Genomic DNA, 119801 nt, shown 5'->3' with positions numbered 1-119801 from the left:
AAGGGTGATTTTGAATTAAAAGTCACGTGCAATCCGTGTTTGGAGCAAAGATCAGAGGTTAGGGGAGTTGCTTATTGTTTTTATATTTGTGATTAATTGATTTTGTACTGCCATGTGTAAATGTATGAATTTCTTCTCTGTCTGACGTTGTTTTCACGAAAATTCTGGGTTTTCGCCCAGAAACCGCCTGGTGGGTATGAAGGTGCCGCCAGGCGGCACATCAGTTTGACCTAAAAATGTTGTTTCTGCTATGAACTGCCTGGCGGTGAGATCGAGCCGCCAAGCGATGTATGCTATACTGACACTGTTTGATTGAATTGTGGCGTAAGTTGTTTTGTGTTGATTGCCATTAATTGCTATAACTGCGAGGTTATAAAAGACCCTGGTGTTCCTGGTGTTGGCACGAGTTAAATTGTCATTGGGGTAGAGAAGAGAGGAATCGTGAGTGAAAGGAAGGAATTCGATGGTTATTGATTTAAGTATATAATGATGTGTCTGGAAATCTAATGGGATACAAGGAGTGATATGATTGAGAGTAGGTTTAATAAATTATGTAAAACTGATGGCGCGTTGTTAGAAGTGAAAGCGGAATCAAATTCTGAAATTTTGGTGTTGAGCGCGGGTGCAGAAATCTGGGTATGGTACCCATGATCTGATGCACTGCCTGGCAGTAGATAATTGGCCACCAGGCGACAATGTTTTATTAGAGTGGTGTTGAGAAATTTGGAGTGCGTCTGACGGAGAATAAAACATGAGAGTAGTATAAAGGAAATGTAGGATGGATTTCAGATCGAATAGGTGAAAATGTGAGCAAGAGTTGGGATTAGGAAATTCTAGGTTTTGGTATGATAGTTGAGAAAGAAGGGAGGATGAAAGAAGACAAAAAGAGGGAAGAAGCATATGAATTAGGTAAGAGAGAAGTACGTGACTGTGGAGTTAACAAAAGTATGTGGTATATTTAGGGGTGTGATTTCAGGTAATGAGGCTAGTTGTTTTCATAGGGTGGATGTAGTTGCTATTTTATGATAGTGTTCTTATTAATTGAGGAAACTTGAATCTGATGGACTGATCATTGTAAAGTTAAGGTATCTAGCTGATATTGGTAAAACATGGGATAGATACCATAGAGCGAATCTGGGTTGTAGAATCAACTGAGTCGTGTGCCAAATCAGTAGAAGAGTGTCTATGATATGGCGCCTGGCGGTCTGCTAATAACCGCCAGGCGGTAGAAAAACTGTGGAGGTTCTTGTGTTGCGTGGCGCCTGGCGGCAAGACGTGTTCCGCCAGGCGGTAGCGGTCAGACAGTGGCGCTGGAAGGGGCTCTGGCGCCTGGCGGTCTGGAACAGTTTCGCCTGGCGGCGTGTGGGCCGAGCCAGGCGGAAATGATGTTGTTCTTTGCTTTCTTGGTGTGTTGTTTTTAATTAACGATGATGCTTTTCTTGGATCGGGAGATGTTGTGCCATGAGCGGGTAGGTTCATCGAGGGTGGATAACATGTGATGATTTGAGCGGGGAGGTTCATATCCAGTTACTCTCACGTGGGGATACGAGCGAGGTAGGTTCGTATGTTCCGTGCTCGCGTTGAGAGATGCCACGTGCGGGGAGGTACAGGGCTGGTGGATCACATGTGTTGGACTACGGGCGGGCAGGTCCGTAGAGCAAGACTACGAGCGGGGAGGTTCGTAGAGGCAGGACCACGAGCGGGTAGGTTCGTGTGAGCATCATGTTCCCGAGTCCAAGGCTAACCATTTGTGTGATTTGAAGGCTTTAAAGCCTTGGGGTTAAGGTCTTGGCCAAGAACTATGTAGAATGAATAAGATGGGAATATAATTTATCTTATGTTTTATATTCCTGTTATTTTATTTTCTCAGCTCACCCTTTCTTGTTTGTGTGTTTGTGTATGGCGATGATCGTGTGATTCGTTACACGGGAGCAGATGTTAACACAGGTGGTGCTGAGGATGTCCAGGCGACGGAGTGAGGGCTAGCTTGGGATTAGAGCTAGGATTTTGTTCACATGTATTTCATTATGTTTTTATTTATGAACCTGAATATTGGGAACTTGCAACACTTAATTATTATGTTATAAGTTTTGGCGCGTGTTTTTCATAAATTTAAATTTTTCCGCGTTGGGATAATTTATTAATGCGTCTTTTGACATAATTTATTTCTTTTATTATTTAATTTAAGTAATATTCCTTAGGGATGTTACAATACAACTTAACACTTACGAACCCATGAGTTAGCACATAAAGTAGACACTGCAAACTAACATTATATAAGACAAAATTAGTATTTCCTGCACAAATTATGACTAGTTCCAATAAGTTCACATAATTCCTAAATTATAAATAATATTCATGACATGAGTCTCAAAGTGCTACTTATAAAGAAACTAAAGCAGGGCAAAGCTTTTGTTCAAAACATTTAACTTGAGTTAGCAATACTTAAGTCATTGCTTTGTAGTTACAGATGGGATAAAGAGAAATATAGACATGAGTTGAAATGAGTTCACTATATTACTACAAGGAGAAGCATGAAGTCCCCAATACTAGGTCTGAAGGAATTTCACAATATTTAAAGGCTCTTATCAAGACGAATATCAGTGAAAACCAACTGATATAGCCTAACACTTATGAACCCACAGATTAACACATAAAGTAGACACTACAAATTAACATTATGTAAGAAAAAAATAATATTTCCTGCACAAATTATGATTACTTCGAATATGTTCAAACAATTCCTATATTATAAATAATATTGATGACATGAAGCGGAGCCTTTAAAGTGCCAGTTATAAAGAAACTGAATTACGAATCAACTAATATTCAAAACATTTCGCTTGTGTTCCTCCAGAGAACAAACAAGAGGTTAGGCACAAGCGTCACCTTACCATGTAGTCCGCTATCTCTTCAGTTGGCCTCTTCCCGGTTGATACATGTCGACTTGAACCCAGGAGGGGTTACCTGCAGAAGAATCTCCGAAGCTCAAGTAAGTCAAAGCTCTCAGAGAGTCAAATCAGTGATTAATGAATGCGTACCTTTAAATGATGGGGTCCACGTGTATTTATAGGACATTAATGACGTTTGACCATTTCATGGGTTGGGTCTTGACTTGGCTCTAGTTTGGGCCATGAATGGGCCTGGGCCCCAACCCAGGCCCTTGCGACCTATTGAATGCGGGGGCATCGATGTTGGCTTAAGTTTATTGGAGTAGTCGGTCTCGACCCGCTACTTGACTAGATGGCTTATGTTGGTGATGTGAGGTGCTAACTCGGCCTAGCCTGGGTACTAGGCGGTTTCGATATGCACATTGTTTACTTGGCTGAGTTTGGCTAGGTACGGTACACCAGTCCCCCAGCCTTGTCCGATATGGGTTGATAAGCTAGCAGAACCGGCTAGGTGTGATACACCAGTCCCCCAGCCTTTAAGTGTGGTGAACAGTGTTAAGGCTTAGAATTTGCATCTGTCAGAAGGTAGGTGAAAGGGTGTCAGTTGGTTACATTGAAAAAGTTTTGGCGCCGTCATTTTGAAGTGGGATCTTTCACAATGATGGTGTTGATTGGTCTGTGGTATGGTTTTGGCGGGAAGAGGTTCGTCGTTTGGAATCGCAGGCTATAAATGTGTGTTTGCAAACAGATAAGGGGTTACCTGTTTCATTTGTGAATTCTGAATTTAAAGACCTTGTGCGCGTAAAAGTGTCCGACTAGTCCTCTATTTCGACCGACATCTTCCCGTAAAAAACGAAATCAGGTATGTCCAGTAGTAGTAGCGTGTCTTCGTCTAGTAGTAGTGAAAGTACTGAGTCAGATAGAAGTAAGGATGGACGACTTGGCGGAGAGGGTACAGATTCTGGAGTTGTTATGAGCGGGGTGCCGATGGAGGTGGTGAGGGAGGTTCGAGAGGATCCTCCTGAAGAGTTGGAGGAGAGTAACTGGCCGGCCAAAGGCGGCTATGGATGGGTTGCTGCTGATGTTCGTGAGCAATCGTCCTTATTTAGGTGGTCCCGTTTGTTAAACTCTTGGCTAAACTGCACACCCGTTATGTCCAGGGGTGTCAGCGGAGACATTGTTTCGCTGGAGAGGGTGAGTGCTGTCGACCGGGTATGCCACGGGCAGGAGGGGGCTACCGAGAAATTCTTCTACATGTACATGTGCCACTTTTCTCACCTTCATGTGCGACTACCCCTAGACGACTTCACTATGGGTGTGCTGCGGGTGTTGAATGTGGCACCTACCCAGCTACATCCTAATAGTTGGGCTTACTTGCAGGCCTTCCGCATTCTGTGCGAGTCTTTGTATCTGGAGGCTACTCCCTATGCCTTCTTGTATTTTTATGACACCAGACCCCGAAGGCCGGCTACTTGGCTTTCTCTAATCAGTCGCCCTAGCATCAGCAGGCTGGATGCTTTCTCCCAGTCTTTCAAGCATTTCAAAGACGGGTACTTCAAGGTCGTTCTGAAGGAAGGCGGTAAATCTCATTTTTTGAATGCGGATGGGAGTACCAAGTTTCCCTTTAGCTGGACCAACAATCCTTCTCGTTATAAAGACATGGGAGTGGAGGAGTTGTCAGCTAGTGACAAGGAGGTGGTGGGGATGTTGTTGAAATTTGTGGATAAGTTGCCCACTAAGGGCCTAGTTAGGGTTTATAATTCGGTGCATCCGATAATAGATATTGAAGGTATCTATTTATTACTTACGCTGTGTTAATGATGCTAAGTTGTTTTGATCCGAGTCGTGATATGTTATTGCAGGGCATATGGCGCAGTCTGGTAAGAAGAATTTGGCGCTCTTTCAGTCACTGAGGAAGGAGATGGCCGCTAAGGCCAAGGCGGCTGGGAAAGCTGACGTTCCCAACTTGCAGGAGTCGGTTGTGGAGGTGCATGTACACGGCGGGACGAAAAGGAAAGCTGAGCTTCCGCCTCGACCCGAGAAGGGCAAAGACGTGAAGAAGATAAGGGCAACTCTTCTTGGGACGGCTAGCAGGGCGGGGTCGGCTAGTGGAGAAAAGTTGCCTGAGGCCGGGTTGATCGAGTTGCCAGAGATATCCGTTAGGAAGGATATCTCGATCGACCTTCCGGAAACTGTTGTTAACTCTATTGATAACATGGAGGTGGATCACATCGTGAGAACAATGGTAGAGTTCGGAAACAAGGCTTTAGTCCTGAGTCGACGTGTGGGGTCTCTTTACAGAAGGGAAGTAAAGGAGGTGGGGGAGTTGCAGGGTAAAGTAGATAAGCTTGAGGAGGAGAAGGCGGCTTTGGAAAAGGAGAAAGAAGGCTGGGAAGCGGAAAGGAAAAGGCTGGCATCATGGAGAGTGCGTTGCTTGGACTCTGAGGAAAAATTAAACAAGCGTATAGGGGAGTTGGAAGAAGACTACGAGGATTTGAAGGACAAGTATGATGGGGCTGTTGGGGAACTGGACGATTTGAAGAATAGCGTTATCCAAGAGCATATTAATGGTTTCGAGAAGGGGTTGCGGCAGGCGGCCTTCTTCTATCCGGATGTGGATGCCTTGGATTCGAGATTTGACGTGGATAAGGATGTAGTTGGTGGGAAGTTGGTGAGGGAGGATGAGGGGGATGATGGGGATGTGGAGGAGAAAGCGGCAGAGGAGGAGAAGGATGTGGAAGCTGCTGCGGGGGATGAGGAGAACAAGGGAATGTACTCAATTCATTTTTTCTGGAAACTTGAACTTCGTTTGTAATAATCCGTACACTATTTTACTTTGTCCTGAATATGATGAATGCCTTGTGTATGCTATGTTTGTTATTAGATGTTGATAACTTATATAATTGTGTTGCGTTAGCGGTATGGTATAATTGTGAAAGGGTGTTGGATTTTGACCGTTTTATTTGAACTTAAACGAATGAACCGAGATTAGAGGGTGTTCGACCCAGGCCGCTTACTTGGGGTAAGGGTGGGGAACTTAAACGAATGAACCAAGATTAGAGGGTGTTCGACCCAGGCCGCTTACTTGGGGTAAGGGTGGGGAACTTAAACAAATGAACCAAGATTAGAGGGTGTTCGACCCATGCCGCTTACTTGGGGTAAGGGTGGGGAACTTAAACGAACGAACCAAGATTAGAGGGTGTTCGACCCAGGCCGCTTACTTGGGATAAGGGTGGGGAACTTAAACGAATGAACCAAGATTAGAGGGTGTTCGACCCAGGCCGCTTACTTGGGGTAAGGGTGGGGAACTTAAACGAATGAACCAAGATTAGAGGGTGTTCGACCCAGGTCGCTTACTTGGGGTAAGGGTGGGGAACTTAAACGAATGAACCAAGATTAGAGGGTGTTCGACCCAGGCCGCTTACTTGGCGTAAGGGTGGGGAACTTAAACGAATGAACCAAGATTAGAGGGTGTTCGACCCAGGCCGCTTACTTGGCGTAAGGGTGGGGAACTTAAACAAATGAACCAAGATTAAGGGTGTTCGACCCAGGCCACTTACTTGGCGTAAGGGTGGGGAACTTAAACGAATGAACCAAGATTAGAGGGTGTTCGACCCAGGCCGCTTACTTGGCGTAAGGGTGGGGAACTTAAACGAACGAACCAAGATTAGAGGGTGTTCGACCCAGGCCGCTTACTTGGGGTAAGGGTGGGGAACTTAAACGAATGAACCAAGATTAGAGGGTGTTCGACCCAGGCCGCTTACTTGGCGTAAGGGTGGGGAACTTAAACGAATGAATCAAGATTAGAGTCATAAAGTCATAAAGTAGGGAACCATTCTTTTTATTTATTCAAATAGGGGTGCCTCGTTAAAACCTCCTTGGCCAAAACCCTCCTTAGGGAAAAAAGACCAAGTGAGGAAAAAGAGTACACCCATGGTTACAAGTATTGATTACATATTCAGCTGAAATAGAACTTGAGGTGGGATACATTCCATGTGTTGGGAATCTCTTCCCCAGATAATTGTTCTAGGCGATAAGCCCCTCCTCCTGCGTCTTCTCGTATGCGGTATGGGCCGTCCCAATTGGCGGAGAACTTGCCATCCTTCTTTCTAGCACTACTGGCCATTCTCCATACTAGGTCTCCGACGACAAATGATCGTGGGTGTAGGTTTGCATTATATTTCCTGGCAGCTCGCTGTTTGGCGGCTAGATTGCGTATTTGGGCTTTTTCTCTGAGTTCTGGAAGGAGGTCGAGATGTAAGGCCATGTTTTGGTGGTTGTGAGTTGGGTCGTATAGTTCTCGGCGCAGGGATGGTTCGCCAATTTCTACCGGTATCATGGCGTCTGCACCATAGACTAAGCTGAATGGGGATTCGTTTGTTGATGATTGAGGGGTGCATCTGTAAGCCTATAGCACTTCGATTAACTCTTCAGGCCATCGGCCTCTGGCGGTATCCAACCTTTTACGTAGCTCTACGAGAATAACTTTGTTTGCCGCTTCCGCTTGCCCATTGGTCTGTGGATGTTCTACGGAGCTTGTGATGTGTTTGATGCCTAAGCCAATGTAGAATTTGGCTAACTCCTTGTCGATAAATTGTCGGCCATTGTCTGTTATGATGGTATGTGGTACACCATATCTGCATATAACGTCCTTCCACACAAACTGCTGGACTTGCTGGGCCGTGATGGTGGTCAATGGCTTGGCTTCGATCCATTTGGTAAAGTAGTCAACGGCTACGATTAGGAATTTGACATGCCCCTTGCCGGGTGTGAAGGGTCCGAGGATATCCATTCCCCACTTAGTGAATGGCCAGGGGGACAGTATGTGGTGTAGTTGTTCTTGTTCCTGATGGATCAGGTTGTCGTTCTTCTGGCATGGCTTGCATTTCTTGACATGATCCTGGCAGTCTGCTTCTATCGTGGGCCAGAAGTATCCGGCTTTGAGAACTCTTGTGGCCATGGTGCGTGCCCCTGAATGATAACCATAAATTCCTTCGTGTAGTTCTTTGATGATATACTGGGCTTGCTCCGGAGTGACACACTTAAGTAGGGGTTGGCCGTATCCACGTTTGTAGAGGTCATCGCCTACCATAGTGTACTTGGCGGCCTTGGCCAGCCAAGTTTTGTCCGCGTCGAGGGGGGGTTGCCGGTTTTGAGGTACTGAATGTAAGGGGTGGTCCAGTTTGGGGTTTGGGTGGGGGTGATGCTGTTTGATGGGGTATGGATTACTGTTTGGCAAGTGTGTGTGATGGAAGGTGTAGATAGTGTTTGCTGTAGTAGGGATCGATTACGGTTTTTGAGTTTGGTGCTGGCTAGTTTGGAAAGGATGTCGGCCCTGACGTTGTCGGTTCTGGGGATGTGTTCGACGTGGACCTGTTCAAAGGCGGATTGAATAATTGCGCGGACTAGATGGTAGTATTGTTGAAGGATGGGGTCTTTAATTTGGAATTCGTCGTTTAGATGACCTACAGTGAGCTTGGAGTCGGTTTTGCATGTTAACTTCTTGACGCCGACTTCACGGGCTAGGGATAGGCCGGCGAGGATAGCTTCGTATTCGGCTTGGTTATTCGACATTTTGAAAGCAAAGTGAAGAGATTTTTCGATGAGGATGTCGTTGGGGCCTTCCAACACGATGCCAGCGCCGGCACCCCTTGGGTTCGAGGAGCCATCTACATGAAGCGTCCACTGGTCCTCAACAGGTGTTTGTTGTAGGTCATTGACGAAGTCTAAGAGACACTGGGCTTTGATGGGGCCGTGGGGTTCATAGCGAATGTTGAATTCTGACAGCTCCACGGCCCATGATGACATGCGTCCAGCTAGATCCGGCTTTTGTAGTATTTTCTGGATTGGGTAATCGGTCTTGACGGTTATGGTGTGGTTTTGGAAATACGGGCGTAGACGGCGTGCGGCGTGCACCAAGGATAGGGCTAGTTTTTCGACCATTTGGTACCTGGTTTCAGGATCTTGTAGTGTTCTGCTCACGAAATACACAGGATGTTGCGTGCCTTCTGCTTCTTGGACAAGGGCTGCGCTGACGGTGTGATCGGTGGCCGTGATGTATACCAGCAGGGGTTGGCTGATGTCTGGTTTGTGGAGGATGGGGGGTGAGGTTAGGGATGTTTTGAGCTTCTAGAAGATCTATTCACAATCATCAGTCCACGTGAACCGGATGGATTTCTTTAGGAGCTGGATTATGGGTTGAGTTTGTTCCGCTAGTTTTGGCAGGAAGTGAGAAATGGCCGTGAGGCAGCCGATTAGCCGTTGGACTTCTTTGACGGTAGTGGGGCTGCGCATTTCGATGATGGCCCTGCATTTTTCGGAGTTAACCTCTATGCCGCGTTGGGTTAACATGAAACCAAGGAATTTACCCCGGTCGACGCCGAATACACATTTATCGGGATTTAGGCGGAGATTGTACTGGCGCAGGGCGGAGAATACTGCCTCCAAGTCTTTAGCGTGTTAATGATGGCTTGGGGACTTGATGACCATGTCATCGACGTAGACTTCGACACAGTGTCCTGTCGGATGGCTGAAGACTTTGTCCATTAGTCGCTGGTAAGTTGCCCCAGCGTTTTTGAGGCCAAAGGGCATGACTCTATAGAAGTAGTTGGCGTCGTCTGTGATGAAGGCGGTCTTGTGCATATCTGCTGTGGCCATGGGGATTTGGTTATAACCTGAATATGCATCTAAAAAGCTAAGAACCTTGTTTCCTGCCGCGCCGTCTACGAGTCGATCGATGTTCGGTAAGGGGTAGGTGTCGCGAGGGCATGCCTTATTCAGGTCTGTGTAGTCCACGCACATCCGCCATTTGCCATTGGCTTTCTTTACCAAGACAACGTTAGAAAGCCAAGTGGTGTATTGTGCTTCTTCTATAAACCCTGCGTTCAGTAACTTGTCGGCCTCTACTTTGGCTGCTTGTCTGCGTTCTTCCCCAAGTTTGCGCTTTTTCTGGGATACGTAGCGGGCTTCTTTATATATCGAGAGCTTGTGGGATGCCACCTGGGGGTCTACTCCAGGGAGGTCGACGACTGACCAGGCGAAAAGATCTGTGTTATTGATGAGGATGGGTGTGATTGTGGCACGCTCATCAGAGTTTAAACCGGTGCCTAAGTTGATGGAATGGCCATTGGGGAGTTCCAGGGGAGTAGTGTCCTCGACTGGTTCGAGGCGGGCATCCCGGCCTATTCTGGGGTCAAGGTCCTCGCCGGATAGGGCTATGCGGGAATTAGATGGTCGTTCGATGTGGTTTGTTTGTTGGATTGGGAGCTGTGGTCTTAAGCTTGCCATGTAGCACTCGCGTGCTAGGCGTTGGTCACAGTGGATGGTCAGGATGTCGCCGGATGGGGCTAGGAATTTCATAGCCAAGTGAGGGGTAGAGACGACTGCACCAAGGGTATTGAGGGAAGGACGGCCCAGGAGTATGTTGTAGGATGTTGGCGCATCGACTATAAGGAAGCGGATTGGGATGGTTTTGGTTTGGGTTCCTTCCCGAAAGACGGTATGGAGGTCTATGTAGCCTCGGGTGGATACTTGTTCGCCGGAAAAGCCGTATATGGGCTCATCATATGGTATCATTGCGGTGTCAGGAAGTTGTAATTTTTGGTAGGTGGCCCAGTAGAGGATGTCAACTGAGTTGCCTTGATCTACAAGTACTTTTTTAACGGCATAGTTTTCGATCTCGATGGTGATGACCATGGGGTCGTCCTGCTGGTGGTCGAGGCCGTGGAAGTCGTCATCTGTGAATACGATGGGGGGCATACGACGTCTGTGGTGGGAATGAGTGATATGGTTGATGGATTGTATATGGTGGAGGTGTTTCTTTCTGGCGGACGAGGTGGCGCCTCCACTTGTAAAGCCACCAGAAATGGTGTTAATGGTGCCTCGTAAGGGGGGGTCGGTAGGGGTAATGTTGGTGTGGGCGGGCTCTGGTTGTTGGTTGTTGGGTTGGGTGGAGTGGTTATTGTGATGGGTGTTGCTTGGTTGGCGTTTGTGGTCATGCCGTGGAGGGTGGCAGGATCGGGAGGAGGAGGAATGGTCATCCCTACGGATGAAGCGGCGAAAGTGGCCAGCACGGACTAGTTCTTCGATTTTATCCTGGAGCGCTTTGCATTCTTCCGTAGTATGACCGTGGTTGCGATGGTACCGACAATACTTGGTCATGTCGGCGTTAGGAGGTGTGGTTGTCTTTCGTGGTGGGGGGAGGAGGTCAGCTTGGAGGGCCTCATCTAGGATGCGGGAGCGGGCTACTGTGAGGGGAGCGTATCTGGTGAAGCGAGGTTGGCGGGGTTCGCGTGGGCGGGTGTCAGGACGCGGGTGAGGCTGTGGGGTGGGGTTGGGGGTGGGGTTGGAGGTGTTGGCGGCGTAGTCGTTACAGAATTTGGTGTGAAGAGTTTGCATTTCTTCCATGCGGACGTAGTCAGCTGCGCGCAGCTTGAGTTCGTGCATGGAGGTGGGTGGGTGGAGGTAGACGTTGTTGGCGAAGGGGCCGGGTTGTAGGGTGAGGGTCATACATTGAAGTATCATTTCCTGGTTGAGGTGTGGTGTACGAAGTGCGGCTTTACTGAAGCGATCGATGAATGTTCTGAGTGGTTCATTGGGTTCCTGTCTGATACCCAGTAGGGATATGGTGGTGGTTTGATGTGGGCGGCTTCCAGCGAAATGTGTGGAAAACATGTGTGAAAGGATGTCGAAGCTATCAATTGAATAGGGCGGGAGGGTGGTAAACCATTCTAGGGCAGGGCCTTTGAGGGTAGTGGGGAAAGCTTTGCAAAAGACTGCGTCTTGGGAGGTGTACAGGGCAACGTGGGTGATGTAGACTTTCAAGTGTTCGTCAGGGTCGGTTTTGCCGGTATAGCGATCCAGGTTGAACGGTTCCCACTGGGCTGGGAGAGGGGTGTTAGCGATAAAATCCGTGAATGGGTGGCGGCGTCTGGGCTAGTGAGGGGGAGGGATGTGGGGTGGGGGTGGGTGGTTGATCATAGCAGGAAAGGTGGAGGTGATGTTGTGAGGAGGGATGTGGGGTGGGGGAAGATATTGTGGGTTGTAGGGTGGAATATATGTGGTATGGAGAGCGGTGGGTATGTTGTAGGGGGCGTGGGTGGTTGGAATGGTGGGGGCGGGGGTTGAGGGTGCGGTGAGCCCTGGTTGACCGGATGGAAAGTGATGGGGATGGGTGGAGGTAAGGGGTGTCTGTTGGGTGGTGGTGAAGGTGTGGGGGGTGGGATTGTATTCACTTTCTTCTTCTGTAGCCTGGAAGGCCGGAGACTTCACAGCTTCAGAGGTTTCTTTAGCTTTTCCTTTCAGGTTGGCGTCTGCCTCGATCCTTCTCCTGAGGCGAGAGTTCTCTTGTTTTAGCGCTTCCATTTCCTCAGCACTGCGCTTCTTCAGGTCTGCGAGTTCTTGTTGCATCTTTGCTTGGCCGTCTAGGATGGCGGCCAAGTCAGGGGCGATGCTGGGAGGTCTAGAGGGACCAGCGTCCGCTTGCTTGTTAGCTCCAGCTCTGCTGCGGGTGGAAACCATCTTCAGAGAAAAACGGGTACTAAAGGTGTTCGTCTCGTGCCCCACGGTGGGCGCCAATTGTTCCTGCAGAGAACAAACAAGAGGTTAGGCACAAGCGTCACCTTACCATGTAGTCCGCTATCTCTTCAGTTGGCCTCTTCCCGGTTGATACATGTCGACTTGAACCCAAGAGGGGTTACCTGCAGAAGAATCTCCGAAGCTCAAGTAAGTCAAAGCTCTCAGAGAGTCAAATCAGTGATTAATGAATGCGTACCTTTAAATGATGAGGTCCACGTGTATTTATAGGACATTAATGACGTTTGACCATTTCATGGGCTGGGTCTTGACTTGGGCTCTAGTTTGGGCCATGAATGGGCCTGGGCCCCAACCCAGGCCCTTGAGACCTATTGAATGCGGGGGCATCGATGTTGGCTTAAGTTTATTGGAGTAGTCGGTCTCGACCGGCTACTTGACTAGATGGCTTATGTTGGTGATGTGAGGTGCTAACTCGGCCTAGCCTGGGTACTAGGCGGTTTCGATATGCACATTGTTTACTTGGCTGAGTTTGGCTAGGTACGGTACAGCTTGCATTAGCAGTAACTTAAGTCATTGCTTTGTAGTAATGGATGGGATTAAGAGAAACATAGCCATGGATTGAAATGAGTTCACTATATTCCTACAAGGAGAAGCATGAAGCCCCCAATACTAGGTCTGAAAGAACTTCACAATATTTAAAGGCTCCTACCAAGATTAACATAAGTGAAAATCAACCGATACAGATTAACACTTATGAACCCACTCGTTAGCACATAAAGTTGGTATTACCAGTTAACAGTATATAAGACTAAATTAGTATTTCCTGCACAACTGATATATCTATATATATATATATACCTATATCTATTTATATATATATATATATATATATATATATATATATATATATATATATATTTTTTTTTTTTTTTTTGGGTGAGTTAGAAAGTGAGCCATGTTGGAAGTACTACAATAGTGGGATGTTGATGTTTGACAATTATTATTAGCATTGGTCCTTTTTTATCAAATTTAAATGATTGACATGTTTTAAGTGGAGAAATTATAGGATTGATATATGTGAATGATAGTATAAGTTGGGCTTGTATTGGACTTCTGGATATTTTGACTTTCTTTATGGAATTAACCATTGATTCTAGATCTCTTTTAATATTCACAACTTCTTCACCTTTTTCCAAAAGCACAATATATAACCCAATGATCCTTGCTATTGAGCTAGTCAAGCTTAAAGAGAAAAAGAAATAGTGCATCAATTACTTAGAATATACATATATGAATAGTTAGAATATATAAAGGAAAAGTAATATATTTTAACAAATAAAAAGTGAGAAGTTATAACTTTTCATAACAAAACTTGAGAAGTAAAACAAATTCATTTTAAAAATGATTGAAATCCATGTTTTAGGAAGTAAAAACACCACTAACCTATTCTTGTTTTATTTTAACTTAGGTTTAATTAATCTATTTTTTTATTATTATTTATTTGTCCGATTAGGTTCCTTTAATTGATAAAACTTCAAGCAAGTTCTTCTTTTCAAAAATACAATCCTTTTACAGTTTAATTAAGTCCCTTGTTTTTTAAAATGCAAAGATATGTGACACTTTCATTTATTGAATTTTTACTCTTAAATTTAATTCTCGATATGTTGGTTATAAATTACACTATGTTGCTGGAAATTCCATATACACTAGAGATAAACGGGTGTAATTTTCACCATACGAGTAGGTTTTACATAGTTGAGTTAAGCTTATATTTTACTTTTTAATATGATATCAAATTTTGTTCTAATGAAATTTGTTGTATCTATTGTTTCACCCACTATCTATCGGATCTCTATCACTCACAAACATCTAGTAAATGAACTATATACCTCGATATGAGAGATGTGTGTTGAAAATCTCACATCAATTAGAATTAAGGTCAATTTATAATATATAAATAGATGTAAACATCACCTTATAAATTTATTTTGTAAGATTGAGTTAGTGTAGCATCTAGCTTCCAATCTCTCATTGAAATGTTTTAGTTTGTTTAATAATAATGAACATGTGCTTTCATAGCTCAGTTGGTTAGAGCACCCGTTTAGTAAGCGGGAGGTCTTGAGTTCAACTCTCAATGAAAGCAAACTTTTTTCACTTCCTCATGTGGTAGTAAAGGAGCCAATATGGTGACAATCACTGCCATAAGGGGATTGAACATTGCACTGAAAATAAGACTTATGATTAAGATGCACCATGCTTGGAGAAAGAATGATACTACAGATCCCATAACTCCCTACATGCAAACGCTGATTGTAGTGTTGCTATAAAACACATCCAAGCTGAAAAGGACAAGGGATCTAGGTCGCTTTTGGAGGCAGGAACCTAAAGATAAGATCATACAAAGTTATGTTGCATGAAAAAATTACAATATACCACTCAAATCTTCTCTAACATTGATTGATTAAAAATATGAAGGTTTAAGATAATCCAAAAGTTTATATATATAACGCATTTTTATGTATTATGAATTGGACTTTAAGCCTAAATCAATCTTATAAAATCGGTTTTAAGGTAGGATTTGTACAATTTATATATGATAAATTTGTCTTATCTCTAGTCAAAAAAATGATCTCTGATACATCATGACACATACATCTTGAATGTAGATCAGGTCCAGCTCAAGGCCCAAGTAGGTAAAACCTTTGCTTTATAACTTCAAGAAATAAAGAGCTCAAAATTATTTTTTTAGTACTAATTGCTTTTGGCTTCCAATAAAAAAACCTCAAAACAATTTTAGTATTAAATATGCTTTAGGCCTAAAAAAATATATCATTCTTAAGTTTGTTTTAGGCCTCCTAACTCTAAATCCTAAACCTTGTTTAAGATTACATATTTATAGGTGGTTTAATAGCGTTCTGATAGCACGTGACATAACAGGATTAAAATATAACAAATCTCGCTAAAATATTTTTTGGATGATTCTAATATCATCTTAAGAGTGAAATTTAAATCTAAACCAACATGTAAGATGGGATTTGTAATATTTTTGTACTTTAAATTTATTTTATCTCTAATTATGGGGATCTTGAACTTGTATCAAACTTGAAATGTTATAGTAAAAAAAGTACCATCAAAATGAGCCAGGTTGACCAAGAGCAGCAACATCCAATGAGAACGAGACAACCCAGGAACCAAGTATCAATTGCTGACGAGGCCATGATGATGGTGATACGTTGTCGTTGACGCGATCAAATTAATACTACTAAACTATAGCAATGTTAGTATTGCTAAGATAGTAGTCAACACAATAGAAAGGGTAAAGTAACCCAAAGTCATCTCCCAACGAACATGGAATTGATTTTTAACAAATCAGTTCTTATAAAAACTATACAAAAGAGTTAGTCAAATAAAATAAAATAAAAAATACAAAAGATAAAGATAAAAAGATAAAATAAGATAAAAATAATAGTAAAGAAAAGTAGGTCGATTCCATTGCTTTTTCAAAATAGGATTCATCATTGGTTTCCTAAAGATTATTGTTATTGATTTCTTATTTAAGACTTCAAATTAATCAATGTAACTTCTCAATTAATTTGTTGGTGTCCTTACTTTTAACCAAAGTAACTTCTCAATCAAAAGCAAGAACTTTGTATATTAATCATAGTAAATTTAACCAAAGTAACTTCTCAATTAAATATTACTAATCTTAATCGTGTCCATTCTTTTACCTCTTATGTCTAGTAAAAATCTAATTAACCAGAGTAACTTCTTCATTAATTCTAATCTAAGTTTTCACCTCTAATCAAAGTAACTTCTCAATTATTATCAACAACTCATTCAATCATTTGAAAGTTTCTAAAACTAATCAAAGTAACTTCTCAATTAAAATTTAAAAACCCTAGGACTCATGATTGTTATGTTATGTAGACTTAACACCGTGCTAACTTACTTCAATGTAAAAATCATTACTTTTCCTATATTAAGAACCAAAAGTCATAGATGAAAATAAACGACAACAAGAATCAAAAGAACAAACAAATTTATTCAAACCTCAGAATCCAATTAATAAAGTATAGTGGAACTAACCCTTGAAGCTTAACCCTCCATGGAATTCAAAAGTAAAATAGAAAATAGAAGAAGAGAGAGTAGAGATGGAGAATGAAATTAGGCCCCTCTAAAGGGTTCCTAAATTCCGAAGTGCCAACCTTGTCTTCTTCTACTCCCTTCGGTCTCTTTATATAGGCTTTGATTGGACTTTAAATCTTATATTTTCGGTTGCTAAAATCTTTTATCTTTTGATATAATATCTCTCAAATAATTAATAGATTTTATCAGTTTCTAAAATATTTGGAAGATTTTCTCTATTGATAATTTGAGATATATCAAAGATAATTAATTAAAAATCTTTACTTAATTATTTAGCAACTTAATTTCTGTCCAATTTCCCATTCAGCCCTTGCAGTTGGACTATTAGACCAATTTTGCCCAAAATTTGCCCAAAGATGATTATTGGACTACATTTGACCATTTCAGTGTCCATTGAGAGGTTGCAACGTGGCACACACACCTTCTCTCTCTCTCTCTCTCTCTCTCTCTCTCTCTCTCTATATATATATATATATATATATATATATATATATATATATATATATCTAGAATTAGGGTTTGCTGCCTCCATCATCGATTGTGGCTAACAGCGTACGACGCGATGGTCCTCTCTTCTCCGGCGTCATGGTTGCTCGTGACCTACTGATGTGTTTTCTGTAGGTGGTGTGAACGCAAGTGCGCTGGTTCGTGGAGATGTAGTTTCCATGGCTGTTGTAATGGTGGATTCGCGAGGAGACGACACGTTGTTTCCCGTTGTGCATGTGTGCGAAGGTGGGTTGTGCAGGGCATCGCGAGGTGGTGCTACGTGCTGGCAGTGGTGTTTTGTGTGGCTAGAACGTTGTCTCTGCAATGGTGGTGTGTGAAGGATGGCTCACGTTTTCCATATATGATTTGGAGTGCACAGATGGTGGTAGCGTAATTCTGAGGGCGGTGGTGGCTAGCGAGAAGATGGAAGGATGACAACGAGGTACATGGTGGTTTCCATGGCTGCCCAGGGTTTCTGATGGGAGAAGAGGCTAGGGTTGAAGACGATAACGTGGCAGCCTTCCATTGGTTCAGCTTAGTGTGATAGGATAGATGTCACGTGGAATGTTTTAATTAGACAAATTTAAAAGTTGAGAATTGCCACAAGACAACATCTGAGTGCATCTAGTTTATGAGTGGAAAATGGGGTGAAAATAAACAAAGGCACATGTGTAGAAGTAGGTTTTGTGCAACCCATTTGGAAAGAGAGGAGTGTATAAGTAATGTATAGGGTGCAAAAGTGATGAAAGATATCTTGTTTCCTTTTAAGATTATTGAATATGGTGAAGAAAACTCAAGGAAATCCCCACTGGACATTAAGATAGCAAGCGATCTAGATGTGAAGGTTCCTTTCCAAGAGTTCAATAGGAGAAAGAGATGGATTGGAGTGCTTAAAAACGACAATAATAATAGAAACACCAAACGAAAATGAAATGAAAGAAGAAGAACAAAGTAAAATGGAAGAGAAGAGAGTAGTGGTTATGGAAATGGAGCACGCCACTCATAGAGGGTGCAAAGCCAAACCAAGCTCTAGAGATGATTGTATGGTGTCGCCACTTGCATCAGCAAGATAAGGCAAGAGTTTTTCCACTCCTTGGGAGGAGGGCTAGCTCACGGAAATGTGGTTGAAAACAATAGTGTTTTAATTCAAAATATTCAACCCTTTTACACTTGGTAGAGCTCCCCTTAAATAGATAGTCTTAGGGGTCTCTAAGAAAAATATAAAAGTTGTAAAGGGCTAACTAGAAAAGTAATAGAAACCCTAATTCTAGAAGCATCTTCAAGCTTGGCACAAAATGGCTTGGTGGTGTGTCTCCCCATGTGGATTCTCGGTCATGGGTGGAGAAAGAGACAAAAGTGGCCTCCAAATCAAGCAAAGGAGCATAAAGAACAAAAGAGACAAAAGGTACAATGTCTACTTTTGCTTTACTCTCTCTTCCACAACATCCTTGCCCTCCAATCATCATGTGCCACCTATCATGCTTCTCTCTACAAAATTAACCTACAAAACAACTTAAACAAGGATTAGCATGTTGACTTAAGTTTAATTAATTTTGATTAATGAGTCAACCATAGTCAAAGGTCAACAAGTCAACCAAAATTAAGTCAAATTAGGGAAATCATGAAATTAAGATGGAAAATAAAGAAAGATACATAGAAGAAGGATCCTCCCTTTTAGTCATGCTTCTAGTAATTCTCCTTGGGGGAGTCTTCATGGTTCTTTGAGTGGTCAATCCTTCATCAAAAAGTGATTTTTCTAGAACTTGTTGATTTTAGCCTTATTTGAAGGTGTTTTGTAACTTCAATAAATATATTTTTCCACCTTAAATGAGCGTTTAATCTTAAATGAGGACATAAATATGATGATGGATTTTGATGGCAAGTTTTCTACATTTAGAAGCTTTGGACCCTTCAACAAAGTTATGGACACTGCTCCACTCACACATATCATTGTTCCTACTATTTTCGTTATAGATCTCAAGCTTCGAATGTTCACTTTATCTAGTTTTTTGTGTATTTTTGATGTGTGCCTAGAGTGTTTGAGGTGTTAAAACCTTCTTTGCGTGTGCTAAACCAGCAGTTGTCACGCTACTAGTATAGCGCCTAACGGCACAGGAGAAGCCGCCAAGCGATGGGAGGAACTAGGGAAGTCCTTGGGGCATGTAGCACCTAGCGGTGAGAATTGAACCGTCAGGCGATAGCTTCCAAAGTAGTAGGTTTAAGCGGTCTACAACGACATTTTGCCTAGCAGCACTTAGGTTACGCTAAGCAATAGCGTAGGGGAAATGCCTATTATTTGGATTGTTTTGCGTGGTTTACACGACTTTGGATGATGACTTTGGGTATGAGACATGCTAAGGCCCATTTAAGGGTGACTCGTAATGTATTGTAAACACGTGGTGATCACGGGTGGTAGGCCGATGATGTTGGAAATCTTGTGGGAGCATATGGGTGGTGGCTCGTATTGGCTAGCTCCACTTGATTGTCATTGACGAGTGGTAGGCTAGTGATATTGGGAATCCTATGTGAGAATACAAACAGTGGTTCGTAGTGGTTAGCTCCATTGGTTTGTTATGGATGGTGGTTCGTAACATAACATTTCCATGCATGTTGGTCTATGAGTTGCAGGCTCGTAGGGGTTGGACCATGGGTGGTAGGCTCGTGGCAACATATGTTAACCTTATGGTGGAAGGCCATGATTTCTAATGCATGAAGGAGAAGGTCGTAAGAAAGGGTGTTAGGTTAAGTTAATCAGTTGGGGGGTGGGTTTACGTTATGATGTTTATTCATGTTTAATTCTTTGAGGTCACCATATTTGCTTATGTTGGCGATGATCGTGTAACATATTACACGGGAGCAGATGATATTTCAAGTGATGTTTTGGATGCATAGAGCCATAGAGTGGGCTATTTTGGGAATTTGTTTAAAGAGTGTTCTTGATAGTGTAATTCACCACTATATATTGAAAAATTCACTTTGTTGCACAAGTATGGACAACTTCGAATCAGTTCAACAAATTGGAATCAATTAACTTTTGTTCAAAGACATAACTCAATAAGAAAGTGCAATTAAAGGAATCAGAAAATGGTGTACGAAAGATGAGTTTTACAATTTAATAATTAACCCACAATTAACATCATAACACAGAGGCAGTAATGTATCACACTATTCATACATAGAGAAATACAATTGGAAGATGGCTCGAGGTGCATGAAAAACTTCTAAATAAGGCGTTTCCTCCTCGCGTTAGTGACAAACGAAATTCATATCACTTGACTCTTAATTGGTGGTACAAATTGTTATTTTGTGTTTGGTCGCTCTCAAAGTGTACATCAACCTTTTAACGGTGTTCCTACTCAAAGTATTGAATACAATCAATTGTAATTGAAACACATCAAATTTTAATTCAAAGGATTGATGGACAAACACCTGTAACAAATACACACAACCAACAATATGAAATTGTATTGTGTTTCCTTTCTGCATTAAGCACATGGATGCATTGCATATGCTCCCAACCAAGTATTCATAAACAAGCTCACCCTAATTATGTTTCCCAAGACTACATAGATCATCCACAATGGTAAACAATATGGGGAAAACTCTTATAGTACGACTTGGATAGAGGAACTCGGATATTCCCAATAAAATATAAAGCCTACAATAATCCTCCAAGCTAAGCTCTTGACTATGTCTTAGTAGGAAATCATATACCATGTTAACATCAACAATTTGGTTATTAAATATTTTCTTACACTCGCTGTCTACACGAACCTCGTCTAACTGAATAGTCTCACCATTAATCCTTAAACCCAGTCCCAAACAAACACCCAATAAAGTTAAACGTACCACTTCATTTCTTATTAAACCTCTTTCCTTTCAACCCACAAACTAATTAACGAACTAAGAAGTGTCCTAGATATTTTTAGACTTCCTTTCAACATGGTGAACCATTCAAATGGTGTTCCTTGAAGAAGAGACCTTTGTTCCACACTTAACTTCTTATTTAACAAAGTAATGTACTTGGTCCGACAACAATGTCTAAAACTCTACAAATAATTATCAACAAAACTTATAAATTCAGTTTGTTTAGAATAAATAATCCTTATAAATTATCATAGCAAACCTTGCAATCATCTTGCCTATAACCACTACAATCATTGTCTTCACTATAATCACCCATTATAGTATCCCTTATGCAACTACTGATATCACGTTCTATCATCATGCATGATGGAAACAATTATTCGTAGTATATCAATGCTGAACTTGTAACATCCTAGCCGAATATTACTAATTTAAATAAAATAGAAATAATATAAATAATAAAGTCGCATTGAATAAAACCTATTTCTCAAAACCGTGTGAAAATTTAAACTTTATTAAAAGCAACAAAATTCAAAACCATAAATCCAACTCTATGTTTACATGCTCAAAACTAATCAAAATTAATGTTACAAAAATAGTAAAATATAGTCCATAAAAACTTCCCAAGTTAGCCCCTCTCCGACTCTAAGTGACACCAGATCCTCTTGAAACATTATTTGCTCCCGTGTAATGAATTACACGATCATCGCCAAACACAAACAAAAAAGGGGAGTGTAAGACTCGAGAAATTTAGAATAAAGAGAAAACCATAAAGAAATTAATGCCTTGATTAAGAACATTATTTTATTTAACTTAATTATTTTATTGAAATATAAAATATGGAATATAAGTATTTTTAACTAAATGGTGTGCATTATTTAATAAAAATACATATGAATCACTGGTTGGAGTATAGGTGTTGAATGTAAAGGTGCATAGGTTTCATCCTTAGCTAAACTTGGGAAATGTAGTTATCTTTTATTTTTCTCTCTCCTCTTTTTGGTGGGACCCACATAAATCTTTTAATTTTCTCTATCCCTTTCATGATTATTTGGATTGGTGTAATATGTAAATATGTTTTAATTCTTTGTCAATCACTCTTTCCCAATTAACAAAGATGTTGATTTATTTTATTTTCCAAATCTTGGTAACCAAAAGGAAAAAAAAAGAAAAAAGAGAATTTATTTTTAGACGGGATATGTTTTAGGTTAAAAGTTAGGATTTTATGAGAGGATATAAAACCTTCTAGGTTAATGGGTTAAGGGATTGCATAAAAGGAATTAAAAGAAGGTGAGAAAACGGCGAGGATACAAGGAATTAAGAGAAAACGTTGAGAGTGAAGATAGAGGCAAGGAGACGCTTTGTAAGACCCGAGAAATTTAAATAATTAATTAAATAATTATTTAATACATGCGGGTAGTAGGAGTCTTTAAGGCATTTAATGCGGATTGCTATGATGTGGAAAAGTACTAGCTTAAGTGGTTAAGAGTACTTGGTTTGTGTGAGAGGACATGAGTTCGAGTCTTATGTATGCTAATTATGTGTTGTTTGGTTTATTATTATTTTAAATATGTGCGAGATCATGATGAGTGATAATATAATTATAGAATTATATAAATTATCATGAAATATGAATTGGTTGAATGGTTATGCATTAATTTGACATTTGGCATGGTATAAGTTCGAACCTTGGTGAACCCAAATTAAACTTTCTTTTTGCAAAAATTTCCTTTGGCATGAAGGTGAAAGGGCAAGGAAATTCTAGCAGCCAAGGGGGCTGGAAAACCATTATAGAATTGCCAATGAATGGCAATTAAACTCAAGTTTAATGGGACTGTTATTGTTACATAGCCTTAGGTATACGAAATGGAGAGTGTAAGGTGAGAAGTGAGGGAAGCAAGAAGTTGCATTGAGATAGAGTCAAAGGAACATCGTTGGTGATCAAGAGGGAACTCACAACAAGTCCAAAAATAAGCTAAGAAATCTAGGTTAGGGGAGCTGAACCACGTTCTATTTATGTGTTATGCGTAATTGTATGATTTATAGCATGTATATGATAGGCCATTTTCTGTTTGCATTGAAATCTGCATTTCTGGAAATTTTCCAGAAACCGCCTGGCGGGCTGTTCATAGCCGCCAGGCGGCACATACACTTTTGGCTCATATTTGGGTTCTTGCAACGGAACTGCCTAGCGGCACCTCCTTGGTCGCTAGGCAACGCGAGTTTGTGGCTCGATTTGTGTTTTTCTCTGAGTTTTTACAAGAGTTTATTGGTGGGAAAGCAAGGGTTGGGTCTTAGGAGACGATCTAGTGTTGGACTTCACTGATTTGTAGTGTAATTGACCATGAAATTGGATGAAACAGTGTAAGGAGGCTCTAGGATTGTTGCTTAGGGAATCAAATAGCGGCAATTGAATTTGGGTAATTTGTTATTATCAAATGGAAAGAGTAGTATAATTGGATTGTTAAATAATGGGAAGTGTGGGCGAAATTGTATTGGAGGAATTGTTAGAGAGAAGAGTTGTGCTGGTGCTGAAAATCGGGGAAAAACTACTCAGAACAGTATGCACCGCCTAGCGGCACGGGGCTGGCCGCCAGGTGCCATATGAGAGATGTGAGGGGTGATCTGGTTCACGAAAAATGCTGTTTTTCGTACTTTTCCCGCAACAGGGACCGCCCGGCGGTAGTACAGTCCCGCCAGGCGCCACCTTCCACTTCTGGGCGCTAGGCGCCACCACTTTTTCTAGTTTGCGCAGTTTTCGTAAAACTGCATTTTCGGGTTCGTTAACAGTCCAATTTGGGTGAAATTTTGAAAGGAGATCCATAACATGTATTTCTTCATTGTGAACGGTGGAGATTTGATTTGGAGGACAGTAGCTAGAGATATACGTGACGCATGATTGGTTATTTGAATTCTCTAATAGTATGATTACTAATGGGTGATTAAGTGTTCTCAAGTGCTGGTATGACCTTGATTGGTGAATGTATATATATAAATATATAGATGTGTGATTGATGAGTATGTTTTTGGTAGTGCTTGCTAAGACATGATGAATATATGAACTTATATATGTTAGCTCAAATGTATGATGTTATAAGTGTATGAAAAATGCTACCATTGATGATATCACTATGACCGAGTGTTGCATGATCATGACGGGTTTTGGGGAAGTATGGGAATATGATAAATTTTGTGTTGGACATGAATTGATTGTACTTGGTGTGTTTTGGCATGATGATATGTATTAATTACTAGGATTAATGTGTGAAATTGGTATTGGAAGTTGGAGGCCTTAAGATCTGTAAACAGTGCCAAAAACCAATAGCAGTGCGCTACTGGTATGGCGCCTTGCGGCGCGGGGCGAGCCGCCAGGCGGTAGAGTTCTAAATCAGTGGTAGTGGCCACTGTTTGTAAGAGGAGCCTGGCGGTAGGGTTGTGTCCGCCAGGCGGTGACGAAGCTGAGTGGCCTCTGTTTGGCCTCTAGCGCCTGGCGGTAGGGTGTTGGCCGCTGGGCAGTGTACTGCTAGTTTTCGCCTAGCGGTGTCTATGCGGCGTCAGGCAATTTTGGTTGTTGTGAAATTGGTTGTCCGTTGATTAGTGGACTTGAAGGACTAAGTTCACTTACTTTTATGTTTGGGCTTGAAGGACTAAGTCCAATAGGGGTCTGGGATGTGCTTGATGGTTGGACACATGATGGGCATGGAACTGGTTGAGTTCCCGTCGGCTACTAATGGGCGAAGAGTCCTTAGTATGATGATTACATGTGTCGGACACACGATGGGCAAGGAACTGTTATGTTCCCGTCGGCTACTATTGGGCGAGGAGTCCATAGTATGGTGATTGCGTGCGTGCCAGGGTCCAAGTTATGAGGCTTGGATGATTTACTACAGACGAGGAGTCTGTAGGGCAGGATTATGAGCGGGATAGGCTCATAGGGTTGGACCACGAATGAGTTAGTTTCGTGGGAGCATAGTGGAGTCCCAAGACCTAGTTCATGCATATGACTCATGAAGGAGTATGAGGTCATGGTTGGGTAATTTGATAATGAGATACTTAATTATGTTATTTTGGGATGGGTGGCATATTTATTTCATGTATCTATTTATATATTTATTGTGCATAGCTCACCCTTTCTATGTGTGTGTGGCGATGATCGGATAACTCGTTATCCGGGAGCAGATGATTTGACAGGTGGGCCAGGAGATGCCTAGACTCGAAGCGAGGGATAGCCGGGAATTTTGTTTATGTGTTATTATTTCGGTTTTTGAGATAAATATGTAAACCTTTGGGAGCCATGTGATTATTGTTTTAGTTTTATAAATTATGGACTCCTGGTTTTATGACTTATATATTAAAATTTTAAATTTCCCGTGCTTTTGGGAAATAGTTTATATTAAATGCGGTATTTATTTTATTTCGAATTTTATTTATTAAATATTAGTAATATTCCTTAGGGATGTTACACGCTTTAGAGAACCTGCGAAAATTTTTGTGTGTTATTCTTAAACTTGTTTGCTATTTTTGTTCTTTTTTTGGTTGTTTACCTTGCCATTGTTGCCATGTATTATGTGGTACTGTTCTTGTTCCAATATTTCATGAAGCTTTATGAGTTGGGTGATTTCTATGTGTGCATGGTGCCACTCTTTTTGCTTGCATTTTCTTCTCTCCTATCATGTTTTGGCCATGGGTTACACAAATTGGTGGGTTTCCGTAGTGGTTCAGGTGGAAGTAATGGCAGCGTGATGTATTTTTGTGCGCACAAGGGTTGTTTGGTTGCAGCTTGGGTTGTCAAGGGTAAGAGTTTTATCATGATGCAATGGGTTTTTGTACATGTTGTAGTGAGATACATTGGTGGAAGACATGCAGTGTTGTGAAGTGTTTTGCGGGTTCGTGAGTTACCTTTAGCCAGCACAGGAACTTGTTTGTTGTTTCATTCATGTTGTAGTAGTTTAGGTGAATGCATGAGAGGGTTTTCCTTGTTTTCGCTGGCCTAACATGGTTGATTACTATTCCGTTTATGTAAAGAAAAGAAGTTTGTTTTCTTTTAAATAACTAGCATATTAAGAAAAATGGTGCAGAGGTTATTTAATGTCCGCATAGTGTGTCCCCATCTTTATCTTTTCATGTTCCATACATTGACTTTATGGTGGTCGTCCTTTTAGAAATCCTTAGCAGGCTTGGAAGGGTTTATTTTTTGTTATAGTGAAAATTTATTGGTTGCAAGAGTGGTGTGTGTTCTTGGTCCTTTCATTTTCACGTTTTTTATTTAGTGGTTTCTTTGCTTTTTCTTTCATGTGTTGTTGGTACATTATACAAGTGATGGGATGGTGAGACCGAGAGATTAGGGTGTTCCAGGGTCTGCGTGAATGCATGGGGTAGTGAATGCATGTAGTCTCTATCATGTTTGGAGGTGGGCCCATATGCAAATTCATTTTTTTGTTCTTGTTAAACTTTTTGGTTCTTTCTTCTTTATCATTAAGTTAACTTTTATTTTGTTAAGCTAGATGTAAGGTAATGGAAGGAAACCATGGGTCCACGTTCAACAATGGTTTCATTCTTTATGACTTAGGGCCAAATTCACGTAAACACATATGTATTAGTTTTCTTTATTTATACTTTTGGGTGCAGCCTTGCAGTGCATTTCTTTTGGTCTTTCTCTACCATCACGGGTAGTTATTTTTTCTATCTCATCTCTTATTTTGTTTGGGTTACTTAACTATTAATGTTACATGTTTAATGTGTTAAGTGGTGCATGTTTAATGGGGTACATTGAGGTTTAAGGATTTTGTGAACTAGTGTCATAGGTGGCGGTCTTACGTTTTCAATTGAGATCAATTATTTGTGTGTATATTTGCATGTCAGTGGAGTTATAGTTTGGATATTTTCTTTGAAATTATAATCATTATATTTTTGCATGTCGGGAGTGTGATTGTGATTTCTAGGCTTAAGTATTTTACTTGCATGTGATGATGAGTATTACTTGTAATGTTGTTTGTTTAATTATGTTTATATATCATTGTTTATGATTAGCTTAGCCATATTGTTTGTGTTGTGTGGTTATTGCGTGTGCGATGATCGTATGACGCGTGTTATAGGGAGCATGTGATATTGCAAATGATTTTGGCATGGAATAGACTGACAAGAGAAAGGGGTTAACTTGGGATTTATGTTCCTTTTTTTATTAAGTTGTTAAATTACGTATTAAAGACGATGTAATTTATTTTCAATGTTGACATTTGAAAAGTATTTGACAAGCGATGTTTTGAATTATGATATTTAATAAATTAAATTCAAGTTGTTAATTAAGTTCATTTTATCGGTGATCGATTTCGCTAAAAGTGCTCATTGTATAACTTTTCATGATATCCAAAAGAAAAAATAGAGATGTTACATTTGGTATAAGAGCAAATGTTTCCAAAAGATTTTGGTCCACAGGAAGTGAATATATCGCATTTTGGTTGTGAACTTTATGTGTTGTGTTTGACTGCTAATTCTTGTGATACTTAATTAAGATTGAACCCATATTTGATGGTGTTAGCTGAAAGAAAAAAAAAATGTGACAAGCTTAGACAATGACATGCAAAAGGCACATAAATATATATTATACTGAGATTAAATATACATGAGAATATATATATATATATATATATATATATATATATATATATATATATATATATATATATATATATATATATATATATATATATAACCGCACAACTCACCACGTGTATATTTTATAATTTCAAAACAAATTCCAATTTCCCGAATATAATTTAATCTCAATAGAATATAATATATATAATCATCCCTATACAATTTAATTTATAATGTTGGATTCAATAAATTTTAGTAGCAAAATTAATAATAAATTTAATAAATTTTCAGAACCAAAACTTATTAAATACAAAGTTAGTAACTTTTTAACGTGGCTATACGTAATGTATATAATAATACCTAAACCTAAAAAAAAAATAAACAAGTCAACAAAATCTGTAAATTCCCGTATCATCTAACTAAGCTTGTTTCCAACAATCTAGATTCATCTCCACACATATATACATTTCCACCACACATATAATATTACGGTAATAATACTTCTTCCACTTTAAATCCTTAAAACAATTCTAGTATAAATCCATTCTTAATATGATTTTTTTAAAACACATCACAGTACTTTTACCAAAACAACCACACCACTTTATAAATCAGCCTATAACTCTTTAAATAAAGAACAAAAGAATTTTTCACCGCATATGTAGCAATGCCAAATTATTAATATGTACCTTTTTTTTCTTTTTAATTAATTTCTCCAAATTTTGGTTCGTAAAATACCATATGTAACAATCGCATGGAATATATGAGACAAAAAAAATCAACCATTTCGTATTCAACCCACAAGAGGATACATATTCTACAAAACTCTTCATGGGTTAAAAAAAAATTGAACGCTTGGCTTCTCTTAAACCAATGAATATGTTCAAAACTATGGTCACACCATTCACACAATTTTGTTCCTGAAACTCCACAAATAAAACTAAGCAATCAGGCAAATTGTACCAAAAATAATTGTAAAGATAAGGTTAGTACCCTTACTCGGAATTCCAATGCTAATAAAATTGTAGATGACCCCTTCTTGCTCTAATCTTCTTCCTATAAAGTTTTTTTATGTTCAAAAAGTTTCTAAAAATGTGCATCTTTCACCCTCTCTTCTTCTTTTCACCAATCTCTTTAACTAGTTCTCCTTCCCCTATTCTTTTAATTATGTTAATTATAAGAAAAAATTAAAAAATAAATAAATTTAATTAATTAGTTCAACTCTTAATGTCTAATTAAACCCAATAAAACACCTTAGCGTCTAGATTCATTGATCCTACCAGCTCTTCACCTACCCAAAATGTCATTAAAACTAAAATAAAACATTATAATTTTGTTCTAATCAAGATTTGAACTCACTTACTCTCATAAACTCTTCTACAATGAAATGATTAATAAGGAAACTGTCAGAGTCACAACCAACATCGCTTCTAAGAAAATAAAAAAATATATATTTAAATGTAAGGTTGTGAAAAAAGTTATATTTTTTTGTTACTATATGATTTTTCTTTTTTTTTTTCTGTCTTCTTATTCTAATTTTTTTAATGGAAAAAGTTACCTGCATACATGTGCGTGTCTCGATTTGTAAATGTAGGTTAGGTTGGGAAGCATATTTGCTACATCATTAAGGTTGTGATGTTGATATACATTTTTTAGTACGGTTAAGAAGATTTTTGTTTCCTCATCTTTTACTACATATTTATAATTTATAATTATATACCTTCCAACCTTCCATGTATATTCAACCTTATTTTCGGCGCATCAGCTATTCAGAATTTATTTATTCAGTTAATTTTCCCTGTGTTCTTATTATTTAGTTACTAATACTATTCTTAAATGTTTTACAGTTTCAGTCATCCTTACTAATCCAACATTATATAGGAGTGATTGAAATTTTTCCAATCTTGAAGAAAACATTTTATTCCACCTGGGAGGTTTTTAGTGATGTGGAAGAAATTAGCATGAACAAAACCATATTGTCTGACTATTGAAGGTTTTTTATTGAGCTTACTTAAGCTGCGTGAAACTTCAACAGTCAATTTTAGTATTTTTCCTTCCTCAAGCAGAACATTCATTAAATTTAGTATTAATCTGATCTATTGTGTTTATATTATTCTAAGCACTAGCACTACAAAAAAAATGTATTTTAACTGGGATTTTTTAAGGAGGGTTATAATAACCCTGTTAAGACCAAGACATACATGGGGTTTTCTAAACTCCAGAGAAGTTCCAAATGGTTTTTTAATAAACCTCCGGAATGTTTCACGTTCATGCACATTTACACCATCCTATGCCTTATTATTTTTCACATGCTCATAAAACCTAAAACCCTAAAAACTTCAAATCTTCATCTCTGAATGGGAAAAACATTTCGCGTTCGCATCTCTTCGTCTCAAACCGATTTTGCTCTTCGATATTTGGTAAATTGTTTCATTTGCACTTCTCATTTTTCCAATTTCTCACACCCTAAATCTCCCATTCGTTTAACTCACAAGGCTATGTTTATTTTCAGGTGCGTTTTCCATATTTCCGGTCCGTTTGATAGTAGTTGCTTAGAGGATTTAGTACGCATGGTGTATGTGTTGCGGGTTCACGACGACTGCTTTGAAGGTTCACGACTACTTCGAAGGTTAACAATTGCTTCAATTTAAGGGTTGTCCCTTTCCCTTTCAAAATCATGGTCATATCTATTTTTTTCTCTCTGGTGTAATTGTAATTGTTTTGTTTTAGTATAGTAGTAAAATGAGAAATTTCAAATATGAATTAGGAATGAGTTATTTATGTTGTCTTCGTCACTAAAATATTGTGAGTGAAGCTAATCATTTTTGTTGATAGTGTCTTGGTCAAAATCTAAAACTATTCAAAGCAGAATCTGCACTTAATTGCAATTATATTGTTATTCATATTTGAATAAGGCATTCTTTGTGAGGCTTTCCACCATAGTATATTATACTTTTGAAACAGGTGGTCCAAGACTTGTTTCGATATTAGGGTTTATTATGGTGTTATAAATCTTACTTTCTGATTAATATTTTATTAGTTATATTTATTTTCTTCACGGGTCAAATCCCTTTATGAGTTTTGTATTAGAATTGCGTTAAAGAGCATGAGATTGTGGTATTCATCCTATAGAGGCAGAGTGTGAGTGTATCTTGGAAGATTGTGGGGTGTATCGGGCTTTAGATGTTAAAGTCCATTCTTGAACAAAATGACTATGGAGTTTGTGGATTTGGTAATTGATGGTAATTCAAGTCTAGAAAATGAAATAAAATTGAATAGTTTAGTTTTTAGCAGAGCTAAACCAAGTGTTTTAATCTTAAGTTGGGCTTGGTTATTGTATGAAGTTGATGTTTAGGGTCCTGGTAATTTCCTTTTCTAGTGGAATTTCGCAATTTGTTTGTGTGGTTCCTAGGATTTAGTAGCTTAATTTTTATTCTTTCTTTCATTTAATATATCACAAAATCCATGCATTGACAATTTTTGTAAATCTTTTAGTTGCTTGTATTATGTTCAAGAACTAGGATGGATGAACTAGGATAAGACTTATGATTGGATAAATTATGATACAATAGTTTTAGCCATTTAATCTTGTTGTGGCACAATTATCTAGTGTTCGTTTGGTTGTACTTATTTTATAAAAATAAATCATTTTTTTGTCGGGTACAATGTTATAACTCATGACAATGTACTATGTTCCTGTCGGGTAGGATGTTTCTTTATGTTAACACAAATATTGTATTGATTTACTCACTGATACTGGTATGATTGGTTGCAAATCTTCTTCCACGTCAATGGATAGTTCTCATCGTCTCCATCATGACTCTAGACCATTGTTGACAAACCCTTTTATCTTATCCACGATTGATTGGACGATTATTATATCTCACAAGTACTCGTCGACATATTGTTTATGTCACACAACAACTTAGTCAATTTATTCCTCATCCCACTAAACCACATTAAAAAGCCTCCACGCTGGTTCTATGTTATCTCCAAAGTTGCCCGGGTAATGGACTTATTTTTTGCAGAGATTCTCCTCTCCAAATATGTGGCTTTAGTGATGTTGATTGGGCAACTTGTATTGATTCTTGTCTCGATTACTGGTTAGTGTTTCTTTCTTTGAAATTCTTCAATCTCATGGAAGGCAAAGAAACAAAATATCGTGTCTCTCTCTTCTTTTGAGGTCGAGTACCGTGCTCTTGTATCCACCACCTGTGAACTTCAATGGTTGTCTTATTTACTTCGTGATCTTAAAGTCACTTGTTCCAAGCCTGTCGTGCTATTTTGTGACAATCAAAGAGCCCTTCACATTGTTGCTAATCTGGTGCTTCATGAATGCACCAAGCATTTGGATATTGATTGTCATCTAGTTCGTGAAAAATCTCAAGCGGGCTTAATGAAATTGCTACCAGTTTCCTCCTTCCATCAACTAACTGACATCTTCACTAAAGCTCTAGTTCTAGGTCTAATATGTCGAAACTAGAGATGGTTGAACTTTTCCTACCTCTAGCTTATGGGAGGCTAATGAAGGAAAGGTCCAAAATCTCACACAATTGGGCCATAACAGAAATGAAAAATGAAAATGAAAAAATAGAGAACACATGTGTTGCATAACAGAAAATCATACTAACATGTAGTGAGATTTATATAGGACAACTTTGTAATGTTTTTTCATCATCTTTATCCTTTTAGGTCATCCTTTATATGCATATATATTGTACCTTTTGATGTAGAAAAACTGAGTGCGTGAATACACAATATTTTTGCAGTAATCTTCCTTTTAACCATTTCCTTTTCAGAGTTACGTATCTAGCCACGGTGGTGATGAAAGAGCATAGCACTTGAGAGAGCAGCAACAAAACCTTCCATCAAAATCAACGGAGAACATGGTTGCAGTGGAAGCTAAAAAACCGTTACAAGTTTCATGTAAGAATCGTTTCACTGAGAACTCAACAAAAATGTGGAACTCAAAGTGTTGATTTGGTTTGAATGTGATCTTTTATAATTCTTGTACAAATAAAACAAAAAAACAAACACAAAGAATCTAGTATGATGAAGAAAATAATAAATTAAAAGAAAAACAAACAGACATTAAACAAAAATCATGACTTAGATACACATTTTAATTACACGTAAATCAAGATATTTTTTTGCTTAAATACCTTTTGGTCCCAATTTTCGTGAGCTTTGTGTTGTTTGGTCCTATTTTTTCGAAATGTTCAAAATGGTCCTAATTTTTGTAATTTATGATCAATTTGGTCCTTTTTCAGACACCGTTTAAATCGTTAACGGAAGGTGAATAGTAACTGTCATGTGTCACTCCGTGATTTTTTTATTTTATTTTATTTTTTAATTTTAAAAATGTTGTCTACGTGTCAAGTCAACATTATGACACATGACAGAATCTTGTGACTTATATTCAATTTGGTCCCAGTTTTTATTAATTTTGTTCAATTTAGTCACAATTTTCATTATTTTTGTTTAACTCAATCATAATTTTGTCTCTATCCAAAATGACCAAATTTATTTTTTATATAAATGTTATATTGAAAAATTTATTTTTATTAAAATTCACATTTATTTTAAATATTTATTTCATTATTTTTATACCTAACCTAACTATATTTTTGGAGGAAAATTATTATATATGTTTGATTTTTGGTACATGTAAAAGATAGGGTTAAAGTTAGTTTAAAATTAGAGGACAAATTCTTCATTGTTTTAAAAATTAGAAGAAAAATTCTTCATTATTTTTTAAATGATTCAGTACAACATTTATACAGAAATTAAATTTTGTCAATTTGGAGAGGAGCAAAATTGGAACTAATTTGAACAAAATTAACAAAAACTGGGAATAAATTGAACAAAATTAACGAAAATTGGGACCAAATTGAATATAAGCCACGCGATACTGTCACATGTCACAATGCTGAGTTGACACATGGACAATATTTTTAAATTTTTTTTTAAATTTAAAAAAAATAAAAAAATAAAAAATCACAGATTGACACGTGACAGTTACTGTTAACCTTCCGTTAAAGATTTAAACAACGTCTGCAAAAAAGACCAAATTGACCACAAATTATAAAAATTAGTACCATTTTGAACACTTCGAAAAAATAAGGACTAAACTAAACAAAACTCACAAAAATTAGGACCAAAAGATATTTAAGCCTATTTTGTTATTTTATTATGAATGAGAATCAGTTTAGCGATTATAAAAAAAAAATAAAAAAACATTTATTAAGTTAAATTTATTATTGAATTAATTTTTAATTAAAAATTTATTATATAAAATATTTAATAGTGCCTTTTACCTTAAACATAATATTATTATCAATTTAGAAAAAAAGAATAAAAACAAATCTATAAAATTTTAATTACTTTCCTAAAAATATTAGTGTTTAATTTTTTAAGTTAAATAATAAAATAAAAATCAATAATCAAGTCGAAAACAAAAAAAAATAGTTAAGATTTTACATTGTTTTATTATTTAAATTTTGAATATTATGATGCTACAGAATTAATAAATGTATATGTTATTTTAATTCATGATAAAAGTTTAAATAATATTTTTTAATACTTAATAAAATAAAAGTAAATTTATTAAATTTCTCTTAAAATTATACAAAATTTATGAAAATTTAAAATTTAATGATACAATTTGTTTTAATAATAATTTTAACTAAATATGTTTAAAATTAAAAAAAAAAAACTTAATATTTAGTTATCTGTTGTCTATAATATTATTTACATATACACTTTAAATTAATTTTACGCAAAAGAATGTTCTACACACACTATCTTTCCTCTCTTTAAATTCATCACATGCCTTCACTTCTCACACTTACCGAAAAGTTAGAACCCAAACTTTCTCACTTTGTAACGTAGCCGCTTGAGACTATCAGTTATCTCTTCGGTCTTCATCTATAATTTCAATATCTTTTTTTTTTTTTAACCTAATTTCTTTCGGTGAGTTTTTTTTTTTTAAGATTCGATCTTATGGAAGCCTCTGAAAGAATGGCTTTAATATGCTTCCTTCTTGTCTTTACTGTGATTTCCTTGATTAGAACCGACAGGTACCGATCTTATTTTAGTATTTGTTATATAACAAAATGTTTAAATGCTTTTTTTGTTTAGTTTGTGTACTTGAGAATCATGTTTTCCTTGAAAAGGAAAAGTTCACTTGTATATGTACTTATTATTCTAAATTTGTTGCGACTTCTGAAATATCCGTACAGCTTGACCTTGTCGTCGTTTAGGGTTAACTTTTATTTGATTTCTCATATGGTTCTCCTACGTTTGTGGTCCGATTACGTAAATGCGATTACTTATTTTGATTTTGGATGTAGCTAATTTGTTTGGTGTTATGTGAGTCGCTGTTCTACCACATTAATTGAATGAGTTTAGAAATCTTGATTTCAATTTGATTTAGGTTTTGGATCCAAGGTCCATAGCGTAGGATAGTGCATTGGTGTTTGGTGAAATAGCTAGCAAACGTAAACGACAGTCATCAATAACTAGAAAAGCTTAAGAAGGAAGTCAATAAATTGAAAGCATAAGGAAGTAAGTAGAGGGAAACCATTTGTGAGTAGTGTAATATCCTTAGTTGAGAAGGATGTAGGTGAAATTTGTGATTTTTTCATTAAATAGTTAGATTTGACCATATTTTCTACATTATTGGTTATTTTAAATTTAATTATCGGTTCGTGCTCTCCTCACACACACTCACACTGCTGCCACACTCTCGCCAGATGTTGCTCTGCACACACCACGAACCAGTACCTATCACGAACCCTCCGATATCACTTCTTGCAGCACCCACTCTTGCATTCCACTCAGTAAAACTGCTTTCTTGTGATATTTTCATTCTCGCGTCTTTGATGTTGTTCGGTTACTCCATTATTGATTTATTAGATTAAGTTTCCTTTGCTTTGATTCTCGTTATTGTTGTTGGTGTTCTGTTTACAAGTTCATGTTTGTTGTGCTTAGGCTGCCATTATGGTTGTTTCCCTGTTTTTCTGTGCTTAATTACCAACATCCATGGCTACTCTATTTTGTTTCTATTTTGTTTCGTGACACTTTTGAAGGGGCCAGGCGGTGACTCCTATTTTTGCTTCTTTTTCTCAAGGTCATCTGGGTTGCTTTTTGGGTTGTCGGACCTTAGTGCTTGTATTTCTAGCTTAGTCTTTATATGCAATTAATTCTTTTTGATTGAATCTCTCATTCCAATGCTAACATTGAATTGCCTCTTTGTACGGTAGCTACCCTAACACGTTTAGCGTAACCTTGGTGAAAGAATTCTATGCTAATGTTAAGGTTACCACTTCTGCAGCTACCGCCTTTCTCAGTTATGTGAGCAGCTCCCACCTTTTCTCAGCTCAGCTATGTGAGCAACTCCCACCTTTCTCAACTCAGCTATGTGAGCAACTCCCACCTTTCTCAGCTCAGCTAGGTGAGCAGCTCCCACCTTTCTCAGCTCAGCTAGGTGAGCAGCTCCCACCTTTCTCAGCTCAGCTATGTGAGCAGCTCCCACCTTTCTCAGCTCAGCTATGTGAGCAGCTCCCACCTTTCTCAGCTCAGCTATGTGAGCAGCTCCCACCTTTCTCAGCTATGTGAGCAGCTCCCACCTTTCTCAGCTATGTGAGCAGCTCTCACCTTTCTCAGCTGTGTGAGCAGCTCCCACCTTTCTCAGTAGCTGTGTGAGCAGCTCCCACCCTTCTCAGTAGTTGTGTGAGCAGCTCCCACCCTTCTCAGTAGCTGTGTGAGCAGCTCCCACCCTTCTTAGTAGCTGTGTGAGCAGCTCCCACCCTTCTCAGTAGCTGTGTGAGCAGCTCCCACCCTTCTCAGTAGCTGTGTGAGCAGCTCCCACCCTTCTCAGTAGCTGTGTGAGCAGCTCCCACCCTTCTCAGTAGCTGTGTGAGCAGCTCCCACCCTTCTCAGCAGCTGTGTGAGCAGCTCCCACCCTTCTAGCTCCCACCCTTCTCAGCAGCTGTGTGAGCAGCTCCCACCCTTCCCACCTTTCTCAGCTCTGTGAGCAGCTCCCACCCTTCCCACCTTTCTCAGCTCTGTGAGCAGCTCCCATCCTTCTCAGTAGCTGTGTGAGCAGCTCCCATCATTCATGTACTTAATTTGTATACCAATTTTGATTACAAAGTTCTTATATTTATGTTAACATTATCCAAATCAACAATTTCAACCAGGTTAGTATATATTTATGTATAGGTTTGCTAATATTACGTAGCAATGTTAATATCTTCAACAATCCAACATAAGATTACAAAATAAAACCTAGGTCCATCTTGGTAAAACAATTTTTTTTTAATTATTGATACTTGAAATAATTTCAAATTAAGTGCCAAAAGTTTCCAATGATTTTTAAAAAAGGTGAAATTTTATCCTTTATTATTTTAGTTAAAACATAGACATGAGTTGAAATGAATTTACTATATTCCTTTAAGGATGAGCAAGAAGTCCCCAATATTGCTAGGTTTGAAAGAACTTCACAATATTTAAGGCCTCATACCAATATGTATATCAATGAAAACATATTGATATAGATTAGTACTTATGAAGCCACAGGTTAGCGAATAAAGTAGACATTGCAAATTAACAGTATATAAGACAAAAGACAAAATTAGTATTTCTTGCATAAATTATGACTAGTTTTGATAAGTTCACATAATTCCTAAATTATAAATAATGTTCATGACATGAAGTGGAGTCTTCAAAGTGCTACTTATAAAGAAACTGAAGCTGGGTAAAGCTTTTGTTCAAAACATTTTACTTGGGTTAGTAGTACTTAAGTCATCGCTTTGCAGTAACAGATGGGATGAAAAGAAACATAGCCATGGGTTGAAATGAGTTCACTAAATTACTACAAGGAGAAGTATGAAGTCCCCAATACTAGGTCCAAAGGAACTTCACAATATTTAAGGGTTCCTACCAAGATGAACATCAGTGAAAACCAATTGGTACAACTTAACACTTACAAACCCATGAGTTAGCATATAAAGTAGACACTACAAATTAACATTATATAAGACAAAATTAGTATTTCCCGCACAAATTATGACTAATTCCAATAAGTTCACATAGTTCATAAATTATAAATAACATTCATGACATGAGTCTTCAAAGTGCTACTTATAAAGAAACTAAAGCATGGCAAAGCTTTTGTCCAAAACATTTAACTTGAGTTAGCAATACTTAAGTCATTCTTTTGCAGTTACAAATGGTATGAAGAGAAACATGGACATGAGTTGAAATGAGTTCACTATATTCCTACAAGGAGAAGCATGAAGTCCCCAATACTAGGTCTGAAGGAATTTCACATATTTAAGGGCTCCTATCAAGATGAATATAAGTGAAAACCAATTGATATAGCTTAACACTTATGAACCCACAAGTTAGCATATAAAGTAGACAAAACAAATTAACATTATGTAAGAAAAAAATAATATTTCCTGCACAAATTATGACTACTTCCAATAAGTTCAAATAATTCCTATATTATAAATAATATTGATGACATGAAGCTGAGTCTTTAAAGTGCTAGTTATAAAGAAACTGAATTACGACTCAACTAATATTCAAAACATTTCACTTGCATTAAAAGTAACTTAAGTCATTGCTTTGCAGTAATAGATAGGATTAAGAGAAACATAGCCATGGATTGAAATGAGTTCACTATATTTCTACAAGGAGAAGAATGAAGTCCCAAATACTAGGTTTGAAGGAACTTCACAATATTTAAAGCCTCCTACCAAGATTAACATAAGTGAAAACCAACCGATACAAATTAACACTTATGAACCCACTCGTTAGCACATAAAGTTGGTATTACAATTTAACAGTATACAAAAAAACTAAATTAGTATTTCCAGCACAAATTATCATTATTTCCAAATAGTTCACATATTTCCTATAAATATATATATATATATATATATAAAATAGATATAGATATACAAATATATATATCATGTGTATATATATATATATATATATATATATATATATATATATATATATATATATATATATATATATATTTTGATGGGATCCCACCAAGTATACATGATCTTTCAAGCTCAACATCCAGTGGAAGCCTATTGAGAGGCCTAACAACAAGATCTATGATGAGAAAGATTCTAATGGGTATTCCTCTAAACGACTATCAAGACCAAAGCTTCCACACATTATTCACATGGGCTAAGGAAATCACCAAGATATGAAGGATTACATGTAATTGCAGTAGAATATAATTTATTTTGGGCCAATGCTTAAGCCTTGCTTTCCAATAATACATAAGACACGAAAGGAATATAGGATGGGGTTTCAAATTGGGCTCGACCCATTTCTCTTCATGCATGGCCGAGACTACCAAAGACAAGGCAAGGCAAGGATGCTCCTTGATGCTCCTTTGCTTCATGGTTTAACTAAGGTTGGTCATCACATCCAAAGGCCAAGAACACTTCTTGCTCTTCAAGCCAAGATCCAAGGGGCGTGACATTGCCTTCTTCTCCAAGCTTTCACCAACGACCAAGATCAAGGCCCACTCCATCCAATGACTCTCCTTTCTCATATGTAAATGACTTCATATAAAAGCAAAAAATTCACTCATTTGTAACACTCTTGAATTTTTGTGCAATAAAAGCTAATGAGTTGAGAACACTCCTCACTATTGTCACTTGGGAGTCATCTTTTAGAGAGCTTACTCTCTTTGCCTCTAGCCCCCTTCCTAAGTTAGAGCCAATTCTAAATCACTTACTCTTTCACCTATTCATTACAAGTAAGAGCCTACAAACTTGCCTCCCACTCTTCCATGCTTCATCCATCATTTCCGCTGCACTTGGAGCTCACATTTCTTGACCAAGCTCCATCATGTGTGTGTGTATATATATATATATATATATATATATATATATATATATATATATATATATATATATATATATATTTTGGGTGAGTTACAAAGTGGGCCATGTTGGAATATAAAAATACGTACTACAGTAGTGTGATGTTGATGTTTGACAATTATTATTAGCATTGGTCCTTTCTTGTCAAAGTTAAATGATTTACATGTTTTAAGTGGAGAAATTATAGGATTAATATATGAGGATGATAGTATAAGTTGGGCTTGTATTGGACTTATGGATATTTTGACTTTCTTTGTGGGATTAACCATTGATTCTGGATCTCTTTTAATATTCACAACTTCTTCACCTTTTTCCAAAAGTACAATATACAACCCAATGATCCTTGCTATTGAGCTAGTCAAGCTTAAAGAGAAAGAGAAAAAGAAATAGTGCATCAATTACTTAGAATATACATATATGAATTAGTTAGAATATATAAAGGAAAAGTAATATATTTTAACAAATAAAAAGCAAGAAGTTATAACCATTCATAACTAAACTTGAGAAGTAAAACAAATTCATTTTAAAAAGGAGTGCAATCCATATTTTAGGAAGTAAAAACACCACTAACCTATTCTTGTTTTATTTTAACTTAGGTTTAATTAATCTATTTTTTTATTATTTATTTGTCCGATTAGGTTCCTTTAATTGATAAAACTTCAAGCAAGTTCTTCTTTTCAAAAATACAATCCTTTTACAATTTAATTAAGTTCCTTGTTTTTAAAAATGCAAAGATATATGACACTTTCATTTATTGAAATTTTTACTCTTAATTTTAATTCTCATGTGTTCGTTATAAATTACACTATGTTGCTGGAAATTCCATATACACTAGAGATAAGCGGGTGTAATTTTCACCGTACGAGTAGGTTTTACATAGTTGAGTGAAGCTTATATTTCACTTCTTAATATGATATCAAATTTTTTTTCTAATGAAATTTGTTGAATCTATTGTTTCACCCATTATCTATTGGGTCTCTATCACTCACAAACATCTAGTAAATGAACTATATACCTCGATATGAGAGATGTGTGTTGAAAATCTCACATCAATTAGAATTAAGGTCAATTTATAGTATATAAATAGATATAAACATCACCTAATAAATTTATTTTGTAAGATTGAGTTAGTGTAGCATCTAGCTTCCAATCTCTCATTCAAATGTTTTAGTTTGTTTAATAATAATGAACATGTGCTTTCATAGCTCAGTTGGTTAGAGCACCTGTTTAGTAAGCGGGAGGTCTTGAGTTCGACTCTCAATGAAAGCAAACTTTTATCACAAAAATATAAAGGTTTAAGATAATGCAAAAGTTTATATATACAACACATTTTTATGTATTATGAATTGGACTTTAAGCCTAAATCAATCTTATAAAATCGGGTCCAGCTTAAGGCCCAAGTAGGTAAAACATTTGCTTTAGAACTCCAAGAAATAAAGAGCTCAAAATTATTATTTTTTAGCACTAATTGCTTTAGGCTTCCAATAAATAGTGTTTTGATTCAAAATATTCAACTCTTTTACACATGGTAGAGCTCTCCTTAAATAGATAGTCTTAGGGGTCTCTAAGCAAAATACAAAAGTTGTAAAGGGCTAACTAGAAAAGTAATAGAAACCCTAATTCTAGAAGCATCTTCAAGCTTGGCACAAAATGGCTTGGTGGTGTGTCTCCCCATGTGGATTCTCGGCCATGGGTGGAGAAAGAGACAAAAGTGGCCTCCAAAGCAAGCAAAGAAGCATAAAGAACAAAAGAGACAAAAGGTACAATGTCTACTTTTGCTTTATGTTTTTTGCTTTTGCTTTACTCTCTCTTCCACATCATCCTTGCCCTCCAATCATCATGCACCACCTATCATGCTTGTCTCTACAAAATTAACCTACAAAACAACTTAAACAAGGATTACCATATTGGCTTAAGTTTAATTAATTTTGGTCAACGAGTCAACGATAGTCAAAGGTCAACAAGTCAACCAAAATTAAGTCAACTAGGTCAACTTAGGGAAATCATGAAATTAAGATGGAAAATAAAGAAAGAGACATAGAAGAAGGATCCTCCCATTTAGTCATGCTTCTAGTAATTCTCCTTAGGGGAGTCTCCATGGTTCTTTGAGTGGTCAATCCTTCATCAAAAAGTGATTTTTCCAGAACTTGTTGATTTTAGCCTTATTTGAAGGTGTTTTGTAACTTCAATCAATTTATTTTTCCACCTTAAATGAGCGCTTAATCTTAACTTCAACTGCATCAATAAATGTCAGAATATCCAAAAATAATTTATGCAACTAAAAATCACTTTTTAAGACATTTTTATCATACAAGCTCAAATAGTTTAATAATTAGAACTGTGAAGTAAATCGCTCTTTAAGCACTAAAATTCACTTAAATACCCAAAAATAAACATTAAATGAGGACATAAATATGATGATGGATTTTGATGGCATGTTTTCTGTAAGACCCGAGAAAATTAAATAGTTATTTAATTAATTATTTAATTATGACGGGTAATAGAAATATTTAAAGCAATTAATGTGAGGAACTATGACTTGGAAAAGTGCTAGCTCAAGTGGTTGAGAGTGCTTTATTGTATGTGAGGACTTGGATTCGAGTCTTATGTGTGCCACTTGGGTGTTATTTAAATTATGCGTTTTTGTGTGTTTATATGTTGAATGCGTGGGGTGATGATAAATTCCTAGAATTGTAGGAGTTATCATGAAATCTGGATTGGTTGGATGGTTTGGCCTTGGGTTGGTATGTGTATGAGTGTGGGTTCAAACCTTGTTGAGAACTAAATAATTCTATTTTGCCAAATTTTCCTTTGGCATGAATGTGAAAAGGTTTGGAAAACCTAGTAGCCAGGAAGGCAGCCGTGTGTGCTGGAAAAATACACTTTGAGGGATATTGAGTAGACATTAACACACACCTTTTATTGTAATTTTCATTTTAAAGGTTAAGTAAAAATTAATAGTGGACGGAATCAGAGTGAGAGAGGATAATTAAGGGATTAAGGGTCTGAGACAAAGGAGTGCATACGGAATCACGGCCTTTTGGGCTAATAGCACGAATTGCAGAGGAGAGTTGGAGTGGGAAACCATTGTGGAAGCGTGAGGCAAGAACAAGGGTGAGTTTGAAGTAAAAGTCACATTCAATACGTGTTTGGAGCGAGGATCAGAGGTAAGGGGAGTTGTTTTTGATGATTTTAATACATGTACGTTGTATGTGTCGTGATTGCCTTCCACTTGATTCTACACTGTTTGATTGCGTTTCCGGGTTTTTCCCAGAAACCGCCTGGCGGTTCAGGCCCTACCACCAGGCGGCTCATCAGGGATGAGCGACTATTCTTATTTTGGGTTGAATCGCCTGGCGGCGATGAGTTTCTGCCAGGCGGCGCGACGCTGTTCGAGTTCTGTTTGGTGAGTTTTGATGCTGTTTTGGGTGAATGTAACCAATTGTTGAGGCGCAGTGATTGTATACATATATATATATATATATATATATATATATATATATATATATATATATATATATATATATATATATATATATATATGTAATAGTTTATTGTTCTGAATTGATATGTTGGAATGCTTGTGATCCTATTGGAATTTTGTGTATGGGTAGTTTGGGGTGGAAACCTAGGAGTGAATGTAAACCTTGCGTTGTTTGGGGCTAATTAAGAAGTAATTGGAAACATGGAATGCGAATAAAATAATATTGGTAAGAACGGGTGTTAAAAATGTTGTAAATGAATATGTGGTGGTGATCGTGGAAGAAGAGGAGAGAGTTGAGATTGCGGAGTATGTAGAAGAATGTGTGAAGAGGTTTGCGTCTGGTATGCCGCCTGGCAGCTCCATGCTGGTCGCCAGGCGATGGCGTGTAGCAGTCCGGGTTGGATGCTGTGGCTTGGACAGTGCGAGAGGGGGAGGAATATTTGGTGATGGAGTAGTTGGTACATTGAAAACAAGAGAATTTAGGAACGAGGGGTTAGGGAAGCAAAGTAGCTTGAGTGGAGGATATTTAGATGGAAAGGAGGTGGATTATACACATATACATATAGTAAGTCGAAGGGAAGAGTGAAATTGCAAGTTATTGGTGTCCAACAGGAAAATGAAGCATTGGTCAGTTTAGTGTGTTAAGGAATTGAAATGCTAGCTATTTTCATAGGGTGGATGGAATCGTTATGTTATGATAATGTTCTTGTTACTTGAATAAAGTTGATTAGATGGATTAATCATTTTAAAAGTATAGGTACTTGATTACATGTAAAAGTGGAAGGATTAACCACAAAGAGCAGTCAATATTGGAGTCCCTATTTGTTCATGAAATTGAGTTATACAGTAAATTAGACTAACTAAGGTGCCACAAATCAGTAAGGTACTGTTCTGGTAAGGCGCCTGGCGGTCTACTGGTCACCGCCAGGCGATAAGCTTAACGTGGGAGGGCGCTGAATTGGGGGGCGCCTGGCGGCAAGACGTGCTCTGCCAGGCAGTAGCGGTAAAACAGTGACGCTGGGAGGTCTCTGGCGCCTGGCGGTGAGCTGGTACCGCCAGGCGGTCTGGAACAGTTTCGCCTGGCGACGTGTGGGCCGAGCCAGGCGGAAAATACTGTTGTTCTTTGTTTTCTTGGTGTGTTGTTTTAATTAACAATGATGCTTTGCTTGGATCGGGAGATGTTGTGCCATGAGCGGGTAGGTTCATGGATGGTGGATAACATGTGATGATATGAGTGGGGAGGTTCATATCCAGTTACTCTCACGTGGGGATACGAGCGAGATAGGTTCGTATGTTCCGTGCTCACGTTGAGAGATGCCACGTGCGGGGAGGTACGGGGGCTGGTGGATCACATGTGTTGGACTACGGGCGGGCAGGTCCGTAGAGTAGGACTACGAGCGGGAAGGTTCGTAAAGCAGGACTACGAGCGGGGAGGTTCGTAGAGGCAGGATCACGAGCGGGCAGGTTCGTGTGAGCATCGTATTCCCGAGTCCAAGGCTAACCTGTTGTGTGATTTGAAGGCTACAAAGCCTTGGGGTTTAAGGTCTTGGCCAAGAATTATGTAGAATGAATAAGATGGGTGTATGCTTTATTTTGCATATTGTATATCTCTTATTTTATTTTCTCAGCTCACCCTTTCTTGTTTGTGTGTTTGTGTATGACGATGATCGTGTGATTCGTTACACGGGAGCAGATGTTGGCACAAGTGATGCTGAGGATGTCCAGGCAATAGAGTGAGGGCTAGCTGTGGGATTAGAGCTAGGATTTACTCACGTGTAGTTTATGCTTTAAATACAAATTTTGTGAACTTGTAACATTTTATGGATTTAGTTATGAGTTTTGGCGCACTCTTTTAATGAATTTAAATTTTTCTCGCGTTGGGATTTTAATCGAGATGACTTTTAATATAATTATTTCTTTTATTATTTATTTTTAAGTAATATTCCCTAGGGATGTTACATTTTCTGCATTTAGAAGCTTTGGACCCTTCAATAAGTTATGGGCACTGCTCCACTCACACATATCATTGTTCCTACTATCTTCGCTATAGATCTCAAGCTTTGAATGTTCACTTTATCCAGTTTTTGTGTATTTTGGATGTGTGCCTAGAGTGTTTGAGGTGTTAAAACCTTCTTTGCGGGTGCTAAACCAGCAGCTGTCACGCTACTGGTATAGCGCCTAGCGGCACAGGAGAAGCCGCCCGGTGATAGGAGGAACCAGGGAAGTCCCTAGGGGCGCGTAGCACCTAGCGGTGAGAATTGAACCGCCAGGCGATAGCTTCCAAAGTAGTGGGTTTAGGCAGTTTACAATGACATTTTGCCTTGCGTCTTTTAGGCTGCGCCAAGCAATAGCATATGGGCAATGGCTATTATGTGTATTGTTTTGTGTGGTTTACACGACTTTGGATGATGGCTTTGGGTATAAGACATGTTAAGGCTCATTTAGGGGTGGCTTGTAATGTATGGTAAACACGTGGTGATCACGTGTGGTAGGCCGATGATGTTGGAAATCTTGTGGGAGCATATGGGTGGTGGCTCGTATTGGCTAGCTCCACTTGATTGTCATTGACGAGTGGTTGGCTAGTGATATTGGGCATCTTATGTGAGAATACATACAATGGTTCATAGTGGTTAGCTCCACTGGTTTCTTATGGATGGTGATTCGTAACGTGACATTTCCATGCATGTTGGTGTACGAGTCATAGGCTCGTAGGGATTGGACCACGGGTGGTAAGCTCGTGGCAACATATGTTAACCTTATGGTGGAAGGCCATGATTTCTAGTGCATGAGGGAGAAGGTCGTAAGAATGGGTGTTAGGTTAAGTTAATAAGTTGGGGTGTGGGTTTACGTTATGATGTTTATTCATGTTTAATTCTTTGAGGTCACCCTATCTGCTTGTGGTTGACAATGATCGTGTAACCTATTACACGGGAGCATATAATATTTCAAGTGATGTTGTGGATGCATAGAACCAGAAAGTGGGCTAGTTTGGGAATTTGTTTAAAGAGTGTTCTTGACAGTGTAATTCACCATTATATATTGAAAATTTCAATTTGTTGCACAAGTATGGACAACTTTGAACTAGTTCAACAAATTGGAATCAATTACTTACTTTTGTTCAAACAACATAACTCAATAAGCAAGTGCAATTAAAGGAATCAGAAAATGGTGTACGAAAGATGATTTTTACAATTTAATAATTAATCCACAATTAACATCATAACACAGAGGCACTAATGTATCACATTATTCATACATTGAGAAATACAATTGGAAGATGGCTACAGAGGTGCATGAAAAACTTCTACATAAGGCGCTTCCTCCTCGCGTTAGTGACAAACGAAATTCATATCACTTGAGTCTTAAATCGATGGTACAAATTACTATTTTGCGTTTGGTCGCTCTCAAAGTGTACATCACCCTTTTGGCGGTGTTCCTATACTCAAAGTATTGAATATAATCAATTGTAATTGAAACACATCAAATTTTAATTCAAAGGATTAATGGACAAACACCTGTAACAAATACATACAACCAACAACATGAAAGTGTCTCGTGTTTCCTTTCTGCATTAAGCACATGGATGCATTGCATATTCTCCCAACCAAGTATTCATAAACAAGCTCACCCTAATTATGTTTCTCAAGATTACTGAGGTCATCCACAATGGTAAACAATATGGGGAAAACTCTTCTAGTACAACTTGGATAGAGGACTCGAATATTCCCAATAAAATGTAAAGCCTACAATAATCCTCCAAGCCAAGCTCTTAAGTACGTTAGAACAACGTATTTCATGAATTTCATTTTAATGGTGAGCTTAAACCCTCTCATTTTGACCTTAACACCTATAAAACATGTCCTTCCGAGTAGATTGGCCATCATGAATCTCAGATAATGTTTGAATCACAAGTGTCCCCTTCTCACCATAAGGGCATTGATGAAGTTAATGCTATTGGTGAAGCATATGGTAGTGTTTGTGAGCATAACACCTGTGATGACTTTGAAGTTGATGTTGAAGCACATGAATGTCCTTCTGAGCATCACCAGAGTCATGAAACTGAAGGCTGCCCTTTTGAACAAAAGGGCGTTAAGAAATCTTACCACAATCCTGATCTCCTAACCGTTATGCCATTCATTGAACAAAAAGGTACTGCTCAAAATACTTCAGCGAGTGTAAATATGGTTCAATTGTACAGGGTTGTGACTGTCGTTAAAAGATGTATGAAGTTTATTGTTGACGTTCATTTCGCTATGAGTTTCATTAGTGTTATAATACTTTATTTGTAACGTTTCATATGCATATATGTTGAAATAAAGGAATAGATCCTAACGAGTGTTGAAACAAGTGGGTTATGTCCTTGTGCATGGATTGATAATGTGGTAAGTTTTTATAGTTACATGAATTATCCATGCATACCTCGTACTGAGTTCAATGTGGTTGAAGTCCATATTTTTTGTACAAAGAAAAAAGCATGATAGGGAATATCAACAAAGTTATTTTGAGTCCTATGTACACGATAAGTCTTTTATTGGATAATTTATATAGTTTAAAGGACATTGGTGGAAATAATGTATGTTCTTTAGATTGGGGTAATCAGAGATTCAGATAAGCAAAAGGTTAATAGACGTGTCTGGTGTTTATAGGATTATAACCAATACTTTGCACGTGTAAAGGATGTCTTAACAGTCGAATTTGTTAGCATTGATATCGGTTTTTTATATAGTTGTAGGTACCTATTATGTTGGCTTTAGGTTAATCTTTGCTTTGAATTTCTTTTAGTTGTTGGCACCCGTACTTTATGATCAACATTGGTGGTGTTATGCTCTCTATCAGGAATCAAAGAAATTTTATGTACTTGACTCCCTTATCCACAAGTGTCGTAAGAGAAAAGAGATAAATAATTATATTGTAAGTATTCTCCTCATTTTGTAATTAGACTTTCACCTTCATCATTGCCTTCCCAAATTAACAGACTACATTACTATTTTCCATGATTTGAAGGCGCATAATTTGGAGCACCTATTTTCGTTATTGTTAATTCTCCCCCAAAAAGAGAAAACCAATCTTTTAAGTAAAAATTGAAACCTTTCAGAACAACCAAACTTGTAAGCCTCCATTTGTAAAGAAGTCATAGTGTGGTGCTCAATTACAGGTGTATTGTCTTATTTGAATTAATTGTTTCCTATTTGCAGGTTTGATTATGGGATTATGGTATTGAAATATAGGGTTAAGTATGTTTTTAGTCCCCAAACTTTGACCCAAAATTGGAATTTGTATATGTCCGAAACTTTGATACATTTGGTCTCTAAACTTTAAAAATGAATGAATATAGTACTTTTAACCTAATTACGTTAACTTTTTTTAACGTATCAAACACATTTCTCAATAGATATTGAATCGGGAATCTCTAAAACGATGTAAACAACTTTAATACTAACATGAAACACGTTCAAGACGTAAAAAGAAGTAAACATAATTGGGTTAAAAGGACTATAAACTGTCACGTGGCACGACAGTAACCTGACCAGTAGTAGATTATAAATTTTTAGAAAAAAAAAATTAAAAGTTAAAAAAAAATTCACGGCTTGTCACGTGTCCTGTACGTACACGGTGTTAACTTCAACTTAACTGAAACCAAATTGAACCTTTTTAAATAATTGGGGTACTAAATTGAACCAATCAATAATAAGGGAACCAAATTGAACTAAACTACAAAATTAGGGGAACAAATCAATAATTATACCTTATTATTTTTATTAACCAATCATTCCTATATCATAAATATATGAACAACTTCAACAAAAGAGAAACTACAATTGTAAGACTCGAGAAATTGGAATGAAGAATAATTAATAAATTATGAACAATTATGGGTTGGAAGTACCCTAAGAGAATTTATTGACAAGTTCTAGGTAAGGAGCAAAACTGCCTTAAGTGGTTGAGAGTACATGGTTATGTTGAGAGGACTTAGGTTCGAGTCTGGTGTGTGCCATTAGCGTGATTTTAATTGTTTTATTTTACCAAAATATTGTGAATGCGAAAGCATGGTTAACCACAAAGTACTCAAATTATAACATTGAATGCAAATTGTTAGCATGCTGTTATACCTGGTCAAAACAAGGAACATGAGTGGAAGCAGATGAACGTGGAGCAATGGCACTATTTTCTTTCCCAAAAGCTAATGACATCATATGTTCTATATCACCCTCATTCAAATCAGGGTTTTGTTGCTTAAGTATGAGTGTCATCATTGTTTCCAAACCTTCAATCCTTTTTGCCATCCCATCTATTTTCATATCATATCCTTTTTTAATTGCAGCAATTTCTTGATTTCTTTTAAATAATGATGGGGTCACAGTCCTTCCATAACAACGAACCCGACCAGGCTTTTCTTTTCCAAACATTGATTCAAAAGTTTTTTCCACATTTTCAGTTGATGAGTTTTGCATAGATCCTTCAAGCTTAGACTGAAACACATATATATATGTATATACATCAAAGTTCATGATTAAAAAAATGAAGTACTCAAACATATATCATAAATTAAAATAAACTTACAATAGTATCCAATGTTTCTATGTCCACTGCTTTTCCTTTCCTACAAGGACGACCTTGGCGAGTTTTTATAAACATTTCAACTCTACTGACTTCTTCTCCATCCTTTTTCCCAGCACTCTATATGAATTAAAAATTAAGCCTTCAACTAATGAGAATCTCATTGTAACAAGTAATATAACAAAATTCTCAAAGTCTCATTATAAATGACAATGCAAGTATAAAACTATAATCATGGTTTGTGTTGTTGTGTTGGAATTTGCCAAAGTTGAATGACATGTTAAGCAATTTCTGTATTTCCATCAATCAAATACAATTTTTACATTTAGCACATGGGCATAAAATCTCACGTCCTTGAGGTCTTCCTCTTGTGTAAGCAAAATCAAGAAATGATTCAACACCCTTTATATACTCATTACTAATCCTTGGAAATTTCGTCCACTCCTTATCCATCACCTTTAATGTAATACATAAGAAATTATAGTTTCATTAAGCAATTAATAATTGAAAATAGTATTACACAAATTAAAATTATAGTTTTATTAAGTGGCAAATAATCTATAAAATAAAGTTAAACAATGGTTCACTTATGACTTAAAACAAAATTAAGCAAAAACGTTTCTAGCCCATAAACATTCATTAAAACTGCAAAAATATTGGAGGAATGAGAACATCACCTGTAGCTAAAGAAGAATTATCTTGGATACAATTTAAGGAACTTTACTGTGAAAAAGAGACAAGCCAAACATTATGCAACATCTTGGATACAAGCTGCAATTGAGATAAAGCTGCAATTAAATTCATGTTGCATATGTAAGAATCAATTGTTATGTATATTGAATTCTTGTTATCATCATCAAATTCTTAAGTCTCTTATCGGCATAAATTTCATCATTTATTGCACATTTTTATTTAAATAAAATAATAATAGAAACATATAGTAAAAAACTTACCACAGGATAGGACGGAGGATGGTGGGATGAAAATGGTGCTGTGTGTAAAAAATAAAAAGAGAAATCATTAAAGAAAAACAATTTACAGATATCATTTCTACATATAATAAAAAAAAGTAATTAATACAAAAATAAGAATAAGAGGATGAGACAAAAAACCATTTGGGATCAAAATCAGAGCCTGTGGGACCAAATTCTGTAAGTATGATAGCTGTAATATCAAAACCATTAACCTAATACGCAAGACAACACATGTCCAAGACTAGAAAATAAACAATGAGAAGAATGGCCTAATTGTCAACGCCATTCATCAAATCCATGACAAAAAGTTAAAAATAAAAGATGTAAATCACAAGATTGAAAATCAGAATAATTAGCCATTTTGTTTTGACCCATCTTTCAATGAGCATCATTTAAGGTTTATTTATTTTCATTTCAAGATTTGAATTTGTCTGAAGAAAATTAACCTCTATTCTTTAGACTAAAAAAACTACTTATATTGTATATGATAAAAAAAAAACATTAACTACTTCTGGAAAGAATTTCAGTAACTTACAGATAAAAATGTTAAATGATTTCTGTGTTTATGATATTATAAAAGTTTTTCTGTTTTTTTTTTATGTATGAGACAGAAATAACTACTTCATGACTTAGAAGAGGAAATCGCGTGTAACATAGCAAAAGGGTGTTTATAGAAACACCAGTGATTCTTATCAGCAATGAAGAACTTTCTATTATTTCAACAAGAGAAACACAAATCGGTTTTGGGGTCATGCGTCAAAGCTTATTAAATGAAAGCAATCAATATCTCCTACTAATACAACGTGTCTTTTTAGACTTTTGCAATAAAATGAATAAAATTATCATTTTTTTAATAAATTATTTTATAATGAAACATAATTTTTTTGTTCTGTTATTTATGAGCAGGATAGAATGGTAAAAAATATAACTTTATACTAAACATCTTATTAGTTATTATTATTATCACTAATACCTGTATAGTTTAATTAACTAATAGTTACACAACGATAATTGTTAAGACTTGTACACAAGAATAGATTACACAACATAAAAAAAAAATTATGTTTATTTAATCGTTGTTATCAAAGTTTTTGCCAAATGAGAATAACTAAAAACATCAAAACATAAGGTCTGACAGCACTATAAAGTTTTGCAGCAACTGAATAACTGAGTTCTGATTTCTAAATGACACCTGTGAACAGTGATTTCATAAAGACAAGAAAAAAATAAATGGAAAAGAATAACAGTACACATGTAGTGTTTTGGCATGGAAGATAATTGATTTTGACATGACTATGGCACCAATTTTTTCTTCCATTATTACATTTTAACTCCTCATTAGCATTACTTGCTTCATTATATATATATATATATATATATATATATATATATATATATATATATATATATATATATATATATATATATATATATATATATATATAATTAACTCACTCACATGACTACATGGAACCACCCACCCGCACCTACATCAGTTCTCCTTCATACTAATGAATAAATAATCATAAATTTTCTTTTCTTCTTATCTTTCTAGACAAAAGTTGTAACAAATATGTACAAGAATAGAATGTGTTTGAAGTAATTAATGTTTTTTTATGAGTTTCTCTTGAAACTTGAAATTCACCTGAAATGCAGTGAAAATACATTGATGTACTCATCTGAGGTCATTGTACACACTACACACAGTCACGTGTAGTAAGACACTGACCTTTCTCTGCATAAAAAAATTTGTAGCCAAGCAAGGTTTTTTCTTTTTCTTTCCCTTGTAATGTTGCATTCAGACTCAGCAGAATCCAACTTGTCAAAACAAAAGTGGTAGCTAAATACACCTTGCAGAGGTACTAATTTCAATACGTATCTCTTTGCTCAAACTAGCTAAATGTTTATCTAAACACACTGAGATCAGTAGTGATCTGAGTCACTTTGAAGTATGACCCTTTTCAGCTGAATCGTTTTTGGTTATTTTAAAATCCTTGGTTTGGTATGTGAAAGCTACTCTGCTACTGACTTGAAAATGGAAATGGTAAGGCTTGTTTGGAAAGTTGTTGTAGTTCATGTGCAAAGATGCACGCTGGTTTCAACGAGTGCATGTGATGTTTTTCTTTACTTTTTATCCTTTGTTGCTTCTCTGTTTGAACAAGTTCATATGAAACGAAAAGGAGCGTTCTAATTGCATCAATGCCATCTTAAAAGGGTAGCACAAGACCCAAGCCATAGTTCAAAAAAAACAAAAAAGAAAAAAGGAAATCACCAGTTAGCCACATAACTACTTTACCAAAGAATCCTAACATTAAAGAGAGATATTAAAAATAAAGAAAACACATGACAGGAACGTCTATAAACAGTATATCAGAGACAAAAGCATGCTATAATAATGCTAGGGAGACAGAAAATAATTAAAAATAGAAATGGAACAGAGACCAGACATTCAAATCAAAAACAACAACACTCCATAAACATCATATTATTATCAACATCACAGCAGAAAAATAAGGTGTTGAAGGCAGAGGCTGGTGATGATTTATTAATCTAAAGTTTAAACATGATTGAAGGTAATAATTTATTAGAAATGGGTCTCCTTTTTGACCCTTGTTATTAATATGACAGCCAAAAATAAAACTAACCTCTTGCTTTAGATAAAAGGAGATGGCCTAATATTGATGCAAGACAACCAAAATCAGAGCAATGTCACCTGTGAGAATATATCCAATGACCATTATAGAAATATTTATATAAATAATAAAGGTTGAGTCAATATATATAATAAATGATTTCATTTTAACCATGGCAAAAACCTTGAAACTGTCTGAAAAAGACACCTAATTTAACACAAGTAACTAATACATCGCGTGTAAAATCCTACCAAAGAAACTAATACAAGTAACTAACATCCATGTGTGGAGAGGGTGAACCAAAGAAACTTAAATATTTTTCAGCATTTTGGTAATATTTTTTGTTTTTCACTCTCTACTACTCCATGGAAACACATTCTAGCTGTCGTTGTTTAAAAGGTTGTAGTGTTGAGTAAAGCTATGATACCGAGCAAGTATAGGACCACCATGAGCAAATACGTATCTAAAATCACAGAATTTGCCTTAGATAAATTGAAAGTAATATGGGTTGTGGCACTATGGTTGGTCATAAACTTGGTGCTTTATATATGGAAGTTCAAACAATACAGACAAAAGGGTGCCTATGAAGTCATGGGTTATTGTGTCCGCTTTGCAAAGGGAGCTGCTAAGACTCTCAAGCTCAATATGGCTCTGATTGTCCTAACCATGTGCAGAAGAACACTTACGAAGCTAAGAGAATAGTTTCTAAGTCGAATAATCCCTTTTGATGACAATATAAACTTTCACAAGACGATTGCAGTAGCTGTAGTTATAGGTACTTTGAATTTTGATAGGCCACAATCTCACAGTGTTTATAAATCAGTTGACAGTATGTTTGATTAATGCAGACTTGGATGTTTCACTTTAATGATTAAAGCATGAAAAATGTGAGAGAAGAATTCAATGATGCCCTAATATAAAAGTCCAATACCACTTTGTTCAGATGGACTAGAGGTGCATGTTTTTCTAGGTTACTTTACGGACTCTGATATGATTTCTATCTGGAATTTCTGTCTTTATATCTCAGATCATTAACTTTTTTTATTTCTTGATCATAGAATAAAATGGTACTTTATAATAATAAATGATTTACCAACATATTAGGTTAATTTAATAAAAGTTATTATTATTAATAGAGAACAAATTGGACTTGTAGAGAAAGGTAATAAATTTGAACCTACTGTTTCAGTTCCGAGTTCAGGCTTTCATTCAAAACAAGGGTGAATAGAAACTCTTTGTTCTTAGCTTATCAAAATGATCTACAAATATTAATACTATCTACTGTTTCCAGCGTTAGATATCCAAACATCCTCGTCAAAGGACCTGACACCCTACGAAGCCCCATCACAAAGCTCTTTGACTATTTTCAAACAAATAGCAACTCATTGAAACTGAAATGAAAAATAAATCTGAAAGTGGAGCATACCAGAGAGCATAGACACGCCGATGACTGCGCGACGATGAAAGTGAACCGATGACGGCGCGGCGACGAAGAGAACTGACGACGGGGCGACGACGAAGGTGAACTGATACGGCTCGACAACGAGGGTGAATCGCGCGACGACCACGGGAAGTGATGACAGCGCGACGACCACCGGAAGTGATGACGGCGCGACGAGCACGGTGGTAAGTCGATGGCCGTGAGACGGTGTGTGATTGACGATGGACGGTGTGAAGGGTTTCACAATCAGTGGTGATGGAGTCCAGAAGAGGAAGCCCTTATGGAAATAGGGTTTAATTTGGACAGTGAGTGAGTGGAAACTAAGAATTAGCAAAGTGGAGGGAAAAATTATAGCCTTTTTATTTTTTTTAAACACTGATTAATGGGGCTTCCGAAATTATTAAATTTATTTTTTAAAATTTATTATAGACAACAGTTTTATGGTATAGCCCACACATTTTAAAGGCAACATAGAAATAAATGTGGCATAAAGTATCCACATTTTGTAAAACGTTGCCATTGGAATACTTTAAGCGATGCGTGTAAAATTGTTGCCTATACTATGATTAGGCAACACTTTTATAGTCGTGGACAAATTTAGTGTTGCCTAAAGTCATTTTTGCTGTAGTGGTTTAAGCTTGTATGAATGTTTGAATTGATAGGAATAATGAGATGGTTTGTTGGTGTGCATGTGTTTGATGGGTTGGAAGGTTGTGGGTTTGAATCTTTGTTAGAGTAAGTTGGCCTTTTATGTTTTTATATTTTTTCTAAGTGATGGAAAAATCTAGAAACTTAGAAATCTCGTGAGAAATCAGAGAGGTAGCAGTTGGGGTGCACAGTAATCAAAAGTAATGGTCATTAAACCTTGAATTTAAGTTAACTTCGTTTTTATTATTTGTATTATTTATTTTAGGCTGAATTTGTGGGAGAGAGAAGAGTGGGTGAGAAAACAAAGAGTGATAGCACTTGATTTTCTTTGTTATTCTGTGTAGTCCTTTTGGGACTCATTTGTGTGCAAGGAAAGAAGGTTTGGCCAAGGGGCAATGTTTCGAATCATCGGATCCCTCTGTCAAATTTTCTGTTGTGATCATGAGTGTCATTAAAATTGGTTGTCCCACTGTTGCGTTAGAAATCCAAAACTGCAATGGACTGTATGGTGCAGGTTCTTAACTTTCAAATAGCAGAGCATCCTCTCGGCTTTTAGACAATAAGAACCTTAGGTGGCGTTGGGTTTTGTTCTTCCTCGTTCTCGTTATTGGTGTAAAAACGTGTAAAATTTCAAGAGAACGAGGGGTGGTTTACGTTTTAGGTGAATCTGTCGTGATATGGTGCATGGGTTCTTTTGCTTTGGACATTCATTCAAAATATTGAATTCTCTAAAAATTGATGAAATATTGCTTTAGGGTGGACTTGTTCTCTTTCCTTTAGAAAATTCATAAAATATTTCATGTGGGCCCAAGAGAGAAAACTTTGTTTTTTCTTTTCTCATTCATATTACTCTGCAGTGTTAGTGGTTAAGGATTGGCCTTTGGCTTTTAATTGTTCCGTTTCTTAGGCTATTTAAGTTATGGCATGACCATGGGACCCACGTAGCAATTCTTTTATCTACTTTAAGCTTTTGGTGGTAATTTGCATACGTAAAAGGCAAAGTAGTTTATTTAGCCGTAGGTCCCACTCTCTTCTTCTTCTTTTTTTTAGGTAGTCTTTTTTCTTTCGCACAAATCACATTATGTGGTTTTCGAGTGCAACCACTCATTTCTTTAGTGTCTTTTTGGGATGGTTTCAAGAATTGGGTTGTTGATTTTATAATTATAGTTGGGTTATTTTTGGGTTATTAAGTGAAAAAAAATTGGAAAGTGGTGATATTACGTAAAAGATTGAAACTAAGTATTCAAAATTTTTTATAAAGGGATATAGATTATATTACAATAATATATGTGTGTGTGATATAGATTATATTACAATAATGTGTGTGTGTCTGTGTGTGTATGTGTGTATGTGTGTGTGTGTGTTTGTGTGTGTGTGTATTTAATGTTATATTTTTGTTTCATAAATATACAATTTAGGTGACTAATATGAAAGGTGTGGTTTTGATATTCAGGATTATTGTTATAGTAAATTCATTATGTGGCTGCACAAGAAAAGTTACAAAGGCATGTTTTATTATGCATTGACTACATGTAATTGGGTATTTAAGTTGTTATTTTTCTTATATTGTTCTTCACAATGGAACAATTAATATATTAAATATATGTATATATATATATATATATATATATACACACACATATATATATATATATATATATATATATATATATAAGAAAAGTAAAATAATATAATTGGTAATCAAGAGTGTTACCTTTTTTATATGAAGATAGATTTACGTAATTGGATAGTTGAATACTCTATAAATTAAAATAAGATGCAGGCACTAAGCCACAAACAGAGTGGTCTTTGGGCGAGTGGCGCTTAGCATCAGGTTATTACTGCTAGGCGGTCTGGAGCACATTTTCACCTGGCAGCGCTTAGGCAGCGCCAGACAATAGTGTAGGGGCAGAGATATGTTGCAGATGGATTTACATGGATGATCTTTTTTTCTTGGTCAAGGATATGTTGGATTAGTTACGAACGGGGAGGTTCGTAACGGAGATGAGAGATGCGTGATTGATGCAGGCGGGGAGGTCCGTATCTTTTGTACTCTTATGTGGGGATACGAGGGGGGGATGTTCGTATGCTTCATGCTTACACTTGAGGCTACTATGACCGGGAAGGTTCATAGTAGGTGTTCACGCATGTTGAATTACAAGTAGGCAGGTTCGTAGAGTTGGAGTACGAGCGGGCAGGTAAGAGTTGGACTACGAGTTGTGAATTGATCTTTCTCATATAGGTTATGAGATTGGGGTCGAACGTTATAAAGAAGTCAATAAACTAAAATTGGCTAAGATAATTTGGGTGAGGGTTAATTCTTATTATTTAATTGATTTTATTATTTTTCTTTCTCAGCTCACCCTTTCTGTTTGTATTTGGCTATGATTTTGTGACTTGTCACGCAAGAGAGATGTGAATCCAAGTGAGGACCTTGACGCCTAGAGACGGAGTGGGGCAGAATATGCGGGATTACTTTATGTTTTATTTCTAAACATTTTGTAATAAGTTTTTATAATGTTTTTCTTTATTATGGATTTGTAATAAGGAGGATTCAGTGTATAGGAACTTCATCAATTCATATTGTTTTTATTTTTTTCGGATCATATGATCGTACATAAATATGTGTGACAATGACTTATGGTATATCAAACATGACCAATTACACATCGTGACAAATTTAAAACTTATTCGTGTTACATAGAATAAAAATTTCACATAAACAAACATTGTTCTGGTCAAAAGTATTGTTATTATAAAAAATATTGCTGATATAAGCAAATACAACTACATACTTTTGATTACATGATGATAATAAATCAATTCTCCTTACTAGATCAAACATTAAACTATCGTACGAATCCAAGACTAGTTTAAAGAAAAAAAAAACAAGGCAAGTTTAAAGTAATGAAAATGACTTCATATATTTTTATAAATTTTTTAAATCTTAATATACAAAGATATTTTTTCATCTTTCATTTATTAATTTTCAATATTTTATTTTTTCTTACTTTTTTGTTTCAAATTAATGTTACTTTGTTGGTTAAATCATTTCAGAGGTCCCCATTTTTTAGCGAAATCTCAAGTTGGTCCCCCCATTTTTATTTAACTCAATTGAGTCCTTATTTTGGAAAACTCGTTCCAATCAGTTTCTTTCCGTGAGTTGTACAGTAACAGTGTTAACTAGATGTCACGTGTCAGCACATGGTTTTTTTGATTTTTTTTATTTTTTTTAAAATTTTTAAAATTTTTTTAAAATTTTTTAAATATTTTTTTAATTTTTTGTTAAAAAAATTTTAATTGCCACATGTCAATCTGACATTGTGCCACGTGACAGAGACAATGTGATGTGCCACATGTCACAACTGGATGTGAAAAGTCTCAATGTAGTTCCTGTATTTCTTATTTTGTCTCAATTTGTTCCTAATTTTTTTTAAAACTAAGTCAATTTCATCCTTGTATCAAATTTAAATTTTATATAAATTTTACAATGGTATTTTTATTATAATTGATATTTTTAACAAAATTAAGTTTACTTAAATGTATATTTTTCATTAAACTTTATTTAAATATTGTTTCAAATATTTATATATCAATAATTTATAGACAAATGTTAGAATTGTAATAAAATTTTTTTAAATTTTTATATTTGAATTTATAAAGTTTTTATTTTTAAAGCAACTCTAACCTTTATCTATAAATTATAGATATATAAATATTTAAAACAAAATTTAAATAAATATCAGTGCAAAATATACATTTAAATAAACTTAATTTTGTTAAAAATATCAACTATAGTAAAAATACCATTGTAAAATTTATATAAAAAATAAATTTGATACAAGGATGAAATTGATTCAGTTTGAAAAAAAATTGGGACCAAATTGAGACAAAATAACAAATACAAGGACTACATTGAGATTTTTCACATCCAATGCTGACATGTGACACTGCCATTGTCACGTGGCACAATGTCAGATCGACACGTGACAATTTTAATTTAAAAATTAAAAATTAAAAAATAAAATAAAAATAACCACGTGCTGACACGTGACACATAATTAACAACGTTACTATACAACTAACGGAAAGGAACTGATTGCGGACGAATTTTCCAAAATAAGGACTCAATTGAGTCAAATAAAAATGGGGGACCTACTTGAAATTTCGCTACAAAAATGGAGACCTCTGGAATGATTTAACCTACTTTGTTTAATAAAAAAAATTCTAGAAACAAATTTAAAATATCTGATAAATTAGGTGTTAGGATTGTTGTGTATTTAAGTGATGAGATGATTATTTTGCATCAGAATTTCCCCAATTCTACAACCAGAAGTAGAAGCACTTACTTATATTACAAAGGTTAAAATACATTTTTAGTCCTAATTTTTGTCAAGTTTTGTCAAATAAGTCATAATTTTGGTTTTGTGTTTAAATAGGTCCCAATTTTCGTCAATTTTGTTCAATTGGGTCTTTTTTTGCTAACACCGTTTAAATCACTAACGACCATGAACAGTAACTGCCACGTGTCACTTCATGGTTTTTTTGAATTTTTTTTGAATTCTTTTTAAATGTCCACGTGTCAACCCAACAACATGTCACGTGTCAAAGTCAGTGTTCTATATTCAATTTTTATATTGTTCAATTTAGTCCCAATTTTTATTAACGTGAACCAATTTGGTCCCTCTCCAAATTGAAATCAAATTTAATTTTTATATTATAAAATTCACATTTTTTATTAAATATTTTTATATAATATATTAAAAGTAACATCGTTATAACTTTGATATAAATATTAAATTTGGTCACATCTTCGATAGGGACAAAATTGGTTAATTTTAAACAAAATTGGGACTAAATTGAACAAAAATAACAAATATAGGGACCAAATTGAATATAAAACATTGACTTTGACACGTGGCACACTACTGGGTTGACACGTGTACATCTAAAAAAATTAAAAATAAAATAAAAAAAATAAAATAAAAAAAAAAATCATGAAATGACACGTGCCAGTCAATGTTCATGGTTGTTAATGATTTAAACGGTGTTAGCAAAAAATGATCTAATTGAACAAAATTGACGAAAATCGGGACGTATTTGAACACAACCAAAATTAGGACTTATTTAACAAAATTTGATAAAAATTGGTATAAAAAAGGTATTTTAACCTATTACAAATGCTCTCCAGAATTCCGAAAGAAACTTTAATAAATATAGAAAGGAAGAGAATATTGTACGTCAATGAATAAATTGATGTTTTTACGATAACTGATTAGTATTTCCTTATAACTACTGTAATGACTACTTAACAGTAACCCGTACCCCTAAAATAACTTATTTCCTAACAACTTTTCCCTTTGCCAAATTGAATCATTGATATTAAAATACTTTCTATCATAACGATCATGAAATAAACATTCATCCTCACAGAATTTATTGAATTTTGTTGATATATATTCACCTCCACCGGTTCTTACTACTTTAATCGGTTTCCCATTTGCTTTTCAACCATGCATTTAAACTTCTTCTTAAAGACATATAACACCTCATTCTTTCTTTTGAACAAGTGTATCCACACTTTTTCAAATCATCAATGAATGAAATAAAATAACTGCTGCCTCTAGGAGTTTCAATCTCTATAGATTCGCAAATATCTGAATGTATCACTCCTAATTTCTGTTGCCTTTTTAGGGTAGGAATTTACTAAACCTTCCCCTAGTTTGTTGTAACAGGTGTCAAGAAAGAAGGGAAATTAGTGCCAAATGCTGTTAGAAAGAGTGGACACGTGGCTGCTGATCCAGGTGAGAGGAAAATCAGGAAAGGCACTAGGCTAAGGAAAGAGAATATACGGCTAAAGGATTACGTGTGAAGGCAGTCCAGGTGTTGCTCCCCTCTGCTTTGTCTCTCTGCTATTCTTTTCCTTTCCTGAAACCCTGATCATTCTTCTTTTATCTATTCTAATACGGGCTGGAATATCTTTTGGTACAGGTGAATTGCAGAGCATTAGTTGAAGAAGGCAAATGGCTGATAGAATAGATTGAGTGATGATATTCTATTTCATTGTTTTATTGAACTACTGCACATTGTGCTTTTCTTTTCAATAATATAATCAGCCTACGTTTCATTGGTGCTTTCATTTAGCTTCCATGGCAGACAACACTCGCCTAAAAGAGCTTCAAGCAGCGGTTAAAACCCATTCCGAGGAGATAGGTCGTATCGCTAATACGATGGATGTTAAATTCTCCGAACATAATGAACGTATGAATTAGATACAGGTACTGTTGAATCAGATCTTACAAAATATGGCGAAGACGCATGGAAGTCCGTCGAGCTTCGTCTCGGGAATATCGGGGATCACAACTCCCAGTGGAGTAACGCCAGTTAAGGAGATTTCATTGGGTTTCCCCCACTTTGATGGAACTACACCAATCTTGGAGTGGATCTTCAAGGCAGAAAATTTTTTCATGTATCACAATACTCCCGACGCTGCTAGGGTGGATATCGCTGCTATGCACTTCGACAAAGAGGTTGTTCCATGGTTTCAAATGTTGCATAGGATTGCAGCGATTAATAGTTGGTCAGATTTGACTAGAGCAATGGAGTCTCAATTTGGCCCATCTCCTTATGATTGTCCTATGGCTGACCTGTTCAAATTGACGCAAACAGGTTCTATTTCAGAGTATTATCTACAATTTATGGCTCTTGCCAATAGATCTATTGGATTAACAGATGAAGCTTTGTTGAACTGTTTTGTTGGGGGATTGAAAACTGAAATTAAGCATGACGTGGTAGCTATGGTGCCTCCTACATTGCTCCGAGCAGTGGCTTTGGCTAGATTATATGAGGACCGACATTACCCTGCATCGAGATCTGTTAATACAAATTATACTCATCGGTATTCTACTGTCACTGCAAATACAGTTACACCCAATGTTGTTATTTCCAAGATATCCAGTAAACCTTCCTTACCGGGTCTGTTACCAACCCCTGTTGCACCACCATTGAAGCACACAAATGTGAAACGCATTAGTCTCGCAGAAATGCAGCTTCGCAGAGAGAAAGGGTTGTGTTATTTTTGTGATGAAAAATTTTCATTCACTCACAAATGCCCAAATAGACAATTATTATTCTTACAATTAGAAGAAGAAAGTGAGGATTCTACTAAGTCCCAAGTACAGTTGCAGATTGTTTCAGATTCTGAACAAAATATAGATCATCATTTATCCTTGAATGCTCTCAAAGGAGGTATTGGAATTGGTACGACACGTTTTTTAGCATACATAGATAAATTGGCTGTGACAGTTTTAATTGATGGTGGCAGCTCAGACAATTTTCTGCAGCCTAGAGTGGCTAAATTTCTGAAGTTTCCCATTGAACCAGCCCCCATGTTTAAAGTTATGGTGGGTCATGGTAACTACATGGAGGCGGAGGGAGTGGTTAAGCAATTGAGAGTTCAAGCCCAAGGAAATCTATTTCAGCTACCTGTGTTTCTCTTACCCATATCAGGCGCAAACCTTATTTTGGGAGCAAGCTGGTTGAACACAATTGGTCCACACATTGCAGATTATGATGCATTGCAATTGAAGTTTTTAATGGCTGGAAAATTTCACACATTATAGGGGGATTCTAGCTTGGTTCCTCAACAAGCTCAACTTCATCATATTAGAAGAATGATGACAACAAATTCAATTGCTGAGGTTTATAGCATGCAAGTAATGGATGAAACTCCTTTACCTAAGTCCATGTTAGACTTACCTACACAGATGGAGCTTGAACTAGCTTTGTTGTTGCACACCTATAGCGTTGTCTTTGATACACCCACCAGTTTACCTCCTCAAAGATCTCATGATCACACAATTCCCTTGTTGGAAGGATCTCAACCTGTTAAAGTCAAGCCTTATAGGTATCCGCACAGTCAAAAGGAGGAAATCGAAAAATTAGTGAATGACATGCTTGCTGAAGGAATAATCCAACCTAGCAAAAGTCCTTTTTCTTCTCCAATTATTTTGGTAAAGAAAAAGGATGGGTCTTGGAGAGTTTGCACTGATTACAGGGCCCTTAATGCCATCACCATTAAGGATTCTTTTCCTATTCCGACAGTAGATGAGCTAATTGATGAATTATTTGGAGCTAAATTTTTCTCTAAGTTGGACCTCAGAGCCGGTTATCATCAGATATTGTTGAATCCAGATGACAGACATAAAACAGCTTTTCGTACACATCACGGTCACTATGAGTGGTTGGTTATGCCATTTGGCTTAACCAATGCCCCTACAACCTTTCAGTGCTTAATGAATGATATTTTTCCTGGGTTGTTGCGAAAATTTGTATTAGTCTTCTTTGACGACATACTGGTTTATAGTGTAACATGGAAGGATCATTTACAGCACCTGGAAGTGGTTTTGAATATCTTGAAACAACATCAGTTATTCGCACGATTCTCTAAGTGTTGCTTTGGTCTCCAACAAATTGATTACTTGGGACACATATTGTTGGGCTCGGGCATAGCTATGGATGAAATGAAGTTGGAGGCTATTCAAAGGTGGCCTATTCCAACCAATTTAAAACAAATGAGAGGGTTTTTGGGACTTACAGGGTATTACAGACGTTTTATTAAGTCTTATGCCACAATTGTAGCTCCATTAACTGACTTGTTAAAGAAGGATTCTTTTGTATGGAGCCCATCTGCTACTCATGCTTTTGAAACCCTGAAACAGGCTATGACTTCTACACCAGTTTTGACAATGCCTAATTTTAAAGAACCATTTGTGTTGGAAACTGATGCCTCTAGCAGTGGAATAGGTGTTGTGTTGAGTCAGAACATGCATCCTATTGCCTATTTTTCCAAGAAGTTATTATGTAGAATGCAGAAGCAATTTGCTTATGCTCGAGAATTTTATGTCATTACGGAAGCGATGGCTAAGTTCAGACACTATCTTCTTGGCCATAAGTTCATCATTAAAACGGATCAAAAAAGTTTAAAAGAATTATTGGAGCAGAGGTTACAAACCTCAGAGCAACAACAATGGCTTCCTAAGTTCTTAGGATATGATTTCACTATTCAATACAAGCCCGGGAAAGAAAACATTCCAGCAGATGCGTTATCCAGGACTTTTTTTTATGGCTGTTTTGGGACCCATTCATGCTTGGCTGAACCAAGTGATTGATATGACTCAAGCAGATTCTGAAATGAGGAAAATTTATCAAAGTTGTGTGCAAGGGAAACCACTTTTCGCAGACTACATTGCTCATAATGGGTTATTGATTTTCAAAGGTAAAATTGTTTTGCCTAAAGATGCAGCTCTGCTAAAGCAAATCATACAAGAATTTCATGCTTCCAAAATTGGAGGACATGTTGGAATTAATAAAACAGTAGCTCGAATTGCAGCCAATTCTTTTGGAAGGGCATGCGAAGCGATATTACCAAATTTGTGAGAGAATGTTCCATCTGTCAACAAGCTAAAGTAGATCATGTCCTCCCTGCGGGGTTGCTTCAACCACTGCCAATTCCACAACAAATTTGGGAAGATATAGCCATGGATTTCATTGTCCAATTACCGGCATCACAAGGGTTTTCCACAATATTGGTGGTGGTGGATAGACTCTCAAAATTTGGATATTTCATCCCTATGAAAGCTGATTTTAACAGCAAACTAGTTGCAGAAGTTTTCATTAACAACATTGTCAAAATACATGGGTTTCCCAAGACCATAGTATCAGATCGAGACAGAGTTTTTATAAGTTCCTTCTGGCAGCAATTATTCAAGGCTCAAGTCACAACCTTAGCTATGAGCTCATCTTACCACCCACAGTTAGATGGCCAGACTGAGAACCTCAATAAAACGCTGGAAATGTACTTACGCTGCTTTGTTTTTTAGCAACCCAAGTTGTGGGTTTCAATGCTTCCCTGGGCTCAGTTTTGGTATAACTCTTCTCATCATCAAAGTTTAGGAATGACACCATTCCAAGCTATTTTTGGCAGGCTTCTACCATCCATAAGTCCATACATAGAAGATGGTCGAAATCCTAGTCAGTTACGAGACTCTTTGAAGCAAAGAGATCAATTATTATCCCAACTTAAAGCAAATTTATTGAAACCTCAACACTATATGAAAATGCAGGCGGATAGAAAGAGGAGGGATTTGCAGTTTAAAGAAGGAGATTTGGTTTTGGTGAAACTTCAACCTTATAGGCAACATTCTGTTACCTTAAGGAAGCATCAAAAATTAGGAATGCGATATTTTGGACCTTTTCCAGTGTTGGCGAAGATTGGCACGGTTGCATATAAGTTGCAACTACCAGAATCAGCAAGGATTCACCCGGTTTTTCATGTGGCACTACTTAAACCATTTCAAGGAGTGATTTCGCAGCCTTATGTTCCCTTACCTCTTACATCAACAGAGATGGGTCCACTCCTCAATCTTGTTAAAGTGTGGGACGTCAGAATTATAAAAAGACTTAACAAGGAAGTTTCACAAGTATTGATTCAATGGGAACACACTGATGCCATGGATGCTATGTGAGAAGATTTTCAAGACATTGTTGATTCTTATCCTCTGTTCAACCTTAAGGACAAGGTTTGTCTCGATGAGAAGGGCAATGTAACAGGTGTCAAGAAAGAAGGGAAATTAGTGCCAAATGTTGTTAGAAAGAGTGGACACGTGGCTGCTGATCCAGGTGAGAGGAAAATCAGGAAAGGCACTAGGCTAAGGAAAGAGAATATACAGCTAAAGGATTACGTGTGAAGGCAGTCCAGGTGTTGCTCCCCTCTGCTTTGTCTCTCTGCTATTCTTTTCCTTTCCTGAAACCCTGATCATTCTTCTTTTACCTATTCTAATACGGGCTGGAATATCTTTTGGTACAGGTGAATTGTAGAGCATTAGTTAAAGAAGGCAAATGGTTGATAGAATAGATTGAGTGCTGATATTCTATTTCACTGTTTTATTGAACTGCTGCACATTGTGCTTTTCTTTTCAATAATATAATAAGCCTACGTTTCATTTGCACGAACCGAACACACTCATTGCACACTTCATTTGGAATTTCTACCCGAGACAATTCCAAAACCATATTTTCATGGCCAAGTTGATACAAATCACTAAAATTTAGATGTTCATATCGAAGATGTCACAACCATTCTCTTTTGTTCTCTGATGTGACAAAACATTGATACTTAAATGTACTCATTCATGACGGTGATCTAAGATTCTAAATCAATGAAAATAAGTTAAATAGTGTATTTGTACACTCTCAATTACACATAAATCTATCATTAAACAGTTGCCAACGGATTCAAATATATAAAATTAAAAAAAATAGAATAACTTTTTTTATATATATTTAATAATAATTTTAACAAAATCAAAGTTGCACTTACACACCTAGATATACACTGATATACACGTATGTCCGTCACTGCTCATTTCAACCCGTAAAAGCTTGAATAACCGGTAAAAGCTTGAATAACCAGCTTCTTGTTTTCATCTAAAAGACTGAGATAATTATCCCCCATTGTCATAGCAAACCCTTTCTATAGTAACTGACTTAAGTTTAAGAGGTTTGTTTTCAACCAAGGTACATAAAGTACCTCTTCAATCATGATTTCTCTGCCATCATGATCTCTTAGCACCACTCTTCCAATGCCCTCTGCTGTCAAACTACTATCATCACTTAAATTTCGGATGCTCAAACAGGAAGTACTTCGAAAATGACTATCGTCTAAAATTCTATACATCTATTTAAGTTTTGGTGTAAGAACTTGTGGATTTTTTAACTCATTGTTTTGTTTTAGTTGGATGATAAATGAAAGTGTCAATGTTTTTGGATACACATTATGAAGGTAAATCAATTAAAGAGAAAAAGTCTATTTATCATAGGAAATTTTTACTGATGGAGATCACTCGTTTCAAATTAAAGGCACTACATGTGTATGCCCATTGTTCTTTTGTTAATATTTTTATATAACAGTTTTTCATAACCACCTACTTCCATCGTGCTATTTACTAATGAATCACTCCGTGGCATCAAGATTTTATAGATGACCAAAATATGGTGACTAAGTTCATTAGTACTTCACAGTTGATTTTATTGCATCCAATATCTGCATTCAATGAATGACAAGCTTGTATTAGTAAACATAGATCTTAAACATGATGCATAGACGAAAGGAAGAGATAAATTTGAGGTAAACAAACATGTTACCTTATTTTTTGTTGGCATGTAGAAAGGTTCAAAAACCAAAGGAAATGGAGTGTCCAGACCACAAATTCTTGCTACAGGGGCCTCTAACTGTGCCACGAAAAAAACACAAAACATGTGTTCGAAATTCCACATTAACTAAAAATAAAGTTAAATTACAGTATATAAGTGAGAGCAAACCTATTTTACAAATTGGTTATATATATATATATATATATATATATATATATATATATATATATATATATGCATACATACATATTGATACGTAGGAAAGCTAAACTTCTCTAAAAGACTAGGTAACAGTGATACTTTTCTCCCCTTTCCATGGGTAAGAAAAGTACATTTATATAACCTAAAAACATGACATTAACTACATTATGACCCTACAAGTGTCATCATCTCATTTTAAAAAATTAAAACTATAAACTAAATATTGTAGGACCATCATATAAAATCTTTGAACCACTTTCTTTTTCTTCTCAATCTTTTATTCCTCTAGGTGGGATTTTCATGAATTTTGAGATTTCTACATGAAAATGTGTTGAGGAGGCTAATGAAAATAAAAATTACCCTTTATTGAGAGTAGCATTTGAAAGGAAAATCTGCAGATATATATGAGTATTCCTATGGACTTGGAGCTACACTTGTATGCACATGGTACTAAATCATTCTAATTAATGAGTCCAACTTTGAGTGGTATACATAAAAATACATAAGCATACCCTTGAGAAGCAACGCTCAACAATGGAAGCTGAGATTTCAGCACCAAAACCTCCAGTTATAGGAGCCTCATGACTAACCTACAAATTACATCAGTGCATCATGTGAGTTGATACCAAACCAGGTTACAGTATTATTCTGTAAACTGTATACTCACTAGCAATCTTCCTGTTTTATTAACTGAGGCTTCTACTGTTTCCTTGTCCCAAGGAATTAGTGTCTTCAGATCAATCAATTCACAAGAAATTCCCTCCTGCAGAATCTCATAATAACATTAGAATTAAATTCCACTTAAGAGATGAAAATGTAGGCCTCCACTTAAGAACTGAATTCCTAATATACAGGTAATATATTATAGCAGAAATGAGAAATTGAAATGTCAAACTTTCTTTTACATAACAGAACTAAATCTTGTTCTTGTGTAAACACAATTTATGAGCTAGTGAATAGGATGCTCTTGATACCTTTTAGATTCCCTATGTATATGTATAGTTCTAGTTTGATGCTATTCAGGTGAACCTTTTGGGAAGTTTTCCGTGGAGTGAACAAAAATATGGTGTGATGCAGGATACATGTTTCAAGAGCTATCAGTTGCAGTGCAACAGCCACTTACCTTTTCCGCATCAATACAAGCTTGTTCCATTATAGATAATTGAGCTCCCCATCCCACAAGGGTTACATCACTTCCTTGCCGAATCACCTGAATACACATTTCAATTTCACAGAATCACGTCTCAATAGTGTTGAACAAAAATTTTCTTTTATTCAGTATGACAAATGGTGTGTACCTCAGCCTCAGATAAAGGAAGCATGTAATCATCCTCCGGTACTTCTTCTACGGCCAAACGATAAAGCCACTGAAACCATGAATCACCATATTAGAAACGTAAAAAGTGCATACTGTGCTCATAATTTAAGGCTATTTTGGTAGAAAACAACCTTCGGTTCAAAAAATACTATAGGATTTGGATCTCTAATGCAAGATAGCAACAACCCTTTTGCTTGTCGTGGACTTCTGGGGATGACCACCTACAAAGAAACTCAGTTAAGGCATTTGGGGAAAAAGTACTTATCTAAGAAAGGCAAAATATTCAAAGAAATTTTGTTTTCCCACAAGAAATGAGTGGCATTCTATAGCTCTTATGCAATCACAAGACTGGCACAAACTTGAATCCAAATCAATGAAAATATAGGGAACAGGGAGAAAGAGCAAAACTATTGAGAGACCATGACTTGTGGTTCTATTGGGCCTGAATGGATAAAGTATACAACTCTACTTCAACCTACTGAAATTCTAGAAAGTGTTTTAAACATATGCAACATTCCATCTTAAGATCAAGCATACAGATTATACGCACCCGATTTTTTACGTATGAGCACAATATTATGTGAGCATATATTCGAGATTCCATCAAGTAGACATGAGATATGATTAAATTATAATATGAAAATGGACGCAAAACTTATCTAACAAACTGGTTTTTATGAAATTTTGTTATGCCTAAAATCCACAATGTCTCGTAAAATATAACCAAGAGAAATTTGTTGAGTCTATCATGTCATCTACTATTGAACCTTCCATAAATATTTATTCCCATGTTTTAGACATCCAACTTTTGGTGTGAGGTGATGTGCTAGAGATATGACTAAATTATAATATATTTAATGAATACAAACCTCAACTTATAATGCATTTTTATGAGGTTGAATTAGATCTAAACCTCACTTTCTAAGAGTATCCCTTAGGGACTTTGAGAGTATGTTATCTAAATGCATCTTGGTCAAAGGCACCTTTTCTATAATAAAATAGCAGTCCACTTAAATATTTTTCGGTCCATTTTACCATATTATACATTAAAAACTTTAATCTTCCTTTTATATGTTATCGTTATTGAATAACTTAGTCTTCAACTTCATTGAAATGATTTTTCCGTCATTATTATTCCACTCACCTTGATAATCTTCTTAACTGGACAAGTGAGCAATTTATGATTGCCATGGATTTCAACACTTTTCTTGCCTTGCACACTACCTTAAGTTTAGAATTTGAATATTTATATAGTCTATTGAAAAATCACACACTATAGTGTAGGTGTCTTTTTATTTGAACAACATGGACAAGAAATAGAAGTGAAGGAAATTAAGGTTCTGACAAACACACTGAAGTCCATATGAAAGTTGCATACTTTGATACCAGGAACATGACAGAAGAAAGCCTCAGGGGACTGAGAGTGGTAATGCCCACCATGGCCCACAGCTCCATAAGGGGTTCTAATTGTTAAACCTATAAATGAGTAAAAAAAATGAATGCAGGAACTGAAGATAGAGATGAGCCAAACTTCAAATTGAAGCAGTATAAGAAATTTACCACCGCAATTAAATTGGTTCCCACTCCGGTATCTGAATTTGGCAGCTTCATTGACAATCTGGAAACTAAAATTGGTCAATTACTGATCATAAGAGGCTTTTTGACTAAACCAAGCCATGGAAGGTAGCTTGCCTGATCAAAAGCAGGGAAAATGTAATCTGCAAACTGGATTTCTGCTATGGCTCGGTTTCCCTGTCAGGTAAAATATATAAATAGCTTGAATGTATCAGATTGTAGTAAGGTTTGATAACAAAGATATGAATGAATTATTTTAATCTCAGAGACTCACCATAGCTGCAAGACCAATACCAAAGCCAACAATTCCCTGGGAGTAGCATTGCAGTAGAAACATTTATGTCAATTCTTAGGATATAAAAACTACAAAAATAATTAGAAAGATACTTAGTGTAAAAAGAAGAAATACAGTAAAATGCACAATCAAATTCTTTGAACACAATTTCAGAGTAAAATTCCATCATACCAAGTTCTAGAAAATGCTCTTTTTTAAGCTTCTTTCCCCTTTCTGTGATAGAAAATCATCTTGGAGGTTCGAATTTACTTCTGATTTGTGTGATATTACAACCATATTTTCATCATGCTTATTGAATATACAGACATTCACATGGGAGATAGGTAGAAAGAAAGAAAAAGGAAGCACATAGGCAATGTGAAATTATAAAACTAAATACCTGCTCACAGAGAGGAGTATTGAAAACCCTCTTTTTACCAAATTGGTCTGCTAATCCTGTTGTGCAACGGAAGACACCACCAAAGCTTACATCCTCTCCAAACACATAAGAACTGTGATCATGTGCAACAGAAGATAAGGAAGTACACCAAATATTCATGCTATACATAAACAACTCATAATAGTGCAACTGATAGAACCTTAAAGTACGACATCTAACACAGAAACTCAGTTTGTCTACTAAGTTAATATTAGAAGAAACAGTATCAAACAACTTCTCAAACACGCTAAGGCTCTACCAAGATATGCAGCATCTGAATATTACTTCAACATAGTTTGTTTAATAGAGTGCTGAAATACGAAGCATCCAAGAGCAACCTTTGCTAACAAAGTTTGGCTTACATAACAATTCACTGTTCCATTAAATCTCAAAATATTGCTCTACACAAGGGATCTGAGACTTGGGGGTCACCAGCAACTATTTGAAGACTTCCCTATTAGGCCCTTTATAGAAAATACAAAATCATTTCCTTAACAGAAGCCCCAAATCTAAAATAAAGATAAAGTTTTAACAAAAAGTAAAAATGAAAATGAAAAAACTCTGGGAATTGAATGTTTCTTGGAATGATGTTAGATGCTACAGTGTTACAGTCCAATGCTTTCTTTCCCCCTCTGTCCTCCACTCCTATGGTTTTTGTTTTTTTTTTCTATTTTCTGGTATCAAAGTTGGAAAACACCTTTCAGAATAATAACAGGGAAACAATGCAAATGATACACACCGAAATTCCTAAAGCTAAAGGACATGCTTCAAACCATTTCATCATCACCTGGAATAATTTATGAGTTACATTAACTTGAAATTATACAAATTCCAGCAGACTACGTACAAATCGAAGCATAAGACAACAACTCAACACAGTTTGAAAAAATAACTAAACAAAACTAATTCCAAGCTGTTTGTTTCTACACATGAAGGAAAAGGAAAAACAAATAAATAAAACAAACAAATTAGGTGAAAGTCAATACTGTACGAGATCCCTATATCACTGAATTTAAACTATACAATTGAAATGAATGATAAGGATTAAAACTAATTATACCAATATTTGAGCATACATCTTGGAATGTAAGATCAAGATTACTCTTATCACCTCTCACACTCTCACTAGATATATCTTCATGAAATAAATAAACAAAGATACCAACCGGGGATCAGAGTCCAAGGCAATGTGCAGAGCCTGATTAATTGCAGAACAGAGGTTCAATGATTTCACACCTTGCTCAGAAGCACCCTTTTGAACGCTGGTGGAGGTGGAAAATCCTCTCTTGTAAACCAAAGAGACCAATCTTCCAAACTTGGTTGGCATGTCTATGATGTGAAAAACTTGCTGATACAATAGTTTCCCAAAACGGATTTCAACTTGAATTTGATCAAACTCTTCTCTCCCTTCTCTTCAAGTTCAAAATTTTCGGGCTTTCGAGTTGAGAGTTTGTTGGGTATGTGTACAAGTATCTTTCGTATCTTGCTCTGTGCAGGGAACACGAGAAAGGATAAAATTATAAAATATTAAATTAAAAATTAGGGGAAGAAACATTGATTGGGGTTAAAATCTGAACCGTGAATAAAAAATTGTACTATTTCGTTGTAAAATATAAATTGTAAAATTTGCCAAAACCAATGAGTTCTGAATCGTCCATAAAACGCTAACTTTTTGTTAAGTTATTTCTTCACTGAAGGTGCAACAGGTGTCATTAACCACAACAACGTTGTTTTGGTCTGAAAATCAAAGCTAATAATAATAATAATAATAATATAAAGTAGATAAGATCTGGTGTGTGTTCGAGTCACTGACCCTATCCAGCGGCTGCAGCTTTATTTTTCTCCGATTACGATCACGTGTAAAATGAGCTTATTCCTTTTCTTAACAAAAATAGGGTAATTTTTATGGCCCTGAACATCCAATTTGATCTTTTGAAAAACTTGGACACCTACTAATAAGTTTATTAATAAACTTGTCGTGTGAAGGAATTTTTTTTTAATAATGTATCTTATTGTATTTATGATTCTCCTTTTGTAAGAAGTATACATCAACGGCTAAATCTCAAAAAGACGCTTCTTTTTTTCGCCCTTATCTGATTCTCAGGCATGAGACACGATCAATACATATTTAATTTAGGCTTAACCCGATGAATACATATTTAATTTAGGCTTAACCCTATCTTTTTTTCACAATTATTTAATATGGTGCGTAGTTCTTTATTTTCTTAGAATAGTTTTCATATTTGTTAAAAAAGGTTATTATGAACTACTCTTTTATTAACATTGTTTGATGAAGGTTTAATTATGAATTTAGTTTCTATTGTCGTAACAAAATATCCATTTGACTTAATTTTTTATCTTAAAATATTTTCGTTAGTGGTACAGTAACAATGTTAAAGGGGTGTTACGTATCAGCTTTTGGACTTTTTGAATTTTTATTTTTTATTTTTTATTTATTTGTTTGAATTTGTTTTTAAAAAATAAAAAATTTTGTCATGTGTCACACTGATATCGTACCACGTGGCAGCGATAGAGTAATGTGACGGTGACAATGTCATCTGTCAGTATTATGGCGGGTGTCATTTTTTCATCTTCAATTTGATCCCTGTATTTAAATTTTTGTCCCAATTTAGTCTCAATTTTTGTAAAAATTGTGCAATTTCGTCTCTCTCCAAATTGAAACAAAAATAATTTTTATATGAATGTTATACAAATATTTTTATTAAATTTGATATTTTTATTCAAATTGATATTTTTATTATATATTTTTAACATAACTAAGTTTATTTAAATTTGTGTTTCATATTCAACTTTACTTAAAATTGTTTTCAAATTTTAAATTTAGTTTTTTTCGATTATTACATAATCTAGTTAAAATTATTTTTAAAATTTTTATAATTGTTATTTTTACACCAACTTAAACAATTGGATAGAAATTATTGAACTTTACACATTTTAAAAATATAAAATTATTTGAAATATAAATTCAAATAAAAAAACAATATTAAAGTATTGTAAAATATCAATATAATTTATGATTTTTTTCTATTAGCATTATTTTCTATTAACGACTTTAAAATAATTTTAAATAAAGTTCAATGTAAAATATAAATTTAAATAAACTTAATTTTGTTAAAAATATTTACTTGAAATATCAATTTTAGATAGAAATATTTGTGTATATTTATATAGAAATTAAATTTGGTTTCAATTTGGAAAGAGACAAAATTGCTCCATTTTTACAAAAGATGAAACTAAATTGAGACAAAAATTAAAATACAGGAACCAAATCAAAAATGAAGAAATGACATTGGCATAATAGTGACATGTGGCACTATCACAAAAAGTGAAATTATGGTACTTGTGGGCTATCATAATACATGAGCTTATAGGTTGTATAACCTTATGACAAAGGAATTATGCATTAGTAGGGATGTAGTGGTGAATGAGGCAAAAATTTGGGACTGCAAGTTTGATTGTAGCAGTCTCAAACATAAACAGGTTCAAGTAATATTGGGTGATGTACAAAATGATGAAGGTGAAGAATCTGCTTCAACACATGAGTTTTTCTAACAACCTAGGCAACAGCAAAGGCAGTCCAGATGGATAAATCTCCCACGTACATTGTTGGATTTTGAACTATTCCCAGATAGAGTAGTGACATATGAGGGTGATATGGTGCACTTTACTCTATTAGCAGAAGTCGAGCCTATTGATTATGCAAAGGCATTGAATCAGGAGTTATGGAAGGCAACTATGGTTAAAGAATTAGAAGCCACTGAGAGAAATAAGACATGGTCTCTAACTGAATTACCTCAAAACAAGAAGCCAATTGATGTAAAGTGGGTATTAAAGTTAAAGCTAAATCCTAATAGGTCTATATCTAAATGGAAGGCTAGATTAGTTGCAAGGGGTTTTATGTAAAAGCAAGGTTTATCTACTCATAAATTTTTTCTACAGTTGCTAGGAATTAAACCATAAGATTGGTGAGAGCATTGACAAATGGAACAGGGTGGTCTATGTGCCAACTAGATGTGAAGTCTACATTTGTTAAATGGCCTATTAGAAGAAGATGTGTATGTCACACAACCACCTTGATTTGAGATTTAGGGTAACACAAGCAAGGTTTATAAATTGGGGAAAGCCTTATAGGGCTTGAAGCAAGCACCTAAGGCTTGGAACAAAACAATTGGTTCTTTCATGAAGAAGCATTACTTCCACAAATGTGCAGTTGAACATGGTGTGTATATAAGACATAAAAATAACACTGATATGATTTTATTATGCATTTATGTAGATGTTCCGCTAATAACCGGGAATAGTATCCCTGACATAGAAGATTTCAAGGCCATTTTGATGGTTGAATTTGATATGACAGATTTGGGAAAGTTGAACTATTTTCTAAGAAGGAAAATCATTAAAGACAATAGAAGGATGATTTTGCATCAGCATAGATATGGTACTGAAATCTTGAAGAAATTTAATATGGAGAAAAGTAACTTTGCATCTACTCCAACAAAGATGAAATTCAAAATTGACAAATGTAGTGATGAAGAAGAGAGTGTGGACAACACCTTGTACAAACAAACGGTAGACTCCTTGAGATGTCTTTGCAACAGCAGGCTTATATCTCGTTTGTTGTTGGATTTATTAGAAGATATATGACCAGTCCAAGGAAGGCTCATTTCCTTGCTACAATATGGGTGTTAACATACATTAAAGGGCATTAAGTCATGGAATTTTGTTCCCCAAATATAATCAGGTGGGAGAAGAATTACTAGCCTACTCAAATTCTAATTGATGTGTAGATATCCTAGTTTGAAGAAGCGTCAACGAGTACATTTTCAAGTTTTTGGGAGCAACAATTTCCTACCACTCAAAGAAGCTAGATTCCATTTTCTATGTGAACAAGTGAATAATGGAAAACTACAACTACTTCATTGTTCTATTGAAGTTCAAGTGGCAGATATACTTACCAAAGCCTTGAAAAAGGGATAGGTTTAGAAAGCTGAAAGTTGAGCTATGATTAATGGACTCATGTACTTGGATTAAGGGGAAATGTTAGAAATAATTCAAGTAATTTGTTTTGTTTGTTTATTTGTTTGTTATATACTTTAATCTATAAATAGAATATATCTTATGTAAGTATGTTAAACCATTATGTGAATAAAGAGAATAGAACTTTCTACAATTTGTGTGTGTGTTTCTTCTACCTATCCACTTTCTTCCAAAAAAAAGAAAATAAGGTATGTTTTTTATTAAATGCTTGAGAGATTTGAAAGCCAAAACTTTTATGGTGGGTGACAAAATTTCTGCAGTGGGAAGCAAACTCCCTACAATGAGTTCATCTATTTCTTTATGTATCTTAAGTAAAGTTAAAAAAATTGTTAACTATATAATATATAATATAAAGTATATCTATATGAGATAGAAGTGTCATTAATATTTACAATAAATTTTGATTGCACTTTATAATTGAGGTAATTTCATTACCCTAGCCTTTGTGTATATATACGTTTAGGAGTAGATGACTATGACTTAATGTGTGAATATAAAATATTTTAATATATCTTATCCTTGAGAAAATTTTACCAAGATATTTATGTTGTTTTGAAAAATATAAATTTGCATACATACATATGTTCATACCATGCCCAATAGTCCCACATCGCTTAGGAGTTGAGGTCAAAAGCAGTTTGGAAACTCATTTCTCATTCCACCCTTTAAGACGCCTTTTAAGAATAAAGTTGTGATGAAGCTCTACAGTTCAAAGCGAACAATACCTCAAATGCATGGTGATTGACCCTAACTGTGTTGGTATCGCGCAGCGGAATGACTAAACAATGGTAAAAAATCAAGAGGGGGGGTGAATTGGATTTTTAAAAAATCTTGACAGGTTTTAAAATTTTTCTCAAAATTTAATTAATTAACTTAAAGTATTAGTTACTTTAAATGCAAGTGCAGATAAATAAGGAGTTTAAGGGAAGAAGATGCACACTGATATTTATACTGGTTCGGATCAAAAGACCCTACGTCCAGTTGTTAATCTCTTAAACAAGGAGATTAACTCAATCACTATAATAATCAAAATTACAACAGATTATATAAGAGAAAAGATTAGAAAAAACCTCTCTTGAACAACCACAAGAGATGAACAAAACTCTCCCTGAATCTCATAGAGGATGACCAGCTTTCCTAGCAACAGCACAGCACTCAATCTTCTAAGAACTCACTTAGAAAAAGTTATCGCTCACTCACACTAGGTTTTTCAAGCTTTCTTTAAGAATCTCACAGCGCAACACTTTGCAGTCACAGCCAAAGAACTCTGAATCTTAAAAAGGTATATCTGAAGTTGAACTGCAGTTCCTTAAATAGAGTTTTCGAAAATTAGGTTAAGAATTGAGCCGTTATGTTCCAACTGCCAAGGATAATCGATTATCACTAAGGATAATCGATTATTCCAGTAGGTTTTCGAAATTTAAGTTAAAAACTGAATCTTTATGTTCCAATTGCCAAGGATAATCGATTATCACTGAGGATAATCGATTATTCCAATAGGTTTCCTGAAAAGTAAATTTTGAACAGGATAATCGATTATTTCAGGAGATAATCGATTATTCCAGTAGGTTTTCGAAAAATACAAGTTCTGCACAGATAATCGATTATCAATAGTGATAATCGATTATCATTGTAGTTTTTCTAAAAATAAGAAACCTTCTAGAAAGACGAATGTCATGCTGCTGATTTCTAAGTTTAATTAAACTATTCTACAATACACTTATTTTATTTTACAAGATAACATTTGCATAATTGAACACTTTGTCTTCATTAGTGCTTGATCATCATTCAAAATCACTCGACTTCCATCTTTTTGCCAACAAACCGGTGACACTTGGTGAACTTAGGATCGGAATATTGGTGTCTATTGTGGGCCAATAATAAAATTCTAAGACGATCCATCGGTCCCTTAAGCCTTCCATTATGGATGATCCATCATTCCTCTTAAACCTTGACTAGGGGGCTTATGTTCCTACCACGCTAAATAGTCTTACATTGCTCATGAGTCAAGGTTAAAGGCAGTTTAGATATTGCTTCCTGCTTCCATCCTCACAGGTCCTTTGAAGGACAAAACTGTGAAGGAATTTCAACCTCCAAAGCAAAAAATACCTCGGATGAGAGATGATTGACCCTAACGATGTCACTCAACGGACTAAGGATCAGAACAGTGGTGCCCACCATGGGGCCGATAACGAGGTTCTAAGATGAACCATCAGTCCCTCCATCGAGGATGAGCCCTCATTCCCCTTGCACCTCGATTGGAGGGCTTATGTTCCTACCATGCCCAATAGTCTCTCATCGCTTAAGAGTCGAGGCCAAAGGCAATTTGAAAACTCCTTCGTTACTTCACCCTTTGACGCCTTTTAAAGACAAAATCGTGACGGAACTTCACACTCCAAAATAGAGATATACATTGTGATTGACCCTAACGATGACACTTGGCAGACTTAGGACCAGAACATATGTTCCTATCACGTCCAACAATCCACATCGCACAGAAGTCGAGGCCAAAGGTGGTTTAATTCCTTCTTCCTTCCACTATCTAAGACGCCTTTTAAGGACAAAACTGTGACGAAGCATCACGTTCCAAAACGAACAATACCTTGGATGCATGGTGATTGACCCTAACGATGTCACTTGACAAACTTGTCGTTGAAACATTGACGCCCATCGACATTGGTCCCTTAAGCCCCCCATTAGGGATGATCCGTCATTCCACTTAGACCTCGACTGGTCAGTGTATGTTCCTATCACGCCTAATAGTTTCACATCACTTAGGAGTTGATGGCATACCCCTTAACATGGTCAAGCACTTTCATGAAGAGACAAAGTAATCTTTGCAAGGTGAAGCAAAGCTCTTCTCTTTTAGGCCACAATGGAGTATCTGTAGTAGATTAGGAATATTTAGGTCTTGTATTGAGGGTCAAGTAGTGTAGGTTCTTTTAGGTCTTGCATTAAGGGCATAGTAGTGTAGGGTTTTAAAAAACAAACTTGTTTACGTAAGGGGCATCATATGTGCCTAGCTTAAGCAATCCTTTGATGTTTAATTAAGTTAACCCTAGCTTAAGGTGGAGGGCGTCTCACACATGCCACATAACAAAGCCTTTAATAGAAAGTTCTCTTACATAGATAGTGGCCATGTGTCATTTTCCTATTGGAAAGGCTTTTCATAAAATAGCTTTATACATGGTAACTCATGAATAGTTCGTTTTGTGAGAGTGAAGATTGCCACATGTCAAGCTCTCATTCACCAAGATAGCATTTTTAGGTTTTGGTGCATGTTAGAATTTTAGGATTTAGACAATTTTACAGACACCGTACTCTTTAAATAGCGGTGTCTCCCCTAGGTATTTCTCACTTTGAGAATGATAGGGTTATGTTGCCAAAATTATTTTTTAGTCATACTTTTTCTCTTAATCACTTGCTAAACATTCCAAAAGGTCCCTCTAGCACCCATTTCTCTAGAGTTAGCCTAAACTCTCTTAGAGCTCCACAAACAACTTTCATCCCACCATTAAATCACCAAAACCCATAGCCATTTTCTCTCAACACCAAACTTCTTCGAATTCACCATCAACCATAGTCACCATTTCAAGCTTTGGCCCAACCTAGCTTCAAGAGGAGGCTATCATTTGGTATCAAGAGCTTTGGTTCTACAAGAGCTAAGTTTGTTGGTCCTTACCTGTCCTACTATTATTCTTTATGTTGTGTTCATGTGTTTTCCTTTCTTGTCTTGTTTCCAAATAAACTCTTCCACACAAAAACAGTGTTGGCAACAACCTAGGCAGTTTAAAAAAATACTACAACTAGCTCAATGGTCCAAAAATTACGTTTTTTATATCAAAAGAAAGCCCTTTGAGTCTAGTTTACAACAAAAAGTGAATGAATGCATTTGTAGTTCTTTGGAGATACTTATGAGAAAAATAGTCAACAAAGGTCGTATTTGCCAACATCAGCGTTTGTCATGGTTCTATTTTCTACTCCATCTTGAATCATTCGATTTTTGTGCTTAGGCTTCCATATTTTGTGTGCTTTTATGTTTTTTGAGTTTTTTTTTTCATGTTACCATTTGATCATCTCATGTTTGTTGGGTCATTTTTACTTTCAAATCCATTTATATTTTTTAGAGTCATGTTTAGTCCTTTTAATGTTATTTTCTTCTAGTTTTGAGCTTTCAAAAATCACAAAAATATATGTTCTTCTTTGTTTTCAAAACTACACCATATATCACTTTTTGAGTGCTTTTTCTTTAAATATTTGAGTTCATTTTTTGTCATTAAACCATTGGAAAATTCCTTGAGTTAAGTTTCCTTTATGTTTATTTGAGTTTCATGCCCTATTTTGATTCTAGTTGGTTATTCTTCTATTTTGTGCTTCTTGAACCTTTGAGCTACCAAAAGTGTTTTTAAAATTAGATTTGGTGTGGTAGTGGGGTGTGGGTTGTTGCTGGAAAAAGTGAAAAGAAAGAGACAAAAATAATGACAACATTAGGTACATGAAAAAGCAAGAAAAGGTAGAAAAGGAAAAACAAAAAGTGAAAAGTAAGAGTAGAAAAGGGGATCACTACCACTAAAAGTCGTGTAAGCACTATTATGTTGATTTGGTGGGATTTTTTACTTGATATATGTGCTCTTTCCAGCAGCCAAGCTTCATGCATTTAATGCAAACAAAAGAGTGTCCATAGTACACCTTTGGCTTAAGGCTTGCAAAGACAAAAAACACCATTTTCTACTCTAGTATTTTTTGTTTTGTGATCTATTCTAGAGCTTTTCTTTAGGTATTTATTTTGTGTGTCTAACCTTTGTTCTTAGCTTTTATTTTCTTGTTTGTCTCCTTCTTAACTCAGTTTTGTCATCCTAAAGTTCTTTTTGAAGAGTTTTGTTCATTTTTAGCCTTTATTTGCTTTATCCTTGGCATTCTACTCTTGCTTTTGGAATTGTAATGTGGTGTAGGAACTTTTGAGATTTGGCCAAGACTAGAGGAAGCCCTTGAAGGCATTGGAGACCTCTTTGGACCTCAAAGCTTGAGTTGGAGAGAAGAAGAAAAATGAGTGAAACACTTTGATGGGAATACACAATATCTTTGCTTGTATTGCAATTTTTGGATTTGTAATTTTGTATTTGTTTGTACTTGTAATTCATGGCCAAGTTAGGTGTCTTGGGGGAGTCATAGGTACTCGATCCCATATTCTAACTTGAACCTATAATCTCTTATTAAATTCGTTTTTAGTTAGTGAGGTTTGAGGGTTCTAAAGTGTCTTCTAACTCCACCATTAGGTCGCATAGTTTAGTTTAATTGCTTTCTTTTTGTTTGTAGTTTAGTATGAGTCTACTTGCTTTCAAACCTAATTCCCTTTTAGAGGTTATGTGTAAGAAAGCTTAAGGTAGCTTTGGCAAGGAAAGTCTTGGATTTGAAGTAATCCTTATTGATTCTCCTCCCTTCCCTAAAAGTAAATTCAAAGTTATTTTGCTTCTTAAAATCCCTTAAGGAATTAGAATTTGAAATACAAGTTTGTTTGTTGCATTACATATTTTTGAAAACTTTAAGATGTCTAAAACTCCTTCCAAGGTTCCCTCTTACCAAATTGGTAGTGATTCTAGTAAAGTGCCTAGTTTACAACATTTGGCAAAGGAACTGAAATCATTAAAAATTTGGCAAAAGCAAGAGTACATTTTGAAAGAAAAAAGACAAAGTTGAGAGAGATGAATATCTCACAACCTTGGAATAAGAGCTTAGGATACTTAATGCAAAACAAGGCAAAGTTCAAGAAGAATTGAGACAAAGCAAAAGTAAGAGCAACTCCAAAAGAAGCTCCCAACACAATACACAACTCACACACTGAGGAAGATAGTAAGATTTCTAACCAAGAAGGGAGCATGAACAAGAGCCTAGAGAAGTTAGGGTTGACCTTCCTCATTTCCATGGGAAAGAAAATGTAAAGGCATACTTAGATTGGGAGATGAAAGTTAATCAACTTTTTGAGTGTCATCAAGTGAGTGAGGAGAGAAAGGTTTCCCTAGCCACCTTAAGCTTCCAAGGGAATGTCATGTATTGGTAGACTTCCCTAGTGAGAGAAAGAAGACTCTCCAATTTCCCACAAGTTAAGTATTGGAATGACTTGAAAAGTGACTTAAGAAGAAGACATATAATAGGGAGATTATGGACAATCTCCAAAGGCTCCAACAAAGGAACATGAGTGTGGAAGAGTATAGGCAAAAGATGGAACTCTATATGATGAAGGTAAACATTATAGGGAAGGAGAGGAAGCAACCATTTCTAGATTTTTAAGTGGACTCAATCTTGACATTAAAGACAAAGTGGAATTGTTGTCATACCAAGACTTAAATGATTTGGTACAAATTTGCATCAAGGTGGAGAAACAACATTTGAGAAAAAGTTTTAAAGATCACCACTCAAGCTCATATGTCAAGAGAGACTACAAAAGGGAAGGTAAGGAAGTGTTAGAAGAAAAACCCCCTAAGAACCTAGGGAAAGAGAAAAACCAAGAGAAACAAAGGGAAAGAACATCATCACACACCCACACTAGAGACATTAAGTGTTTTAAGTGTCAAGGGAGAGGTAATATCTCATCCAATGCCCTTCCAAGAGGACCATAATCCAAAGGGGTGTTAATTCCTATAATAGTCAAGATGAAGAGAGCTCTAGTGAAAGTGCAGATGAAATTAAGAACAAAAGTGAGGATGTCTACCCTTACAATGGGAATCTTCTTATGATAAGAAGAACTTTCCACAATCAACCTAGTCACCAAGAAGTAACCCAAAGAGAGAACATCTTTCACACAAGATGTAAAATTCTAGAAAATACATTCTCTCTCATTGTGGATAGTGGCTCATGTTGCAATTGTTGTAGCACAAGGTTGGTTGAAAAGTTAGCTTTTCCTATCTTGTCTCATCCTAACACTTATAAACTTTAATGGATTAATGATGATGAAGGCATGGTAGTTAATCAACAAGTGGAAGTTAAATTTTCCATAGGGAATTTTGAAAATAGTGTGCTATGTGACATAGTACCTATAGAAGCTTGTCACATCTTGTTGGGAAGGCCTTGGCTTTTTGAAAGAGAAACCACACACCATGGTCATACCAATGAGATAACCTTCACCCATCAAGAGAGAAAAAATGTACTTCATCCTCTCACACCTTCTCAAGTGGAAGAGGACCAAGTACAAATGAGAAAAAAGAGGGAAAAATGACACTTGCGCACATAAGAGTGAGATCAATTGTTCTTAGTGTCAAAGTAGTACACACAAGTCCAAAGAGTGCCCCAACAAAAGAGTGTTCATGTTAAGGGCCAAAGGCTTGTGTAAAGATTCAAAAGAGGTCTTCTTTCCACCTTCCTTTAGTAGAATGGAAATACAAGACCAAATAAGACCTTGTGTTGGAAAAGGAAGTCACTCCAAAAACACATGGATTCCATACAAGGCACATAAAAGTTTAAAGAGAAAGGCTCATTGATCATTCATTTGATCCAAGGTGCATAATCTTTGGGAGCTACATGCTTTGGATGATTATTAAACTTACCTTGTCTCTTATTTTTTGTAGAAGGATATTTGATCTCGGTGGAAAGAAAGCCAAACATCTCCAAGAGAAGGAAAGATGAGAACTTAACAATTTAAAGATTTGAGGACAAAGCCCTTAATGGAAAATTCTCTTACATAGGTAGTGGTCATGTGTCATTGTCCTATTGGAGAGGCTTTTCATAAAGTAGCTTTATACATGGCAACTCATAAGTGGTTCATTTTGTGAGAGTGAGAATTGTCACATGTCAAGCTCTCCTTCACCAAGATAGCATTTTTAGGATTTTGGTGCATATTAGCATTTTAGGGTTTGGACCATTTTGGAGACACCTTACTCTATAAATAGAGGTGTCTCCCCCATCCCAAGAAGTTCCTCTAGCACCCTTTTCTCTAGTGTTGGCCTAACCTCTCTTAGAGCTCCACAAACAACCTTCATCCCACCATTAAATCACTAAAACTGAGAGTCATTTTCTCTCAACACCAAGCTTCCACGAATCCACCATCCACCATAGTCACCATTTCAAGCTTTGGCCCAACCTAGCTTGAGGAGGAGACTATCAAGAGTCGAGGCCAAAGACGATTTAAATACTTCTTCATCTTTCCACCTTCTAAGACACCTTATAAGGATAAAATCGTGATGGAATTCGATGCTCCAAAGTGGACAATACCTCGGATATATGATGATTGACTCTAACGATGTCACTCGACGAATTTGGGATGGGAACATTAATGCCCACCATGGGACCAATAATTTAAATATTCCTTCCTCTTTCATTTTGTGAGAGACCGTGGTAGGAAAAACATATATACTTTATTTAAAAAATAATCTCTTGTAATGTTTTATTATTTATTGTGTATGAGGGTTTTCCATATTAATATAAAAGTTATTGTTTGTGGGACAAAATGGAATAGTAAGTCCCCAAAGAGAAGGAGCAATGTAGTTTGAGACACTCTGAAACTTGTCACGTGTTGTTTCTTTATTGTTACGTTTAATAAGTCGGATGGTACCAACTTTCGTTTAGATGTGTTAGTTTGGTACCCGCTTTTAAAAATGTGTCAATTTAGTCCCAACTTTTGAAAAAGTGTCTTAATCAGTTCCCTTTCAGATAAAAATTACTAAAGTCGTTAACTTAATTCATGACTTTTACTACTAAATTTTAATATAAATATCAATACTTAATTTTGTAAGTAATTTTAAATATCAATACCATTAACAGTGTTAATAATTTTTTGCTGAAAAGGACCTAATTGAGACATCTTTTCAAAAGTTGGGACTCAATTGACATATTTTTAAAAGCAGGTACCATATTGACACATCTAAATAAAAATGGGTATCATCCTACTAATTAAACTTTATTGTTATATATTATTCGCTCAGCCTTGGCTCAAGTTTTTTGTGTTTGTGCTTCTCTTTTTACATATTTATTTAACACGGCCATTATATTCATTAATTCATTAATAGCTATTAAAGCGATCATTAAAAAATAATTTTAAGCAAACATGCATTTAACTTAACTAGGAAGAATAACGTCCACGAGGTTATTAATTGCTCTGGTTAAAATCTATTCTCATTAATGTCATAATATATTTTTTAGATTTTTTTTCCGAATTCAATCTCATCTAAACAATCGTTGTTTTTTTATTAACTAGTTTATACTTTGATTTTTGTTATTTATACTGCAAATTAATATAAGTGTTTTTAGCAGTCTAAAAACAGTAACATCAACAAGGTATTAAATGCTTTTGTAAAATATTCTCATTAATTTCATCATATATTATTCAGAACTTTTATTTTAATCTCCCATCTAAGCGAAGGCTTTTTAATTAACTCATTCATGGTTTGATTTTTGTTATTTATTGCACATATTAATTTAATGTAAGTGTTTTCGTAAACATATTTTTTTTAATGATAGAAAACTTAACATTTGTAATATAATTTGTTTTTATAAAATATTTTTCAAACCATATTCTATTCAAGTGCTAATACTATATTATGTTCATGGTTAAAGTTAATTACCAATGTTTAAAACATTAATGAAATAGAAAGATGAATAATAATATATGAAGACGGTGTCTTATTTTCACCAAAGAGAGTTTCTTCTACAGTATAGGAATAACAAGCTACATGACATGAGAGTACATTATAGCCCGTGTATGTCCACAGATATTATCATGTAAATCAACTATAGAAAACTTATGTAAAAAAAAACAATTGCCATTTTAATTTGTAATAAGAGACATTTTAACGTGTTTCAATTAACAATAAAAAATCGAAAGATCATTTACACGGTGTTCACTAGGACTGATAACATTGTTTGCAGTTATTTAAAGCGGTGGATTTGTGGACAAATCGCATGTTCTTTTCAGTTGATGTGCAAAGAAATGGAAGCGTGGATTTGCGGGATGACATCGTTATCTCATCTTTAATAAAAAGCGAGAATTTGAAAGTGATATGGGACAATTTACCAATATAACCCTGCACGTGGATAATTTTTTGCAATCACGTGAGTGTGGATTTCCCAGCTGCTTTTCCTTTTCCTGGCTACTTTTCCCTTTTCCTTGTGCTGCCAAGATTCATGATCGATGCACCTGAAGATTCCTGAAACACAGATATTCAAGATTCCACATTTGAATTTCCTTGGGTTGATTGGGTTTGAAGTTTCCCATTAAATAGGAAGGTTTGTGTGTGTGTGTGTGTGTGTGTGTGTGTCATTGTGAATGTTCGTGGAAGGCTTTGAAGTTGGACATTCCCCATGCTTGTCTCTCGTTCTAGTTCGAAGGTGAGTGCAGTGGTGGTGTTATGGATGGTGAAGGTTAAGGAACATGAAGTAATATGTTTGGTTGTGTGTGTGTGTGAGTGAACCACTATGTGTGAAGAGTGGAAGATGTTTGGGTGTGTGTGTGTGTGTGTGTGTGTGTGTGTGTGTGTGTGTGTGAGTGAGTGAGTGAGTGAACCGGTGTGGGGTGTGGGAAGAGTGGGTAGTGTGAGAGTGAGAGCATCGGTTACATAACCGGTGATATGTTTGTTTGTGAGTGTTTACGCACCGGTTACATAACTGGTGTAGTGATGTGTGTGTGGCACCGATTATGTAACCAGTGCTAGTGTTATGAGAGAGTGACACCAGTTACGTAACCAGTGTTGTATGTGTGCGTGGTGATTATTTTAACTGTTTTCATGTATGTTTTATGATATCGTAATTTCTTCACATTGTGAAAAAAAATTCTATTTTTATTACAATTTGGGAAACACTTTTTCACTAATTTAGAAAAGCAAAATATTTGCAGATGCCAATATACTTTGAACTTCTTAACTAACAAATTAAGTACAAATTTTAATTTTAATTTTAAAAAAAATGTCTCATTCATACAAAATCATATTTATTTATTTTAACATTTTATTTAATTTTTTAATTTTTTTAAATTTGTATTATTTAATTTTAATTATTTTTATAACATCAAATTACAAAATCATTCCATTTTTCCATTAAGGGTATTATGGTAACTTTGAAATTCTATCTATTTTCACAATGTTTTTATTTATCACATCAATCAAATCTCTCACTTACTTTCACAAAATTCATCTTCAAATCCACTCACTTTACCCTCTAAATCTACTTAACAAAACACATATTTCTATCTCCTCAAATCCACACAAATTCATCTTCACACCCTCCCCAAAATCCATCTTGGTAAAGGAACATAGCCTTAATTCTTCTTGGTTATAAAGGGAGAGATAATTATCTCTGGATGCCTTAATTAGTCTTATGCACGTCAAATAAGTAAATAATTAATTGTTTATTTTAACATATTTTCAACCATTAGTTCAAATGCAAAGATTTTGAGGGGGCCTTCTAAATAAATACATATAACTTATGGGAATGTGCACAACAAAGCTAAGCTGGCAGAAAAGTATGTTGGTGTAATGCAAACTTATATAAAAATTTATCACTAATGCAAACTTATATAACAATTGTTAGAAAAAGAGTTTTTATTATTCAAGTTTAGACTTGTCAGTAAGAAAATAGGGCTTGTTACAAGAGGTGTAAAAGCTAGAGTTGAAATTAGAAGTATATTGTTTGGTGATTTTGCTTTGAATTGAATCATCAAACTCAATCCCAGTGAAGCTTTTATCATATATTTTCTCAAATTAAATTAATTGTTTTTATTGTGTGAATTTTATTGCTTTCTTAGCCTTAGACTTATATTTTATTCATCAAAATATTTCCTTATTTGAAAATTCTTAACCTTTATTAGTAAATAAACATAAATTTTCTTAAACTACATTAGTCTCTTGGGAAACGATACTTGGACTTTCTACTTTATTACTTGTGTGATTTAGTATACTTATCAATCTCGTAACACTACACAAAGCATTAACTTCTCTATGTATCCTTCTCAATCTCCCCTTGAGATAAAAAAAAACTATCAATTACAACAATAAGTAAAGGGCACTCACTCAGCAAGAGTGTACAACAAAGGTCACAGGTTACAATTTCACGTAATGAAGGATATTATAACATTCAAGCTCTCAACCCAATTTCTCTAAGACACTGTAGATATGACAAATTTACTACACTTTATTCTTTCTCTTTTCTCTTGTTCATATTCTTCTTGTATGGCTCAACCTTCATTATATAGATATTTCTTCAGCTAGTCGTTAAGACTTTGAATAACATCTCTTCATTGCAATCTTCTTGATATGGAATGACTTGGTCAATTCTTAGACTTGATTCTTCTATTTGAATCTGAAACATCATTCTTCAAGACTTTAATTCTAAATTAGTTTATGCTTTTTAAGAAATTTTCTTTCCTTTTGTCATTGAGCACAAACTTTTTGAATTTTGCTTACTTCAACATTCACAAATTGTCATGTTATGGAAACTTTGTGCAACTTGATTCTACATTTGAATTGTTAGAGCAGTAATATCTTTTATTCATTCATCAGATATTTCTTAATATTAATTTCACTCAAACATTTGATTCAAAACTTTCTCCTTCCAAAATGATAGTATTCGTTGTAATTCATATTATTCAAATCTCTATTTCAAGCACTTGGATCAACATAATTCACATGATTAATAAAAGATCAACAACTTGTTTCAAACAATTAAAGCATACTATAAAGGTTTTAGTATTAAAGGTTGCCTAACACTTAGGTTATCTAATGACTTTAGTTGCTTTGGGTTGACTAATACATTGGTCGACTAACACTTAGGTCATGACACTTAAATTGTCTAATGACTTAAGTTGTCTTGGATCGTCTATCTCTTAGTCATTTAATGCCTTAGTTGTATAACACCTTAGTCATCTAATGCAACAGTGAATTAGGTTGTCTTGACACTTCGGTAGTTTAATTCAATCTACCTGATAATTCCTATCGTTAGACTCATTTATAACATCTTGACTCCTCTAAGCCTTAGACTCGTCTAATGCTTAAATTTGGTCTTCTCTTAAGTGACTAGTGGTTGTGATGTTGGGAAAAGAAACTTGGTGAGGTTAGACGATAATTGAGTGAACATCACAGGGTCATGTGTCTTTGTATCAAAGATAAGAAAAAACTTCTAGTTTTGGAGCACCAAAACTTCTAGTTTTGGAGCACCACTATTAGATGGAAACAACCATTTTATTTTTATATAAAAAAGTGTGTAAAATATAAAAATAAAAGAGAAAGAGCATTGGAGAAGTAAATTAAGGATGACAATACGGGTCGACCCGCCCCGTTTTGGCACGCCCCGCATAAGAAATGTGGGCTAATTTCTCTAGTCCACCTCGCATAATATTTGGGCCACGGGTTTGCAGGCCAGTCCGCAATCCACATAAGATTTTAATAACTTTATTTTTACTTAATTAAATCAGTAAAAATAATAATTTCTATAAGCCATTTTCTTAAAATAAGTAATATTTATACTTATATATTTTATAATTTGTATGTATAAGCCTATTGAAAATAAAAATGACTTTGAACTAGACTAAAATAAGAGAAGAAATGCGAATGAGGGAACTACTTTTGGATGGACTAGAGAAGAAATATGAATGAGCAAGTTACTTAAAAGAAACAAGCACGACATGTTGTGCTAGTGTTGCTAGATTTTAGAAATGTAAGTTAATGCGGGCTATGCGGGAAAAATGTTAGTCAGACTATCGTTATGCGGGATAGGCCTATGCGAGCCAACTGGCCAAAATACTCAACTTTCCTTACACTTTTTCTTGCATGTCTACGGGTCGTCCGCATGGCCCAACCTATGTTGTCATCCCTAGAGTAAATTGAGAGAGACACAAAAGGTAGACGAAAGCTAACAAACTCTATACAGCTTTCACGATTAGTCATTATGTAACAAGCTATTTATACAAAAAATACTATGCACATTTATGCATCTCTTCGTGCTATTGAAATTTTAAAAGGTTTTAAATTCAATTTGCAAAATGAAAATGTAAGACTAAAATTGTATTTCTGTTGAAAGGAGCTTACACACTCAAATGAAGTTTTGATGATGTCCAAAGCATCACTACTAGTAATAAGTTTAATCTTTTATTTGAGTAGATAGTGCATGCTTAGGATCAATGTAAGTCAAGCCTAGAACTACTTAGATCAACCTATCTAATCATGAATTGCATAAATATAAGTGTTATAAAATTCCTTAATGGATTAGCAACTTATCTAATTGATTATCGAAATTCACAAAAGCTACTCCAATCAAATTCAGCCACGATAATCGATTAGGTAAAATTCCTAATCCATTAATCTCACTAGTAGAATTCCCTTTTTTAAACAAATCACAAATTCATTTTCAAAAACAGGAAACACATAATTAAAAACCTGATTTGAGAGATTGAGAAAAGAGAATTCTTAAGTTTTTTAGAGAACTCTACTGAGTGTTCAAAAAGATTAAGGATGGAGTTAATCTTGGGAGATCAAGCTTGGCATTATGGACCAATTGTCATTTCTGCACAACAATAGGTGTACTCGTTCCTCTTCTTTTGAATTACATTTCTTTACATCATTATTCACTGTGTAGGTGGATGTCTAGGTTCAATTGCGTAAAGCATTGCATCTAGGGAGAGTTCTTGATTAATGAATCAAGTTCTTTGTGTCATTAGAGTCTAGAATTATTTAGGTGATCTTGAAACTCTATTGATTTAGTGAAAATCTTCTAAGTTTATATTGTTTAGAAGAAATTGGATATAGATTCATCTTGAATCAAACCAGTATAAAAATTGTGGCCTTCTCTCTTTCTCTTTATCTTTCATGTGATTCTTAATTATTGAAAGTAATCCATTATAATTGCAAAAGTTGATTGATTAACGAATCTGATAAAAATTAAAAAGTATTTCAAGAATTATTCAAAATACAAACAATCTTGAAATACCAATTCACCACCCCTTCTGATTGACATATATAAGACTTATCTGAATTAACGATTTCTTCATATTACATTCTTCATTTTCAAATTTTAATGAGTTTAGGACATATTTTTATAAATCAATGCAATCTTGAATATTGTTATATACGCATTATAAAGAGTCTCACTCTGAGGAAGACTCGTACTAATACACAAAGTTCATTTTGAAAACATCATCGTATCCAATAAATAACTTATATTAGAAAATATGTTTAAGGGTAATAAAGACCCAATCAACAATAGCCTAATAACGGTTTGGATGAAGATATTTTATCAGTTAAATTATATGTTTGTCGTTAATTTTAGATATACAAAATATTATATAATTAGAACGAATAGTCTTGATTTTTAGATTTCCTTTATTTAGTTTTCGATTCATAGAAGTAGTCTATAATTTATAACTCATTAGAGTATCATATCTATAAACATTGAAATCTAATAAATTTTAAATTCAATTTGCAGTGACTAAATATTTTCTGAAGACACATTGAAACTATACTATACAATAAGCATTCATTTTGAATCTTTTCCAACTTCACTACATCAAAGAGTGCCGAACAAAAAACCTTGAACTTGTGGAGGTGGAGAAGGTCTTAGAGGAAAGTATAAAAGAAAGAAAGTAATCATACATTTGTAAATTTTTACATTATAGAATAAATTACAAATATTTTTTTTTTGAAGGTTTAACCTTGTTAGCTCTTACTTAACTGCTCTTGCTTTTGTTCATTGCTATCATCAACTTTTGGCCTCGCATTCATAAGAACCTGTTGGTGAATCATGATTAATAATACACTATAGTACATGAAAATTAAAATGCAATACTTAGGATATTCGCATAAAACTTATAAAATAATTTGCAGTGAAATGTTTTACCTTCCTAAGCATGGTGTTCTCATTGATCAAAGTAGAGATACGTTCTTCTAAGATAGCATTTTTATCTTGCAACTCTTTGGCTCTTGCTTCCAAATCATTCACATAAACCTTCTTTCTTTCTCGGGCTTGTTGAGCAGAAACCCTATTTCGCAACAACCTATTTGCAAACATATAAAGGTAATGTATATATAGCTTGTGATAAATTTATACTTTATATTTTTTTTTATTTAAATTAGCTTTTAGAGAAAAAAAATTCTGTTTTTTTTTCATTTAAATTATCTTTTTTAGAAATATTTTCAGTTTTAGAAATGTTTTTCCTATAAATATATTTAATTATTATTTAAATTTAACAAATCAAGATTAAAATACTATAAGTATTTAATATTATGTCTATGTACTAAATACATGAATGAAATAAAATAACAATCATATAACATGTTTAATATCTCTCTATATTTCTTGTTTATCCAAAAATCCCAACATTTATCTAAAAACATTACAAAAAGTTTTCACATTAAAAAATTTGGTTAGAGAAAGTGCATGTACTACAAACAAAGGTGTGACCACGTAAATATATGTGTGCATTGTTGGGTATCCCTCAAACAAGTAATATTTAATCACTAGAATTCAATTTTTGGCATGTGTGAAAATCCGTGAGACTAACGATAGTCATATATGCTATAAATTAATATCACAAAGAAGATTAAATTTTGTCCTAATAAGTTATAAAATAATTGTAATAAGAAAATAAAAGTAAAAGATAAGGTAAGGTATAACTTTTTGGGTTAAATATATTTTTATCCCTTAACTTTAAATGAATTTTGAAATTAGTTCATTTTGAAACTTTGGACCAATTTAGTTATTCATCTTTCGAAATACGTAGATTTAGTCATTTTAATCAAATTTTGTTAGGTTTATTTGATGTTTCGTATGCATTTCACGATTGTATTTGAGTTGTTTATACTTTTTGACACATTTTTTCTTTAATGTTAAGTCAAATACTATTATGAAATGCGCTTGAAATGTCAAATAAATTTAACAAGATTTGATTAAAAAGACTAAATCCACGTATTTTGAAAGATGAAGAACTAAATTGATCCAAAATTTCGAAATAGACTAATTCCAAAATTCATTGAAAATTAAGGGGCAAAAAAACATATTTAACCCTAACTTTTTTTATTATAAAGCGATAATTTTCTCCAATCAGGTCAAATCGATTTATAGTTTGCTAAGATCAGTATCTTAAATAATGATTTGACGATACATTAAACCATAAATTAGTTTGGCTATAAAAAAAACTATGAGAACTTTCAAAACTTCTGAAAAATTCTCTACTTAAAAACACTATAACTTTTTATTCTTCATAAAATTGTAAATTTTGTATGGATAAAAAAATTATTTTACTATAATATATGTTAAGAAATAACTTGTTCGATATTTCCATATCAGTAATTAAACCAGATTAACATGTAATTTTTTTTACTTGTGGTACATAAATTAACTTTGGTATTTGATAACTTTTTCCATTTTGGTTCCTTAAAAGTTATATTTTTACTTTGGATAATGATATTCCAACAAAATTTTTTGACAAGAATTTGACACAGCTGACGTGGCAGGGGTTTTTTTAATTTTTAAAAAGGTTGGTCGCACGTGCAGCCGAGAGAGAAAGAAACTTAAGAGAAAAAGGGGGGGAAGTCAGGCGCGCTTCGTTGTGCAGTTTGAGAGTGAGGAGAGAGAAGGTCGAAAGTGAGGCGGTGGTGTTGTTGGTGCAGTGGGTATAGGGTTTCCGGCAACCATTTCGCCGGTGAGAAACTGAACTTTAGAGAGAGAAAGTTAAGAGAAAAGGGGGGGGGGAAGTGAGGAGGCGGCCGGAGTTCTTTAATATGACCACACAATTTCAATAACACCAGACGCCTATGTGGGGAGCAAGGAAGTTGTACCTGGGGAGTTCAAGCAGAGTTTTCTGAACAGAAGTGCAGGACGTGGACAAGAACGGAAAAAAAATTTGTTCAACCGTTATACCTATTTCATTGGTTAACAAATAAATTCCTTTGCGTCACAGCGTTACCTTTTTTGAAATTAATTTATTTCATATAATAGACCCACACAATTTATGCCTGGTACAAAAGCGGGGAGTTGGCCGTGGGTAAGTGGGGAGTACAGTATAACTTTTTTAACACTGCTTCAACATTCGACCTAAATTATTCTTAAGTAATCTCTTTCGACCTTTAACAATGTTCGTGCGCACTCACCACGCCTAATACACCAATCAAAATTCAATGACCGCAACTGGGTGGATTTAATATGACCACACAATTTCAATAACACCAGACGCCTATGTGGGGAGCAAGGAAGCTGTACCTGGGGAGTTCAAGCAGAGTTTTCTGAACAGAAGTGCAGGACGTGGACAAGAACGGAAAAAAAATTTGTTCAACCGTTATTCCTATTTCATTGGTTAACAAATAAATTCCTTTGCGTCACTTCAGCGTTACCCTTTTTGAAATTAATTTATTTCATATAATAGACCCACACAATTTATGCCTGGTACAAAAGCGGGGAGTTGGCCGTGGGTAAGTGGGGAGTACAGTTTAACTTTTTTAACACTGCTTCAACATTCGACATAAATTATTCTTAAGTAATCTCTTTCGACCTTTAACAATGTTCGTGCGCACTCACCACGTCTAATACACCAATCAAAATTCAATGACCGCAACTGGGTGGATTTAATATGACCACACAATTTCAATAACACCAGACGCTTATGTGGGGAGCAAGGAAGTTGTACCTGGGGAGTTCAAGCAGAGTTTTCTGAACAGAAGTGCAGGACGTGGACAAGAACGAAAAAAAAATTTGCTGAACCGTTATTCCTATTTCATTGGTTAACCAAGAACTCCGGCCGCCTCCTCACTTCCCCCCCCCTCCCCCCTTTTTCTCTTAACTTTCTCTCTCTAAAGTTCAGTTTCTCACCGGCGAAATGGTTGCCGGAAACCCTATACCCACTGCACCAACAACACCACCGCCTCACTTTCGACCTTCTCTCTCCTCACTCTCAAACTGCACAACGAAGCGCGCCTGACTTCCCCCCCTTTTTCTCTTAAGTTTCTTTCTCTCTCGGCTGCACGTGCGACCAACCTTTTTCAGTTTTTAAAAATTAAAAAAATCCCTGCCACGTCAGCTGTGTCAAATCCTTGTCAAAAAATTTTGTTGGAATATCATTATCCTTTTACTTTAGTTCCTATTGATAGCATCTTTTAAGTGATAAGTTGTTTGTTAAGTAATCATGTTAGCACGATGACAAGTAAATTTTTTTAAAATTATTTTGTTTGAAGGAAAAAAAAATTATTAATGTGAGGGAACTTCATTAAAATTTGCATTTCATATTTAGTTTGATCTTCTTCTTTTTTCAATAGCTAAATCAAAGAGGATAAAAATCTATAAAGGTATAGGGTTTTTTCTTAGATTTGTAATCCTCTTTGACCTTTATAGTCAAATAATGCTGAAAGAAAAAGAAAATATGCAAACCTACTTAAAGGAAAACAACAAACTTTGGTTCACATTGATTATTTTTTTCTTCTTTTAAATAAAATAATTAAGAAAATAAATGAATTAATTCTACTCAATCACAATTACTTAAACTCATCACTTAAATGGACAACTTATCACTTGACATATAAAAAGACCATAGCCAAAGTAAAAAATTTTAAGACCAAAATATGACAAAAAATATTAAAAATTGAGAAAAAATAAATGAAAATGTGTGAGGGTACCAAACACCCAAAAAAATGTTAAGCATACTTAATAAATAATATATTACTTAATGAACAAATTGTCACGTAACCAATGTCACTTAATAGTAAAAGTTAAAATAAAATTAAAAAATTTAACAATAATCAAAAACCAGTAAAAAAAATTATTAAAACATCATATACTAAATACTAAATAGAGAATAATATTTTGACCATATTTTTTTACGATCTAAGTAACGTCTTGTCATTAATTTTTCAATTTTATATTTTTTCATTTCTCTATATTTTAAAATTATTTAGACACTTTAATAGGAATAAGTTATCAAAATTTAAAATTTAGTTTTAAAAAATAATTTTCCATACTAATTATAACTAACTAAATTTTATAAAAGTGATATATAGAATAAGATTTTTTATTTATTTATACAATTAATGTATTATAATTTGGTTATACGAGTAATAAAGTTGAAATATCGGATAAAAATCATTTATGAAAAGAAATTATTCCAAAGATGTGAATGTGCGATATAATGTGTGTACTTATACCTCTTGAGACGTCGATGTTCCTTATCCGCAGGGTTTCTTCCTCTGCGACGCTTCCCAGGAAAAGCAGTTTGAAACTGAGGTTCTGTCAAATTACGTTGGTTAAGGTTACTGTTTGGTAGAGCTACTGCAGAATGAACATTAATGGCTGTGGTTTCCACATCTGGAACTGTGAACATATCTTCATCACTGTCTTCTGTATCACTCAATACTCCACAAATTAGGTCACCATGCGCATCAAAAGTCAAAACTTTCTCTTTTTAATCACGCAAAATAACTCAATTTTATACACCAACAAATTTTAATTTATAAACAACCTTTTTTTCTCTCTCTTAAAGCAGTTTTTGGAGAAACATATATGAATAAATGAGAAGGAGAATAATTAGTGTGAGAAAGAAAGAAGAATGTGTAACCTACCAATTTTGCTAGTCTTGTTGTGAAGATTCAAAGGAGGGAAAGTGTGAAGCCTATTCCATGAAGAAGATGATGAAGGTGGTGGTGGTGGTGGTGGTGGTGTTGGTGCTGATGATGATGATGCTGCTCCTCCTTCTTTAAGGTGAGAAAGGGTTTTTTCTTCACTACTTGGTCTTGGAAGAGCCATGTTTCTTCAGTGTGATTTTTGTTGGGAGAGGGAAAAAGTGTTTGTGTGTAGTACTAGAATGGGGCCATGTGTTTAAGTGTTGGATGGAACCATCTGATCCTAAACCATTGACGATGAAACAGAGATGGGATGGGGCCAAAAAGTTTGGTTCACAAATGAACACGTTGATGGACACACAACCAAACCTTTCGTTACATCCTCTTTTCCCAACTCGCAAAAATTACAAATGCTCTGTTTCTAATTCTGTGGTCCACTGTTTCCACCTCTGCATGCTTCTTACACGATTCTAAGGTGCTCTATTAAAGAAAAAAATAAAACGTTTGGAACGATACTATAAATATCTTTCACTAGACAAATTATGCTCGACCAGGTAATATTTTTATGAATAACAATCACGGTTTTAAAAATAATATTTAATCACCACTTATTATTACAATAATTTTCATTTCCCGTCTTAACAGGGAGATGCGGGACATTTTTTTATTTTAAGGTCGATTTTAAGTCAATTTTGTAAAAAAGGTTGGTTAAATTTTTTTTCGTAAAATAGGGTTAAGTCGTCAGAGTGTGACATCAAAGGTGAAGTCGTCCTCCACTCAACCGGTTTTTATTTTTTTTTTTCAAAAAGTAAAATCGTGCTTTGAGAGACCGGTTTTTTTTATATAAAAAGTGAAGTCGTCCTCGTACATGACGACTTCACTTTTCGTTTTTTTTTTTTAAGTTGAATATTTTTTTACATTCTTTGCAGAGATTATATTTGTTATTTTATTTTAAATATGAAAAGTGGGTTGAGAACTGTAGCTTCATTTTCTATCATGAGACGCCTGCATATTCAATTATGTTTGTACTTTCAGTCTCGTTAAAGTCGGATATGGTGAAGGAAAGTGGTTGAGCTAAGTTTATCGGAAGGATACAGAGGATAAGGAACAGAAGAAAAGTTTTCTGATACTGGAAATTTTCAAAAGTAGTCAATATGATTTATCACCACTGAATGTAAGCTTGAGTCAAGACATAAAAAAGATATAAAACTTCAACGTTTAAACAAAAAATTGAAAAGTGAAGTCGTCATGTACGAGGACGACTTCACTTTTCATATAAAAGAAAACCGGTCTCTCAAAGCACGACTTTATATTTTGAAAAAAAAAAAAGAAAAAATCGGTTGGATGGAACATGACTTTACCTTTGATGTCGTCCTCCATCCTGACGGCTTGACCCTATTTTGCAAAAAAAAATTCAACGAACCCATTTTTACAAAATTGACTTAAAATCGACCCCAAAATACAAAAAAAAAAACGAGATGCAGACAGTTTTAAAAGTAATATTCAATTATGACTTATTATGATAATTTTCATTTTTTATAAGATGAGATAATTTTTTTTATGTTGATTGAATCAACATAAAAAGTTGTTTTGAATTGTGTAGAAAGAAAAAAGTAAATGAAAAGTAACAAAATATTTTTAAAAAAGAATATATAATTTTAAATCAGTTAACGTAAACAAATTTATTATAATTAATATTCTAGAATAAGCATAGAAACCTCAATTTTTTATCATCATATATATGTTATTTTTTAATTAACATTGTTGTTAAAAGACTTAAAAAGCCATGAACACTAGAGTCTTATTAATGAGCTCAGAATGGTAAGATATCTTTTAAGACATAGGATTGATATCGTGGTCTCATAAGAGTTTTTGCAGTGTTAAAAATTAGATGAGCTATGAATACCTTGATTGTTAATAAGATATTGTATGAAACAAATCCATAGAGAAAAATGATAAAATCTTTAAACCATATTATACAAATTACGTAATAGACTAGTAATAATGTGCGTTCAACTTGGTTGGCTACCAAGTTATTGTACTAACTAATGCATGCAATATGATTGCTTAGAAATAATTTGATACAAGTCACAAAACAAAGACTACTCATACCAAAACATGTACCAAATTAATTAAGGTTCGCATTTGGTGTGCAAATTCACTATTAATTTTGAGTAACTCAAGTTTATGATGTGGTTTGTTTTCGAAATTCACGAGGCAGTTTAGTTTAAAGGTTGAGTGTATTTAAGAAAATACTTTAGAAGATTTCGGGTGTTTTGAAAATAATAAAAATGTGTTTGTATTTTAACTATTAGGTGTGTTAAAACGGGCTAGTTTGTAATCATAACGAGCTAGCAGTTGTAACTTGTCTATCACAGGGATGATGGGTTGGTTTGTCACTTTCTTTAATTTTTTTAATTTTTTAATTTCTTTTAATTTTAAAATCTTTTATATGTATACATAAAATTAAACGTTAAAAGTATATTTAATCGTATAAATATTTTCTAAACTTTTAATTAAATAATTAATATTTTTAATTGAATAAATTAAAATATTTATTATATTTATATGTTAAATTATTATATTATAACTAGTATAAAAAAATTTAATTATTTAAATATTTGTTATTTTAATTTTTAAATTATAGGTATAATTAGTTGTATAGTACTCAGTTTGGGGTTAGAGTGTCAAATAGGTACCCGGCTTAAAAAAGTGTCAATTGCATCCCAACTTTTGAAAAAGTACTTCAATTAGGTCCCTTTCAGACAGAGTTGACTAACGTCGTTAGTCAACGTGCCACGTGTCAGTTTGTGGTTTTTTTATTTTTATTTTTTTAATTTTTTTAATTTTTTTAATTTTTTTTTAATTTTTTTGAAAATAAAAATAAAAATGCCACGTGTCAAGTTCCTGTGTGTGACACGTGGCATTGTCAGCGCCACATGTCAGTATCACTATCAGATGTCATTGTGTTGATTTCGATTTAGTCTCCATGTATGTTTTTTTATTTCAATTTAGTACCTAAGTATGTGTATCTAAGTCAATTTTGTCACAATTTTTTTCTAATAATTAAAATCCATTTTTTTATAAAATTAAAAGTAATTAAGTATAAAAGTTTAACAAAAATTAAGTATTTTATATTTATATTAAAATTTAGTGGTAAAAGTCATTTTATTAAGTCATTTTTAATAATAAAAAAATTAGTATAACATTCAAACCAATAGAAATTTTGGTTTAAAATTAGTAAGAGACAATATTGTTCTATTTAAAAAAATTAACAAAACATGAGTACTTAATAAAAAAGTAATTAATAAAGTAATATGTTAAAAAGTCGTTTTTAATAAAAAATATTAGTATAACATTTATATAAATAATAAATTTGGTTTGAAATTGAGGGAAACAATATAAATATAAGTACTTAATTTTGTAAAAATATTTATACTTAATTATTTTTAATCTTATAAAAAATGGATTACAAAAATATTTTGATTATTAAAAAAAATTGGGACAAAATTGAATCTGATACACATACTTAGGTACTAAATTGAAACAAAAGACATATATGGGGACTAAATCGAAATCAACACAATGACATATGACAGTGACACTGACACGTGGCATTAAAATGTCACGTGGCACTGACAATGCCACGTGTCACACACATGGACTTGACACGTGACATTTTTATTTTTTATTTAAAAAAATTTTAAAAAATTTAAAAAAAATCAAAAAAATCAAAGACTGACACGTGGCACGTTGACTAACGGTGTTAGTCAACTCTGTTTGAAAGGGACCTAATTGAAACACTTTTTCAAAAATTGGGATGCAATTGACACTTTTTTTAAACCGGGTACCTATTTGACACTCTAACCCCAAACTGGGTACTATACAACTAATTATATCTAAATTAAAAAAGAAGTTAGTGGACCGGAACAGACTCGTACGCCTTTTACCTGTCAATTTAGTCGGATTAGGTGAAATGTGCCAAAACAGAATAATGAGTTAAAAAAAATTAATAAAAGAGTAAATTGGTTTTATGAATCGGAAGTTTTATTATTTTCCTTTCAGCTTCATGCATTCTATTTTTCTTACACAGAAACTGATTTTGTTGTATGTAAATAAAACTAATAATGCAACCCAAAATTTACTTTTCAACAATTCTTTTTTTTAAATTGATCGTGTTATAATGTTGATTATTATAATTGAAACAAATTATGTGTTCAACTCCAAAGGCATTAATTAAATGAACTAGTTAATGTGTCACTAACTCCAAAAGTATTCAACCGGTTTATATGTTAATGTAAAGCAATTAACATATAGTTAATTGTTTGAAGAATATTGATTAGGGTTACATGTTTTTAAAACATATTTTTATTGGTTGAGTTATAGTTTTTAATATTAATTAATCAAAAATCATATAATATTGCGACTGAAACTTTAAATATGAGATAAGATTCATAAAATTTTCTACAATTCCAATGAAAAAAATTGAAAAATGTACTCAATTTTTTTTTCTTATTAGTGTAAGGAATTCTATGTTCAAGATAAAATCTACTTCCATAATTTATATTAAATGAACTAACACATTACAAGATAATGTCTCGTTAAGAATCAACTTTATTGATCAAAAGTTGTTTGTTACTATAATGACCAATCTAGATACCAATTTACAAAATAAAAAATTACTAGTTACTCAAATATTTACTATTATGAATAAAAAATTATAATTGGTCGCTAACTAATTAATTAGAGACTAATTTAGAAATAAATTCCTCGGGTAGTAAAAAATTTGGTAACTAATGTTTAGTGACCAATTTCCTTTAGTAGTTTAAATCTTTTATAAACTAATTTAGAGACCAATTATAATTTTTTATTCATAATAGTGATTATTAATAACCAATATTTTTTTTTTGTGATTTGGTATCTAAATTATTCACTACAGTGACTAACAACTTTTTGCCACTAAAATTGGTTGTTAATAAATCATTTTCTTGTAGTAAGAGATATTATTTTAAAATCTTTACAATAGAAGTAATACTTAGCATTGTTTAAAATTTAAATTTAATAAAATCTTTTTAATATAATATAAAATTGATGACAATAAATTTTTAATAAAATTTGGAATTTTAAAAACAAAGGTTACTATTATTTTTATCTTAAAAACACATTTTTATCACTGACTAAATAAATTATGTGAAATATTTAGATTAAAAAATAAATTATACTTTTATTCTGGATACTTTGAAGAAACAAATGATAAAATATTGCGAAAATTATTCCTAAAACGGGTAGACATTGATTGTGACTTTGTTGAGAAGTTACTTTACTTAGTGAAAAAAAATAACATGTTGGGTGTTCATTTATTCTAAGTTGAAAGCAAAGCCAAAAAGAACTAACAAATATGATTGCTTTAATGAATAGATGGCAATGTCTAAAGCATCCTATGCATGCGTTATTGCCATTTAATGAGGTACGTATTAGTCAAAACTTGCATTCTAAGCATTGAATTTTGAATAATTTGTAGATTAATGGACACAAATTAAGGAAGAAAAAAAAAAGCTATATTTGGACGTGCTTATCCACAACGATCTTTACTAGAAAAATATATAAAATAATAAAATTAATTTTGACATTACTTGACTTTTTTAATGTGTCGACTACATATTTTTTGACATTGTTAAAAGTGTTACTTGCTTAATATTTTGTGGTTCTATTAACGTTTTATTCTTAAAAGATGGTGAGTGAAGTGAGAAAATTGTTTATAAATTGCTTTTAATTTTATTTTTAAATAATGGTAGACCTAAAGATGTATCAAAATATATGACTACATAAATATTAACTTTATTAAAATTCAATGTCGAAAATGAGATGGAAATTTATTGTTGTATTTGCTAGAGAAAAAAGGAAGAAAGAAAGATGTGAGAAATACTTAAAATGAAAATAAAATTTTTTGGATTGAAAAAAAAATGAAGAAATGAGAAAGAAAATAAGATGAATATATGAGAAAAATAATTTTAATTTGTTAAAAATTGTTTTATAGTTTGTTTATATTGAAATTCAAATACATTTATATTTTGTAAGAGATGATAAAAAATTTGCATTATAACTTTTATTAGAAGATATATGTAATTTATTTATAAATAAGAAAAATTTAAACCTATTGAAAGTGGTAAAATAATTAAAGTTGAATTGCGCATTTAAATTTTTTATAATATTTACAAATCACTATTCCATAAAAGTAAGTAAACAAAATTTTAACTTGAGAGACACACTATTAAAGAGGTTTTTCATAAGATCAACCTCTCATAAAGATAGTCAAAATCAATTTTAAGTTGATTTGATATCATTACAAAATATTTTTGTAAATCTAGTTTAGAAGGACTTCATTTATTGGGTTAGTTGTAGTTCAATAAAATACAATTTAAATTTAAAGATAGTTGAGAAGAGAAAAATTTGTTTATAAATTTTTATTTTGAGTTGTTCATAAATTTAGTCTACGTCAAGTTTTTAGACTATAGTTACAAATTATAAAGTGAGTATTATTTAGAACATAACTATCCTTGATAAATACTAAATATTATTTGGAATAGAATTATTGGTAATCTTATATTAATTAGAGATATCGTCAAAATTATAACATATAAATGGTACGCAAATCTCATCTTTCAATTCGATTTTGTGAGATTAAATTAGACATAAATTACTTTCTAAGATGATATCATAAGAATTTATACTCGTTGAAACTATTGTGTCACTCTATTATATTCATACTAAACCACTCATGTGAGATATCACAAATCTCATCTTACATGTAATTAGAATAAAGAACAAGACTCTACAAAATGATAATTTTCAAAGAACTAATATTTTAAGTACTTAATCAAAATATATTAAAATCTCATTAGGTGTTTTTAAAAATTGTCACTAGAGCTTGATTTAGATTCTCCCAAACAACATATTTTTACTTTCATTCCTTTTACCTTTTTTTTTCTTACTTTCTCTTCTTTTTTGTTTTATTTCAGGACAAAGCCTCTTGTCCAAATGAATAATAAAATATGAACACACTATAATTTACTAGAGTAGATTCACAATATAACACTCACTTTATTCCATGTTCCCAACCAACATGTACCATCACAAGTACATAAATCACAAACCCTTTCAATTCAAATGGTGAAGCTTTTTCTGTTATTCATCATTTCCCAAAGAGGAATCAAATCACCAAACATGCTTGGAATGATTACTTAGTGCAATAAGGAAACAAAGATTAAAATACCTTAACCATTTGCCATTTTTCAAAGACTAAACAACCTTTAATGATTACACCCTCTAAGCACTCATTCATATTTCATCTTTTCCTTTCTCCTACCAAACACACATTCATTCCAAATTTTCCCTCCTTTTCCCTTCCTTCAAGCTTTGTCCTGCATTGTGTTTTCATCATTGTTCTTTACATCAGGAAATGATTATGAATATGAATCAGTTCATTGATCAACTTGGACACTATTTATGCACTGATGGATTTTCTTATTATCTATTGTTAAGAAAAAGAGATTATAGGCATCGGTTTTCATGACTCCATGGACTTGAGGGACGCAAAAGTTGGCTTCTTTCTGTTTTGTAGTTTCTGTCTTGTCACTTTCTCCGAACAAGATGGTATGTTTACACTTCCCTATGAAATAGTGTCATCATTTTAGCTTTAAATTTTTTATTGCAGAAGACTAAGAAATTCAGCATCCCATTTCCTTGTTCATGTTTGTTTCCTCATACATACCCTTTTGAGATCATTTACAACATCAAGTGTTGAAGCTGACTTCTGTTTTTTTTTTTTTTTTTGTCATGAAATTAATCTTCATTTGGTTTCATACATGATGAAGAAGTGAAAACGATGAACATGATTTTAGCTTTTGCTTTGCATTTTCTCAGCAATCATTAAGAACTTATTACGCACTCAAGTTGTTCTACAATATGACTGGTGGTTCTATTATTTCAATATCAAGGGCATGACCAAGTTTCTTTTTTGGTATGGTCAACCTGATTATGTTGTTCAAAACGTTTCTCATAGAATTTCAATGTGCAGGTTTCTTGAGTCTTTCTTGTGGTGGAAGAACAAGTTTCAGGGATTCATCTAACATTTCGTGGGTACCAGACACCACCTATGTAACCACAGGAAAGACTGCTACCATCACATACAGTGATGGTTCCAACAACTCACTGAACATCTCAGCTCGGTTCTTCCCAAATTCTAGAAGGCGAAAATGTTACAGAATACCAGCAAACAATTCAACAGCTTTGGTTCTTGTTAGAGCAAAATTTGTGTACAAGAACTATGATGGACTTGGGAAACCTCCTAAGTTCTATGTTTCAATTGGGACATCTATTGCAGCCACCATAAATCTTGCTGAAGATGATCCATGGAGTGAAGAGTTTCTATGGACAGTCAACATGGATACACTGTCATTCTGCTTAATTGCAATGCCTGGAGGGGGTTCACCTGTAATTTCTTCTCTTGAAATCAGACCACTTCCTCAGAGAGCCTACACAAATGGCATGACAGATTTTCCTAACAAGTTGCTTAGGAAGAGTTATAGAATTGATTGTGGGCATTCAAATGATTCCATAAGGTAAGAAGACTTAACATCTCTCAGATGAGAAATGTTAGTAACACATTCTTTATGATCTCCTGAAATTGTTGAAATCATAAATTTGTGATTCCACTACTGAATTAATGACTCACTCATGAATATAAGGTTTTCAATAAATTTTAAGGGTAAATATGTTTTTAGTCCTACATTTTGGTATTTGTTCATATCCCAAACTTTGATATATTTGGTTTCCAAACTTTAAAATGAATGGACGTATTCCTCCAAACCCAAGTGCGACAATTTTTTTTGGTGTCAAACATCTTTTAGGATGGTATTCAGGTTGTTTACACCATTTTTACACATTTCACATTTCAGCTCAAAAGTCAGCTTGGAACACTATTTACAAACTTAAAAAAATATTAACCTTATTAAGTTAGAATGACTATATCAAATATTTTTAAAGTTTAAAGACCAAAATGTATCAAAGTATGAGACAAGAATTCCAATTTCACATTCAAGTTTAGGACTAACCCTAAATTTTAACCAATGATAAACAGAATTAGAAAGAGTGTGAAGAGAATGTACTGCCAACACCAATTTCTTTCATAGTGATACCTTTTGTGGTTAACCAAGGTTGTGAAGCTTTAGCTCTATAAAATACAGGTATCCCTTGGATCCATTTGATAGAATATGGGATGCTGATAGAAGTTTCACACCCTTTCATGTTGCCATTGGGTTTAAGATTCAACTTAGCTTCAGACAGTCCAGTCTTGTAGAAGAACCACCAGCAGCTGTTCTTCAAACTGGAAGAGTTTTGGCAAGAAGTAATGCTCTGACATACAACCTCCCTCTTGATGCATTAGGGGACTACTACATCATCCTCTACTTTGCAGGGATTCTTCCTGTCTTCCCCTCATTTGATGTTCTTATAAATGGAGAACTAGTAAAATCAAACTACAAAATAAATAGCTCTGAAACCAGTGCTTTATACTTAACGCGAAAGGGAATTGGAAGCTTGAATATAACTTTAAAGAGTATCAGCTTTTACCCTCAGATCAATGCATTTGAGGTTTATAAGATTGTTGATATTCCAACTGATGCCTCATCAACCACAGGTTTCTCTCCTCCTTGTCTCACCCTAAATTTTGGTTTCTTTCCGGTATAGATCTGTTTGAATAAACTTATCTACAAACACTCATGAAAAAGAAAAGCAAGAAGAAAAATGAAAAATCAGCTTATGCACAAACTACAAGTTCTTTCAGGTAGTTTTCTCTAAACTCTTATTTTTAACTTGTGCATAAGCTAATTTTAAGATTATGAAAAAAAGTCATTTCACCTGTTTTTCTTATTTTTCTCTGAGGAGTGTTTATGGAGAAGTTTTTCCAAACACAAACTAACTATAGTTTGATTCATTTACTTATTCTTTTCCTCAACTTGAATACCAGTTTCAGCACTGCAGGTTATTCAGCAGTCCACTGGATTGGATCTTGGATGGCAGGATGATCCATGTCTGCCTTCTCCATGGGAGAAAATTCACTGTGAAGGAAGCCTTGTTACATCATTGTGTGTGCACTCAATACATTGTTGTTGCTTTTTTTCTTTCTTTTCCAATATACTAGATTTTCTTTCATTGATGATCTAATAGGAATGACATTTTTCAGGGATCTTTCAGACATAAATTTGAGATCCGTTAGTCCAACATTCGGTGACTTACTAGACCTCAAAATACTGTAATTTTCTTTTAACTAATTGTACATGAACCTTGTACCTTTTGGTTAGCTTACTTTGTAGAAATATTCTATTTTCTTTCAGCTTTCCAAACATAAAATTTATTTCTCCAAATACAAATGTTTTCAAACATGTACTATATCTGTTTCTGGAATTCAATTTCTTATGTCCATCTTTGGCTGCATAATTATCAGGGATTTGCACAACACATCGCTTACCGGTGAAATACAGAATTTGGATGGCTTGCAGCATATTGAGAAACTGTAATGCTTCCTTATAGCTGAACTTAAACATTGGTTTTATACAAAGTAAACTAATAAGCTAAATTTTCAGGAACCTGAGTTTCAATCAGCTAACATCTATTGGTGCAGACCTTCAGAACTTGATTAACCTTCAAATATTGTGAGTAAAATATACCACATGTTTTTCAAATTCAGGGGGTTAAGGGCTCTATCAGTAACTTGAAGTTTGAAATTCTGCAAAACAATAGCTGAAAACTTACACTTATATTTCCCTTTTCTGCCCCTTCCGTTGTCTCTTTCCCTTTGTATGTGAAGAGACTTGCAGAACAATAGTTTAATGGGAACAGTACCTGATAGCTTGGGAGAGTTAGAGGACCTCCACTTACTGTAAGAAAGAATCAGAAAATAATGAGTATCCTTTAATTTATTGTTTTATTTATTTTTGTGTTCTATCCATGACAAATGTTTTCCTATCTGAAGGAATCTGGAAAACAACAAACTACAAGGTCCTCTGCCACAGTCTTTGAACAAAGAAACGTTGGAGATCAGGTAATACAATCAATGTTCTTGTCTTCTCAAGAAACAACATTTATGTTAATTCCTTGATAATTTGCAGGACATCTGGTAATTTATGTCTTACCTTTTCCACAACATCATGTGATGATGATGCATCATCCAGTCCTCCAATTGAAGCACCGCAAGTTACTGTAGTTCCTCAGAAGAAGCACAATGTACATAGCCATCTAGCAATCATACTAGGCATGGTTGGAGGAGCCATAATAGCCTTTCTCTTAATGTGTATTTCAGTATTGATATACAAGACCAAACAACACTATGAAGCCTCCCACACATCAAGTGTGTATATTCTCTTTCATCATGCATGATTACCTTAAACATTTTGTTTCATCATGTGTTACATTGATATCCTTGTGTCTTTTAGGAGGAGAAATGGATATGAGGAACTGGGGTGCTGCAAAAGTATTTTCCTACAAAGAAATCAAAGTAGCTACAAGAAACTTCAAGGAAATCATAGGAAAGGGTAGTTTTGGATCTGTTTATCTTGGTAAACTCCCAGATGGAAAATCTGTAGCTGTCAAAGTTCGTTTTGACAAATCTCAACTGGGTGCTGATTCTTTCATCAATGAGGTTCACTAACTGAATTTCTCTTATAAACAGCATTGCATTCTTCATGGTATTTGTGCATAGTGAAATTATGGCAAAGGGTCAGCCACCAGCCACCTAGGAGTTAGGTTCTATCTCCTTGGACGAGAACAGAGTTTTTCATGTATGGACTGAAGTGGAAAACTGTTATTCTATGATAGAATCTAAGATCTGGAAACTTTATAGAGATGTGTCTCATGTTTATCTAGATTAGAAAACAAGTATTCTATGATAAAATGCCTTGTCTAATTTTTTTTTCTCAAGCCTAATTCTTTTTCCAACATCTACTGTTGTGCTTAGGTTAATCTTTTATCAAAAATCCGGCATCAAAATCTTGTGTCTTTGGAAGGATTTTGTCATGAAAGAAAGCATCAGATATTGGTTTATGAGTACTTACCTGGTGGATCCCTGGCTGATCACCTCTATGGTATTAAAGACTTCAACACAAGTTTATTTCTCTCTATTACATAGATATCTTTATATATGATTATGTCTCTTTGGAGAAACTCCTATGAACATTATAAATGAATCTTTTTATCCTTTTTTCTTCTCTAGGTTGTCAAAAGACTTCCTTAAGCTGGGTGAGAAGGTTGAAAATTGCTGTTGATGCAGCAAAAGGTACAATGAGTTCCAAAATAATAATAGAGTGATTATTTAGATCATATTAGAAACAAAAATTTTACCCTATCTTCTAATATATATTCATATTGCTCTATACAATATGCACAGCTCATCTTAATTCCTGACCGTAGGAAAACACTGTTCTAGTACTTAATTTTGAAAAATGTCACTGATGTTTTTTTTCAACTAAATCAAGGACTAAAATGAAAAACATCTTCCTTAGTCAAGAACTAAAGTGAAATTTAACTAAACGAAGGATTAAACTTATCAATATATTATATATATCAGAGATTTCAGGGATCAGAGTATACTTTTCATTTTCCTATCTAAGAAAGTCTTGTAATCACTCAAACAAGAATAAACCTAATTAAAATACATTCTTCATTTTTGTAAACATGACAACATAGACTTTTCAAATTTCATAAGAACAAGAAAGAACTGACAAATAGTGATGAGTCTTTTATGGAAAGATTCACTGAGACTCAACTCTAAATGAGACATGGGCTTAAGCCAAGATTGATAACACCTTGAACTCAAAATCTAAAGACAATAAATTTATGGACCTTGTTTTATATATGTTGTTCAAATTTCTTATTTTGTCTCGATATGAGACTTAGACTTACAAATAAATACTCAACATATAGATACTAACAATAATACTAGACCAGATTAGATGGAAATTGTGCAATTATGCAGTAGCGTTATTACATAGTAATTTAATACATGGTGTAAATTATTTTTGTTTATTGAAAAGGTTTGGACTATTTGCACAATGGAAGTGAACCAAGAATCATACATCGTGATGTGAAGTGCAGTAACATCCTCTTGGACATGGAAATGAATGGCAAGGTCTGTGACTTAGGTCTCTCTAAGCAAGTAACTCAGGCAGATGCAACTCATGTCACCACTGTTGTTAAGGGCACTGCTGGTTACCTTGATCCAGAGTATGTCCTTTAAATTTATGATAAAGCTTTTTTTAAAATTACTTTTTGTATTTTTGCATTGGTGTAAAGGTGTAACATAAGAAATCATCATTATTCAACAATGACCTCCTCTCATAAAGATATGTATATCAAAGAGAAAAAGAAACAACAATACAAAATAAAATATGGAGAACCAAACTAATAAAAATCATGAATCAGAAAAATATTCATTAATTTGTAATTTTTTTATCTTAGTTCTTTAGGTTTTAGATAATGTACAATTTTATTATATTTCTCAATTTTATACATTTTTTTTTCTGTTATTTCATCTAGTTGAACTCTAGTCCTTACATTCATTTCAGATAAAAATGATAGTTTAATTCATCAAAATGTAGAGTCATATTTTAGAGAAAAAAATATTAAAGCCATTGATAATTTTTTGTTTTTGCTTATTTGTTAATAAATTATATATGCAAATTAATTTCCTTGTACAGGTATTATTCCACTCAACAGTTGACTGAGAAAAGTGATGTATATAGTTTTGGAGTTGTTCTTTTGGAACTCATTTGTGGAAGAGAGCCATTGACTCACTCTGGAAACCCTGATTCATTCAACTTGGTGTTATGGGTAAACAACATATCATTCTTTTTTATTGTTAAAATGGTTATTGTTAAAATGTTAAATTCAACTCAACCCTAAAGCTTGAGCAATCACATAAAGTGGTCTAGGTTTGAAAGATGATTTGAAAACTTTTACTTTTCAATGAAGAATGTGGGAACAAGCATAACGCAACAGAGTAATGATTTCATGTAACAAACATTCACTTCACATAACAAATTATTTTATTATATGAAGACACATAATAAATGGAAAAGCTAATTTCAACGGACATGATGAACAAGATGTTGAAAATAAAAGCGTGAGTCAAAATTTCAATCACAATGGATAGAAATAACAAATTTAAAGAGTATATAAAAACAAAATCCGTAAACACATTGCTTTAAGTGGATCAACATTATTTTAAACCTATAACAAAATTGCATTCCAAACTCTTTTTAACATCAAAGAGTGATTTACATTTTTTTGGTTTATAACTACCAATTGCAGGCGAAACCATACTTGCAGGCTGGTGCATTTGAGATAGTGGATGAAGACATAAGAGGAAGTTTTGATCCCTTGAGTATGAAGAAAGCAGCTTTCATTGCTATAAAGTCAGTGGAGAGGGATGCATCACAGAGACCATCTATTGCAGAGGTGTTGACAGAGCTAAAGGAAGCCTACAATATTCAACTCAGATTCCTTGAATCTTGTGAAAATGAGAATTGATTTTGCAGCTACACATGCTGCATATCAAGTTAAATTATGTCATCACAGAGAGATAATATTTTGCTCAATATCAGTTCTTGTTGCTGATTGTATGCAAACAAGAACACAAAGCAACAGAAAAAGGGAATTGATATGATATTTAACTAGTTTTGTAATTTATCATATTTTATTTTATTTAAAGTTATAATGAACAAACAAAATATATTCAATCCAACAGCTACCAGATGATGGAGTTGGATTGGTATTTGATTCTTCCTTTTTTTCTTTTCCTAGGAATCAACTCAGAAAGAACAATAGTGTTTCCAACCTATGTTGCCTAGATATGAAGATGGATAAGACACGGATATGACTAAACTGAAGAAATGTAGGACACACGGCTGAAATTGTCAACTAACATAAAAATAAATCTAATCTATTTATCTAATATCTAAAAAAAAAAAAATAATGAGTGTATAAGATTTGTTTTTTATTTTAGTCATCATAATACAAGTTTGAATTTTTTAAAAAATTATTAAATTTATAATTATTAACATTGTGTTAAAACCATGTTAATATTATGTCAAAAACAAAAAAATCTCTTTCAAAATTGGATAGTGTGTTCTGAGAATATCGTATAATATCAGACAGGCGTGTCCGAACTTCATTCCAACATTCTAGAATGCTTAGAAAGTAATAATGGGGTTGGGAATAGACCAGAAACTGCAAATATTTGACAATGGACATGATTTTTCAATCACAACGTGACAGAAATTTTATTTACAGTACTATTGATAATAGTTTTATCTATGGATCACATTGATAGTTGTTTTAAGTATATAGATCACAAGTGTAAAATGTTTATAACAACTCATGCAGCAGAGTGGACAAAAAAATCTAAATTTTCAAATACAGTTTACAATAATCTAAATTCGTATTACTCAAATCTATTATAATGGATTTTAGGAACACTCTTCTTCTTTTATGTCTTCATTTATGTAGCTCATGAATCAAAAGAATAACTTATATAGTGAATTATACAATCCAAGATTTAAAATAAAAAATGTATTCATAATTATATATATTGAAATGTAATTTGGAATATAATTTTTACATTTTAATTTGTATATTTAGAAATATTTTCGAATTATACATTTAAAACTTAAAATAAAAAGGGTAAAATTGCAATTTTAAAGTTTATGAATTGCAACAGGAAATTATGAAAGTGCAGCAAGAATCGCCCCAAAACTTAGTATGAAGTATATATATTTTGACACGCTACCATGGGCTTAAGTTTGTTATGGAGGTATAATATCAGTTAGAAGGATAATTCTTCCTGCACCTCTAAAGTTTCAACATGCACTTTCATAAAAATTTGTATTTTGAAATATGGAATGCAATATTTTATATTTTAAATTATACTTTCTACTAGAATGCAAAATAAAAAAATACATTCTGTATTACCTAATCTAAAATAAAAAATATATAATCCTAAATATAATTTTTAATATTCTAGATTGTACATTTCAAAATACAAAAAATTATATTTCAAGCTATCTATTTTAAAATACAAAATAAAAAAAAATACATTTTAAATTATATATTTAAAAATACAAAATTTACATTGCAAATTATTGCAAATTGTATACTGTTGAGAATCCAAAAATATATGGGAGTGCAGGAAGAACCCTGCCTAGCCACAAATACAATCATCTTAGTTGACATAATGCACCCTCTCTCGATAGGATGAATCAAGATGTGCAGACTAGCATAAACATATTTCTCCGAAGGTGTTTCCGTTTTAAGGTTTATTAATCAACTATGTCTCATGAAAAAACACTAACATAATTTTATCACGCCTCAAAAGATGAAAATTTTATTGAACAAAATTAGTAATACAAATAAGCTACAAATATGCCCTAGTCCTGCCTTGGTTAGTTTGAATTCACCAAGGATGATTAACATTTCAGCAGCACAGCTGAAATATATTTCAAAGCCAAAAATCAGGAATCGCCAATGGTTCAAAATTACATAACCTCAGCCTCATTTAGAGGTGGTTGTAGATGCAGGTTGCAAATTGATATGAGACTTGTCTGATTGATGCACATTATCAGAACTTCCTGCATCAGCTTTCTCAAGCAAAACTTCTCGTTGCAATTCTTTCAACGTCTCCTCCAAAGCTTTCTCTTCTTCCATCAGCTTAGCATCATCCAGGTTGGCTTCAGGGTTGTCAACTTTATGCATACTTGCATTTTTTTCTGCTTCAACTTGTTGAAGAGAAGCTTGTTTCTCCAGTGCCTTCATCATCATCTCTGATGTTCTCTCTTCCCCTTGCAGTTGCATTTTCATTATAATCTCAGCTTCCTTGTCTAGAGGCTTGAAATAGTCTTCAATGGCTGCCTCCTGCAAGGAATGTGCATCTTGTTATGCAACAAATTTGAGTGCCACAAATGAAACAATTATACTGTGCACGTGGAAAATAAATCAAATATCATATAAGAACTTCCATATAATAGACGAATATTGTAATTAAGATACAATATCACAGAATATGAATGCTTCCATTCAAAAAGAAAATGGCAGAATATGAATCTGAAACGTCCAATTTTAATATCAACAAAAGTTGGAAAAAAAGACTGCATGTCACACTGAAGTTCTAAATCCATGTTGTGTTGGTATAACTTCTCAGGGGAAAAAGAAGAGATAAAACTTTTTGTTTAGAAGACATTCTGACTGCATATTATAAGTGACAGAAAAGGATTAGAAACTTCAAAAAAATTCAAAAGAAAAAATATATTTATATAAATCCTAAATTTCCAAAATTTATATTTTTCCCTGAATACAACTTACAGTTTCTTCCAGCTTCTTGTTCAAATTTTGCATCTCTTCAACCATTCGACGAACCTCAGATAAAATAATCTTCTCAGGTACTTTATTTATGGCTGCTTTCCTTGCTTGGGCCTTTCCAATGGGAAAACATCAGAATGGAAATAAAGAAGAAATTCCACACCAGCCTTCATCATCACCGCAATGAAAAATGAAGGTTACAGGGTTAAAATTCATATGTCGTCCATGTGAGATTGGAGAGCCCAGGGCCTTATAAACCCCAAATTAGAATCCAATTCGTTCAATGTTGGATTTAGATTCATTCAAATTCCATACATTGCAATTGGATCCAAAATGAGGTCCCATTTCATTTTTAAAATAGATTCACATGGCTATTACAGCTCAAAAGAGCCCTAGCTTCACATGAAATGGCTCACAACATTCAATGCTGTGTGTTTTCATGTTTTCTAAATGACAACATAAACTAACACAAGCAAGAATGTAAATGTACGTAGAAGAGAAAATGGTATACCTGTTGTACACGTTGCTCAAGCTGCAGCCTATAAGATCGTATTCTTCGCTCTTCATATCCAGAAAGCACCCTGACATAAAAGAGGGCTTTCCTCCCAAAGTCTAACAACTTATTCATGTTGACAAATCATCAACAACTATCTGTTTTGGAAATTTCTGTACACAGGAATCCAACTCAGAAATGCAAGGGAAAATACATATTCAAAGTTCATTATGCTGATAACTCTACAAAGAATTAATTATCAAGTTTCATGCAACTGCCAAATAGAATCAAAACTCGGCTAAATTATCACTAAACAAGACACAATGAATGTCATGATTACAGTAGGAAGCCCTATTATCCCTGAAGGTATATTTGGTAGTGAGATTTAGAAGGGAAAAAGTAATATTATTATTTTCTTCTATAGCATTCAACCTCGTTAAAACTCGTAAAAGGGAAGCTCCACACTTCAAACAAAATTAACAAAGCCATTCACTATTAATAGAGCCATTGACAAAGAACAGACCACAAGAAATCAACATTTAACAAACCAACCAATAAAGATAGCCAAAGGGAATCTCAAAGCTCACTTAGGCATTTGACCAAACACATAGCTTGCAACCCACAGATCCCTTCATAGGAAATCAAACAAACATTTAAAAATTGCTCCAAACCCATCAATCCATCATTTCACAGAACCCCATGGTCACAATACTCAGAAAATTCAAAACTATGCGATAAAAACACAAACTCCAACCTACGTTAGTATGGCAAGCAAGCTATAGGAAGCCTAACGCATAACGAATTTCGCATGCCCATAAAAACACAGAAGAAAACAATTTTGAAGACGAAAAAAACAATGGGTCTCAAGTTCGAAGCTGATGAGTCAATTAGATAGATCGTTGAGAGATGAAATGAGATTTAGTTACCTGAGTGAGTGTGCTTGGAAGCCAATATCAGCGTTTCTTCATCATCGAACAACCTATCGCTTTTAACTCAAAACGAAAATATTCTGTCAAAGTTTCGATTAGGTATTGCTAGTTGCATAAATATGCAGTGTAATTTTGAAGGTCTTCATAAAATGAGAAACTTTTAAAAAAATATTATGCAGCCTAATAAAAGTAATTATTTTAAAATAAATAAATTACATCAAGTACATATTTAATAACATATATGATTAAATTTTTTATTTAAATACTTAAATGAGATTATTAGTTTTTACTGAATATTTTATCTTGAAATGAAATAAAGATTTCGCTTATTTGTAAGAATGTGAATCAACTCGAATATTACTTTATTATATCAATACCAGAGTAAATTATGCTAATTACGGACGTACATACTAATATTTTTTCAAAAAGAGTATAAAAAATTTAGTTTAAATTAAAAAGAAAATATTTTTTAAATCCTAAAAATGTTGACGTAATGCTTTTAAAACGTTAAAGAATAAGTACTGTTCTGAAAAAAATCTAAGACGTCTACTTAGAGCATTCAAAATCCAGTGATTTTCATCGTAATTAGAGGTACATTTTTATAAGTTTTAGTTAGGTATTTTGTTTTTTATTTCCTCAGCCTACTAAATATATTTTTCCCTAAAAATTTATATTATCTTCAATCAAATTCAATTATTTAAAGTTATGATTTTTTTTCCTAGTACTATGGATAGTTGATGAATGAAATTATCAAGAATGTAACCCGCATGACCAATTAAATTTGTAGATTATAATCTTTTGAAAACATTTATCGATTGAAAGATAAATTTGAGGTAGTGAAACAAAAATTAGAAAGAGAATGGAGAGTGAGATTGCTTTAATTAACATCCTCTTTGTTCCATCTGTTCATGCGGATGGAATGGAGAATGCATTTGGCATTTGCTTCATGCTATCTAAGAGAGACAATTTGCGGAATCGAAAGAAGAATGGATCCACACAGAGGTGAAAAGATGAAATGAGTAAAACACCTCAACATGCTTTTACTGAATTGCCCAGTGAAAACCCATGAATGAGAGGTGGAGGAAACAAGTGTGTTGTTTGTGTTATATAAGTTCGAGATGGAGGAGTGTATTTTAGATAAGAACAAAACTGATTTTGTAATGTGAGATCTGATTCTCATGGGAATTGATTAAAGGACATGAGAATTGATCCTCTTATATGACAATTGATTATGGTTTCTTTGAAAAATAAGGCCTGACAATGCACGGCGTTTGCGACGTTTGCGGTGATGGGGCAGACGAGGAGCCTCTCCTAGATTCTCCACTTTACAGATAAAACTCCTCCACTCTCTTGTAGAACTAGATGTCTGCTTCAATAAGATCAAATCCTTGTTGAACTCCATCGAGTGCCTTAAGAAGTTGTAGAAACTAGACAGATAAAACTCCTCCACTCTCTTGTAGAACTAGATGTCTGCTTCAATAAGATCAAATCCTTGTTGAACTCCATCGAGTGCCTTAAGAAGTTGTAGAAACTAGACGCGGAAGTGAACCCTTTGGGTTTGTCGGCGCCGAAAGTGATGGATTAGGTGTTGCATGCGATGAAGGAGTACTTTGCTAGAAGATGAACAAAGTAGTGGGTGGAGGTTGGTGAAGTATAGCACCTTCAATTATGGGGTGGCAAAATGAGTCAACCCGATCTGTTTTAGCCTGATCTATCATTGGCCCATCGAAAACAGATCAGGCCAGTCCAACTGGAGAAAACAACTTGAAAATGATAAGTCGTTTAGTCATTAAGCGGCCTGACGAGCTGGTGGACTAACCTACCACTTTTTGAATTTCTTTTATGTAATGGTGAAATAGCATAAATCATTAGTGTTATTTTAATCTTGATTCTTTCCCAGATCACACATTTCTCGCTTTCCTCTAGTGCTCACATGGTTATTCTCACAATTCGAAATAACTTCGTAGGGTATTTGTGGTTCCTCAACGGGGATTTGGTTGAGATTTTAAACCACATGTTGTAATGTGTTCCCTTGAAAAGTGTATTAGAATAAGAAAATTCAGGGATTGATAAAATCTGCATTTGAAGGAGTAAAAGTGCTTAGTGTATCGCATAGGGAAGAAAATGTTGAGGAGTTGATGAGGCTTAAGAAGATGAGGGCTATGAAGAGGAGGGCTATGAAGAGGAGGGCAAAATCATCACACTTTGGACCCGTGTGAATGAATTACATGTGTTGCAGGTTGACCCACCACACTTTGCGTTTTCTCTACACTTTTGTCCGACGAGCTAATGAGTTGGGCTTTTCTAGGTTCGGGGTTAAAATACCTAACCCGACTCACCTTTTTTTGTTGGGTAGACAGGTTGGCTTGTTGGGCTTGACCTACTTTGCCATTCATACCTTAATAAAAACAACAGTAGACAAGTGGATCACAAGAAACGTGAACTAAAATACTAATAATAATAATATATTTAAAAATAATAATGAAATAAAAATTATTTAAAATAATATTAATGTAAAAAATAATAAAATATTTAAATAAAATACTAATTAAATTAATAATGAAAATAATAATTAATTAATTAATAATATTTATTTTCTTATAATTTAATTTAATTAAAATTATTTTCAACAAAGTTTATTTTAAATTAATGACATCAATTAGTTTTTTATTTAAAAACTAATCATTCACATTTATTTTAAATTAATTTTAACTAATTAAATTTTATTTTATATTAATTTTAACCATAAGGATAAAATTATAATATTATATTTTAATTTATTAAAATATTTTTTTAATTTATCGCATCAATTAAATTATTCACAAACTTTAAGAAAATTTATATTAAAATATTATCACTTTCAACTTTCTATCGCTAAAACAAATAAAATCAATTTCCTTTCGTTTTTCCTTCAAATTATTCTAATTTCCTCTCTCAAATCATCTCCTTAAAGCGTAAGCATAGTCTAATTTACTTGCAGATATTTACTATGATATTTTCCATTTAGTATTTAGAGGGATGAGAGAAGAATGATTTAAGGGTGATTGAGGTATTCACATGTAGAGATTTGGGAGGGGGGGAAAGAAAGGAATCAAGGAATTCCATTATTTTCTCATCATCTCTCATATGCAAAGATTTGAAGATGATTTGTGTAAGATTACCACAATGCCCTCCATTATTCATTTTGTTTTCTTAATTCAAGTTGATTCAAGTGCATGTTTTCTTAATTTATATAAATTAATAACACAAATCATCACTAATAATATTGCATAATTATGATAATAATGTAAAAAAATATAACTTTTAAAATTATGCTCACAACAATAATTAATATCCTAAATTTCTAACCTATTTACCAAAAAAGTTTCAATATGTAAATATATTGTATTTTATTATGTTTTTATTAAAATAATTATTTTTTTTCCAATTTATTCATTTAAATATTTTTTATAAAATAAATTTAACTCATCTAAATATAATTTTATATTACTTTCAACATCAATGACAATTTGGTAATATTGTTTTTCTTTCAATTAAACTTAATTCTTAATTTATCATCTCTCTTTCTTCCAAATCAATTTTCATAAGTGAACACATCCTAAAAGTAGAGTAAAAAATAACTGAAAAGTTTGTGAGTGATTTAATAAATATAATAAATTTTTAAAAATTATAAAATGATGTATTTATAAAAGACTAAATGATTATTCTTTAATTCTATTATTATTCTTTAATTCTATTATTCTTCTTCTTTAATTCTAATGTAACGAATTTTAAATTGTAATTTTATTATTAATACTTAAGAATTTTAATTTTATTATTTTTATAACTATTCTTTAATTTTATTATTTTTATCATTTACTATTTATGTTATTTTACGTTTATAATTATATTATTATTTAAATTTATTATTATTATTATTTATTTTTGTTAATATCTTATTATTATTTATAGTTTTATTATTTTTTTAACAATAAGTATTTGTATTATTTATATTTTATTATTTTTATTATATTATACTATTTCATAATTATATTTATTTTATTATGATAAAAATATAAATATCAATAAATTATTAATAAAAATTAATTATATAAAAGGTTACAATATAAATAATTATATTTAACAAAGACAACGTATAATCAATTTTGATATTTGTATTTTGCATTTTTTTAATCTTCAATTTCTCTGTTTTCTCTTAT

The 119801-nt window shown here is 34.3% G+C and overlaps 4 protein-coding genes, 2 long non-coding RNA genes, 2 other non-coding genes and 1 pseudogene across 12 annotated transcripts; 5 read left to right on the top strand and 4 right to left on the bottom strand.

Annotated features, from left to right (window-relative positions):
* Window positions 1-14494: 14494 nt before the first annotated feature.
* On the top strand, window positions 14495-14568 carry TRNAT-AGU (transfer RNA threonine (anticodon AGU)). Its single transcript has one exon. It is a non-coding gene; the product is annotated as a tRNA-Thr (tRNA).
* Window positions 14569-29715: 15147 nt separating this feature from the next.
* Window positions 29716-32511, top strand: LOC114166589 (uncharacterized). The gene is made up of 3 exons (XR_003599964.2): window positions 29716-29941; window positions 30034-30150; window positions 32321-32511. It is a non-coding gene; the product is annotated as an uncharacterized LOC114166589 (long non-coding RNA).
* An 8126-nt stretch (window positions 32512-40637) lies between these two features.
* Window positions 40638-40711, top strand: TRNAT-AGU (transfer RNA threonine (anticodon AGU)). Its single transcript has one exon. It is a non-coding gene; the product is annotated as a tRNA-Thr (tRNA).
* Window positions 40712-49613: 8902 nt separating this feature from the next.
* LOC114167309 (uncharacterized) lies at window positions 49614-54916 on the bottom strand. The gene is made up of 5 exons (XR_003600172.2): window positions 54518-54916; window positions 53104-53171; window positions 50438-50475; window positions 50162-50255; window positions 49614-49940 (listed from the first exon to the last, which is right to left on the bottom strand). It is a non-coding gene; the product is annotated as an uncharacterized LOC114167309 (long non-coding RNA).
* A 12115-nt stretch (window positions 54917-67031) lies between these two features.
* Window positions 67032-72886, bottom strand: LOC114165058 (2-oxoisovalerate dehydrogenase subunit beta 1, mitochondrial). 3 transcript variants are annotated; one of them, XM_028049707.2, is made up of 14 exons: window positions 72870-72886; window positions 72367-72688; window positions 71162-71273; window positions 70762-70797; window positions 70605-70664; window positions 70473-70530; window positions 70291-70388; window positions 69044-69133; window positions 68893-68961; window positions 68718-68804; window positions 68262-68357; window positions 68107-68184; window positions 67385-67471; window positions 67032-67283 (listed from the first exon to the last, which is right to left on the bottom strand). In XM_028049707.2, the coding sequence occupies exons 2-14, from the start codon at window positions 72525-72527 to the stop codon at window positions 67248-67250; spliced, it is 1068 nt and encodes a 355-aa protein (XP_027905508.1). In that variant the 5' UTR covers window positions 72528-72688; window positions 72870-72886; the 3' UTR covers window positions 67032-67247. The 3 variants fall into 3 exon arrangements, with proteins under 3 accessions (XP_027905508.1, XP_027905507.1, XP_027905509.1); XM_028049706.2 differs by lacking the exon at window positions 72870-72886 and adding an exon at window positions 72778-72794; XM_028049708.2 differs by lacking the exon at window positions 72870-72886 and having other exon boundaries at window positions 72367-72725.
* Window positions 72887-81805: 8919 nt separating this feature from the next.
* LOC146882076 (uncharacterized) lies at window positions 81806-83733 on the top strand (annotated as a pseudogene).
* A 7949-nt stretch (window positions 83734-91682) lies between these two features.
* LOC114166630 (transcription factor HY5-like) lies at window positions 91683-97150 on the bottom strand. Of its 2 annotated transcripts, none has more exons than XM_028051383.2 (4): window positions 96775-97150; window positions 96361-96550; window positions 92069-92225; window positions 91683-91959 (listed from the first exon to the last, which is right to left on the bottom strand). In XM_028051383.2, the coding sequence occupies exons 1-4, from the start codon at window positions 96956-96958 to the stop codon at window positions 91888-91890; spliced, it is 603 nt and encodes a 200-aa protein (XP_027907184.1). In that variant the 5' UTR covers window positions 96959-97150; the 3' UTR covers window positions 91683-91887. The 2 variants fall into 2 exon arrangements, with proteins under 2 accessions (XP_027907184.1, XP_027907183.1); XM_028051382.2 differs by having other exon boundaries at window positions 96361-96553; window positions 96775-97111.
* Window positions 97151-104148: 6998 nt separating this feature from the next.
* Window positions 104149-111608, top strand: LOC114165915 (Leucine-rich repeat protein kinase family protein). The gene is made up of 16 exons (XM_028050541.2): window positions 104149-104427; window positions 104852-105395; window positions 106020-106471; window positions 106802-106919; window positions 107018-107086; window positions 107279-107347; window positions 107418-107486; window positions 107642-107713; window positions 107807-107875; window positions 107943-108181; window positions 108267-108472; window positions 108788-108914; window positions 109043-109105; window positions 109863-110052; window positions 110526-110658; window positions 111139-111608. Exons 1-16 carry the CDS (start codon window positions 104352-104354, stop codon window positions 111355-111357), a joined length of 2715 nt encoding a protein of 904 aa, XP_027906342.1. The 5' UTR covers window positions 104149-104351; the 3' UTR covers window positions 111358-111608.
* Window positions 111609-113181: 1573 nt separating this feature from the next.
* LOC114166026 (transcription factor IIIB) lies at window positions 113182-115781 on the bottom strand. Of its 2 annotated transcripts, none has more exons than XM_028050678.2 (4): window positions 115600-115781; window positions 114692-114846; window positions 114184-114294; window positions 113182-113736 (listed from the first exon to the last, which is right to left on the bottom strand). In XM_028050678.2, exons 2-4 carry the CDS (start codon window positions 114806-114808, stop codon window positions 113377-113379), a joined length of 588 nt encoding a protein of 195 aa, XP_027906479.1. In that variant the 5' UTR covers window positions 114809-114846; window positions 115600-115781; the 3' UTR covers window positions 113182-113376. The 2 variants fall into 2 exon arrangements, with proteins under 2 accessions (XP_027906479.1, XP_085523956.1); XM_085667830.1 differs by lacking the exon at window positions 115600-115781 and adding an exon at window positions 115432-115559.
* Window positions 115782-119801: the final 4020 nt, after the last annotated feature.

This window comes from Vigna unguiculata, chromosome 10 (genome assembly GCF_037176805.1).
Source record: "Vigna unguiculata cultivar grain cowpea cultivar isolate G323 ecotype 2 chromosome 10, ASM3717680v1, whole genome shotgun sequence".
Taxonomy (NCBI): Eukaryota; Viridiplantae; Streptophyta; class Magnoliopsida; order Fabales; family Fabaceae; genus Vigna; species Vigna unguiculata.
This window is presented reverse-complemented; position numbering and strand designations above follow the sequence as displayed.

Bases quoted from the DNA above. Each gene is read 5' to 3' on its own strand.
- LOC114165058 (XM_028049707.2), bottom strand. From the start codon at position 72,527: ATGCCAACCAAGTTTGGAAGATTGGTCTCTTTGGTTTACAAGAGAGGA. The intron at 70,665-70,761 runs GTGAGTCTCTGA...TTTACCTGACAG, and splicing joins GTATTGGTCTTGCAGCTATG to GGAAACCGAGCCATAGCAGA. The intron at 69,134-70,290 runs GTATGCAACTTT...GTTTCTTTGTAG, and splicing joins GTCATGTTCCTGGTATCAAA to GTGGTCATCCCCAGAAGTCC.
- LOC114166630 (XM_028051382.2), bottom strand. From the start codon at position 96,958: ATGGCTCTTCCAAGACCAAGTAGTGAAGAAAAAACCCTTTCTCACCTT. The intron at 92,226-96,360 runs GTATAAGTACAC...GTTTGCAAATAG, and splicing joins GAACATCGACGTCTCAAGAG to GTTGTTGCGAAATAGGGTTT. The intron at 91,960-92,068 runs GTAAAACATTTC...ATTCACCAACAG, and splicing joins AGAACACCATGCTTAGGAAG to GTTCTTATGAATGCGAGGCC.
- LOC114165915 (XM_028050541.2), top strand. From the start codon at position 104,352: ATGGACTTGAGGGACGCAAAAGTTGGCTTCTTTCTGTTTTGTAGTTTC. The intron at 107,714-107,806 runs GTAAGAAAGAAT...TCCTATCTGAAG, and splicing joins TTAGAGGACCTCCACTTACT to GAATCTGGAAAACAACAAAC. The intron at 108,182-108,266 runs GTGTGTATATTC...TGTGTCTTTTAG, and splicing joins TGAAGCCTCCCACACATCAA to GAGGAGAAATGGATATGAGG.
- LOC114166026 (XM_028050678.2), bottom strand. From the start codon at position 114,808: ATGAATAAGTTGTTAGACTTTGGGAGGAAAGCCCTCTTTTATGTCAGG. The intron at 114,295-114,691 runs GTATACCATTTT...CCCATTGGAAAG, and splicing joins TTGAGCAACGTGTACAACAG to GCCCAAGCAAGGAAAGCAGC. The intron at 113,737-114,183 runs GTAAGTTGTATT...CATTCCTTGCAG, and splicing joins ACAAGAAGCTGGAAGAAACT to GAGGCAGCCATTGAAGACTA.